This window comes from Crocodylus siamensis, chromosome 6 (assembly GCF_052110815.1).
Source record: "Crocodylus siamensis isolate JL-2025a chromosome 6, ASM5211081v1, whole genome shotgun sequence".
NCBI lineage: Eukaryota > Metazoa > Chordata > Crocodylia > Crocodylidae > Crocodylus > Crocodylus siamensis.
The window spans coordinates 31,053,431-31,197,609 of record NC_143400.1 but is presented as its reverse complement, the minus strand read 5'-3'; the positions used below and the strand labels follow the sequence as shown (position 1 = coordinate 31,197,609).

The 144,179-nt window shown below is 46.6% G+C and overlaps 1 protein-coding gene across 1 annotated transcript; it reads right to left on the bottom strand.

Moving 5' to 3' along the window:
* Positions 1 to 42,977: 42,977 nt before the first annotated feature.
* Positions 42,978 to 118,904, bottom strand: LOC149862153 (substance-P receptor-like). Its single transcript, XM_090052965.1, has 5 exons — positions 118,399 to 118,904; positions 82,940 to 83,134; positions 51,497 to 51,647; positions 49,617 to 49,813; positions 42,978 to 49,120 (listed from the first exon to the last, which is right to left on the bottom strand). The coding sequence occupies exons 1-5, from the start codon at positions 118,797 to 118,799 to the stop codon at positions 48,829 to 48,831; spliced, it is 1,236 nt and encodes a 411-aa protein (XP_089909091.1). The 5' UTR covers positions 118,800 to 118,904; the 3' UTR covers positions 42,978 to 48,828.
* Positions 118,905 to 144,179: the final 25,275 nt, after the last annotated feature.

Here is a 144,179-nt window from a genome sequence, read left to right as displayed (position 1 = left end):
CAGGACTGTGTTGCAGTCCTGGTTCCTGAGAGACAATGCCACAAAATCCCATTGCTTTCAACTGAGTAGGAACAAACGCCAGGCAGTTCCCCTGTTCAGAAGTTTAAGTCTGTTCTTTCCAGCCAGTGCTGTGCCCAAAGAGCTCCTGCTTTCCTGCTTCTTCCTCGGCCCAGGCTCAGAACTCACTTGTGTATTCCTGTGGCTTTCTGCACGCAATTTCTACCCAAATGTTACCCCACCCAACTGCATTTGTGATCCATCTTAGTGAAATCCTTCTTATTAACACCAAGCAACTTCTTGCTCAGGCCTTTCCACTCACAACAGCACCTTCACCTGTAGTTTCCAGCTCATAATCCAAGCTCTTGTAAGACATTTATCCCCATTTTACAGTTGAGAAAACTGAGGCACAGGGAGCTGCCCAAGATTGACTTCACAAGCCAGGATGTAGAAACTAGCAAGGAAGTAGAAACTCTTTGTCTAGAAACGCAGTCCAAGGCTTTGTCCAGTAGAAACTTCTGTGTCCCTCTGTCTGTATACTTTGTATGTAAATTGAGACAGTTCCTGCCTCCAGGAGCTTCCAGTCTAAATACAGGAGACGGGCATGGGGTGGGAAGGTGGTGACATTATTGCCTGCATCTTACAAGCAGGGGAATTGTAGATGGTAAAAAGTCCCCATAGTCCTACTTCTGGGTACTTTTTACCATCTTGTACCATCTACACTTTTCCCAGAGCCTGACAAAGGGACTTTGATCCTGAAAGCTTGCAGAAAAGGACAATGTTCTTGCCATCGTCCAGTTGGTCTAATAAAATACCATTTGTCAAAGATCAAAATCTTTGATTTCAGAGGCCGATGGCAAAAGGTCAGAAGCAAAAAGGTCAGAGGCTAACACAACAAATTCCGCAATTGTAGTCTATCCCTCTGTATTAACAGTGCTGTATGCACACACCCCTGTCTGTGCCTCATTTCAAATCACATGAGCTCCCATACGAGAGAGAAGTTAACCTTGGATTGTATACAACTCAAGCGCTATGACGTAAAAAAAGATACCGTACCTATGGTAATGAGATTAGCTGACTTTAATGAAATTGTAAAATTAAAATAATGTACTATGCTCGCCCTGCTGTGACCAAACAGAACCAGTCCCACCCAAGCAAAAAATAACCCCCCTTTTCCTGAAACTTGAGCAAACAAAAAGAGTACGAGTGCCAGCCTGTTAATTATTCATGCCTGGCGTGTAGTAATTGGTTACCTTACCAAGTATAACTTTGAAAGAACTTCCGCCCAAAGCGGAGAACTCTCCACACACACGCAGGAGACACAGTTTGTAAATTGGCCTCTTACAAACATCTCCCCGACTTCAATTCTTATCTCGCCATAACTCCGTCCTTGCCAGCTCGACTATCTCTCTTGTTATCTTTCTTATCACGAGCTCTCGGTAATCTGCAGACTGCAACAGCTTGTGTGAATTGCTCGGAATCCGTAACAAGCAAGTCTATTACCCACCCTGTAAATGCTGGGTAACATGATATCTACATGCTGTAACTGAATAAATCAACTCCTCTACCTACGCTGCACCTTCATCAGTAGCGTAAGTAAAATAAACTTTCTGTGTAACCATTACGCTTTAAATCATCTGACTCCTGCTCGCCGTTAACACCCACCTGTCTGGTCATAAATCCCTCCTCGCGCCAAGCCGGTCGTGCCGACCCAGGCTCGCAGGTGAAGGGTACACTGGTCTTCAGGGCGCGACACCATTTTGGAACCAAGATTTCTAGTTTTTTGTGTCTTTTTGTCTCAGACTAACACGGCTACCAAGTACATCCCTGAAACAAGGTAGAAATGGCATTTGCCCAGGCCAAGAGCCTGGTGTCACTGGAAGGAGATGGAATAAGACCACAGATGATATGTCACTTGCCAAAGCTCTCAGAGACTTGAATTCTATTCCCAATTTAGCCAGAGTCCTGGCCTAGGGCCTGAATTGCTGAACTGCACAACCACTACATGGTAGTAAATGTGCAGAAGCTCACCATGCCGTTCTGCACCATCTGCTGTATGAAATGCCACTCTCTTTTAGAATCATCAAAATGGGCTGGCAGGGCCCTCAGGAGGTCGCGTCTGGTCTGACCCTCAGCTCAGGATCGTATCTGCCCAAACCATGCCAGCCAAGTATTTGTCTAACTTACCCTTAAATATGCCCAAGGGTGAAGATTTTGCACCTTCTCTGGACAGTCTGTTCCAGCATTGAACTGTGCTCATAGCGAGAAGGTTCTTCCTCATCTCCCACCTAAATTTCCCCTGCAGCAATTTTAAGAGCATTGCTCTTTATCCCCCATAGCCACAGGGAATGGTCTATCTCCATCCTCCATATAACCACCTTTTTTATATTTGAAGACTTATCACAACCCTTTGCCTATCCTTTAAAGGATGAGGACTTAGTCAAGAGCTGTTAGCAAGCAAATTGTTCCCCACTGCCGAACCAGGTAGGGCTAGGGCAGGTGACTGTTCCCAATCCCTTGTGCTATCTTATTCCCTCACTTCAGGGATGTGTCATGCTCCTCTGGTGCAAATAGTAGCTAAAGCCAAGAACAAACCCCAAAAGATTAAGGGGCCACTTACAATTGAGCCTTGTTTGCATATGAAGTTGTGTGAATAATGCAAAAATCGCTTCATTACTGAAGAGGAAATAGTGTTATTTAAATCACTGGGATCTGATATTTAGATTGATAACACACTATATTGCCAGCCTCCTGTGGATGCAATTTGATGAAGCAATTAGTCAAACTGAATTATTGTGCACATTTCTCTTTGGACACCCAGCTATTAGAGAAATATCATCATCTTTAATGTTTTGGAACTAGTGTATTTGAATCATTGGTGCTGCCTTGCTGGTGAGATCTGAACTTTGCATTTGCTATGATGAGTAGGGGAAGATGGTGTATTTTTGCTGATGTATTTGTGGGTTGCCTCTGATTTGTGGGGTAAACTTGGAGTAATTCCATGGAGTGTATTGGTCTTAAACAAGTGATAATACCTGTTGGATTTGATGTCTAACCGCACAACCTCCCACTTTCTGCAAGTGGAATAGTAACTTAACCTGGGGGTGGGGGTGACCTGCTTTTTAGCTCCACCACCGGTTGCACACCCTGCTGTGTTTAGCATTGCCAGGTGAAAGCATCATCCCTCATCTATTTTGTCTTGGGGAAGTGACAGCAACTTGTTTTAGACAAGTTATTCGCAGATACAAGGGCAGAAGCTGTGGGTGCTGCCCAAGCCCTACCCTGTCCTACATGCTTCTGTGATTCATCTGTACCTGCCCACTCACTTTCACAGGAACAGAAAAGAGAAGTGGGGTTGCTGCATAGTCAGTGTGTGAGCAGCTTCCCCTTCATGTTGGGAAAGTAGGGTGGTGTTCTCTGCTCTCCCTCCATTCTGCTCTCTCTGCCCTTCCAAGCAGGTCCAAGTGCTGGGAATGCCGGTGATGCCCTTTCTCTATGCCTTGTTTCTCACTAGCATTTCTCACTGCACTGTGCCAGGTCCCTACTATGACCATTCAGAAAATTCGACTTCAGCAAAGGAGCATTGGAACAGCCAGATCTTTCCATTTCCAGCATAACTCTTTGCTCCTACTTCCAGTGACATTTGGTCCATCAGACTGATATCACCAGAGATTTGCAAGCATTCAGTTAGCATCCGAGCAAAGCCTCATGCGTGTGGAACCTGCTGCAGATGGTAGGCTCATTGCTGTCTTGATCTCCCTCTGGGAGCTCTCACCTGCTTATATCTCATCTCAAACAGGCCTCACAGCATAAAACACTGTTCTGTTTAGCCCCCACCCTGCTGTGTCATGGCAATACAGATAATAAAGTGGAGAATCAGGCTCAGGGTGTACTATTGAAGACTTAAAAAAATATACACTGAGAATGCACTGGATTATTTTGCATAATAAACCTGATTAAATATCACTTACTTGGAACAGAAGTTTACCATAAAAATGCCCTGTTCCCAATTTGGCTGCAGTCAATGGCAGGACTCTTTCAGCTTGCATGCAAGCAGGACACAGTCCTTAGTTTGGGACTGTGTTTTCTGCTTGCACCCCCTGCAAAGCCTCCTGGCTGATGCTATCTGCCACCCATCATGGAGTTGTGAGGGTTTTAATCTGTTACCTGGACATATTCCAGACACTTCCCCCACCCTGCAGTGGAGGCTGTTGAAGAAGCGCACCATTGATTACCATAAAAAATAACAGCAGAAAATCACACTAAATATAACATTTGCTGTTTGTGGACTCACTAGAAGGAGCACAGCCACTGCCTGGGGTTTTGCCCACTGTTCACCGACTTCTGTTGTGCTTTACTTGGTGTATGAAGCTTTTTTCGTTCAGCACTTTCACAGCAGCATGGTGATGCCCTCATCTTTACCCATGCAGCTTCATTGGTTTGGTGGGGATTTTATGAAGGACAGATGCTAATCAGGGATTCTCCTTCTGATTTGCTTTTCCCCAAGTGCCTCTGTTGCTCTAACACCACAATGGGTTGTAACAACCTCAGACTAAAACCATCTTGCACATGCTGCTACTAGCTCTGGTCCACTATAAAAAGCGTTCTGCTGCAAACAGACATGGCTTCAGCGAAATTCTCCCCACTAAGTTTCTTCGAAATATTTGAGCTAAAACCTCCCTGGGAACACAATAAATATTTCCACACAAAAGCCCATAGACTCAAATAGTCATGCTTCACTTACCACTTATATTGCATATACACTCAGTACGTTCCAGAGATGTAGCTTTTCTTGCTGCCCGCTGTGAAGCACTTTCACAGATGCAGGTGTTGGGGAACATCAAGTCTGTCTCTCCCTGGGAAAAAAAGATCAGTGGCATGAAAGGGGGGTGTTCTCTTGTTCATTTACACAAAGGTGGTCCTGGACAACACACAGGCCAGCACCTCCTTGACAGGTCTTTACATGCCGAGTCTTGGCTTCTCTGAAAGCAAATCTATCTCAACCATTTATTGTAGTTCAGGATAAAGGTAGGGGGCAAACTTGCTGGCTGCTTGCAACAACTTAATTGTGAGCTAACATCCCAGAACAATGATCATAGACAAGCAGGGCTGGAAAGCAGTTCATCTAGTCCAGCCCTGGTCAAGGCAGGATTGTCCCCGAATAACCCATCCCAGTGGAGTGTTGACTTTGTTTTTAATAATGTCCAAGGATTGGGTTTCTGTAACCACTCTAGATATCTGTTGAATCACACTCAGAATGAGAGAGTTTTAAATCTCTAACCTAAATTTCCAGTGCCTGCAGTTTAAGGCCATTGTTCTTTGTCCTGTCCCCTGCGGCCAGAGGGAATAATGGAGCAACACTTCAAAGCCTCAGTAATGTGGGAGTACTATGACAAAGTTGTAAGCCTATGTGTAATGACTGTCTAGTGCTGCTGCCAGGGCAGACAAGCCTGATATTCAGAGGTCTTCAAGTACCTGTTCCTCCTGAAATGAATTGAAGCCTGATTTTTCAGGGGTCCCAAGCCCCTGCTGTTGCATGTGCACACTGATGTGGCATAGCTTGGTAGGACAGCAGAGAGCAAAGGACCTGGGATTTCAGGGACAGAGTAGCCTCTGGCAGGCTTGCACGCTGCTGGGGAGCCTAGACTTCCTGTGCCTCGATGCAAAATGCAGCCCAAGAGGGGACAGAAACTGCAGCCACATCTTGGCAGGAGTCTTTAGGATTCTCTCCCCTCACTCCCTTTTTTTTGTATTTCTGGACATCCTAGAACACAAATCTTTCCCCCCGATTTCTTTCCCTCCCAGTGGAAAAAACATCCTGCTTACATAGCCACATCCTGGATTAATTTTGGACTATATCTCCATCACCAGTCCCTTTTAGATTTTCAGCTTTCCTTCCTCTTCAAATAGCTTTAATGGATAACATTTTGCTTGACAAAAGTACCAATTAATGCCATTGTCTTGCTTAACTATTTACTTAGTACTAATTACTCCTGCATACCCTGGTGCCATTCCTAACAGCTCCACAGTTATTAATTTATTGCTAGACAAGATATTGCCAATGCATAAAATGACATTTTGATTTAATTACTTAGCGGCAGCAAATAAAAAGAGCATAAATTCTAGTTACCCATACGCAGTTATCGTTACTTAAGTTTATTATCAAGTCATCTTATGCACTTGCTTTTTCTGCCCCCAAATCTTTCATTAGGAATTGTGCCATCCACCTATTTCCCTAATGAAAACTAATTGCTATCTCAACAAACAGGCATGATAGCAAAGCAATATCTGTAATCTTCCATGCAGTAGCCAACCTAGTAACTTGAATGGAGCAGTTTCTTGCAGAAAGAAACTCCATACACTCAAAGAAAATATAATTCCAGAGTACATGAGCTGAATAAAGAATGTGAAGCATCTATTTATTTCTTCCTTCGAGTTTAAATGCTAAAGAAGCGATCATTTCTAATGCTCTCACAGAGCTTTTTGAAGCCAAAAAAACCTTCCATGCACATTGGTGCATAATTAAGGCTAATTAACTTTCTTTAATTTTCACTCGCTGCTGATATATTTTTGAATTTATTTATTAAGCAAATGCTTTTCAAGGCACTGTAGAATCCATCGCTTAATTAAGATGAACTAGCAGCCTTCAAATCACATGGATCCCAAATAATGCTTTTATTTGCTTTTATTTAGCATTGTGCCAGCCTGCGCTGCCTTTTACTGTCAGCTGAAACAAAGGGTGGTAATGATGGAGGTGAAGGAGCATCATTTGCTGACCTAGTTGGCCTTGGAGTATTAATATTAACCTCTTTCCAAGGAGGGGTGCATCTCTGCAGCAAAGCTGGTTTTCCTGACAGCCAGTCTAATCTCAGAGAGCGCCTGCAGAGCACAAAATCCTCTTGCAATGGAGCTTGTTCTATGTTGGAGAGTTTTGCTCGATGCAGAGACTCTCTTGAACATGATTTGAGATGCTGTTGTGCAGTCTATTAAAGCCATTTGGCCCTTGTTTCTCCTGCCGCATGGGGCAAACCCATCCTCTGGCATAGTTCCCTTCACCCTTCAAAATCCCTGAACATATGGGATTGTCCACTTGAGTGATACATGGAGGGACCCTGTATTCGCTCCGCTTCCCATCAGAAGGCAGATCTAGCCCCTCCATTGCACTGGCTCCTCTCATCCCACTTCCCTGAGATCTTGTGGAGGCCTTTCCTGCCTACTTGTGCTGGTGGAGGGCATGGCAGGAGGTGTGTAGCACTGTGTTTTCAGTCTTTGTGAAGGGCTTCTCTTGAGGAGGGTGCACTAGAAGGAATAGGCCAAGCCGATGATGCCCATTACCTACCTCCCCCCACCCGGCTCCTCAGCGCTCCACCACCTATTTCAAGTTGTATTATTCTGCACCTATGCCAAGGCTGCTACATTATGGCTGGGGTTGAGTCCTGCCAGGGGCCTCAGCTGGGAGGCTGGTCTCAGGGCAGATGTGCATTCCCATTTAAAGGGTGCATTGTGTTAGTCCAAGGAGATCAATCAGTTGAGCAGAAAAGAACTTGTCTGCTCTTTGGCTTGAACCAAATCCTTTTGCAGGCTGAGAAGTGTTTGACTTGTAGCCTGGAAGAGCCAAATTGCCATGCAAGGGATAGCTCTGGTGCCCTTTCTGTAGCATACATTGCCATAACTTTTTTCTGTATGATATGATTTGAAATATCGGGGGTGATAGGACAATGAGAGACAGCTGCCCTTTTGTGTCCCCTTTAGCTCTAGTATGTAGCAGAGGAGACAGGAGCACTGTACTCTCTCTTTTGAAAGCTTTATTTTTGGATTAGTTCTTGAAGTTTCCCATCCCTTGTGTACAGGGAAATGTATAGCATTCCCCTAACTGTCCAGTCTCAAAAAAGACCCAGACTCTTGCCGAAGAACACATCTTCTTTTTCCTCTCTCATAAGATTTTTGCAGGCAGAAGTGAAATCTCAGTGGCTTAATATAATTTGCCTTCCCTTGCCTCTTAGTCACCTTTGCTCCTCACTCCCATAGCTTTTGATCCTTATGTTTTGTAAGAGGTGCATGGATAACTACCTGCAGCAGCTCTCCATGAAGTAGCCATTTGCGCACATCCCCATGTGCCAGTTAAACACCCTGTAGATTGATGTGGAAGGGACCATGCATCTCCACTCCATTCCCTATCCAGCCGTTGCCTGATTCAAGTGTTCCCACATAGTCTTTAGTGTGGCTTGGATATGTGTTCAACCAAGGGTCAGTGCAGGGAGTCTGCTACAGGTGCATAGCTCATTCAAACCCCATCTGTCTGTGCAATGCCCTTACAGAACTCTATTTTCTTGTTTGCCCAGAACAAGTGAAACGGGAGGGGTTTTTCACACCATCTTCCCCATAAGATGGGACCAGTACGCCGTATCCACACCATTTGCTTGATGTCTGTATCCTAGTTTGGGAGTTCCATGAGACCAGGACTGGCATTCATTCACAGAATACCCAAAATTGTGGTGTCCTAGGTTTTTATCTCAATTGAAGTATCTTATTTAGGATCCAAGCCAGTACTTGTTTTCCCCTTAGCAATCTGGCAAAGTGACTGCGCTGTAGCTTTTGGAAATCATTCCTCTTATAGTATTGTGTTGTCACCGTGGCTTTTATTCTTTCTCTGGAGGGAGCAACGGAGTGAGGAATCAAATCTTAGACTTTGAAATGGGGGGAACTAACTATGATTTCCCAGTGGTTCTGATTAGTCAGAATTGCAGCTCATATAGATTTGGAAGTTGGTATCTGATGCCGTACGAAAGAAGAAGAATAAACTGCAAGCCCCATCTCACAAAGAACAAGGGGTGAAAATGGGTTTTATTGTAGGAAATGTACTGTGTAAAATTTGACTAAATCCCCTAACTCTTGAGCTGCACAAAACAGCATTTGGGGGAACCTGTGTGAAAAGAGATCTAGGTTCACATTCTCATCTGGTTGATAACTCTCAAAAGACTTGCCAGAACAGGGATTCTCCAGAAACGAGCACACTTACTGCTTGTGAAAATGTTCTACGTGCCTAGCTGAACCCCCTTGCTTCTAGCATGCTGAGACACAATGGACTAAGAGAAGCAATCCTTTTCAACATGCATTGCCTGGCATGTATATTATTGTACTATCATTAGTAGGAGCTCACACTTCTCCTGGCTTTACAGGAATTGTTTTGTATCAGTTATTTTGGGTTTGGTTTGTATGGCCTGGCATGCTAGTTCCATTTGTTTGTAGAGCTGTTTAGCACTTCCTTTCCATTGTTTAACTGTTTGGGTTTGTTTTATAATGCTGCCCACTTTTTTTTCTTTTTCTTCCAGTTCCTTTGGATGTGGAAATCATTTACATGGCTTACCAGGCTGCACGTTGGGTAGTGGGGAGGGAAGTTCAAAAGCATCATGGTTTGAGGACACTAGTGCCTTTTGAAGGTCAATGGATCAGCATGGGTTCACATAATGCACAAAGACTGATTGCTAAAACACCCCGAATGGAGTGACACTGGCAGTGTGTGATCACAACTGGGATCTTCTGGATCTATCCACCATTAAGCTGGTCAGCCTGGTCCCAGAGCAATGCAGGGCACACACAGATAAGGAGACAGGAGGGGCAAGGTATGAAGCAACATAGTGGAATAGCAACAAAGCAACTGCCAGAGGTTTCTCCCAATTACGGATGCCTTCATGTGTACTTTTTGTGGCAGACCAGTAGGGGGCACTTCTGTGCTGAGCCACCTACCTCACAGCACCCAACCAGCTACCAAGCTCCAAGAGTCTCCCCTGGGGTGCCTATGACTGCCCGACCCCCTTTCTGGAGCACATCTGCAAGCCTGGGGTAACTGCCACCCCTACCTAGACTCAGGTCTTTGTGTGGGCCCTGTGCCACCCGGGATACACAGGCCCTGTACACCTTGGGATCTAGGAGTGCTTCTATTAGCCCGAAGCATAGAAAGTAGCCTCCCTTAAGTCAGCCGAGCAGAGGGAGCAAAAAGGTTTGCCCAAACCCTCTCAAGCATGTACCACAAGGCTTGCTAATGGATAGCTTTATTGGGTAGAAAGGGCAGGCTCGGGGAGAGGTACAAGTTAGAGAAATATCAACAGAATAGCCCTGAGCAAACAGAACTGGCCTGATACCTGTTTGATATGCTTCTAGATGACTGTAAGCTACATTTTTTAGTTAAGTTTCTGGTAATTTACTCACTTCCTTGTCCTGAGCATTCTGTGCTTCACAAAAACACGAAGCAAGTTGCATGGATTCCTCCACTCTTATCAATTTTCTGCAGGTACTATCTGTAAGGCAATAGGTTTCAGTAGTTGAAAGAGGGAAGACCTTGATTGCATCCCCAGTTCTGCCACTGCCTCAATATATGACCCTGGTCATGTTGCTTCATCTCTCTACAGGGCTTCATCCAGCTCTGCACTGAATTAGGAGGATATTATGGAGCTCATTATACCATTATCCACACAGGACTTGGCTTACTTCCCACTCCCAGAGCCCAAACTCTTTGGAAGGGCATTTTTGGTGACTGAACAAAGGATGATGCTTCTACAGAAGCATTCCTCTGCCTTTGCAGTGCTGGTACTGGGCTCTGATGCTCCCAGAAGAATAAGAACATTATTGCTTTTAGCTTTTGTCCTTTGTTAGACAGTCCAGAAAAACAAATGGGGAATGTTTGCCCTGAACTTTCATTTTCCACTTAGTGTGAGTAGGAAATAAGATCTTTAAATTATATTCCATAAAGGCAGGCATATTTCAGCTTATAAATTGTTAGCCTGCAACATGTCTAGACAAGGTTACAAGAAAATAATGTCACATACTCCGCCAATGTGTTTCCTCAGAAAAAACTCTTCTGTTTAATTTTTTCCAAGCAAAAGAATTTTAAAAAGCCCCCAGGAGCTGCCTGCCTTTGCAGTTACTTGGAGCAGATCCAAAAAGAGTTAATTTGATTAGGTGCAGCTACAAAACTATGAGTGGCTGTAAGCCCCTTATGTAGAATTAATAAAAAGCAAATCCATCCTAAAGGAAGCGTCACAATTTGGTTTCATGATGGGGTGAGTACAAAGCCTGTCTCATTGGTGTGTATACACTTCCAATTTCAGCTGCCACTGCCAATTCACACTGTAATTCACACTTCTCTGAAAGGCAATGCCAGCAGTTGTTAGGGGGGACAGATGAAGGTTAAATCTCCGAGGCACGGGGGCGAAAGGATTCCATCAAAGCTGGAGCCGAGAACAAAAGATCTTGTTGTAATGCAGCTTCTGCACAAAGGAAACCTGAGACAGTAGACGGGGACATGGGGCTCAGGACTCTCATCACAGTCCTGGGTGACCATCACTTTGCGAATTGCTTTCCCTAGTTTCCAATGTCTGTACATGGATTAAGGCCACTGAGCAATGTTAAGATGTCCAGAAATTAGTCCAAAGCTAGCCAGCCATGCCTATTACTGATGGGCCATAGACGTCGCAAGAATCTACTTCTCTGGAGGCAGGTTGAGTGAATCCTGATGTGATGAACCCATTCTCTTTCTTACGCAGATTTGGTTTTATACACATGCAGTCATGCCTACAGCATGCAAGGTAGCAGCACATTATCAACAGGCTACATAAAGAGTAATGGTGTCTTTTACAATAATTGCCATTGTGTGCCTTGGACTCCCCAAACACTGCTTTTGAAAATGTCCTCTCCACTGAATTGAGATGTTTGCTGATAAATCTGCTGCTAATGAGCACTATTAGTAAGGGATGAGTTTCATAAAGCAGAGGATTATTTTTTTCTGGCATGGATATTCTCTGAGTTTGCAACCATTGAGACTCCCTGGTCTCTTTTTTGACTACCTGTTCATTCAACATGCATGGGAGGGGAGCACAGTGGTGGCAGGGAGAGAGACGGGACAAATATTCTTATTCCAAGCCTTAAATGATTTTCTGTTAAGTGCTTGGAGAATTTTAAGAAGGTTTTAAACAGGTCTTTCACAGCCAAGAAATCCCCTCCGATTCCCTTCTTCAGACTTTCCCATTCCAATAGGGTCAATGTTTCAGTTTCTGTGCAGGGTCTTAGTGTGTTTCTTCTATGGACAACATTACCTAGAAAGGAGACTTGGAGCCCATCGAAACCTCCACCCCTCTCATGATGCAGGTTCTCTTCTGTTCAGCTTGAAGTCATACAACTGCCTTGGTTATAATGAGAGAAGACTGAAGAAACTGAACCCCCATGGGAAATCCTGACCTTGTGGTGTTTGTTTGTTTTGTTATGAATTGGGACAAAAATGTCTAAACTTTGTACCAGACATAAAAATGTTGACTCTGAACACTAACACATTTTGTTTCAGTCTCTCTATATTGACATCATTAGGATGCTCCCAGACAGAAATATTTTCACAATAGATCTCCCCAACAGAAAATTTTGCTGAAATCTGTCATGGCAATTTTCTTTTCTCCAGGAATAATTTCCATTGTGAAAAAAGCTTCTTCATTTTCAAGCAGGGGAGAGATAATTTTGTTTCAGTACTTTTTAACTTAGGCCTGGTTGAAGCCTCCTGTTCTTTCTGAGCGGTGTAGTGCAGGGAACAGCACTCCACTGAATAATTTATGGATAATGATAGCGGTAATAGCATCACTGAAATCAACAGGATTATTTGCAAGAGGTGACACTGCTCCATATAAATGATGTTGGCAGAACTGAAACCTGTAGATCATCCTCATTGTTATTCTTGTTGTCATGGACCAGGACTCTGTGCTTAGGATGGAAATGCAACATATGAGTAAATTTCAAGTGTACTGCGTGGCACTGTTAAAAGTATCTCACAGCATCTTGGTTGAAAATCACGGCACTAGGGACTTGAGACATGCACGTCTGTAGCCAGTTTAACCAGGTTATTTATCCTATATCAAACTTTACGGGGAAAATAGGGAATTCTCGGCATGTATGTTTCTAAACGCCTTGTGAATCTTCAGTGGGGAGCGAAGCAGAGAGCCCTGGAGATCGCCACGTCAAGGCTGGACAAACACCATGTCTGACTTATTTGTGTTAAAGCAGGGCTGAGCTGGCAGCATAGCAAAGCAGGGAAGAAAGTAGCCAAAGCTCGAACACTTGGTCAGGAATGTGGCTGCAATTTCTGCAGCTGGGATGGTGCAAACTGGATTTTTTTGAAAGGCTTGTGACCTGGTTTGACTGGGAACCAGGATATTTAAAGTTACTATACAGCAAAGAATTATAATGGGCTACTCATTAGGCTGAGATGCTTGGCCATACCTGGATTTGATAATAATTTGGGCTAGAAGGGCCAGGTCAAAATCTAGTCACCCCTGAAGTGTTCCAGAAAGTCGTTGAATAGCAGAGAGGCAGTGGTAGCTCTCAACAAAAACGTGTAGCTGCTTACAGCACCAGAGCCTTCCTTAACTCTCCCCAGGTAGTTACTAGTGACTAGGGACTATGGTCTCAGTTTAATGCATGCCTTCTTTACTCAGTTGTGCACAGTACTTAAGTCCATACTTAACTTGAAGCGTGTGGTCACATACTATTCTGAATAAGAATGTACTTCACCATTTGCTTTTCTGTATGGGGGTCCCTGCTGGGTATGGATAGCAGTGAGTGGTGGGGAGTTAAAAAAACGAATTCATGGTTCAGCCAAATATTTCCTTGGTTCCAGACAATTACTTTTCTTGATGTGCACCAGTAAAATTGTTTGTTTTTTGGCATGTGTGTGTGTGTGTGTGTGGTGGGGGGGGGTACTCCCATGGGTCTCAGTATCATGATAGTAAATTAAGTGCCTACTGTGATTTGGTGATGGTTTGCTGGCTCTACATCTGTTCTGTGGTAATTAAATTACAAACTGGTTCTGAATATCAAACACAATGAGAGAGACCGCTTTGGTTTAGAAGGCACAAGTTACTTGAATGCTTTCTTTACAGCAGGGGGTACCTGTTGTTTCCCCAATAATGGAAAGTCTACAAAATTCAGAATAACATTTATGATAAAAGAAGCCACAGATATACGCAGACGCGATCCTAAGGTGTGATCCTCAAAAAGCCATAATAGAACTAATGATTTGTTCATGGGCAACTTACTGTGTGCCTGCTCTATCCCTCTACTGGTAACAGTCTTGCAAACTAGTTGTATCTTCTTTGCTACCCTTTTTGCTAGAGCATCTCAGCTTTTCTTGGCAGGAGGAGGACCCATTGGGCTTGTACAGCTCCTGGCATAATTTAGAGCAGACTCCATCCAGGTGGTCTGAAGTGCTTGGGGAGTGCATCAGGCTTCTAATCAGAATCAGGGAAATGCAGTGGGCTCCACTGGGAAAGTGACTGCAACAGGGGCTCTGGGGACTGGTGGAGTTGGCCTTTGCATGAACTAATGGAGTGTAAATGGGTTTTGCACAAACTCATCCTGTCACATGCACGTGAGAATGTGGTTTGTGGGAATATTGCTTATTCATGAAGGCCAGGGCAAGTCCTCCTTGAAAATGTAACCCTGAGTTGTCAGCATCTGAGTTAATAGGATGCTTGCGGAAGCTCTGAGGTGGGAATGACTGGAAAATTATTTTGTTCTTGTTAATGATAGACCTACTGCTTGTGTACACCAAAGCAATATGAAAGGGAGATAGCCAAGGTTTCTTTTTCCTTAGACTGGCGGGTCTCAGCCTGTTTAGATGAAGGCAGCCTCCACAACTTTTGTGCGTTTAGCCACTCTGCAGCTGAGAACCACTGCTGTGCTGCCTCGGCTTATCTGTGAGGTTCTCAACCGGGGTGACGTTGCTACCGCATGAAATGGCCCTGCTCAGGCAGATTGGGAAGGACTGCAGAAATGCAGGTGGTAATGGGGATGATTTGGAGGGTCACACTGGGAAGCTCTGTGTGCTTGGAGAATTTTGTTGTACCTCTGAGCATACCCTGCACCTCATGGCTGTGGGAATGTGGCTCTTTAATAAAGACCTGAGTTCTTGCAGTTCAAATGGAGTTCCTTCATTATTGCACAGCATATGAAGCACAAAGCCCCGCAGGAACAGTGGCAGGGGAAGGAGTGCGGGAGGAAAAGGAGAGAGCAGGGGTGAACAAAAGAGATTCTTACTGATGGCAATGGCCACGTAGCAGCCTGAAGAAGCAGCTGCTGCCAGGTTGAACTGCCCCATATGCCTCTATCTGAGGAGTGTGGAGGGCTGGATTCGATAGGCCTGGGGCAGAGGTACAACAAGGTGCATAGGGCAGTTTTAGGCTGTAGCACCCCTGAAAGGGTCTCATAGCACCCCAGTTGAGAGCCTTATCTTTAGATTATGCCTGCGATGTTTAGAAATATCTTTGTCTAAAGCAGAATGCAATCCTTTTCCTTAACCAAAGGGCAGGAGGTATTATCGGTTCCAATTTAAGGGTGTGTTATTTCTTTACTGGTTTGGTATTCGTCTGCAAAGCCAAAATGCTCTCCACCATATAAATCATCCCATTAAAAGTGTCTCTTCTGAAACTGATGGCACTGCATGGATGGTAATTGTGCTGAACTAAAGCACTGTTTTTGGTAGGAAGGTGGGAATGGTAGTTGAATTTGGAATTTAGCTTTTCAGGGAAGCTCAGCTAGAAATGTCAGTATAACCCAGGAAAACCATCCATCACTGCAGCACACGTGAGCAACAGACTCTGCTGTTCTATGTGGAATGATCTTCCTGCAACACTAGTTTCTAGCAGAAAAACAACCGGGTTACAGCTAGATGCCAGGTGGCAGGAGGAAGAAAGCAGGGAGTTAGGTATGTCCTTGCAATGAATGAATAGGTCCAATTTACACCTGCTGTGGGATCTCTGCTAATAATGCTGCACATTGCCTATTTAGAAATTGATGTTTATCCTGACAGTGTCCCGGGGAAAATATAAGAGATGGATCCCGAAGGGTCAAGGAGGGCCCCTGGGGCTGGCACACCCCAGCGGAGACGCAACGAAGGGAAAAACAAACAAAAACTTCTTACATGCAGCAGGAACCGTGGCGGGACCGGAAGCGGCGCCGGGACCTGCGTGGCTTGTTAGCCGCATCTTTTTAAAAGTGCGGCCAGCTGGAGAAAGGAGGGAGGAGAGCCAGCATGGGGAAATAAGAAGGGTGGCCAGTGAGGCAGAAGGGGAAAGGAGGCTGAGAAGGAGCATGGGGGACGTATCCCCAGGACCCCCCTCAGAGGAGGGAGCAGGCAAGAACGCCTCCCACAGGGCAGGAGGTTGCCCCAGAGATCCTCAAGAGAGAGATGCCATTGCCAGACCAGGGAAGAAGGAGGTGGCCAGGCTGCATGTCAAAATAGGACCCCGGGAAGAGGCTCCAGAGACCAGATGGGCGAGTAAGGTACTCTGGGGAGGAGAACCCTGGAGAAAAGGGAGATCCAAGGAACGCAAGTCACCAGGTCAAGTGGGATCCTCACAGGCATAGCCCGGCCCCTGGGATCTTCCCAAGTGGGAGGCGAATGGCAGCGACAACAGCTGAGGCTGCTAAGAATAGAATTGAAGACCCGAGATAGCCCTTCAGAGGAAAACCAATAGTCCAAGCTGGAAGGGATGTCTAGGGTCTGTTTAATGTATTTTGCACTAAGAGAGAAGAAAAAGGGGAAGAAGGTGGCACTGAGGGAATAACCTGTGGTGGGACTGCACAATTTAGGGCGTACTATTACTAAGCTGCCTGATGGTAGTAATTAGAGGATCACGGGAGTTGTAGATAGCTTTTGTTATTAGTTTCCTTTTTTTTTTCTGTTGCTGTTTCCGCTTTTGGGAAGGGCAGGACATAGGACAACAGAAAGCCGAGGGCTCTCCCGGCAATAAGGAAGGTTCTGCTAGATAGAGGACCTAGACAGGCATATAGGCCCAGAACAGGTAGCTTAGGACTCGAGCAAGACCTGGGATAGGATCCTGTAAAGGGAGGGTAGGCCGCAAAAGAACATCGGCACTCTGTTGTGGCTGGGTTCAGGGCGAGGTACAGGGGAGGTTGGAGCCTCACGGAAGGCCACCGCCCTAAGGCCTTGGACAGACGAACCCTGGTGGCCGGACCCCTCCACTGCAAGAGTCATTAAACTCGTGGCAGGCGGGATTGGGGGTAAGACTGCCCGGGGAGAGACATCGACACTCTGAGACCATAGGGACAGAGCAAAGAATCACCCTACATATCTACAGCCGAGCAGCACAGGACCGAATGATCGAGGCCTGACAGGTGCACAGAGCTTAGAGGAAGAGTCCCACCCTGCAGGACCTGCTGGAAATCTGGCACCTCTCCCCTGCCTCAGGACAGACCTGTGCTTCCCTTAACAGTTCTGTAGGGATGTCTGTACCCGGACCTGATGCTCTTGGAGAAGGGTGGTTCTCAAGTAGGGTGTGGCAAAACGCATGTAAGGGTCCTGCACGCTATTAGCACTGTTAGGTGTGCAAACACCCTGACATGATGTGCAAGATAAACCCAGAGATTTCCAGTGGGAATCTGCAGCGTGAAAACCATTCTGAGCTCTTGCAGTCTTTCTGAATTTTTTTTGGCACAGAAAAATTGCTCTAGTATTTTTTCATAATCAAGGAAGCAGTAAAAGTAAAGAGCTGTTTTTTTTCCAAGGGGTGCCTTGAGTCTAAAAAGGTTGAGAACCAGTGCAGTAGATGCTGTTTTACAGATAACCAGAGAGAGAGAAATGTCTTGAAGTTTGCACCTTCTGTTTATTTTGCTGCCCACTAGGGCTGTGCAAAACAGCATCATTTAATTTTAACTTCCATTTCACCATTTCGATGGGGCAGTGTTTCATTTTGAGTTTCATTTAATTTCAAAAGCACTGTTCTGTTTCGTTTCGTTGAAACTGTTTTGCTGTTTCGATGTTTCACCCATAGTCTGTAATGGGGATGCACAAAACTGCCTATAACTTTTGTCATTTTTTGGCAGATTTGGATGAAAACAGCAGGGATGGTAGCCCCTTCTGAGGGCATGAAGCCTGCCAAGTTTCAAGGAGATAGGTGCAGGGATTTTTGGGAAACTGCACCCCAAGATACTGACAAGCAAAACTCATGACATGTGATTGTATGCGTGTTAAGCCGCACCCCCACTGGCGCTGGGGACTCTACATGACATGGCAGCATGCCCCAGTGAGGTCTCCTCCTCCCCTACAGCCTCATCTCAGTCCACCACTTTAAATGACAACAGGTCATAACTTAGTGAGCAGCACAGTAGCACCAGCAGCATCTCAGGCAGCCAAACTGTCACAGAGCCTTTCTTTCCTTTCCTACAGGAGATTCTTCTCTAGGAGCTGCCAGAGAACTCTCCCTGCCAGCCCTAGCCCTGGGGTTAGATGTGCCCAGGGCCCTGCCTCCTTCTGGTCAGGTGCTAGGCGTGCTGGGCTAAGGACAAGGCACTGGCAGACAAGGTTCTTTGGGTCAATCTAATCTGGTATCTTTTAGTAGAACAACTGAATAGTTACAGAAATATATCTTAGCAAGGTTTCAGGTTGAAAAACCCTTCATCAGGCTGAGGAAGCAGCTACATTTGGTCTGTGTATGTGCTGTTCTTGGATGGAAGGAATAGCAAAGAAGCCAGTGGTTGGCATGCAATGCAGACAGGAAAGCCACTCAGTAAAAATGGAAATGGAGGCCTCAGGGTGGAGGAAGGAGGATGTAGCAGTGCAGGTAAAAGTGCAGAGGTACCTGGGGAGTCAGATGTCCGGCAGGTTGCAGCATGTCAGAAATCCACTGCCTATATCGAGCCCATGAGTTTCTGTACCTAGGAGGTTGATGAAGTGCAGTTCATAGGCTCATCTGTGAAAAGTGGTTTGTAAATTCAAACAAGCACTGAAGCTTGCTAACCTCATCACCAGAAGCCAACTTCCTACAGCCCAAAACACACAGAAGGGATCAAGGCCATGCCATGACAAGACACACACAACCTGCCATCAGTATGTCCAGTATGGAGAGTTCTTCACAATACAATACACATCTCCATCAGAGATGGAAAATACATGGAGACATCAAGCAACAACTGCGCATCAGAATGAGCACACACCGAAAATCTCTCAAGGACAACAACAGAACACCACCCGCCTCCGATCTCTCAGGTCTGATCCTCAAAGGGAATTTACAAACCACTTCTCACAGATTAGCCTATGAACTGCACTTCAACCTCCTAGGTACAGAAACTCATGGGCTCAATATAGACATTGAAATTCTGACACACTACAGCCTGCTGGACATCTGACTCCCCAGGCACCTCTTCGCTTCTACCTGCACTGCTACATCCTCCTTCCCTCACCTCCTGACACCTCCATTTCCATTTTCACTGACTGGCTTTCTTGCCTGCATTGCATGCCAGCCTCTTTACTATTTAAGCTTCACTATTCCTTCCATCCAGGAACATCACACAGACCAACTGTAGGTGCTTCCTCATCAGTTTTTCAACCCAAAAGCTGGCATCCCAGGCAGATAAACTGAGCTCACCTGCAGCTTCTCAACTCCACGACAACCAGCAAGCCTCAGGCCTGTCAAAGACATGACAGGTCTGGGCTTTCCCCAGCCAGGACTGTGCATGCATGCGTGTGGTGGCTGGAGGTTATGGCACCTCCTTTCACCAGGGGGATCCTGGTATTTCCTGGTGCTGCTGCACTGCCGGCAGTCCCACTAGGCCTCTGGACCCTGGCAGAGTGCAGTTTTAGTGGTCATGCTCAGGACCTGGGGCCTACTCTTTCCCCATAGCCCCAGCCCATAACTCCAAGTTCGTCCTGGCACGGGAGCTCAGCATGGGCATGCTTGTCTCCTGCAGGCTGGTGATGCAGTGATTTCCCTCTCCAGCTCTGAGAATGGGGCCGTAACTGATTTTAAAAAAAAGAAATGGGTGTAGACAAAGTGAGGCGGGTGACACTCCATCTGCACCTGGAGCTTGGGGAGCCCCAGCAGCAGGAGGTTCACCTTGAGGAACCCCAGCTGCTCCACCAAACCAGGATCCAAGAAGGTGCAGTGGGGTGTCGCTACGTCCACAGCTGATCACCCTCTCGCTTGGAACACAGGTCGGTGGACAGGACAGGTGCTTCTGGGCAACCGGGGCCAGATCTGGCCACATCTGCCTGCGGCTTGCCCAGTAGGCCAAGGAGCCGCACAGCAGCAGCTCCATGTCCTCGGCGAGATAGGCAGCCACCAAGGCCTGGTGCTACCTGCCTGATGGTGGGGTCTGGTGCCTCTCAGCTGAGCTGCTTGCCTCCGTAACCTCTATGTCAGCTTCCTCTGAAGTGCTTTCTAGGGAAGGAGACCTGGCTGTAGGGGAAACCTGAGGGGTATGGAGCACAAACTCAGCTGATTCCCCCTCCTTCCTTCCCCAGAATTTACCTTGCTAGGGCACTTGGATCCAGATCCAGCTCCAGCTCTTCCTCTGGCACTGGAAGGCTCAACATGGGAAGTGAAATGGGGGTGGAGGAGACTGTCATGCTGGTGCTGCTTGTTGTCACGGTGGAGGCTGAGGGGGCAGGTTATGGCTAGTGCTCTTGGAGGGGATGGAGACAGGCACAGGCAGTGGCACTGGCATTTCTCCCCTCTTCTTGCTGCCTGTACTACTGGAAGCCTTATGCCATGCCTGCTTGTTGCAGGAAAGAGGCTGTGTCTCAGTTGGGGGAGTAATAGGGGGGACTTACAACTCTCCCTCTATGCTCTCTTCTGCCCCTCCTTGAAGGCTTGCCAGCTGCCTTTCCAGCACACTTCATGGCATGTTTCATAGTGTCTTGTCTTTATATACATGTATACGTGTGTCTTCCTATATAAATTCTATAGTACAGTGTGCAATATAATTATGAAACTGAAACTTTCAAAATGTTTCTCGAGGCTGTTTCAAAGTCCTTTTTTTTTTTTCACTTTTGCTGTTTTGAGCTCAAAACGAATTGAAACAAAACAGCCAGTGAAATTTCACACAGCCCTGCTGCCCACAGGCCTTGACTAACCTGTGGATTTTCTTATTTCCCAGGTCAGGAAAGAATAATTCTGTTGGCCAATAAATAGTAGAGCTGCTTCCTTGGCTTCCTCGCTCCGTGTGTGTCTGAGCGCATGAATGCAAACACTTAGCGGTCTGCGTACCCACACACCTGTGCTCCTTTGCTCTCTTTCAGCAGCTGATTGACAGTGAGCACAATAAAGCCAAGCGCTCTTTCCATTTACTGAGTAAAGTCACACATGCTTGTCTGTCTGGCTGTGTCAAACAAGCAGATCTCAGCAATCAGACTCCAACTCCTCTGCATCAATAAGCAGTTGAGTTATGCCTGTGCTGTTAACCTCAGCTGTAATGAAACATCATCTGTTTTCTATGAAGCTCTTGCTCTGTGCCCTCCTTGAAAATCCAGTGCTCTGACTTCTGGATCCTGCCACCTGCGTGTGTGCACTGGCTCACTGGCTGAAGGAGAGCAGCACTGGCAGTGTCTACATGCGGATTGGGAGAACACCTAAGCTGGTTTTGCCTGTCCACTTCTCCTACTTTGCTTTTATCTCATGACCAGAACCTGGGTTCTGTTTCTGGCTTTGCTATCTACTCCTTACCAGCAACTTCCTTACTCAGGGCCTCGGTTTTTCCATCTGTGAAATCGGGGTATAAATGGTTGCTCGTGATACAGGAGCATTCTGAAAACAGGCACAATCCTGTTGGGTGCCAAGCAATTCCCAGAAAGCAGAATTTCGTTTGCACGTAGTAGGAATTTATGCATTCAGCATTGTGCCACAGGCAGTCAGAAGACGCAGCCCTTCTAGCATCAGGGCTAATTTTTATTAACCTGTCCAACATCTGGATCCATTATGTCTGCCAACCATAAAGTGCAGTGTCACTGCTCCCTGGGTTGTGCATTGTAATTTGTATCTGTAGCAGACTTACCTTTTTGGAGCTTGGGTTTGTTACACAAATTGCCAATTGCTCAAATTATGAGCAAGACTTTATAAAGGGGGATAAGGCAAGGTGTCGCTTTTATTGATTACATGAGTTAGACATAGAAGTTCGAACGCACCATTCATACAAATGCACAAAAATCATCATACACATCATTACACACAGGTATGCACATACACAAAACAACCATTTCATCCATATATACACCAAATACAGTTACCAGTTATATTTGCTCAATATCAGCCCAGGGTGGCCAACTTGGGCTTATTGAGTAGATGGTGATGATCTGAAGATAGCAGATTTGAAGATAACAGCTGGAGAGGGGTGAACAGATGCATCTGTGCTCCGATGAAACAGCAGTAGAGAAAGAGACTCACCCAACCTGGTATTTTCAAAGTGTTCTTTAATAGGGATTGGCATCCTTTGTTTCAGTGCTTTGGGGTTTTTCTATACCCAGCTTCTGTTTTTGTGGTTGCTCTTCTTTTGTCTTCAGCTTATTTTAGCCTTGGAGTGTTTTTGTTGCCCATCTGGCAGAATTTCTTTTTCTGTTATCTCTTTTGTGCCTTTGAGCTTCAAAGGGATTCTTCAGCTGTTTGTTAGTTAGTGGTTGGTAACTTACATTTGGCACCTTGTTGCTTACAGAAACAGTTGAATGTTCTTTTCCTGATTTTATGTCATTCTCTCACTATTCACTCTTCTACACACACTCATACATAAAGGCTAGAGGACCTGCCTGGGAGCAGCTTGCGACTGCTCAAGTTAGCCTCAGCCCTAGGCTGAGTGACCAGAGTCCCACAGTGTGGCTCCACCTTTAACTAAAAGAGCCCCGGTGCCCAGAGCAGGGCCCGGGAAAGGGAGGACCCCTGGTGTGAGACCAGGGAACCAGAGCCTGTAAGGGTTCAGCTCCCATGTGAGAGAAAGAGTGAGCCCTGGGCTACCCAGTGTGGGGCGCCAGGCCATCAAAGAGAGCCTCCAGGGTACGAAACTTGGCTGCTTCAGAGAGGAAGCGTGAGTTGCTGCGGAGGCGGGCACAGGACAGGAGGGGCTGCTGCCTCTTCCCTCCATTGTGGGAGGGGCATGTCCACATCCCAGGGCTCTAACGGGGAGGAGCTCCAAGGAAGCCCCTCGGGAAGGTACTGAGTACACTCCCTATTTTGGGTGATTGTTGTTGTGTCAAGGTCTACATAGTTATGGGTATTTTTTGAGGAAGTTTATATGGTTTATATGTTCTTAATGTGTTAATAATAGGGCTGTGTGAAATTTCGCTGGCAGTTTTCATTTTGATGCTGTTTCAATCCATTTTGAGCTTGAAACAAAATGGGCTCCACAATTCAAAAAGGATGTGGAGAAGCTTGAGAGAGTCCAGAGGAGAGCCACGCGCATGATCAGAGGTCAGGAAAACAGATCTTACGATGACAGGCTGAGAGCCATGGGACTCTTTAGCCTGGAAAAGCGCAGGCTCAGGGGTGATCTGATGGCCACCTATAAGTTTATCAAGGGTGACCACCAGGATCTGGGGGAACGTCTGTTCACCAGAGCGCCCCAAGGGATGACGAGGTCGAACGGTCTCAAACTCCTGCAAGACCGTTTCAGGCTGGACATAAGGAAGAATTTCTTTACTGTCCGAGCCCCCAAGGTCTGGAACAGTCTGCCAGCGGAGGTGGTTCAAGCACCTACATTGAACACCTTCAAGAGTAAATTGGATGCTTATCTTGCTGGGATCCTATGACCCCAGCTGACTTCCTGCCCTTTGGGCAGGGGGCTGACTCAATGATCTCCCGAGGTCCCTTCCAGCCCTAATGTCTATGAAAATCTATGAAACACGGAAATCAAAACAAAACAGAGAGCTTCAAAACAGCCTTGAAACAAAATGGTGCCATTTCACACAGCCCTAGTTAATAAGTATATTTGTATTGTTACCTGGTAGGTCTAGGAAATATTATTAACGTATTTGGGTTATATAAGTTAATTCCCCATATGTATTTATTGTGTTGTAACCTTAACTATCTTGTTCAATGTATTAATTATTATATATGTTATAAGTTATGTGTTTTATGTGAATTGTGGGATCTTATATGTATTGACATATACTAAGCTTTATTGTAAATATTTCATGTTTTATCTTAAGTATTTATTATAGTAATAAATTGTATATAATTAAGCACTTGGTCTCAGCCTGGCTCTGTAGAGAGGAGAGGGAACTGCTCTAGTCACCAGCCCCTCCATCAGCACCCTACCTGACCCCCACCACTGTCATTGGAGGACAGGGCACAGGCTACATATCTCCTGAAGAGGAAAAGGTTCTGGCAGTATTAGTGGTGGTCAAAAGGGAAATATCTGCCTTCCTTGAATTTTTTTTTCTTTCTTTCTCTCTTACTGACCCATAGTTGGTTTCTGAGCCACACAGCTTTTTTACAATCATGTTGCACCACATAACATTAAGGTTAGCATTGGCGTAGTATTGTAGCTGTGATGGTTCAGAAAATATGTGAGAGACAAGGATTTTGGGATGTGATATTTTTTACTGGACCAACTGCATAGTGGAAGGGATTTTAAGCAAGTTTTTGGGCTCAAGGCCCCCTTTCTTATGTTTCTGTCATTTCATTTTGCTGTAGGTCTTGGAGGAAGGGAACCTCGTGCCTAAACATTTGTCTAAACTGTCTCCCAACTTTGCAGTTGGTCCAATAAAAAATATCACCTCCCCGCAAAATCTCACATTGCTAAGGTTGCCAGATGTGAATTAAAGCACTCTGTCAGATGATCCAACCTCTAGGGGAGGGGATGAAACATATTTTCCAAAGACAAGTGGATGTTCAAATAGCACCTGGGGCAGAGATTGGACATCTCTCTGCTTTCATGACATGTAATTCAGATCTAAACTGTTTGGCCTGGACTCATCTCTCTTTTTTAAATGACCTGTGAAACTTTGGGCTAGAGGAAGACTTGCAGTGTAGCTGCACAGGGCTGGCAGGCAGGTAGACTTTGAATGCTGGCAAAGATGAGCCTTTGATCCTTGGAAGAGAAGTCAGAATAATTTCCAAAGGAAGGGAACAATGTCTGTGCAGATGGGTTAATGAAGACGTCAACCTATCACCTGCACTGAAATAGGTGTAGATAAAAAATGCATGTGCCAGATGCATAAGGTCTTTCTGAGTTGCTAGTGAAAAATCAATGATTCAAGTGCAAATATCTGCAGCAAAATGAAACAACAGCTACATTTATTTCTCTCTTGGGCCTCAATGGCTGCTTATACCTTCCTACCTTTTTGTCAGTAGACACTTAAGCCCTTTCAAGCCAGGAACTACAGAGCTAGAGGGCTACAGGCTTCCTTGCTTACATGGGCTAAACAGTACATTAGAGGGTATGGGATATTGCTATTGCCTTTGATGTGTAGGAAGCAGCAGAGGCTTCTGGAAAGCACAGCACCCAGTGATGATGCTTCAGGCCTGATCGGGCCTGATCATCCTCTCACATCCATGGAAACTAGTTTTCCAGTTTTCATCAACATCCTTATTGCCGGTACCTAGAACTGTTCTTGGAAATTTGGGTTCAGTTGGATGCAGGGTTCAAAAGTCATCTCCATTCTGATAAAGAAATTCCAGAGAGTTGAGTTCAGGCCCTTGCATAGCCCAGCTGATGGTAGTTCATCCCATTCTGATAGATGAGATCTTAACTGGGCCTAAAGGTTTGGATTGTCTTGGGTTTTAACTTAGTTTGCTCAAAGTTGCCTCTAGATGCATCCAGCCATGCAAGTTGGAGCATGGGAAAGCTGCTTTGTCTCAGTTCCCTGATGCAGTGTGAACTGTAATGCAGGTATTCAATGGTTAATTCATTCCTCAGGAGCGCCAAGGATTCTATGCTTCTTGGTGGCCAGGCAGAGACCTTTATAAGCAGCCTGATTGTTAAAAAAACAAGTGCCCAAAATCTCCCCAGAATTGAGCTCCATTACAAGGAGTCTCTGGTTTGGCATAGGCAGTAGGGCTGTGCAAAATTTCATTGGCTGTTTCATTTTGACACTGTTTTGACCAATTTTGAGGTTGAAACAGCAAAATCAGAATGAAACAAAGGCTGTCAAAATAGCCTCGAAACAAAATGAGGCTGGTTGAAACATTTCAACAGATGAAACGTTTCGACCATAGGCTGCGGATGGGAAGTCAGTCCAGCTGGGCGGGAGGCAGCCCAGCTGGGATGTTTTCCCATCCCCTGTGGTAGATCGTGCTGGGGGTGGAAGGCAGCCCAGCTGGGTTGCTACCCGGTCTCCCGCACTAGATCCTGCCCCTGGATCAATCTAGCACAGGGGACCAGGTAGCAGCCCAGACAGGCTGCTTCCTTCCCCTAGTGCAATCTAGGGATGGGGATAAATGGACTTCCCCCATCCCCAGCTGGGCTGACTTCCCATCCCCAGCAAAACTTTGAAACAGTGTCGAAACAGCCTTTGTGTTTTGACAGAATGGAACAGCTGTTTCAACTCAAAATGAAATTTGATATGAAACACTGTTCCATTGAACCGTCAAAACTCAGTGTGAAATGGAACAGTGCCATTTCGCACAGCCCTAATAGGCAGTTGCTTGCTGCTTCTGGGAATCTTGGCTTTGATGTCTGTGCTCAAGGGCAAGCTACTGCGATTGCAGCCAGCCAGATGCTGATGTTATAAATCTCTGTACGTTGGAGCTAGTATCAGAAGTGCTGACACTGCCCTCACTAAGACAGCAGAAAGATGAATGCTGCTTTTCCCATACCTTCCCTGACTGCCTAATCCCATCCATGCTGCTACTTGCCTCTTGCTAATGAGTTCAATTTGGACTCTATTTGAACATTTTCCAGCGAGTCAAAACTTGCTGCTCCAAGCTCATAAGAGAGATTTCATTGTAAAGATAGGGAGATCACAGCTGCTCCTGCTAAGCTCTCCATCACTGTGGTGTCAGCTTTCACTTCTGCCTCTTGTTGGTGGCTTTATTATGGGGACAGCGGTATTTCGGGTTCAGATAGTTTGTCTGAAAACAGGCAGGTTTTATATTGGCTCCAGGCTGTTCCTTGATTTTCAGTTTTTGCTTAAAAATAGATAATAACAGAAGTGAAAAGTCCCATAACAAACTTTAAGTCAAGAAGGACAGTCTTCTGCTCCAGACATGGCACTCTCTCCATGGCCTCACAAAGCAAAAGCCATGTGCCGTCTTCTCACTCGTCTTTTCAAGCATATTAACACAAGCCAGCTACTGTGTTAATGTTGTGGCTCTCAATTGGCTTTCAGGCAGGACCCTGAGGATCTTGGATAAATCATGAAGTATTAGGTTTCCCATAGGCCTGTAGGCTGCACTAATTCAGGTCTCACCAAAGCAAATAGGAGTTCCCTTGTTGAACTAACTAAGAACAGAGTTGTGCTCTTGCTAAGCAGTTTTGATGGTGCCACCTACTAATGTGGAGGCTTCTGCTCCCCACATAAGTAGAGCTAATTACTCATTCTCTGTACTTGGTGAGACTGCAAGCTTTTCTGGGACAGAAACTCTCTCTTGCTTTAAGAATGTACAGCACCTAGCACAGTATAGGCCACAAACCCAGTTGGTACTGCTGGGCACGGTTGTTATAACAAATATTACTGTGTTCAGCAGTGCCTTTTGAAATGAGCATTTCACAAGTAGCATCTCCACTTCTCCGGGAAGTTTCAGAAGCTCATGAGTCTTTTTGGCCATCTTCATAGGATCTTTTGAGTGCATTTTAACTGTCCTTGTGCTGGTGGGATGCTGACAGCCCCCATCCCCCTGCTTTACCTGCAGCAGGTTTGGGGACTCTTGGTGTTTCGGGGCAATGTGACTTGTAGTCGTGTGACTGGGTGGATTGTGTAGTTTTAGGAATAGGTTAGACAAGGGCATGGGATTATTTGGATAGGGCTAATCCTGCCTTGAGCAGGGGGTTGGACTAGATGATGGTAGGAGGACCCTGCCAGCCTTGCTTTTCTATGATTCTTTGTTGTCACTGTTGGGTTGCTTTATTGTAAAAGGCTTTATTGTGTGACATCCAGGCCCATCCTGGGGTGCTTTGTTTTGCAGGTCAATCTGGCACCTTTGTGATCTCCTGATCATGCCATGTTTTCATTTGCTCCTTGACTAAGCAACTGCCCTTGGTTACCAAAGAGCCTGAGCTGCATGGCAACTGGGTACATTGATAAGCCCATTTGTGACCATAGGGGAGGCTTCCTTATGTAGGCACCTCTGGACTGGAGCATTTGCCAGAAGGCTGATTTGGAAGGAGTCCCCTAGGCTTCAGACCTGGGGGTACAGGATACCCCCACAGCAGAGGGTACCAGTAAGGGTAATGTTTGAGCCTTGATGTCTCACGGAGGCAGCTAAAGGCTGCAGGGGCAACAGCATTGCATCCTGCTTGGGTAGGGCACAGGAAAGCAGAGGCATCAAACTGTGGGGAGAACAATCTGCAGGATGACACTTGGCCTACCAGGACTGTAAGGCACAGAGGATTCCCTCTTCAACAAAGGTGGCCTGCTCCAGCTCCACCTCTGTGGGGTCTTTACCAGCACTGTGAACACAGAGATCATAGCCACTGCTGTGTCCATTCTGGTACAAACCCCTGGTATAAGCAGTAGTGGCTAAAATCCCTGTGTAGACAAGGTACAACATACTCATAAGAACATCAAAGATGCCATATGGAGTCAGCCCACAAGTCCATCCAGCTCAGCATCGTCCCCCCTCAGAGGTGCAGGGCAGATATGAATGGGAAGAGTGTTTATGAAAGATTTTGTCAGACTGAGCTGCCCTTGCTTCTCTTTTCTGCAGCAGTCGGAGGCCTGGGAAGTCCTTCATGGTAGGTTGCAGCCCTAACTATCACATTTAATACCCACTAGGCATGAACCTGCCTACTCCCTTTTGAACCTGGCTAAATGATTGGCCTCTACAATGTCTTCTGGTAAGGAGTTCCCCAAGTTAATGGTACACTCATTCCCCAAGTTAATAACTTGCATGTTTTCCTTAGCTCTGTGTAAAGTAATACCAACAGGTAGCTTTAAGCTTGTGAGGGTCGTCAGCACATTGACTCTCAGCATTTCCTCAATTCCCTTTGTCACTTACACCATGACAGCTGATGACATGAATGGTGTCTAGGCTTGCTAAAATGAACCTGGTACTTAACTAAGAGAACTGTGACCAGAAGCATGGCAGCTGCAACTAGCATTAGCCATGGCCACCTGCTCAAAACATCGGCCTCCTGCAGATGATATCCCTCCCTCCAAGTGCCACGTAGCTTGCTACATCACCTCCCTCTTGTGGGTAGGGCCTTTCCCAGAAAGGCACCCAGTGATCAATGACTAGAGAAGACTTGTCTGGAGGCAGCTATGCTAAGGTTCATGAAGGCCTCACTGCTTGTTTGCAGGTTTCCTGTTTTTGGCAGAGCTCCTAGTGCAGAAAAGCTTTAAAGCAGTGGTTTTCAACCTTTTTGGACTCAAGGAACCCCTCCTTCTGGAGCACCTGTAAATTGAGTAACACCCGGTTTCAAAAACTAATTTCTATATTACAAAGCTTACTTCCTTACACAGGAGCTGGGCAGTGAGGGTGAGGCATCATGCAGGCAGGGACAAGATGCCTTATCTGTGTATCTCCTCACACCTTGCAGCACTTTTCATATAATCTAGGGCACCCCGCTGAGAATCACTGATTTAAAGGAAAGGTGTGGGTGGGGAGAGGATTGATTCTTTTTATTTTTGGTGCCATTGGTTGGAAGGCAGATTGCTTCTGAGCCGATGGCAAGGGGCAGAACAGAGGTGGTATTTCTGGCCTTACAGGGGACAGAGGAAACCCATCCCTACAGAATAGCAACCCCACAGGCAATGGGACTTGGCATGGGCTGTGGGAAGGTTCACTTTGAAAAGGTAAGGAAGAGCCTGTTGGCAGCTGCCAATATTTTATGCATCTGGTTTGCAAAGGAGAGCTCTGCTTTGTAGCCACGATTCAACAGGGAGCATCTCCATCAACCCTGCATTACAAAAAGGCAGCTGTCTTTGCGAGCTGTCAGCTCGTGGCAGTGTCAGGCCCTTGGCTCAGAATGCCAGGTGAATGGCTCAGCTTCAACGGGCTAAACCAGGTAGTAGATTTTAAGTATACAGCCTGTGCACTTGCAATGGCAGTTTGGAGACTTACTTTCCCAGCTCCTTTTCCAAAATTCCAACCTAAAACTGTAATATATGCATTATATGGAAAACACGTAGGAGAGACCAAACAACAACTGTGCACCAAAATGAAGGCACACCAGATATCCAGCAAAGACAAAAATATCCAATTACTGATGGGGGCACACCTCTCACAAGACAACCGCTCTCTCTCCAATCTCTCAGTCTGGATCCTCAAAGGAAACTTACAAAACACTTCCCAGAGACGAGCCTATGAACTCCACTTCATCAACCTCCTGGATACTAAAAACCATGGACTAAATATAGACATTGGATTCACGACACATTATAACCTGTCTGACATCTGACTCCCCAGGTACCTCTCCACTATTTACCTGCTACATTCATTCCCCTCTCCCCCCCAGCCTGTCTCACCCACTGACTCTTCAATTTACATCTTTGCTGACTGCCTGTCTTGCATGCAGACCAGCCTCTGCCTTCTATACTATCCACCCCAGCCAGGAAGCACACACAGCAACTGCAGATGCTTCCCCAGCCTGATGAAGGGTTTTTAAACCTGAAAGCTTACTAAGAACAATTTTTACAACTATTTAGTTGGTCTAATGAAAGACATCAGATTTACCCAAAAAACCTTGTTTGCCTATGTGCTTAAACCAGCATGGCTACAGCCTGCACCTCTGCAGCTTAAAACTAGAATACAAATAAGCAGGAACACAATCCAGTACCTTGGACAGGTACTTGAAGCCTTTGTGGCAGTCTGAATACATGAAACACCACTTGCCTGTTCCAGGAACCAAAAATTAAATGCTGCTCATTATTTGCTAATGACCTTCTGCAGAGATGAGTTCATGGGAGCAGGAGTCATTTTGTAAATACATTTACTGTAAATGTGGATAAATGCTTGTAATAAGTAGGTATAGCTTCTGCTTGGAAAAGAGAGGAAGGTGACTTCAAGGAGAATGGGTGGCTGCACAGATATTTGCTAGGGTGGTAATAGCTGTCCAGGCTAGTAGAAGGATGAGAATCTCCTCATAATTTCTTTTTCATTTAAAAAAAATAACGTTGTATGGAGTTCAGATCTACCCTGGCTGTGGTCCAACACATGCCACGTAGTATCTTTCTTCTTACAGTTCCCTCCTACATGATTAATGGCTTAGCTCAAATGCCAGGTTAATTTGGTTTTTTTCTTCTTGACATTTTTTTTTCATATTCTGGGAACATCTTTAGTCCTTCCTTGGATATAAATTATATTTCAGTAATTGAAACATGATTTTCTGTTGTTGTTGTTACATTTCAGACAAGGAGAGAACACAAAACCCTTTTTGTCCTTGGTGTGAACCAGAATTTTCTCAGGTTTGGTTTTTCTCACAAGCTGTCAATCAAACCACCCAGCTGTATCTGTTTGTTCTCAGCCATCTCCAAATGCCAACATTTATCTTAAAACAGTGTAAAATCATCTGCAGAGCAGGGCCAAAGCTACTGAGCAGTAACCCGAGGAGCTGTTTATTTCCTTTTTTACTGCTCTACTTCAGGACCAAAATGCCATACATGTTGAAGTAAACTTGTATTTTGACTGCTCCCTTGTTCCAAAGGCAAAATACAGGGTCTCTGTTCAGCCCCTTGGCTCCTGCATTTAGATTTAGTCCATTGTAGCTTAGGTTGAGAATTCAGTCCCTTCTTTTTGGCTCCTTGTGTGTGATCTCAGTGCTTGAGTTTCCTGAACTCTTCTCCATTCTGGTTTATACCCAGTGTATAATCTTGGGGATTAGACCCCACACAGTTGCACATGTGCTGGTTTTGTGTGCCTTCATTTTCTGAGGAGCCCACTTTAAAACTTAGCACCTGTTTCTCACCCCCCTCCCCAGGGGTTGCAAGCTCTATCAGCTCCCATTGCTTATCTTTGGAGCTCCAGAGATGTTACTTCTCTGGAAAAAAAGCTTTTAATGTGAATATCTGGCCTAAGAAAAAGCTGAGAATGAGGCACAGGTTGTGCGGCAGGGGTTAAGGATTCTCCGTGGATGGTTGCTGGGTTTGGGAACTGAACTCCTGAAAACCTGATCCCAGCATATCAGGTTGGTACCCTCAAATGGAAGGCACTCCAAAATGCTTTGTGCTATTTGGGTCTTAACATAAGTCTTCAGCAGACCTTCTCCAGATCTGTCATTTCCCTTTGCAGTGCTGCCCTGTAAAACCTGAGGATTTGGAGGGGGCAGGGGCATTTGGCTTGGATCCCAGTCCAGTTCTCTGCGTGAAGCTGAGTAAAGGTTGTTGGGAAAACCCAGCCAAAATTTAGCAGCAATTAGCAAACTTAGATCTCATCCCAGTTTAATGTTCCAGTTGCAGCTTGATTACTTTGTTCCTGCAAAGTATGGCACTCACCAGAACTTCCTGTTGTTGTTTGTCAAGCAGTGATCACGGCTGTTTTGTGTTAGGCACTGGACACACATCACAAAATTCTGGCAAGGGTTTCTCTTATAGGATGTGAATGATAAACCCTAAGTTACGGGGCATGGGCCAGCTGTGGTATGGGTGCCTGCACCTCTGAGTTTAAGGTATTTGCATTAAAGCTATCAGGCAGATTCTGAGCTGGTGTATGTACATTGTCACATTTTCCTGGCCTGGACTGTGCGCTTCAGAGCTGTGCTCATTTTTGCCAGTTGGGGCTCTTATATTTTTTTCAATCTAATTCAACCACATGTCACCCTTGCTGTCTCCCGAAAGACCAGGGCTTGTTTTTTGCAGAGAGTGTCACCATGTTAAATATTTTTTTCAAGTGTACACATGGTATTTACATTTTAAGTGGCTTTTACAACAAATAGGTTCTGATGATGATTCATCCAAAGCCTACTTGTTCTCCAGTGAAAAAGTAAGTCTGCTGTGTATGGCAGGTCAGCCTTGTAAAACATTTTTACTTCTCCAAGCTCTCTCTCAAACAATGTCATGAAGTGAAATTTCTTGTTAGGGGCTTCTGAAAGGCAAGACCTTGTCTACATGCCCAGTATTGCTTGTTTTACTGCAAGTTTGTCTTAGATTGATTTAGTTAAATCAACGTGAGCCCTCTGTGGACTCTCCTCAGCCAGGCTTAAAACATCAAAAGGCATCATCAAATGGTGCCATTACTACGCTTCCAAATTCATTTAGTTGGCTGGCAAGCAAACTTTCCATGTGGAAAAGGCACTCTGTCATGATGGTGGCTGTGTTTAAGAGGCCAGGGTATGTGTGATCTCAGATTCATGAAGAGGAGCAGAGTAATAGTGTGCTCTAACCTCTGATTAGAGCCAATGGTTTGGGCAGAGTTACTCCCTAGTAACTGGAAATCCATGTGGAACTGTTTTTTTTCCTGAAACAAGAGGCTGTTTGGTGTGCTGTTTGACCATCTCTGCTCCAAGACTGCTGTCCATAAGGACCTGAGTTTGTAGCTAGCCTTTGGAGATGCAGAGTGCACTGGATTTTGCCTTACCTGACGAGAGCAGCCCTACTCTGCAGATGCTTGAGTTCCCTGGTGCTGTGCCAGCATGGGATCACAGGTGATATTCCCTCCCAAGCCTTCAGTGCTTTGGAGGTCCCCAGGAGTGTAAGGGGTGCCTCAGCCTGGTGCCTGCCCCCTGCACAGAGCACAAATTGCAGTGAGCAGTCTCGGAGTGGTTGTAGTGAGGTATATTCTGAGGGCACAGGTTAGGGGCTATTTGCCAAGAAAATGGGAAGTTGCCTGTGAGCCTTTCTTGTTTCCTTCACTAGCAAAAAGGTAGCTGTGCCCTATGTGACTCATCACATCAGGTTTTAAACCCCACCTAATGAGTCAGGCCATTCTGCACCTGTTTAGAAACCAGCTGTGGGAGTGCGTGCTCCTTCTGGCAATGACAGAGTAACATGCAGGTTGTTTGCAATGTAGGAACCACTTCCTTTCATTATTCATCAGCACGAACTCCTGCCAAATTAATTTGCTGTTTGCAGGCCCTTCATTAACTGCAAAACAAATCCTTTCTGCCTGGCATGCCTGCAAAACTGCCTGTGTAGGTGCTGCCGTTCTGGTTCAAGGGGGATGGATAATGCGCCCTTTCATAGCCACAGAGAAGACAATGTTGCATTACTTGTCCTGTGCTTTTTATGCATTAAACTTTCATGAGCTGCCAAAGCACGCCCCCCCCATAGGCTCTGTACTGACCACAGGCCCCAGCCTTTGAGAAGCAATGGGTCCAGAGTGGGTAGCTTGAGAAGCAGTGGATCCAAAGCTATGAATACTGGTCTATTAGAAATGCCCAACAATTTGGATTTATTGGAGCAGAGCATAGGGCTCTAGTAAGGGATCAGGACCCTGTTGTACTAGGTCACTATATAATTAAGAAACACTTAGCTTCCTGGCAGACATGAAAGTGAAGGTGCAATGGGATCTGATTTGGGATCCCCACAATCCTGCTGTGCCACACATGACTGTGGGATCCAGCATCAGGTCCCATCATGCCTTACTGCCAGTGCAGAGGGAGCCCAGGATCAGCTGATGGGGATCCCAGCCATGGGGACACACCCCTGGACACATGGTCAATTGATGGTGTGATAAGAAACAGCACAAAGTTATTACACTTTTTTTGTGTGATAACTTTGTTGCTGGTTCCTGTCACACCATTAATTGAATGCATGGCTGGGTAACTACTTATGATGTGATTAGCTGGTTAATCATGTCTTAAGTGTAACATGTACCAGAGGCCTTAGTTGCTTCATGTCTTAGTAGACCATCACACCTACAACATCACTCCAGCACTCAGTAACACTCCCCATTACAGCTCACCATTTAGGAGGTAAGTTAGATAATAGAGGTAAAAGGTGGACTGGCTTTCCTAAATCTGTGTGCTGTCTAGGCACTTTCAGCGGCTCTGTGCAGAGCTGCTACCCATGAGAAGGGCTGCTGTTGCAATTATTTATCCCTTCCAGGTGTGATTCCTGGAGTCCCCCTAATGTGCGTAGTATCAGCCCAAATATTCAGCATCACTCAGTTAAAAGCCATGTCTGTTCTGCTTCCTGCACCATGCTGTTTCATGCCTTTCACCCAGGGGTTTCTAAGACTTTTTTAATGTCGCTGCCTCCATTTCTGTAGATGACACAGAGAAGGGAAGCTATGTTCCCTGGTGGGGTGGCAGCCCTGGGCATGGAACCCAGTCTGCTTACCCACTGAAGATCTGGTTTGATGTGGGGCACCTGAAGCTCAGGGAAAGCTCATCATCTTTCTCTGCCTGAGGACTAAGGTCTACTAGAGGACCTCTGGTTGAGCTCATTTGGAATTAGGACACTCCACATCCTTTGGACATCATTCAGCATTTCCAAGAGTCCACATACACCATATGTAGTGTCTGCATTGATGGAGTTCTTGTCCTTTCTCATGGCAGACAGTTCCACAGTCCGAGTGCATTTTGCCCTTGAGAAGGAGTCCCTGGCAATCCTGATACACAGACAATAGATGGCTTCTACAGATCCAAAGTTCTTAAGGGCTAAATGAAGCTTGATATTGGGGAATGGCAACTGAATATTTTTAAACAAGCAAAAACCCGTGCTCACAATGATCATCATTTTCTGGAGGGCATCATTTTCTGACTCCGTGCGCTTTTTCACCAGGATGGTACAATTAGTTCATATGATTTTTGTACTCTATTAGTTCAGCAGATGAGACTTCAATGCCTTTCAATAAGCACGGTCCCATCGGTTTTCTCAGTGTTTAGGCAGATTTCATTTATCGCATTTTTTTTTGCATCATTTATTGCATATGTTTCCTAAAATGATGATGAATGAATTGGGGGTTGGGAGTTGGAGGGGTGTAGAATAGAAAAGGAAAGTTAAATGGCTTTATGCACTTGATTAAAAGTAGACTATTCTGTAAAGAGAAAGTCCATCTTGGCATGTAGATTTTGAAGGGAATAAGAGATGGAAACACAAGCTATCTTGGGCATAAGTAATTTTTCTGCATGCAGAGAATGTCTGTTGAGTCGTACAAGTTAGCACAGGGGTCAGCAATCTGTGGGTCTGATCCAGCTTGAAGCCATGGGGGTTCAGCAGCGGGTACTGTCCTCATGTCTGCGGCAGGAACTATCACCAACTGCAGGCAGTTTCCTCTGTGCCACCTTGGGGACAAGGGGCAGTGGCAGCCAGGTCCTAGCACCCACCCATCCTCCTGCCTCTAACCTGGTGTGGATCATTCTGGGCTGCTGCCAGAAAAGGCTGCCTGTTCAAGGTAACAGGTAGATGGCACATTACAAATCTTTGTGCCACTCTGATGCCCACACTGAGGTTAGGCATTTTTCACATTCATGTATTACAGCTGGGCTCCTGCAGTCCAAGATATTTTGTTCCTATAAACTTGCAGATGTTGCTTTCTTAGCTTCTCTTGTTGGCTGACCCTGGTCTCTTGTGGGGGAGTGGCAAAACTCCTATTGTTTTCAGGGATTTGGGCCCAGGCTTTGAGAAAAGTTGAATGTGTTTGGGTGTGGGGGGAAGGGAGAGACATGTTTGGGGCAGTGTGACTTAGGGATGACGAGGTGGAAGAGACCTGATTTCCACCCCAGGGCAAGTCACTTCACCTTTCTGTTACCTGTCTCTTGTTCTGTTCCTCTTGTCTAGGCAGCCTGGGACACAACAGGCCCCGAATGAGGCTGAGACTCATAAGTAGTATCATAAGACAACCTTCATCATTGCCTTACTTACTTAACTACAACATTCCTCCATACCCCTCATGTCTATTGTACTGAGTTGGGTTGTACCATTCTACATGATTTCCTTAGGCTGTACCTGTTTGTGCACTGTCTGTCCAGGTCGGGATATTCTTAAATAAATTCCAGATGTTCTGAGGCACTCTGCTCTCCAGGGAACTTCAGGATTCAACTCTTCCTGCTCTTCCCCTGCCCCTAGCCTCCAACATTGTGCTGTAATGAGAGCTGCTGGTTCTGAGTGCTTTTGCATATGAAGCCTCACCTGCTCTGGATGCTCCCTCCTCCCTGATTCCTTGTGCTGTGTGATGCAAGCCAGTAGCAGTCAGGGTGGCTCAACTTTTGTGCAGCTAACCCCTGCTTGACACCCAGGCCACCCACGGAGAAGCACATTTGTGTGACTGTAAAGAGTCATTGTGTGACTCTATCCCCCCTTGATCCAAATGCAAGCCTTGTTCTTCTAGCCTGCAGAATTCCTCGCTGTAGTCAATGAGAGTTTGCAGGGCAGCTGTGACTTGGAGGCTCCTAGCAGGTGTTTTGGCCTGAAGAGAGTAGATCCAACACTGTTTATTGATAGCTCACCACCATCCTTGGAACCCACATAAAATGTCTTCAAGCTAAATTATAGGTTGAGCCCAAACCAAATCTTAACACAAGGTGTAGTAGGGGAGGCAGCTCTGTATCAGCTACAATCTGCTGTCTTGAAAGGGCTTATAAAGCATAGATGAGCTGACACATTTGTCCAACCTCAGGCAGAGAGGCATCTTATGCACCTCCTGTACCTGGGGTATTTCCCTCCCCTGGCAGACTCTGTACAGGGGACTGGTGTCATAATGGGAATGAAAACCTCTCCACACTCCTTCCAGAGTGCATTCATCTTTGTGTCTAAATATGCTGCCTGGGGCTGAGCAGATGACAAATGAGCTGTCACTCCAAGTCCCTTTGGTTCTCAGTCATCTTTTAAGAAGGAGCAACGATAAGTGAAATTTGGGCCTCTGCACTCCCAAGGATTGGTCCAGGATGGGGTTAGGAACCGAAGTCTCAGCCCTCTATGACTTAGGAAACCCTGAGCTCTGAATGGCTCCTGCACTCAGAGAATGGGATTCAGGTTGCCAGCTGCAGAAGGAATAATTCATGAGCGAGATCCTGAAAAGAAAATGAAACAGGCAGGTAAATATATTTTTCTGTGTCTGAGGAGGTGGGAAGGGAACAGTTCACATGAGAGGCAAGGAGGCATGGGAAGGGGTCCCACAAGGTAGAGACAGGTTGGCAGAGGAAAGAGGGTCACGTTGCAACTTGGCATGGTGAGTCTGGATCTTAATGGGGTCCAAAGACATCCCTTCTCATCTGTCCTGGGCATTATACACCCAGCTGCTCTCAAAGGAAGGTAAAAGGAGCCCCCACTGCAGGCAGCTGTGGGATGATCTGCTTGGAAAAACCTTCTTTATTTGTCCCTGCCAACCTTTCAGGGTGAGGTCAAATATGTTTCATAGAGACTTTGGCATCCGGGTTGTAGCTTGATTGAGGCATAAGGAATCAGAACTTGTAGTAGAGATGGTATCTTTTATTAGACCAGCTAGATTTTCACAAAAAATAAAGATTTTTTTTTTTTGTGCAAATAAATATATATATTTTCAAAATCTAGCTGGTTCAATAAAAGATATCACCTCTGCCACAAGTTCTGATTCCTCATAGATGCTTTGGGACGCTCCAGGAAATTTGATGGAACCAGCATCAACTAGAATCACATTTCTCAGGGAAAAGCTGTCTGTTTTGTCCAGATAAGTGCATGAATGCCCTTGTCAGCTTCCAGTGCAGTTTGTACTTGCTTGAGGTCTCTGCAGATAGCTCTTGCCCTTTCCCTTGGACAGCTCTTGTAGCATCCCTCCTGTTCTACTTGCCTCTCAGGCCTTTGTGGAATTAAAGGTCTGCTTCTCTCTTACCTCTGAGTAGCACAGGAAAGGGGGTTAACAGGTTGCATTGAGTTAAGTGGACAGAGCAGGTCTTTGGAAGGTTAGGTCTTTATAAGAGAGTTGACAGCAAAACTCATGAACCCCATAATAAGCATTTCAGTAGCACTCCAGGGTGAGTCAGTTGATGGAGCAATAAGTCATCAACAAATGCATTATTTAGTACTTTGCAAATATCTGCTTACAAAAGGAATTCTCTAAGACCACACATTGCTGTTGGGGGCTGGATCCAGGTCAATTTACTGTACCCCTAAGGCTTCGCCATTATATAGAATGCTCCAGATTCATTTGGAGAATTGAGTTCCTCTGCCTTAGTCACAGTGCGAGTCAGCTCCAGGGGCTCTGATTTTTATTCCATTGCCCTTTTGCTTTTTGCAGTCATTCACAGCAAAGCAATGAGAATATAAAATGCTGCCCTGAAAGCCCTGGGGTCCCCATCCCTTCCCTCTCAGCTCCCCTTGGTCCAAGCAGGGTGCAGCACTTTGTCTTTCTGTGACTTCTGGCATGCTTCCTGGGTAGCTCTCTGCTACTGCCCCCAGGAAGGGGCCACCCACACCAGCTGCCAAACTCTAGGGTCAGTGCTAAGCTCTGTTTCCCAAATAATTTAAGCACAGCCCTTCCCACAGTACCACCTTCATGGGTACTCTGGGTTCACAGTTTAACTCTGTAGGGTCACGTGATAGGCGATGCATGGAGCATACACATGAGGTTCTACAACATATTGCTCTTTACTTAAAGGATACGCAGCTCCAGGTGCAAATAACGAGCACACCTGTATGCGTTTCTCTGCCTCTGTTTGCCTCCTGGGACATGCTTTAGCTAAGGGCCTGTCGCAGAGCACTTAGGTGCCCTGCGCCTGAAAGTGGAAATGGCTCAGGAGAGACCCCTAGTAGCGAGAAGGGGGAGGCTTAGCTGCCAGTCACCGGGGCAGTACAGGTGCTGGTTGCCAGGACAACCAGTGAAAACCAGCTGACAGGAAGGGGCAGGGCCTGGCCTTTCTTAAGCCCAGGCACGAGGCCAGGAGGGCAGTTCCCCTCTGGCGGCCAAGGAAGGGGGAGCTCAGCCAGTGTAGAGAGAAAGGAGAAGCCTGACTGCATGAGCATCCCCTGGTTGCTGCCGTGGGCTGGAGTGTCTCCCGGTAGGGATGGAATGTTGCTCTGACAGGGCAGTTTAGCTTTATGTTATAGCCCAGGGGCTTGTGTTACTATTTGTTGTTGTTGTTACACTGGAGGCCTGGGTAAGGCTATTAGGGGATGGAGGAGGCCTCAAAGGGGCTCCACGGTAGTGTGGGGGCCCTGGTAACAGAGAGGGCACTGCATTTTGGGGTGCATTGACCCCGGCCCCAGTGCGGGCGGCTGCAAGAGGGTCCTGTCATGGAGTGGGGCCTGCGAGCGGCCGTGACCTCGCTAGCACCCCCTGCCGTGTCAATTACGGTGATCCAGCACCCTCATCTCGCCCGCCACGTCTTTGTTCTTATGAAGTTCAGTAAGGGAGGCTGCCTACTTTCACCTTGACACTGCACTGGCACTACCTCTGTTCCAAGTGGGTGCTCCAACACCCCCAGCCTTATGGGCAATGCGTGCCTCCTACCTCCCCTTTAGCACGCCCTAAGCCTCGCAGCTGTTCCTGGACGTTGTTCTGCCCTTGCCCTCCGGTGCCCTCTCCGGCACCCCTTGGGCTCGTCCTGCCCTGGTGCCCCTCTCTGGCACCCCTGGGCCTGTCACCCACCTGGCGCCCCTGGGGCTCGTCACGCCCCGGCGCCTGTCTCCAATCTTCTTGGGCCTACCACGCCACTGGCACCCCTCTACCGGCACCCCTGGGCTGGTCACACACTTAGCGCCCCCTTACTAGCACCTCTGGGCAGGTTGAACAACCTGCACTCTATTACCGGCGCCTCTGGGCCTGTGCTGCAACCTGCACCCCGCTACCGGTGCCTCTGTGCTTGCCGTGCCCAGGCCTCACCCCACTGGGCCTGTCTTGCGGTTTTCCCCCGCTCCTCACCCTCTCTGGAGCCTCTCGCCCCCTCTAGGGCCTTTTGCCGCGCTTCCCGCCCCCTCTAGGGCCTTTTGCCATGCTTCCTGCACTTCACGCCCCCCTTGGGCCTGAGCGCCCTTTTGCAGCTGGGGCTACAACCCCCACACACCCAGCGCCTCTCCAGCACTTGTCACGCTGTGGCCACTGTGGCACTGCTCACTGTGCCCCCGCTGGGCACCGGGAGCCCCCAAGCTACTGGGGAGCCCCCGTGAGGCCTCCTCGCACCCCTACAGCCTCACCCGGTCCTCCGGTGTAACGATAACAAAAACATGAGCCAAGCGGCTGCAACATAAACAAGAAACCTACCGGCTCATAAGACAATCATAAGCCCCTGAGCTCATAAACCCAGCTCCGCTCTATGCTGGCTCTGTCTTACCTCCGTCAGAGTTCTCTTTACCCCTGCATCATTGCAGTCGGTCAGAGTGGTCAGGCTGCAACCATTGACTCGGGCTCCTCAGCTTGCCCACAGAGCTCTTGCTCCTGCGGCTGCCAGAGGGGAACTGCTCTCGGGCTCTGGCCTGGGCTGTTTATAAAGGGCCCGGCCCTGCCCCCTTCCGGTCACCTGACCTGCTGGTTGCCACAGCAACCAGCAGCTGCGCTGCCCTGCTGATTGACAGCTCTCCTTCTATCCTCTAAGGCACAGGACACCTCAGTGCCCCTGTGACAGGGCCCCAGTGCAGGCAGCTGCGAGAGGGGCCCCAGTGCAGGTGCCAGTGAGGGCATGGAAGGGAATTGACCAAACAACATCAGGTACATCTGCGAAGCTTGGGGCATGGTACAGGGGTGGTTGGAGCCACGCATAACCCATAAGGCTGGGGTGCACCGAGTCACCCAAAAGAGAACTAAGACTGGGATACATCAGGGCACCATGTCAGAGAGGACTAAGGGCAGCCTCCCTTAAACTGTTAACATCAAAGACGTGGCAGGTGAGATTGTGAGTGTGTTTTTAATATCCCCTTGGCATGGTAGGGGGCACTAGCCACCCCTAGGCCCCTGCCCTGTCACAGGGCCCCAGGGGTAGCCATGATTCTTCTTCTGCCTGAGAGTCTCTGCCCCATACTAAAGCAGTACAGCTTTGCACATGGTCTTCCCTTCACAGTGATGATTCCTCCTGGAATTGCTCGCACAAAGCCATTGTGTGACGGGAGCACATGGGAGACTTTTGCATAATAAGATAACCTGTAACAATGAGGCTTAGTTAGCACATGTGTGTATCAGAGACTGGCATCTCAGCAGAGAGGCTAATCGGCTTTGGCTTTGCAACCCCCCTCTAATTAAAGATTGTAAATTACAATGAGCGAGAGATGATTACAAGGAGGTTTAGTTGTTTTGATGCAGTAAGGATATTCTGTTGCTAATGACATATCTGCCATCTTTGTTTATAAGCATGGGGCTGTTTTTCTCCATCTGTTGTGTCCTGAATGAAACACCCACTTAAACATTCGGGACTTTACTGTCCCATCTGGTTCTGTTGTATGCCTTCATTTCCAAAGTTAAACATTGCTGTCCAAGCATAGATGTGACCCCTCTAGCAAGAGGAGGTTTTTATGTAGATCAGGATGGGGTAAATTGCTACAAGCACGTACAGAAAGTGCACATTTCCAAAAGCCCAACCTGAATCAGGTGGTGGTGGAAGCTTGTGCCTCTGCCTTCTCCAACACAGCTGAATCCCTGTATATGCTATTGGCCATCACATTATTAGACTTGTTATTTTGGGGCAGTTATGTCTGGTATAAAGGAACAAATTGAATCTTGACATAAACAGATGTCCCACAGCAGTCACATGCCTAAAGCTAGGATTGAGCTTAAATTCTTTGCCAAGTGTGGTCCTCTCTGTCTAAGCTGGTTAGCACTGCATCAATAAAAATCACTGTGTTGTTATGGGTTATCACCAGACAGCAGGGTCCGACTCAGCCCTCCAGCCAGAAGAAAGGTGCTAGTAAGTACTCTCCAAGGGCTGCTCTGCAAGGTGGGATATTGTATTTAGTGAAACATTGGTCCATTGTAATATGGTGGTTCCCTGGGACCTTTCACACCAACTTTCTACAGGCTCCAGTGAGCCATGACATTTGTCCTTCTCCGCTTGCTTACACCACGGGGACTGCAGGCCCTCCAGAGGTAATTCTTATCCGTTGCACATTGAGGTTTCAAGTTTCTGTGATTGCACCGTCCTCCAATGGAAAACCCCTCCTCCTCCCCCATCCTTTCCATATGCTCACCCCAATTCTACATTTGGGTTGTGCTGGCCGCCCCCTGGACCGATTATCAGCTATGATTACCACAGATGCAGCAGGCAGTACACAACACAGGCATGACAAAATAAACATTTATTGTGAAAATTTGTTCTGATGTAACAGGAAACCAAATCACCAATTGTAGGTTTTGTTCTCTTATACAGAGCTACTACAGGGGCCATTTCATATAATGCTGTTATAATTAACTGGACCATGAATGAAACATCACAAGCTATTTGTACATCACACAGTGATTTTTTTTTTTTTTTTTTATTTCCCTAAGTGTATCGTATTATACAGAATTAGAATCGCTTTGTCTGGGATGAAGAGCGTATGGGTAGGGAAAGCTAACTGTGATTTATCTGATCTTTCTCCAGCTGTTGCTGAGATTTTATTGTCCTCTTCCCCAGGGTATGGTGAGCTGTAACCAAGGGGTTTTAAGCTGCTACACGACTGACTCAGCCCTCTGTGCGCATGGCATTTTGGACGGTTAAAATATTGGGCTGTGGACAAGGGGACTGACAAGGTGATAAACCTCTATGAGCCCTGGGATCTGACGCACTTTGTGCTGGGTATATATGTGAGTATTAAGGGGAATGACAAGTATCAGATAAAAACACTTGAGTCTGGAAGCCTCTTCTTGTGGATCAGAAAAAGAATTGCAACTCTCAGAATATAGTCATGAAGCCAACCATAGTTTGTGAATCCTGAAGGATTCTCCCACAGAGAAGAAGCAATCCCACTTTCCCAGCCAAGGGCATCTGGGGTAGCTTGTCAAGAGCTGCTGGGCTTTTTTTCTACATTACTTAAACATCATAAACTGCAGACGCTCATCTTTCCTAGAGGAATGTAGTAAATAGAGACTGCTTCATAGGGGCTGGTCTTTCCCTTCTCGAGCTAAGCAGCTTCTCTTGGGAACACTGGTGAGATTCTCATACAGACCTGGGAGCAATTACTAAAGATGTGGGAAGCTGGACGTTGTAGGTGGAGTCCCTGCTTAGCAGCTACAGTGAACTGTCCTTCCTTGGATGGGTTGCAAGTAAGGGCAGTTTCTCCTGTTTGAAAAAATGTCTTCTTTCCTGGGAAATAGGAAGGAGTGTGCCCTGTTCCTTCCTGCTCTATTTCTATTATTGATTTGTGGATGCTTGGGCAGGCTTACACACAGTAAACTTGGTATTTTTCTTCTCCTGAGCTATGAGGAAGAAGAGGTTAAAAGCTCCAATTTCATGCAGACCAATAGAACCTCAGCTTTCTATACCTTGGTTTCGCTGGCTTTTGTGTAAGGAGTAGGACCCGGGATTTGATGGATCTCTGAAATCACCAGATTTACAGAATTAAAACTAGCTGGTGCGTAGCGGTTTGGCTCAGCTCTGCAGATGCAGGATCTGATGCTCTGAGACAAAGCCTTGGCATTGTGAAGACAGTGTCTTTGCTGCCCCTAGATAGTGTGCTTCCAGTGTCTGCTCATGGAGAAATAACAGAGACTGGTGAAGTAATGCACCCCGTCTGAGCCTAGCGGCATCATCTGCATCAGGGCATCGGCAAGGACAGACCAGGGTCAAGGGGCAGGTTCTACCTATTTGCAGCAACATATCTGAATACCAGCCTCCTAGGGGAAAGCTGGTCCCCGGAAGAGATGGGACACATTCTACCAGTCCCCACGAGTGAGATTGTTTTAGCTTCAGCTTTGGCACATTTAGATATGGAGATCTGGCTTGGCTCAAAAGGAGCTTCTTGTGAGGAGGAAGAGAGAGAAAGACCCACCAGTGTCTTGGGGTCATTAGCAGCAGAGTTTTGCATTGGTGCTGTGTCTACTTGAACCTTAAGTTTGTGTGGAAGCAGAAAAAAATTCTACATTGATTCTGGCACTTCAGTGAATGCAGCAGTAAATATACTGCTATGGATTGTACTTGGGCATCTCTTCCCAGCCAGGAGAGCGCTGGCAGCTCCCGGTAATATCAGTGGGAGTCATGCCTGTGTTATAATGGAGACAGACCTCTGCTGTGATTATCTCAGAACATTAGTATTCTGCATTGTAAAAAGTCAGGAAAGATGAAAAGAAATCATCATGTTCTGCAATTGGATTTCTGGTCAGAGAACTGAAAATAAACCTGAGAACAGGCCTAATGAAATTCATAGAGCCCAAGGTCTCTGTTATAGCTCACTCATTTGACAGGAACGATGTAATATCATTTTGACTGGACTTACAATTTGGTTGTGGGGTTTTTATTCCCCTCCCCCCACCCATCATGTTTCTTTCCTGAGCTTTTTAATCAGCATTGAGGACTTGCAGACCGAGATCGTGACTGCACAGCACAGCAAGTCACCAAAACTAGGTTACTTATTTGAGACTCCTGTACCCATCTGACACATGGGCCTGCACCAACAGTCCCTTTCCAAACTTGGTCCAGACCCACATATCCTGAAAACAGTCTGTCTCTGCAACAGGTGGAAACCACCCACCTCATTCCAGTGACCTGGCTCTTCAGGGAAGTGGGATCTGGCACCATCTCTAGTGTGCAGCCCTGAACAGCTTGCACAGAACAGCTTGTGTTTCTTAACCTTGGCTTCATCTAAGAGGAAGGAGCACATATTTTTAATGCCTTTTTCCTTGGAAGTGTTCCCTTAATTGGGCCACATTCCCAGTCAGCTGGGCCACATCAAGGGAGTTGCTGCAAAGGCTCCACTGAAGTCATTATCATTATACCTATTTAAATTCATTGGGAATCTGGCTCACTTGTGTAAAAAGGCAGAACCATGTTTAGGGCTAACCAGCTGGCACCTGCATGATAGATAGTGCTTTAGGATGTAGACTCTGCAAGTATCATGCTATCGACATGAATATTATTAAAAACAGCTTTTCCTCCCCCAACTTTCTAAACAATTCAGGACACTTTGTAAGCACTGAGAGCATACAGATGCCAGTGACTGTGTGCCCCGGAGCTTGAATTTCACAACCGAAAGTGGTAACGTTTCCTATTACTACCTCGCTGCAAGCTATTACTTGAAGTAAAAACACTTAGGTATGAAGAGCATCAGCTGGAAGTTTGGACAGTATGTGCAAGAAATACTTCATGTGACAAGCTCTGGCAACCTCATTGCTGTTCCCCATACATGTCTTTGGGATTCTCCCACATTCCAAGTCAAAGGTTGCTTAGAAAGTTACTATAAGTCAGCCTCTGGTCTTGTTCTCACCAGTATGACACGACGGGGCTGCACGTGCAAGTCAGTCTTGGGCTAAGAGCTGGCATCAAGATTCAGTTGTGCTTTGTGGCACCCTCTTAACGTATTGGCAGTACAGCTCCAGTATGCTTAGCCGAAGGGTTGTTAGACAACCTCCCCCACAATTAAAAGAATTTGTTACAATTTATTCCATGGTTAGAGCAAGCACCCAGCACAGTGCATTCATTAAGTCATTTCAGTTTACCAGGCGTATGCTGCCTAGAGTGCTGTGTGGCAGTTCAGTGGTGTGGTGGGAGGACTGTGCTGTCAAGTGGGGCTCAAGTCTGCATGTCTTCTTCACCTACATCCATGACCTTTCCAATTCCCCATGTCAAAGAGGTCAGTGGACAGTGGCTTGAAGGATGTAGTGGCAGCAAGGGAACAGGATAAAGAAGAAGAGAGATCTTCTTGAGAATGGGAGGAGAAGTGGGCCATTTATGGGCGGTTATAATGGTAGCATGTGTTGTGTGAAGGGTAGCATGCTGTAACCCTACGAAGTCACGGCTATAAAGAATGACACAGCCCTGGCCCTATATAGGGTCCAGAAGACTGCTTCTGAGTGATGGAGTTGGGCAGAGCATAGACTAAAAGGGTACAAGGAGGCTCTTGCCAGCTGCACCTAGCAGCAATAATGCTCTGACTAGAGAAATCTATGGGTTTGGTAAACTTCTCTGGGCATTCCTATTACATAGGAGTATTTCTGTCTAGAAAAATTATTCAGGTTGGGGATTGATATAACACCTATATCCTTTGGCAGCCACTTCACAAGTGGAATAGTAAAGAACCTGACCAACTGACGGCTGATTTAACACCTTAAATTTCAGTGGGTGAACAGGGGTACACACAGAGCTCCCCTATTCCGTATGTGAAATCACTGTACACCTGTGTATAGCATTTCAGTTTCTTATAGTGACTAGCCTTTAAAAGCTGCAAATAATAGTATTGCTGCTTCATGCACCCAAGGTTTATAATATGTCTAATGCAAACTTGATAATCAACATGAGATCTTGAGAATAATGTAGCATCTGAGCTGAGGTTTTGTCCCGTGGAAAACTCTGACATCCTGAAATGTGTTTTCCCTCCAACTGGAATGGAAAATTAAATTTTCATGTAAGAGAAATTTAAAAACCTAACCTGAAATGCAACCATTTCACTGCAATACCGGAAATGATCTCAATAAAGGTGAAACTGTATAATATAAATATACAAAAATATGAAATATAGATCTATAATAAATGTAATAGTATAAACACCAAAAAAGGATAGAGCCAAAAAGAAGAATTTTTACCGGATTGAAACAAAACAAGGAAGTTAAAATGATTTGTTTAGACACTTGGCTGTCAGAAGTGTCATAGAAACTGATGCATACTCACAAAACATCTAGATTTTTTTGACAAAACTGCAGTTTCCGGTAGAAACGGTTCTGTCTACAACTGCTAAGTAATTTTAGCTAGTATGTGATAACCTTGTGAAACAATGCATCTGTGTATTTTTGACTCCCCCTTCTCTTGAAACTCTTCAAATCACACTCACGATATATCACTGCCTTGAGGAAAATCCTTTAGGAAAAGGCCAAAAAACCCTGCATGTTTGTTGGACGCAGTTACTGTCTGCACTGAGAAAAATAGGAGGAATGTTAGTCGCCAGGCTTCTGTTCAATTGGCAAACCATGTTTTGTGACAGTGGTTGCTCCCTCTTGTTGCATTCTCGTATCCATTTTTAATTAAACATATTGGGCCCTGGAACATATACCCCAGAAATTTTGCATTGTGCATGGGGAGCCTAGCAGATGGAGGATGCAATCAAAAGTTGAACTGAAGTTGTCAAATCTAGGAACAGAAGAGGCTAAACAGGCTAAGTGCAGGGTAGTATCCTACGGGAGTCCTGACTTTTTTTAGTACAGGATCTGTTCTAGATTATACTAAGCAAAATCCAGAACAGGGCAAGGAGCAGGAAAGAGTGACCATAATGCATGGCCTTATTAATTAAGAAGATTTTTTTCCAACTATTTAAGTTGGCCTAATACAAGATATTGGATTTACCCAAAGAACCTTGTCTTCAGTAAGGCATGGTCGCATTTAACTTCAAGAACTCATTCAGTTTGCTGAAGGAACAGGAATCCTTTGGGCATGAGATAGCACATGCAGGAGAAGAACCTTGCTGCAACATCTGCTTGGTAAGCAAGGAGATGGATGCTAACTTTGCATTTACTCTTGAATTACAGCCTGCCTGACTGTGCCCTCTTGATATCGTTCCTCCGTCTTATTCCTGAGCTTCCAGCACAGAGCATGGGAGTAGGTAGGTTCATCAACAAAGATGGGAAGAGGCTGGGGAAATGCCAACACTGCATTTCACATGCAAGGGCACAGCAGGACCAGGAACGACGATTCTAGAACAACTTTCTAAGAGGTTTGGCCTTCCTTTTCCCTGCCCTTCTGTCATGCTGAACCATAAATGAGAAGTCATATTCACTCAGTGTCATTAGTGAAGCATCAAGTACAGCAAACACCTTCACAATACCACAAAGAGGGCAGAGGGGTTGTCACATTTTGTCAGACAGAAGGGATGAGCAGCAGCAACTGTCACGACAAAGCTGCAGCATCTTGGGCAGGAAGAGGCAGATGTGAGGGCACCTGGATACACATTGAATGGAGGCCAGGGTAGGAGGCTGGGTGTTGTGGCTGTGGCTGGGGTAGGTGGCAGCTTTAGGAAAGGGTGTTGGAATAGAAGCTCAGGCTCTCGGAGACTGTCTTAGAGTCACTGCGGGAGGAGCTGTTGGACGTCATGTCTGCAGAGAGGCGCTTCCCTTTGTTGCTGTCTTCGAGTTCCTCCTCAGTGTTGCCAATGACCGAGGACACGGTGATCTCCATGCGGCTGACTTTGTACATGCTGCTCTGCGTCTGGAGGTACTTGGCAGACTTCATTTCCAGCCCCTCGTATTCACTGCTACTGATGAAAGGGCACCACCGGAAAGCATGCTTGAAGCCGACGCGGAACCTGGGTGGGGTACAGCAGAATCAGTGCAGGGGGAAGGACACCAATGTGGGAACAAAGATGACGCTTCAGGCTGACCTGCCACACCACTGTGGTCATGTGTTCCAGCTGCTAGACTGTGAAGCAGAACTCTGCTCCCAGCCCTGCTACCAACTTGCTGCATGACTTCAGTCAAGTCACTTCTCCCCCTGCCTATCAGCTCCCTCTTCCATAAAATGAGAATGGCAAGGCGTCCTTTCTTCTGAATAGTACTTGAAATCTATAGCTGGCAAGAGCTGGGTTGGAGCAGAGTTCCTAGTTTCATGCACACTCTGCAGAAAAACCCAGATGCATTCTGTAGTGTTCTCAACCGCTACCCTTGAGCTGTTGCTTCCACCCTAAGCTGCACCTGCTGTAACTAACTTGCCTTTCCAGTTCTTCCCAGCCACATCCCAGCCAGCCATCACCTCTGTGTTGTGCTCTGAAACACAGTTGCTGGGGAGCAATGGTCAAAACTCACCTGTCATTAAGGCAGCAGTAGATAATGGGGTTGTACATGGTCGAGCTCATGGCCAGCCACATAATTGCTAAGTAGACCTGCTGTATAAATGGTTGCATGTACCAGTGGGGGTTAAAATGCTGCAGGAGGAAGTAGACATGGTAGGGGAGCCAACAGATCGCAAAGGTGCACACCACAATGATCATCATCTTCACCACCTGTGGAAGGATGAAACGCTGTTAAATCAGCCTCCAAATTCCCTGTGAGCTTGGGGGGAAAATATATGTACTGGAAAAGAAATCTGTGTGGGTGAATACAGGAGAAGGTAGGGCAGTGGCAACATGTAGCGGGTACACATGCATCCCTTGAGAGTGCTGGTGCACCCCCTGACCAGCTGAGCTCACTGCTTAGGTGATGGGCAGGGGGGTAGGCAGGAGCGTCAGTGCCCCCCCTGCAAGCACAGCTGATCACTGCAGCTGCTCCCAGAGGTGGCTGCAGCAATCAGCCGTCACAGGATCGGCTGCAGGGGTCCCCCCAGGCAGCAAGATCAGCCATGGGGGGACCCCTTCCCCTTGTCAGCAGCATTGGCCATGGGGGGACTCCCCCGGTCAGCAGGACTGGTCGCAGGGGGGGCACATGCCCCTCCTGACTAAGGCGGTACCAGTCACCCATGAGGTTGACTTCTTGGTAATTTATATCCTTTTAAGCACATAAAGTAGATGTAGATGCATAAACGTTTTTAGGATTTATCATGGGACAATGGATATGGATGTCTCAATGACAGCACTTTGCTCTGGGATAAAATGGTTTACCCTGGGACATGTGCAACATCCGTTTGTAGCCCTTTTGGTTAGGGATAGAAATTACACATAAACCAGCATAAGCTTTCAAAACGGCTGCAACTGGTTTAAGATAAGCCTGGATGGATGTAGTATCAGACTTAACTGATTTAGGTTTATTGACCTTCTGTCCCAGATCCCCTCCAGATTTAAGTTACCTTAGTGCCACAGCATCCCAGGATGTTTTGCATCTCCCCTGAAAACCCCACCTTTTAGGGTGGGCAGGCGAGACGTGGCCCAAGCTGTCTACTCCAGCTGAGCAGGGAGGTGTGCTCTAGGGCCCCCAACTTCTGGCCTAGGCCATTGTTGGCATGTGGCTGCGTTTCTGGAATCAAAAGTGAATGCCTGTTCACTTGCTTATTGGTTCAATCTGTGCAGCTTAAATTAACCTACAAAGATCAAATGGATTCAGCCTCAGGCTTTTTGACTGTCTGTACTTAGCCCCAGCATTCAACCCTGCCCTGGAAAGGCTGCTTCTAGGAGTAAGTCATTACTGCCTGCTCCATTTAACCTTGGTCTTTCTATGGTGACTGTCACTAAGGGATCCCAGTCCTTGCTCATACAAGTTTTGTACTGCTTTCTAGTAGGAACTAGATAGAACCAAAGTAATTTAACACCCCACTACCCTCTGCCAACCAGTATTAACACCTTTTGGCTATGAGGGCTGGATTGGAAGTTATAGCTTTATATTTGAGTAGTCCCATTTGTGATTATCTGAGGTGTCCAGTCTCACCAACAAACTTTAAAAAAATGCCAACGTGTTTAAAAATTCCCTTCCCTCCTGAGTGTTTTGGGCTTCCTCTTTCTCTTTTCTTGGCCTGATCTGTCTGAAGTGCTGATTTTTCAAAAGTCTTGCTGCTTTTGAAAATCAGGACCCTGGTGGTGTATCCAACTGTACTCCCTAGAAATCAAACTCTGGCTACTTTTGAAAAGCAATCATGTTCTGTTCTGTTTGAAGAATTGTTCTCTGAACAGCTGGTCACCCAGAGTTCATTCAGGCTGAATTGCTCAGCGTCTGCTCCCTGATATAGCTCCCTCCTACAGCAGAGGAAGGCTGCTTACCTTCCGTTTAGCTGTCACTTGCTCGTGGTAGCGGTCAGAAGAATCGCCTGGTATCTCACTAGCCCAGAGGGTGATGCCAACCACTGTGTAGGCAAATCCGATGACCAGAAGTGGCAGGAAGTAGATCAGCACAGTCACGCAGGAGTGATACCTGGAAGTTGTCACATGGAAGGCAGCTGAAAATCAGGCTGGATTTCAAGTTTAAGCATTTAATTCCCTGGCAAAGAAAACTGAAAAATGCTTAGGTCTAGTTTCACCTGTCCATTCATGTTTCTTGCACTTGTAGTATCTTTTCATACAGCTAAGAATGAAGACTGGGATTTTCAGGGAGGCCAAGGTGAATTATAAACCCAATTTCGGGTGAAATTAAATGCCTCTGAAAATCTCAGCCACAACATTGCTGGAGTAGGGACTAGCTTTTCACCAAACTCAAGCAGCACCAAGCACAAAACATCCCTTAGCTCTGAAAGGAGTCATGAAATATCCCCTTCTCTTCAAACCACTTCTTTTTGCACAGTCTATTCATTTCCAAGCCTCCATGGCAGGCAGTCTTTAGACATCCTCACATCTTGTTTTGTTATGGCATCCTCCTGAGATTTGATTTGCTAAGCAGTGAAACGTGTGCGTGTCTGGGATATTTCTAGACCTGTTGTTGCCTCATGCCATCATGTTACTGGCTGAAGAAACACCCTATTATCGCTTCTAACATTCCCTACAAATAAAGTGCTCTCTGCCCTAGCGAGCAATCAATCAAGTATTTCAGTGTCTGATGGGAACCTACATCGAGTCAATTGGAATAAGGAGCTCTCCAGAAAGAAGATCGATCTCTGCTTCTCATAATATTATCATTCTCACCCCAGAAGTGTTAAGCTTGGCATCCTTTTATCCCTCTGTGTGAGCTGGACCTTTTCTGTTTCTGCCTTCTGTTCCATGGAGGGGAGCAACATTATGCTCCTTGCTGTAGTGAACAGCCCTGTTTCAAAGGACTGAATAAATCCTCAGTGGCAGAAGATTTAATTGAAGAATGGCATTATCCAGGGGGTCTGAGCCATTCAGAAAAACCGTCTCAGATCTTCAAAGCTGTATAGGTCCCCAATTCCCAATCATATCCATGAATGAAGGCATGTAAGATGCCTTGAGGATGCAGGCTAGTTCAGGCTATATGTCACCAGAGAAGGTGAAATAAACCTGACAAGCTAAATCTACTGTCCCAATCTTAGTAGGACTCACCCTGATGCTTTGAACAGAATATATATACTCTTCCCAGTGGTGGTAGATGACAAAACAAGAAGCAATGGACTCAAGTTGCAGCAAGGGAGGTTTAGGTTGGATATTATGAAAAATTTTATTACTAGGAGGGTGATGAAGCACTAAAACAGATTACCCTGAAAGGTGGTGAAATCTCCATCCTTGGAGGTTTTTAAGGCTCGGCGCAACAAAACCCTGGCTGGAATGATCTAATTGGGGATGGTCCTGCTTTGAGCAGGGGGCTGGATTAGATTACTGGGGACCCTTCCAACCCAAACTTTCTATGATTCTATATCTGCCTTAATCTCCAGAGCTAACCAAGCTCCTTTTCCCAGGTCTGATTCAGATGTGTAATTCAGAAGGGGAGATGCTGTGCGCTAATATTGACAGCTGACTGCATGAGTTGGTAAAGGTCTGGTTCTGGGTGAATGTCTGGGTGTGGAGACTGCTCCGACAGTGGGTATCATTCTGCTGTCATGTGCAGCAGCCAGATTATATAGGCTTACTCCCAGTTTACACTGTTGCAAAGGTGAGGCACGGCATTTGGAAAGAGGGGTAATGTGGCAGGACAGCCTGGGGGAAGTAGCCCTCACTATTTGAATAGTGCAGTGAGACAGGCACTGTGAGGCAGCTGAGTTTCTCATTTTTCCCACCTGAAGGACAAAGCTGCTCAATACTCACTAGAGATGAAGACAGCACAGATGGCTTGTGAAGTCCCAGGGTAAAGAAAGATTGCTGAAGAGCCAGGCAGTGGGGAAGAAGCCTTCACCACTAGCCCCTCTTACTTTGGGTGGGGCTGGAGGAGGGACAAAAAGGTGTGGTAGTTATACCATTCTCCTAGTAACTAGAATTACTTGCATTTAATCTTCAGCTCAGGTTCCTATTCACTGCATGTCCATGACCTCCAAAACCACCATTTTCAATGACAAGCACGGCTGTCATATCTGAAAAGGTGGGCCAGAGTGTTTCTAGGTGTGTACTCATAATCCACAGGCACTTCTGCCTTTTTGCCATCTGAGGGCACATTCAGACGAGCACACACATGTGCTTTGTGGCACCTTAAAGGCTTTTAAGGTGCTGCAAAATGCACGTAGTGCACGTGCAAAGGGTCTCTGTGCTGCACAATTGCAGCAAAGAGTCAAAATTAGATACCAGGAAATCCCGGTATCTTCAAAAAAAAAATAATAATAATAAAAAAAAAGCAGGATGGTGCATGTGGCTACAGCACGTGCTGCCCAAAACCAGAGCCTGGCTGGCCAGAGCCATGCTCTAGCTGCCGGTGAGGCTCTGTTCACTCTTCTGCTGTCACTGCAGGGCCCCAGGTAAGGCTGCTGGGGCTAACCCAGGTGCTGGCCCCACCTGGGGCAATTTGCCATGCACTAGAGCACGTGTGCAGGATGCCCCACGGACAAGTAGTAGTGGCACAACTATGTGCCGCTGCTATTTGTCCCTGCAGAAACGTGTGCACTCATCTGGACACACCCTTAGTGCCTCAGTTGACCCATTTGTACAATGGAGACAGCAATGCATGGTGTAGACTGAAGCCTCCAAGATTCATCTCAATGAAGTCATTCTCTATCAAGTCAAAGCTGGGATGGTGTTTGAAAGCAGGATTTGATTTAGTCCCTTACAGAGACAGGAGCCAGCTCAAAAACCTCCATCAGAATCAAAGTCCAAGGTAGTTCAGATCCAGATTTGTATTCAGGCTTCATGTGGCTGTTGTGAGGCTTAATTAATGTCTGTTGAGGGCTCTGATATATAGCCTTGCATCTGAAACACTCAGCATGGAATAGGACAATCCCATAAAACACAATGCTGAACCTCCACAGAGTAGGAGATGACGTAAGGTCAGTCATTAGGTTAGATAGAGAATAATCCAACATGAGAGTGGTGAATTGTTAAAGAAGTGATTCATCAGTGTAATGGCTACAAAGGGCAAACAGAAATAAAATCTCAGACCCAAAGAACCTGCAGTCTAAACAACACTGGGGTGGCTTGTCTATTCTTCATTTGGAAAAGCTGGCAGGGTTGTGCGTGGTTGGGTGATATGGTCCCACATCTAAGATTGCTGCATCCAGGTAATGGCAACTAGAATGGGTAATGAATGCAAGTTCTCAGTTCCAGTATTTCAGCTGAAGACAGTCTCATGAATGTTGTTTCTAATGGCTCAGGGTGTAATGTTTGCTCAGATGCATCATGAATTTGGGATTCCAGAAAAAATAACTAATTAAAGATATAATGATCTGGGCAAAAAAAATCTGCTTCTTTGCCAACAGCTAACTGGTGAAGAGATGGACCATGTTATTCAATGAAGCATCTAGTCACCACAGCACAGTGGGAGATTTATGACTTAACACTGGGTCTTAATTGCACATCCACAAATGGGCAAGAAAGCATGATCTGTGCTTGGCTGGGGTCGCTGCTTGCCAAGTCTCCACTCTACCCAGTAATCATTAAAGCTTCCTGTTCAATGTAATACCTTGGAGGAAGATTGATAGTGATACTAGTATTAGGAGCCACTGGCCTCAGAAGATACTGAACCCTTGCATATGGTACTTAGTATTTTGAAATCCAGGTTGGTGATGAGGACCAAGAAATAAATGTCCCTAAGCATTTATTGCAATGACTGATATTGCAATAAATTTTCTTTGTTCCCTAAACTAAAGAGTGAATGAGGTAGCAAACTTACACAGGCATGTCTATGTTTAATTTATGACTCTGTATTCTTAAAATACTAGTTGCTGAAGTGTCAGAGCACTAATAAAGAGCACCTGCATGCCTAAATTCATGTAATAAAAGGGAAATGGCCAGAGCTCAGGTCAAATTCTGCTCTCATGAACTTAAGATTTTTATGCTGCGTTACAATATTAAAAAACATGCTAGCTAAAACATTAAATAGGAAAAGTATATTAAAGCCTATATTTCAATAAAAGAAAACACTGAAACAAAGTGAAATGAAATAGCAAAGTTGAAACAAAATCTCACTACATATTTTTTACTTTTTTTTTAACACGACACAGTCAAAATATTTTTTTCAATTTCTTCTCTTTGAAAATTTTGTCTGAAAATTTTGGACAAAATTCCAAAATCCCTAGAAGGCATGAATGACCCAGCATGTTTGATGCTTTTAATTTGTGTCCACTGAAGACTTGTTTTATGAATGGCACCTTTGGAGCTGTATTGACTCTGCCTCCTTGTTATAAGGTGAGGCAGTAAAGGAGAGAATAAGATTACTGTTTCCCTACCAGATGATGAGAATGGATTGTGGACTGGGGTAGCAAATGATGGCACTGGGGTTGGGGAATGCTTCAGGATGCACATATTGGGAAGAAGCAGTTTGGGTCTGGGTGATGAAAACCATTAGCCAGCATTAGGCAGACCCATAGTGATTTGGAACTTGACCTTTCCTTGATTCCCAAGGGGTTTTTGGCTCTGCTTTTAAGGGGTTTTTGTTCCTTACGCTCGAGTGCTGTTCCATTCTTCCTGCAAACTCCCATTGCAGCGAGCATGAGATCTAGTCCTGCCCTGGTTGGCTTATCCAAGGGCAGCATGATGCCTTGAGCACAGCGCTGTAGTGCAGCTAGCACTGCCAGTGAAATTCCAGGAGCATGTAGACTTGAAGAAGAAACATCCTTTTTGTCACATGAACTAATATCTGCTTTGGAGAGCAGCATGTGTGGGAGCATGTGCGAGAGCAAAAAAAAATTGTGCCTGGCCTTATTCCTCTTTGTGCCTGTGTGTTCCTTATGCTTTTTCTCCATCAGGTTTGATGCTGGGTAGGTGGAAGTCACCTAGCGAGCCAGACCTTTTCATTACATTTTTTTCCCCTGTGCCTCAGAAAGAAAAATGACCATGCTATGGCTCTACAGTCACTCGTTAGCTCACTGCAGATGCCTCTTAGCATCATTAGGTGGTGAAAGAGGAATGGGACAAATGATCACAATGTCTTGTCAGTATTGGGTAAGGAAGTGTGTTCATGAGATAGTGATTATATTGAACAATGCAGAAGAGGCTGACAATTAGGATATATGCTGCTGACGGGACCACTCACAGTTAATTTCAAAGCAGAAACCATCCTATTCTTTGTTTTTTCCCCTTTGATCAGTGCTAAAATGCTCTCAGTAAACCAGAATCCTGACAGCATTATCAGACCATCAGCTTCCTTCCCTTCTTTTTCATGTCCTTGTGACAAAGTATTTAGCAGAATTTGCAGATTTGGTGGAATCTGACAGGGCTGAGCCATCAGTGCCTCTGCTATGACTCCCAACTTGCGATCTCTGGGCTGGTAACTATGAGCCTTATCACCCAGGCCACCCCAGCCCACCAGCTAATTGCCAGCCATGTAATCACCAATGCAGTACTCTTCACTTGCGTTTGCATATAATAACCAAACTGTCAAACTAAATGAAGCAGCACTAAGAGCAAGACAAAACAGATGTATTTATATAAGCTGCAGTGTCCTCAGACACTCATTTGATAAACCATGGAAAGAAATGTGATGAATATTCAGCTTAAAGTTAGTTGCTGGTTACAGTTGCATTACAGAGGTGATTTGATTTTAGATTACTGGGCTCATCCCTTATAATTACATTTGTACCCCACATACCTCTCCCCTCCAATCCCCCTGCAGGGAATAACAGTACTTTTCATTTAAATAGCACCTTTGATTTCAAAGCTCTGCAAAGGCGAATGTGTGTTTATTCCTATTTAACAGATGGGAACAGTGAGGCAGGGAGGTTCATGACTACCAAGGTGGTGAATTTGGGGATTTCAAATTCAAGCCTTCTGACCTTCTTGTCCATTGGATGTTTTGAATCTCCTGCAGCATCTAATTCAGTGTAATTCAGTAAGAAAGCCTGAGACTGTAAATCAACCACTGTGCCACAGGGTACTCCCTAATGTTAGTATGGTTAGGTGTGCAAACATGATGCACAACATAAACAAAGAGATTTCAAGTGGAAATCCATCATAGTATTAAATGCTTTCTGACCTGTCATGGCCTTTCTGTGTTCTCTGGAACAGACGAATTGCTCTAATATTTTTGGTAGCCAAAGAAACCACGTGAAAACTAAGTTTTGGCATCTGCTGAGGAGTGCCTTGAATCTAACAAGGGGTGCCTTGAGTCTAAAAAAAGGGTCTAGAACTACCGTTTTAAGTAAACTCCAACATCAATTCCAAACCTGAAAGTAGGTTTTGGGCTGTTTGAAGTAAAATGGTTTGCACAGTCTCCAGAAAATCTGTATGACCTGTAGTGCATGATCTGTGGGACTCTTTTGCCCTGCCACCTCCAGGACATCAGGGTTGCACTGCATACTGGAACAGGCGTGCTATGCTAAACAGACCCAGAATATGATAACTATCACAGCAGGAAATGCCACTTGCATTCCTGGTGCTGCTAGAAAGTGTATAAAACAGCTTAAACCCTCTACCGTCCTGCTGCCTGTAGGGGTTTGGAGCTATGTTGGGATTCTGATCCCTTTACCGCGCAGCTCCTGAGGTCTAGTTGACCTTGGCAACAAAGATGGGTTTAGGCATCATAATATTATGTGTAACTCACATGCTTGGGAAACCTTCTCCCTGTTCCATACTTTTTTTTTTTTTTTTGCAATCATATGCTTTATTGGGATGTAACCCACACAGAGACATTTTATGCCTCCACAATACCATCTGGCACTTAAATTGGCACCCCTGGCATGGAGCTTGGGTGATTACAAATTGCAGTCATAGCCCATAAAGAGCATATTTCAGGCTGACTTTATAAATAGATCTGCATGAAACCCAGCTGTCACCTGTGCAGGTCCCAAGCCAGCCACAATAGCTGAATAGTGCTTTTCCATCCCCATGCACAGGTGTATATGATAGTCTCATGCAAAACTGGGAGGTACCCAGTCTACGGTACATTTGAAAAAAAAAGCCAGAAACAGAAAAGATCGTATATTCCTTGCAAATTATTAGAGAACCAGACATCTATGGATCCATCTGCAGAGGCCAAAGAGCCATGAGGCCAACTTTGACCAGACACTAAGCTAAATCCTTAGTTGGTGTCACTCCTGGATGCACTTCAGAGGTGAACAGTAGCAACGATTTCCATTCATGGAGGATTTGGACACAAGCCTCTGGCTGAATCAATCAAATTTTAGTACTTCGTATTTGCTTAAAACCACTATGATCTTACGGAGTACAAATTCCAGAGGCATTTGTTCCTGTACCTCTCTCCATCTCAGAAGAATTGAAATTGGAAGCACAATTTCTAAAGAAATTTAGAAACTGGAAGCACAAAGAGTTCTTCCAGAGACTGACAGTTACGTATTCCAGAGAGATTTACGCATTGCATTTATGGTACCTCTATCTAGAAGGTTCACCAAGGGCTTCACAAACTAAACAGAAAGATCAGTTTATCCAGCACTAAGATGTCATCCTTTGCAGGTGCGTGATAGTGGCCATTTTGTAGTGCCTGACAAGTCTACAAAGCAGCCAGCTCAGCAGAAAAAGCATCATTTGCCAAGTTCATAGAATCACAGAGAAATGAGGGCTGGAAAGGACCTCAGGAGATCACATTTAGTCCAAAGGCTTGCTCAGAGCAGGACCACCCCCAGTTCCTGATACCACTCCCTGCATGCTATTATGGCAAAGTTGATATGAGAGCAGCCACTACATTTCATTCACAGGGTCAAACTCTGGCATTACCTCCTCCAAAACTCTCATGGGAAAGCTCATATAAAAACTTTTGAGTGACAGCTAGTAGGGATGGGATTTCAGATTCAGGGAACAGAGGGGAGTTGAATTATAGTGCTATAATTCCCGGGTCACCCCTGTGCCTGGAGTACACGATAGCATGTCATCTGGATTTCTGTTTGCAGCCAGCTTCAAGGCTGCACTGTGGGCATGGGGGAATGATGGGAAGAGATTATATCAATCAGCCTTGTAGACACTGCTCTGGGCATGGGAACCCTGGAGGGCAGTAAGAAGACTAGTACTGCTGTAGGAGAACTGCAGAGGTAACCCAGCATCAGCTACCCAAATATTTTGGTCCAACCTACTTCATTAACTCAGAGTGACTGTATGTGTTGGTACTTTCACCACCTGTCACCATGGGTCTGTATGTTATCATCATCTTAAGGGCTACTGACTAGCCATTTAAACTTGTAAGCAACATTCAGCAGAAAAGATGATACCAGCATGCTCTGATGGCTGCTATGGCTGCTTCCATTCATGCCACACATGATCTATTTTTAAGGGCTTTGAGATGCATCAAGGGACAAGACCCTCTCTGAAGGCAAAGGGGGCAAAAGACGCAGCCCAATCCCTGTATGTTTTTTTTTTCTTGCTCAGTGTAAATACTGACATTTAAAAGAAACCCAAACTAGCTTTAGGGTTCAGTCTCTGTTCCCAAATTAGTATTGGAGTTCAGCAGCAGCTCTGACTCCTGATTCCCACCCTAGGTCTTGTAGCAGGTCTCTGGACGTGCACTTGTGAGCCTTACACCAGCAAGATGAATCCATTCTCCTGTTGCAAAGGCACAGGCCCCCCACACTTGAGTTCAAGAAGAATCTCATGTAACAAAAGGCAATGTAGGAATGTGACCCAGTTGCTCGCTTTGACTCTATTAGGGGCTGTAGCATAGTTCACTGGCTAGCATGTGCCTAGCACATCTGAGTCAAAGGGGAGATGCTCTTGTGTTTGGTGTGGGGGAAGGGGACCAGTAGCAAAGAGCTTCCAGCTGGGGTGTGTAACCCTAATAGAGTGAAGCCAAACAGTGACCTGATCTTGTCCCCAAGTCTTGGCCACAACTGAAAACAGAGTTCAAACCCAAACTGGAAAAATTATCTGTTTCTTTTCTGTTAGTATAAATCTTGGTTTCAAGCAGCGTAGCACAGTTCTGCCTGGACACGCAGGTCCAATGGGTTCTGCTGAGCGTGTTTCACAGGGATCAAGTTTCTGGTACAAATGCTCCTGTATGCAAATTAGACATTCACCATTCTGTAAAATGTGCAGTCCCTGGGAGCAGTACTGCCAGCAGGTCTGCCTGGGAGTTTCATAGTTTGTAGGGTTGGAAGGGACCTGAGCAGATCATCAAGTCCAACCCCCTGCCATGGCAGGAAAGAGTACTGGGGTCAAACACCCCTGGCTAGGTGTCTATCTAGCCTTCTTTTGAAGACCCCCAGGGTAGGACTGGGCACCTCTTCTCTTGGAAGTTGGTTCCAGCTCCTAGCTGCCCTGACAGTGAAGTAGCGCCTCCTGATGTCTAGCCTGAATCTATTCTCCATCAACTTATGGCTCTTATTCCTTGTTACTCCCAGTAGTGCTCAGGGGAACAGGGACTCTCCCATTGCCTGCTGGTCTCCGTTGGCCAGTTTATAGATGACCAACAGATCTCCTCTCAGCCTTCTCTTGTAGAAGCTGAACAGGTTCAGGTTCCTTAGCCTCTCCTCGTAGGGCCTGCCCTGCTGCCCCCGGATCATGTGAATGGCCCTCCTCTGGACCCTCTCCATGTAGTCCACATCCTTCCTGAAGTGCAGTGCCCAGAACTGGACGCAGTACTCCAGCTGCGGCCTGACCAGTGTCGCATAGAGTGGGAGGATCACCTCCTTGAACCTGCTCGTGATGCATCTGTGCTTGAAACCCATCCTATTTTCATCTCTCCAGCTCTGTAACCTGTCCAGATCTAGTTGTAGCCTGTCCCCCTCTCCTAGCATGCCACTTCTCCCCACATCTTAGTGTCATCCATGAATTTGAACAGGGTGCTTTTTACCCCCTCGTCCAAGTCACTGATGAAGATGTTGAACAGTGCGGGCCCGAGGACCAAGGCCTGGGGGACCCCACTGCCCACATCCCTCCAAATCAAAAACATCCCATCCACTACCACTCTCTGGGTACGGCCCTCCAGCCAATTTGCAACCCATCTGACCATGTAGGCGTTGAAACCACAGTTACCTCATTTTTTAATGAGAACAGGGTGAGAGACAGTGTTGAAGGCCCTCCTAAAGTCCAGAAAGACTATGTCCACCATGACACCTGCATCCAAGGCTTTTGTGACCTGGTTGTAGAAGGCCACCAGGTTGGTTGGACAGGACCTGCCTGTAATGAACTCATGTTGACTGCCCCTAAGCATGATCTCCCCTGCTGGTCCCTTGCAGATGTGCTCCTGGATAATTTTCTCAAAGAGTTTTCCCAGGACTGAGGTAAGACTAATGGGCCTATAGTTTACTGGGTCCTCCTTCCTCCCCTTTTTGAAAATGGGGACCACATTGGCCCTTTTCCAGGCCTCTGGCACCTCACCAGAGCACCATAAGTGCTCGAAAAGTTGTGCCAAGGGTCCCACAATGACCTCTGCTAATTCCCTCAGCACTCTGGGGTGGAGATCGTCAGGACCTGGTGATTTGAACATGTCTAGTTCCACTTAAGTTCCTTGACTAGGTCCTGCAGGAGAATATTCCCTGACTAGGTCCTGCGGGAGGATATTCAGCAAGTGGGGAAGTATCAGAGCAGCTCAGCAGCCCCTATTCTATGACCTGCTGAAGGTGTGGAAAGCACACAGGACCCGCAGCACACATCAGGCCCACTATAACAAGAATCTATGCACTTTAAAACCCTGTGGGATTTACGTGGTATATTAGCCTTGCAAGGGCCTGTGCCCAGGGCTTAAATTTCACTTAGAAACTAAGCATGAAAGAGGGTGCAGGCTGTCAATTTAAGTTTGCTTAAAAAATGTACACAGCAAGTGTCATCCACAAGTCATGCAGCCCTACTAGCTACCAAATGTAATTAACACTGTGCAGATGACCGTGGCTTCCTGAACTCAGCAGTGCATTCTGTTCTCTGGGTTTGTATGAGGTTGTCAGACATCTATCACTTACACTTCAGGACATTTAATATCAGGGGATGCTAATTCGTATTGTAATTAGAGGTGCAATTAGAACGACTAATTAAGGCGGTATAAATATTTATGGCAACATAATAGCTTAGTTCATGGTGCCAGGCCCCTGCAATTTGAGATTACTTTCCTCCTTTTGTGTTTCTACGGAGAGGAAGTCACACCAGCATTTCAGAGCTCGCATCGGTGAATGGTGTTGTGTTAAAAGGAATAGAGTCTGCATGATGCGGCTGCTGTATTTCTCTGCATCTTCATTATCATATTTGACTTGCTGATACCAGAGGCTTTTGAACACATCAGTCTGAGGCTTCCACTATTTTAGGAAGATGCTCCCACCATCCTTTAGACAGAGCTGATCATGCCATGAGCAGTGGGGCTGGACTAGATGATCTGTTGCTGTCCTTTTACTCTATTTTTCTGTCTCTAAAATACACTCCTATGACCAAGGAAGCAAGTGACACTGTTTAGCAACCAAATAATAGAGCAACCACTGAAGTTGGCAGATTGAATTTCTGTTTGAAGCTGAATTTAGCATCTCTCCTGTCCACGTAGCCAGATCACCTTAAACACTGGCACACCACACACAGTGGGCTGCCTGGGTAGAGTTTGTGAGGAAATTGGATTGAGGCCATTTGAACCAAAGCCAATGGATTCCAAAGATTTGTACCAGCATCTACAATTCCTATGGATTACGTTTAAAGTGGGCATCCTAAAAAGTAACTGGTAAAATGCCCCCATTTTAGTTAACCAGTGTATAACTGCATATACCACACAGATCTCAGAAGTGCTGAAATACTCTCCTGCTGTGCAGGGAATGGACTAGCAATGGCAGCAGAGAACAGACTCAGTCTGTCCCTGTCATTTATTCAAGAAAGGGACCAAGTGGAAGGCACAAAAGGGAGCAAGCACAAATCCTTCTGCTTTGGGTTAATTACAAAAGCCCAGGCTCAGAAGATAGTATCAGTGGTCTTGGCATGTAGCTTTTCCTGGGGTGGCAAGTGTTCATCTTGCCCTCAAGAAATGCCCGATGCTTTGACTGTGTTAATGTTTAATGAAGCGCCATATGTAGCAAACTGGGCAAAGATTCAGCCAGGCTGGCAGCGCATACGTAATGCAGATCCTGTCAGTAGGCAATCGCCCAGGCTTCTCATCAGCTGGCTGCACAGAGAGTTTTGTCATTGCAGCAGCCCTGCTGATCCACTCTCTCTTTCCAGTTGCATAGAGTAGTACCTGTTCCAGCCTTGGTGGAAACTTTCTCCCAAAGGTTCACTTTTCACTGGTTTCAGTTGCAGGGTGCCTGGGTTCTGCACCTGTCGTTGTTACTAGCGTGTGGTATGTCCATGGGCCTTTCCCTTAGGACCGCATCTTCAGCTGGCTTATTTGCAGTGCGTGAAATGGATCCCTTCACAAAAGGTCATAAGGGCTTTCCCCACAAGGGTGAGTTGCATGTGTTCTGCAGAGGTCTCTGGACCCTCCTCCATGCCTGATCATGGAGAGAGGCTGCCATAGCTCTGTCGATATTTCTGTGCGTCTTTGAGTATGTCCTCCCCTGCCACAGACTAACTGATACCCCGTCCATCCTGCAACGTCTGGGCTCGTACATCATTTGCTAGGTTCTCATGAGAGCATCTCAATCATTTCATTCTGCAGGGCTGTGCTTTGTGCCATAAAGCCTGTGTGTGGTATCCCGATACCCTGTCCACCAGCCAGAGCACACCCAGAAGCAAAGGGCATAGCCTACATTCTCCCTGTTCAGGACAGATTCTGGGACAGATACAGCGAGCGAGGCAGTTTGGTGTTGGGTGGGTGGGTCTTATGACAGACCACATAGATTTCATAGACATTAGGGCTGGAAGGGACCTCGGAAGATCATTGAGTCCAGCCCCCCACCCAAAGGGCAGGAAGTCAGCTGGGGTCATAGTATCCCAGCAAGATAAACATCCAATTTGCTCTTGAAGGTGTTCAATGTAGGTGCTTGAACTATGTCCAATGGCAGGCTGTTCCAGATCTTGGGGGCTCAGACAGTAAAGAAATTCTTCCTTATGTCCAGCCTGAAAAGATCTTGCAGTAGTTTATGACCATTCGACCTCATCCTCCCTTCGGGCGCTCTGGTGAACAAACCAGGTACTGGTGGTCACCCCTGATAAACTTATAGGTGGCCATCAGATCACCCCTGAGCCTGCGCTTTTCCAGGCTAAAGAGCCCCATGGCTCTCAGCCTGTCATCGTAAGATCTGTTTTCCTGACCTCTGATCATGCACGTGGCTCTCCTCTGGACTCTCTCAAGCTTCTCCACATCCTTTTTGAATTGTGGAGCCCAAAACTGGACACAGTACTCCAGCTGTGGCCTCACCAAGGCCGAGTACAAGGGGAGAATGACGTCCCGGGATTTGCTTGAGAAGCATCTATGGATGCAAGCCAGCATTTTGGTCACTTTACTAGCTACAGCATCAGATTGCAGGCTCACGTTCATCTTGTGGTCAGTGATGAGCCCCAAGTCCCTTTCATCTGTAATGCTAGCCAGCGTAGCACTGCCGAGCCTATAAGCATGCTGCAAGTTTTTCCTCCCAAGGTGGAGAACCTTGCATTTTTTGGTGTTAAACACCATCAGGTTCTCCTCGACCCATTTCCTGAGCCTGTCCAGGTCAGCCTGGATCGCCCTCCTGTCTTCAGGACCGCTCAGATTTTGCTGAGGGATCCTCCCACGAGATGTCTGGGTAATTGAAGTCACCCATGACAACCATGGTCCCTTGCTTTTCCTCTGGCTCCCCACGTATCTGAAAAAGGACTTTTTATTGTCCTTGATACTTGTAGCTAGCTGGAGTTCAGTCACAGCCTTGGCTTTCCTGGTTTGCTCCCTGCAGGACCAGACCAGTGCAGAATATTCCTCCTTGGAGGTGAATCCCATCCTCCATCCTATGTAGGCCTTACTTTTTAGCCTCAGGAAGTCTGCTAGATCCCTGGAGAGCCAAGGGAGCTGCTGTGTCCTCGTGCTGCCTTTCCTCCGAAATGGAATAGAGTTAGCTTGTGCATCCAGGATCATTCCCTTGAGGAGCAACCACTCTTCCTGAACTCCCCTCCCTCTGGGGTCATGGTCCCTTAGGGCCTCACTGACAAGCCTCATGAGCTTGTCAAAGTTGGCTTTCCTGAAGTCAAGGACTTCAGTGTTGCTGACTGACTTACCAGCTTTATGGCAGATGGTGAAGGCAACCAGCTCGTGGTCGCTGTCACCCAGCTTCCCATCGATCACTAGGTCACCGATTAGGTCATCCCCGGTAGCCAGTACCAGGTCGAACAGTGCTTTACCTCTCATTGTTCCATAGACTTCTTGAGTCAGGTAGAGGTCATCCACGCATGATAGGAAGCTTTGCGACCACTCAGATTTTGCTGAGGGATCCTCCCACAAGATGTCCGGGTAACTGAAGTCACCCATGACAATCATGGTCCTGGAGCATGCAGCCTCAGCCAGTTCCCAGGCGAACTCCTGGTCAAGCTCTTCACTTTGGGTGGGAGGTCTGTAGTAGACTCCCACCATTGTGTCCCCTGTGCCATGTTCCCCAAGGATTTTAACCCAGAGGGTCTCCAGTTGTCCACCCTGATCACCAACATCAGCTTGCAGGGACATGTAGCTTTCCTTAACATAAAGAGCTACACCCCCACCCCTTTTATGTACTCGATCTCTCCTGTACAAGGTATAGCCATCTATACCTGTGGTCCAGTCATGGGTGGAGTCTCACCAGGTCTCCATTATCCCTATGACGTCATAATTATTTGTGTTAAGCAAGTGGATAAGTTCCTTCTGCTAATTCCCCAAGCTCCTGGCATTTATATACAGGCAGGCAAGTGTTCCCTTGGGGGCTCTTGCCTTGCCCACAGATTGTGCCAGGGCTGGGGCTGGGGTGGGATCCCTTATGGGGTGGGATCCTGGGGTGCCTTGGCCTGCTGGCTTTGCAAGGGTTGCTCAGCAGGCCAGCAGTGGGCGTAGTCCCCCCGTCTCCCAACAAGCTTAATTTAAAGCCCGGTGAAGCAGGTCAGCCAGCCTGGCTGAGAAGAGCCTCCTCCCCAGCAGAGAGAGGTGGAGGCCATCTCTTCCCAGCAGCTCACTGCCTCTCTTGCCAAAGGGCGGGCTGTGGTCATGGAAGCCGAAGCCTTCCCGATGACACCAGCGCTGCAGTCTTTGGTTAACTACATGGATCCTCCTCTCCCTCCTCATACCATACCCCGAGACTGAGAGGATTGAAGAGAACACCACCTGTGCCCCCAGACTCTTTAGCCCCACTCCCAAATCCCTGTAGCACCTCATGACCCATCTGGGAGTGCTTTGAGCCGTGTCATTGGTGCCCACATGAATAAGGAGCATGGGATAGTGGTCTGTAAGCTGGAGAAGCTTAGGGATCCTCTCCTCAATGTCTCAGATGTAAGCCTCCAGGAAGCAGCAGACTTCCCAGGCTAAGGGGTCGGGGTGGCAGATTACCCGCTCGGTCCCCTCAGGATGGAGTCTCCCACAACAAACACTTTACATTTTGTCTTGGGGAGAGCAGGGGCGATAGCTGCAGTTGAGCCTGTGTTGCCTGAGGAGCTGACAACTCAGCAGGCTCTGCTGGGGCTGCAAGAGGTTCATACCTGTTGCTAAGGTCCGGCAGGGCAGGGGCCTTGGTGCAGCAGGCTTTAGGGCCCTTAACTACCTTGGTCCATCCCTGACTGGACAGAATGGGAGGTCCTTGAGTCTTCCCTTGTCTTGGGGGAAGACTGTGGTCTACCCTCTGGCTCCCGGGGTAGAAGGGCCTGGCAGTAAGAGGCTATCTCCTGCTCACAGTCCCTGATGGCACACTGTCTCTGAACTGTGGCCTGGAGCTCCTCCAGCTGGCGTGCCAGAGACCCCAAAAGGGAGCAGACCCCACAGGGGGAGATGGCCATGCTCCTGGGCCCCAGAGCCTGAAGAAGGGACAGGCAGCCCCCGCCAGGGGCTGCAGGAACCCTATTACACATGACAGGGTGTAACTTTCAGTTCTAAGGCCACCTCTCCAAAAGGAGTACTTCTAGGGGCAAGGGGAGGGACTTCTGGTGGCAAAGATCAGCAGTTAGGGGGCGGGGCTTCCAGTCCCAAAATGGTGACTAGGGGGTGGGGCAACTGAAGGGACAGGGCTACCCATGCAGCCCTCAACAGCTCACCAAAACTCATCAAACAGCCCTCCGCCCGAAATAATTGCCCACCCCTGCTGTAAACTGACCTTCCCCCCTGCCTGTGACTGCCAGAACTGAGTGCTCCCCCTTGTCCCTACTACAGGGCTTCCAGCGAGCTCGCTGACAGCACTGCCTGCCTGAAATAAACTGAAGTCATCCCCCAGAAGCCCTAAGAGGCAGCGAGGCATTTAACAGGAGCCCAGCCACCTGTCTTTGCACAGTTATTTTGGGCAAAGCAAAACTGTGCCTGGGATTAGCACTTACGTTCCCTTACGAGGGCAGCACTCGAGCTGCGAGCCACAAGAGCCCTCATCCTGCCAAGGTCCACACAGGAGACAGACAAGGGACACATACTGGTAGAATGACAGAAACCAGGAGGGGGTGAAGAGGCATGATTCTTTACTGCATCATTTCTGTCAAGTGCTGTGGTAACTCCAGTGATTTTCCAGTGGAAAAGTGTGCCTGCCAAAGGGTGATATATCGGTAATTCCACCACAGCAGCCGGTTTGTAGGGAATGCCGGCCCACAGGCATCTGTTCAGAGATCGTAACGTGTACAAATGCCCAGAGGGGTTATTTGCTCAGAGTGCTATGTTGAGTTGCAAAGGGGGTCACATTCATTTAGACCTTTCCTGCAAGTGTCTCCTGCAAGTGTCTCGAGCATGGGACCGTCCTGAGTCAGTATATCAGTCATTAGCCATATTGGGTACCCTCATGTGCTGGGTCTCGCACCCTTTTTAAACAGAGGTATCAGAGGTAACAGAGCGCAGTTCCACCTGGCTGTGGCAGCAGCCCTCTGAGGTAAGCCGAGGCAGTACAACAGTGGTTCTCAACTGGGGCGCCATAAACTGGGCAAACATATCAGAGGTAACCATAGGGAGGACTCAGAATTGCACTGATGAATACTGTAGATAAGTGTGCACAAAAACGCCAGCCACGCGGGCAGGGAGAACCCCATCCCCTACTTCCTCTACAGCAGTGCTTCTCACCCTTTTTAGAATTGGGGCAGGCCTCCTTGTTTGAATTAGGCAACGCCCCAGTTGAGAACCACTGTTGTACTGCTTCAGCTTACCTCAGAGGGCTGCTGCCAAAGCCAGGTGGAACTGCCCTGCACCCCACTGTTTTTGGCAAAAGCATGCAGGGCTGGGCCAAGAAGGGCTGTGGCAGGACTGGGTGCTCCTGCCTCTATGAGGTTTAGCCAGTCAACCTATGCAGGCAAGAGTGTGTGCTGCTGTTGAAGCAGCTTCCCAGTCCAGCTCTGTGCAGGGCTTTTCTACCTGGCAGTGGTGGTGTTGGTTCTGTGGCACCCCTGGAAGGGCCTTGCAGCACCCTAGTTGCAAACCACTGCTTGAGGGCTTTGCATTGCAGCTAGGTGCATTGTGGGAGGGTGCTGGGAAACTGAACTGCTGCTATGCTGCAGTGAGAGTAGAGATAATTGCCGGCATTATGAGCATGAGATTTCCCAGTGCAGCCATCGTCACTGCTCTTATGTCAGCAGAGAAACAGCAGGGAAATACCATGAAATATTCAGCACTTGGCATGCTGGCTCAGTGGTCTGGATGAAGACAGGCTCTGCCCAATTCATTTGCTTCAAACAACCTCTCAACCATCTGACTCATTTCCTGCAGGGGACCAGACTTTGAGGTCTGCCTCCTGCAAAGGAGATGCTGCTCCATTGTTCACTGGATTGCGCACAGGAAAGACCCTGTCTGCTGTCAGATCACGGTCATATGCTGATCTGCACTTCATAGTTTCATAGTTGGTAGGGTCGGAAGGGACCTGAGCAGATCATCAAGTCCCACCACCCTGCCATGACAGGAAAGAGTACTGGGGTCAAACGACCCCAGCAAGGTGCATATCTAGCCTCCTTCTAAAGACCCCCAAGGCAGAAGTGAGCACCACTTCCCTTGGAAGTTGGTTCCAGATCCTAGCCGCTCTGACCGTGAAGTAGTGCCTCCTGATGTCTAGCGTGAATCTACTCTCAGTCAACTTATGGCCGTTATTCCTTGTCACTCCTGGTAGTGCTCAGGGGAACAGAGGCTCTCCCTTTGCCTGCTGGTCTCCCTTGGCCAGTTTGTAGATGGCCACCAGGTCCCCCCTCAGCCTTCTCTTGTGGAGACTGAACAGGTTCAGGTCCCACAGCCTCTCCTCCTAGGGCCTGCCCTGCTGCCCCTCATCATGCAAGTGGCCCTCCTCTGGACCCTCTAAGTGTTGTCCACATCCCTCCTGAAGTTCAGCGCCCAGAACTGGACGCAGTACTCCAGCTGCGGCCTGACCAGTATTGCATAGAGGGGAAGGATCACCTCCCTGCACCTTGGTTTCACTAACTGAACAGGGCTTTTCCTTGGCAATGTAGTGGAGAGGGAAAAGGCTACAGAGAGCCCTGCCTGCATGGGCCAGGTGCTGTCCTGGAGATAAGGAGAGCTGGGGTCAGTTCCCAGCTTTACCAGATTCAAGTGCAAGTGATCTCTGTAAGGGGGGGTCTAATAACCTTGCCACTCTCCTGCTTGTCTGTTGAAACTGTAAGCTCAGTGAGCTCGAGACTATGTGTTTCTATTGCTGACCCACCTTCCAGACAGCTGCAGGGTTTCCCAGTACCAGTAGGAGCACTAGCACACTCCAGCCAGTCTGCCACATTCAGCTATGGCCAATGTCCAGTGCTCAGAGGAAGAAGAAAACCCAAGAACATCCCGGATGGGGGAAAACCCTTGTGCAGAAAACCAACACAAGCCTGGGAGAAGCCCAGAGCAGCTTGGACTGAGCTATCACCCTTGCATTGCCTTTCATTTTCTACAATACCTGTCTCAGGTCTTGACTCAAGGAGTAGACAACCAAGTGTGACACATTCACAGAGCATTTCAGGTTCCTAACAGCCTGAGTCTGGATACCCAGGGTTTAGAGGGGCCATCAGAATGCAAAACAGAGAGCTCTGCCCATGGTACGCCTGAGGCTTGGAGCTCTTTTCTGGATTCATAGTTGTTAGGGTCTAGAAGGGACCTTACAAGACCATCAGGTCCAGCCCCCACTGCACTTGAACAGGAAAGACAGCTGGGGTCAGATGGTCCAGCAAGGTAGGCACCATGACACTTTCTGAAGATCGCCAGGGTGGGTCTTTTCCTTCAGCTGATGTGACACTAGACAGCACTTGAGGGTAGCAGAGCACCTGGGATGAATGTTAAGCAGGAGCATTGAACCCTGTCTGGAAGGAGTGGTGTGGAGAATGGCCGGAGTAAACCCCAGGAATGGATGCTTGCGTTTTCCCAGGTCTGCCAGGGTTAGGGAATGGCAGGCAGCTGTAGAGATGAGCTGCACAGGTTTGCCTCTTTTGGCACTATTGTATGAGTAGAGCAGAGCTGGAAACATCCTTGTATTTACAAGACTGCCCAATAGTTTTCAAGGAGCCACTGACAGCTGCACATTTGCAGTTACGTAGGGAGCCAGAGGTTGATTTTTGCTTGGGCTCTTGCCTAGCTATTATTTTTCTACCTTCTGGGACCCTGAGGATCACTTTTCCAGCTAGGGAAGAAAGCCTCTAGGCTGAATAGGACTCTTTCTTTAGCCCACAAAAACAGCACTTCAATAATTCAGCGGTGCAGCAGGTGAATGAAACAAGGCATCATTGTCTCCTGCTCAGAAGTGAAGCATGCAAGTTCCCAAGATAATGTTCAAGGGAGCCTGGGAGAGGCATTCTTCTGGTACATTAGTGCTTCTCCATTTGAGGCAACTTAAGTTTACCTGCCCTGCTGGAAGTAGAGCCTTCTTTCAGGGAAGGGATCAGTACTGCCTATGTCTAGCATTTCTGAGCATGGTCACTGAGCTGCTTCCACTGTATCTCCCTATGATAGATATTCTTGGGAATGCTTTTTCCTTTGAAGGCATCCAAGCCTTTAAACACTCAATCACTGTGCTGATGTTCCCATTTTACAGAAGAGGAGCTAAATGATTGCTTGTGGCTGAAGCAGAAAAAGATCCTGTAAGTCCCAACCCTGACTTCTGATTTTCTCATTAAGGCTTTTTCCATGTGGAGGAAATTACCTGATATGGCCATTTCTATTTTCAGCTATTGCAGTATGATTTGTGTATTCTAGAAGAGATCCCTGTTAGGGTGACAATCAATCGGTTATTGGGGAGCACTGAATCTGCACCTGGAATAAGGCTTTAATCTGTGTCCCAGCAAGGCTGCTGGTCACAAGGCAAAATGATGTATTAAAATAACCTTGCAGATGCTTAGGCAAGTAGTTTCTTTAACAAAGGGAATAGTATTCAGGATGAAATAAATCACTGGGCAAAAGGAAACAGAATGCGAACTAGCTATCATTAAGAGACAAGAAAGAGGCCAGACCTTGGAGGAGCCACTGCAGTCAGCAGAAAACTAGAAAGAACCAGCAAGTGATCAAGAGTACCCGAGTTCATGGTCTTAGGCATGCACTCTTAGCAGAGGCGTGTAAATGAAGTAAATGCATAGGCAATTTCATGCTAATGAAGCAAACAGAGGAGGAGCTTGAGATGGGAGGAGAAATGGGTGGAACCCAAGGAGGGACCTAAGTGAAGTGAATGTTAATATGTATGAACCAAGGTGTATAAATATGGAAAAAAGTATTGTTCAGGGCTGCTCCCTGGGTTTCACGGGCTGTGCGTCTGTGCGGGAGCTCACCTGAAGCTGTCTCCATTCTGAATAAAGCTGTTGGGAGCAATGTGTGGTGGTGTTTGCTCCCTGCTTGCTCTGGCTAATGAGTACCAGCATCCATGAGCAATTGGATCGTCGTCACCCTAGTTGTTGGGCACCGCATGGAGTCAGGGTCTAACAATCCTTTGTGTGGGCAACCTGTTCCAGAATGAAAGTGATTTTTATTTCGGAATAAGCACTGTTTCCAAAGTTGAATAATTATTCTGGGACACAGCGGCCATATGGGAAACTAGTCTGGAATAGGTCTGCAAGTTCATCTGTCCACATAGAAAAGAAACTTCCTCTATCTCTCTTTTTTTATCTAGATGTCTGTGTTTAAGCCCCTCCTAAGTATTGATTGCTGCTTGTCCTCTGCTGATAGTTCAAGTCAGGGTGGGCATGTGTGCACTTGTGGAGGGGAAAACGCTTGCAAAACTTATGCCTAGCCGGTAAGATCATCTTGTCTGTGTATCTAAGCATCTGGTCCTTTTAAGGGCTTCCCTAATCTGTTAATGTTTGTGTGCTGTTAAAACGAGGGTACTGGGAAGGCCATGCTGTTTCTAAAACTACTGCTTCTGAAGGAAGACAGCGGGAATTAAGTAAATGACGTATGCACCACCCCTTTTCCCCAGGTTTTATCAAAGGCAAAGGTTAGGCGTTGATGGAGAAATGAGGTCATTCTACTTCCGCTGTCTCTGGGTGTCTGCTAATGCAAAAAATAATTTGTTCACTGATGTAGTGATTACAGCCCCAGGCTGTTAACAAGTATCGGATCTGTGCTCTGCCTCTGAGCCAAGTCTGAAGATTCGGACTAATGACCTGCTCAATTCTGAAACCCGACTGGCTTAATTAGATGATGGCATATACTCATGAACAAAGTAACAAGCTGGCGCTGTGCTGCATCCCAATGAAGTAGGCACTGAATGCATGTGACAGGCTGGAGGTGAGGACAGAGATGGGTCACGAGGCACTGAACTTTGCTTTTAGCATCTTCCTTTCCCCAGCAACAAGTGAGCCCCCGATCACAGACTGAACTCCATAATTCCCCATGAGGAACTTTAGTGCCAGCTGTGGCAGGAGAAGCTCCCCCCACCATCCCTGCCAGGGATGCTGTTTGTTTAGGTTGGGGGATCTGTATGATCCCATTAAAAATCAGGACTTCGGCTCTCAACAGCAGTTGGTTTTTCTCACACATGACACGTCTACATGACATGTTTACTGCTGAGCTGATTAAGTAACTCCGCAATAAAGTGTCACCATCTACATATGTGGGGCTATTAGGATAGAGTAAACTAATTAAATCTGCTATAGGATAGTAGTGCCAGACATAAGTACTATCCTACAGCGAAGTTATTTACACTTCTGCATTGCATATGTAGATGCTGCTGGGGCTGGTCGGGGCACAAGGGTGCTTCAGTGCAAGGGCTGCCTGTCGGCTAGCCCCACACTGAAGCACCCTCGTGCCCCAGACGGCCCCTCTGCAGCACAGTGAGCTGGGTCGGAGCAGCCCCAGGCTAGCAGGCTGACCTCACCCCCTTCCCCCCAGGTGCCCTGCCAGCCGGGGCTGCTCTGACCCAGCTCAACGTGCTGTGGTCTCAGGCCCAAGCAGGCAACCCTTACCATGAAGAAGTTCTTCCTGATGTTAAATCTGAATCTGCTGTCAGTTTGTGGCCATTATTTCTATTTACTCCAAGGGGTGCCCTGGTAATCAGAGCATCTCCTATCCTTTGCTTCCCCTCCCCAATAAATTTGTTGATGGCTACAGCTTTCTCTTGCAGAGGTCTCTCAATCTCTCCTTGTGGGGCCTTACTTGCAAGCCCCAAACCACATGAGTGGCCCTCCTCCAAACCCTCTCAAGGTTATCCACATCCCTCTTGAAGTGCAGTGCCTGACACTGGATGCAGTACTCCAGCTGCAGCCTCACCAGTGCCACATAGAGGGGGAGTATCACCTCCCTGGACCTGTTCATGATGCATCTGCTAATGCACGATAAAATGCAGGTAGCTTTACTGATCACTTCATCACATTGACGACTCACGTTCATCTTGGGAGTCAACTATGACTCCGAGATCCCTTTCTGTTACAGTGCTGCTGAGAGGGTCATCCCCCAGCCTGTAAGTGTGCTGGTGATTCCTTCTCCCTAGGTGCAGCACTTTGCATTTGGCCTTGTTGAATTGCATCCTAATCTGTTCTGCCCACTTCTCCGACCCGTCCAGATCTGCCTGGATTCATTCCCTGCTCGCTAGTGTGTTTCTTTACCCCAAAATTTGGTGTCATCTGCAAATTTGGACAGAGTGCTCTCTACGCCCTCATCCAAGTCACTGATGAAGACATTGAACAGCACTGGTCCAAGGACTGAATCTTGGGGAACTCCACTGCCCACATCTTTCCAGGTCAATGCCGACCCATCTACCACCACTCTCTGGGTGTGTCCCATTAGCCAATTTGCCACCCACCTGACCATGTAATCAACTATGTCACAGTCGCTCAGTTTATTTATGAGATACTGTATCAAAGACTTTCTTAAAATCTAGGTAGATGACATCTACCTTGTCCCCTGCATCTAAGCATTTTGAGACCTAGTCATAAAAAGAAATAAAGTTAGTCAGGAAGGATCTACCTGCTATGAACCCATGCTGGTTGCCCTTCAGCATTATTTTTCCTGCTGGACTCCCACAAATGTGATCCTTAATACATTTTTCAAAGGTTTTCCCAAGGATAGTGGTGAGGGTAACTGGCCTATAGTTACCCGGATCCTCCTTCCTCCCCGTCTTGAAAATAGGGACCACATTGGCCCTTTTCCAGTCCTCTGGGACCTAACCAGAGCACCATAGGTGCTCAAACAGCCGTGACAGTGGCTCCACTATGACACTGGCCAATTCCTTCAGCACCCTTGGATGAAGATCATCTGGTCCAGCTGACTTAAACACATCCAGCCCTTCCAAGTGTCTCTTCACTAAGTTGGTGCTAACAGTTGGTGGGCTCACTTCCCTCCTGTGCTCATCTATAATCTAATTGGGAGATTTGTCCTAGTCCATATTCAGGAATACAGAAGCAAAAAACTCATTGAAGAGCTTAGATTTGTCCCTTCTAGCAGTCACCAATTGCCCTAGTCTGCTCTGTAGGGGTCCTATGTTACACTGCACCTTCTTTTTGCTCCCTATATACCTGTAGAAGGAGTTTTTGTTGTCTTTAATTTTCGTTGCCAGCCTAAGCTCCATTGCAGCTTTGGTCTTTCTAACTGGCTCCCTGCAAGTGCGAGCCAAGTAGGTGTACTCCTCCTTGGTAGCTACTCCCTGCTTCCACAGCCTGTATGCCTTTTTTTTTTGCCCCTAGGCTTTTCTGGATTTCCCTTTTCAGCCAAGAGGGTTTCTTGGCCCCTTTGCCCCCTTTCATGCAGAATGGGATTGTCTCCTTCAGCACCTGAAGGATCGCTCCCTTTAGGAACAACCACCCTTCCTGGACTCCCCATCTCACCAATGCCCCTGCTCATCAGTGCCTCACTAACTAATCTCCTGAGCATACTGAAGTTGGCTTTTCTGAAGTCTAGCACTTCTGCCCTGCTGGTTATCTTTCCCACCCTTCACCAGATAGTAAATTCAATCAGATGATGGTCACTGTCCCCTAAGTTACCTTGTATCTGCAGATCCCCTACCTGGTCATCCCCTGTAGCCAACACCAAGTCCAGTAAGGCGTTTCCCTTAGCAGGACTATACCTCCTGGTTTAGGTGAAGGCCCTGTATGCAGGTTAAAAATCTACGTGAATGGTTAGACCTGGCTGACTGCTCCTCCCAGCAGATGTCAGGGTAGTTTAGGTCACCCGTGACAGCCATGTCTCCTGACTGTATGGCCTCTGAGAGCTGCCTTGCAAATTTTAGGTCTAGATCATCCTCCTGGTGTGCCAATCTCTGGTAGACTCCCACTACCAAGCCCCTTTGCCCTGGCCCCCTTGTATTCTGACCCACAATACCTCAATTTGCTTCTCCTCTGGTCTCATCTTGATTATAGAAGATGTATATTGCTCCTTAACATGGAGAGTAACACCCCCCACCTTTTTTTCCCCTACTGTATCCCACCTGTACAGCCTATATCCCTCAATGCCTACTTCCCAATCATGGGTAGGGTCCCACCAGGTTTCAGCTAGCCCAACCATGTCAAAGTTTTTGTTTGCAAGCAGGAGTGTGAGTACCTCCTGCTTATTTCCCATGCTCCTAGTATTAGTATAGAGACTCTTAAACACCATAACACTGTACTAGTTATATAACACTATATAACATACTGACTTACATCATCTCATTGTTTCCTTGCCATCTCATTTCTCTCTATGTATCCTTCTCTTTTCCCTTGTCCTACATTTTTTACTGTAAGCCCTCTGAGGTAGGGATTGTCCTTTTGTGGTGTTTGTACAGCACCTAGCACGGCTGGGTCCTGACCTGAGGCTGGGGTTTCTGGGAATACCAAATATAATTCATAGTAACAAAAGTGATGCCTCTACTGAGAGCTGGTTGTGCTTTAAGCAAAGCAGCCCTGCTGCAGGAGATAGAGCCCAAAGCACGTGACAGCTGTTCTTAGCATCTTACTGTACTTTCCTTGTAGCAGAAGCTAATGTTACCACGGAAGGTTTAATGAACTCTTCTTTAAAAACGTAACACAAATTTTTTATAAGCATTCCCCAGGTTCGTATTATAGTGGCAATGTCACTGTACCTAACAAAACGTGATTAGAAAATGAAATACCTAGGATACATGGAGCCTTCATGGAGCTGGACTGTTTTCAGTGGTGGCAGATGACAGAACAAGGAGCAATGGTCTCAAGTTGGAGCAAGGGACGTTTAGGTTATGTATTAGGAAGAATTTTCTCACTAGGAGGGTAGTAAAACACTGGAATAGGATGATCTAGTTGGGAATGGTCCTGCTTTGAACAGAGGGCTAGATGACCTCCTGAGGTCCCTTCCAACCCTAACTTTCTATGAAGCTATGACAAAAAAATGTATTTCCCAGTGCCTGCCACTCAAAGACCGAAGCTTTGGTTCTCTTCCTGTCTCCCTAACCAGAGAAATTCACCTATTGTTTTTCTTGTTTGCGGCTTTTAGACAAGGAAGGATGCATGAAAAGTCATACTGATAGCAAGGGTTATGTTACTTGGGTCACTTCCAGCCTCCAAGACATACTTCCAGCCATCCAAGACAATCCATCCAGCCAAATGTATTCTGAATTCCTGAGACTTCTCATTTGGTTTCAAATCCATGAATTAGAGCACGTAAAAAATTGTACATGCACTTGCATCTAAACAGTAGCCCTAATAGGCAGGTGTTTGGTTCTATCAGGCTGTCAACTTAACATGCACAAGCTTGGAGCTCCTCGAAGGAATCACAGAATCAATGGGTCAGATGGGACCTAGACAAATCATCGAGTCCGACCCCCTGCCATGGGCAGGAAGGAGCACTGGGGGTGGCAGGGGTCATAAGACCCCAGCCAGGTGCCTATCCTGTCTCCTTGTGAAGATTTCCAGGGAAGGTGAGAGCACCATCTCTCTGGAGAGCCTATTCCAGGCTCTGGCCACCCTTACAGTGAAGTAGTTCTTCCTGATATCTAACCTAAACCTCTCCTCCCTCAGCTTGTGGCCATTGTTCTGGTGTCTCCAAGGGGGGCCCTGGTGAACAGACTTTCCCCGAGTCCCTGCTGCTGGCCCCTGATAAGGGTGTGGGCAGCCACAAGATCCCCCCTCAGTCTCCTCTTGCGGAGACTGAAGAGATTCAGGTCCCTCAGCCTCTCCTCATAGGGCTGGCCACGGAGGCCCCCAACCATACGAGTGGCCTCCTCTGGACCCACTCCAGGTTCTCCACATCCTTCTTGAAGTGCAGCGCCCAAAACTGGACACGGTACTCCAGCTGCGGCCTGACCAGCGCTGCATAGAGGGGGAGAAAGACCTCTCTGGACCTGTTAGTGATGCTCCTGTTGATGCACGACAGGGTGCGGTTGGCTCTGCCTATTGCTTCGTCGCACTGGCGACTCATATTCATCCTGGAGTTAATCATGACTCCAAGATCTCTCTCTGCCTCTGTGCTGCCGAGAGGGTCAGTCCCTAACCTGTAACCACAATGCTGGTTCCCTCTCCCCAGGTGCAGCACCCTGCATTTGTCCTTGTTGAACCGCATCCTGTTCAAATCCGCCCACTTCTCTAACCTATCCAGGTCTGCCTGGATGCGGTCCCTGCCTGCCGGTGTATTCACTTTACCACACAGCTTGGTATCATCAGTGAACTTGAACAGGGTGCTCTCCATACCCTCGTCCAGGTCACTAATGAAGATATTGAACAGCATCAGCCCAAGGACCGAGCCCTGGGGGACTCCGCTGCTCACACCCTCCCAGGTCAACATCAACCCATCCACCACCACCCTCTGGGTTCACCCCTGGAGCCAGTTTGCCACCCATGTGAACGTGCATTTGTCAGTGCCGCAGTCCCTCAGCTTGCCCACCAGAATTGGGTGGGACACTGTCAAAGGCCTTCTGGAAGTCCAAGAAGACGACATCAACTTCCTCCTTCCCATCTAAACTCTTTGTTGCCTGGTCATAGAAAGAGACCAGGTTAGTCAGGCAGGATCGGCCTTGCACCAACCCATGCTGGTTACCCCTCAACATCGCTTCCCCTGCAGGGCTCTCACAAGTGTGGCCCTTGATAATTTTTTCAAAGACCTTCCCCAGGATAGAAGTGAGGCTGACTGGTCTGTAGTTGCCAGGCTCTTCCTTCCTTCCCTTCTTGAAAATAGGGACCACATTGGCCCTTTTCCAGTTCTCAGGGACTTGGCCCGAGCACCAGGAGTCCTCAAACAGCCGTGCCAATGGCTCTGCAATGACACCAGCCAATTCCCTCAGCACCCGAGGATGAAGGAGTCAGTAAGTAATGCTGCATAAGACTGTGGTTCAGGGTACCGGACTGGATGTCAGGCAACCTGATTCCTAGTCTCTGCTCTGTCACTGATGTGCAGCATAGCCTGAAGCAGGTGTCTTGTCCATTGTGTATTTAGGTGACAAGCTCTCAAGGCCATGCCTGTCTCTCCAAGTATGCAAACAATAAAGAATGTCTCTTAATGTTTTGCCATTCCCCTGTCACAGTTAATTAACTAAACCATATCTCATATGAATTCTGGGCCATTACCTGCTTTGCACTGTGGGATCTTTCAAATGGCTCTTGCAGAATCTTTTTGCTTTGGCTCCAGTGCACCACATAGTTTGATAATGAGACTCCTGGGCCAGGGCTTAATTGATCATTTCACAAGATTTTAGATCACTAATGTCTTTTTTAACTCATGACATTTAACTTGCCATACGACAAGCTGCTTTAGAAAGGAACAGACGCAGCCAGCCTCCCAGACATCAAAGTGGAAAGCACAGAAGGCTGTTGTGCTGTCAAAAGCAGTGGGGCCATCCAGAACCTTTTGAAATGCCAGAAATAATTAAATGAAACCTCAGTGGGGGTAAAATGTATTCAGACTGGAAGAACTCCTACCAGACCAGTCATCTGCCAATTCTGCTCAGGTTTATGTATCACACGTGTGTGTGAAGAACACCTGACTGTCTAACCTTAAGGGCTTAATGAGCATGAACGATGACCTGCAAGTGACTTTGGTGAGAAGCAAGGAGCCATGCTGGATCTCACAAGAGAGCTGCACAAAAGTGAGTAAGCCAGGTGCCAAAGGACAGATTTGTACTAATTAGGGCTAAGTCAATTCCTTGGAAATAGAAAAATCTGTATGAAAATTCCTACAGAATTTGCTATATGGAGTAATCTCCTCCCTCTGTGCTTGCAAACTATTCCATATGATTTAACAGAGGATCATACCACTACTGTGAACTCTACAGTATGTTTCAAAACACTCAGAGAGGCTTTTATTTTCTATAGGATGCTACAGGATTTTCAGTGTAGTTTGTAATGTATCCCTATTGGTTTTATCCCTATCTGGTTCAACAGAGCCTTTTTACTATACACAAAGCCTGTCTTCCTTTACGTATCCAATGGATATGAATTTCTTAGGTTCAGCACATCCTGAGGCCTGCTCAGCAAGGCTGAACTGCCAAAATAGCAGCTGGGAAGAGTCCGTGTACTCCAAGGGGGTGTCTCTGAAGTGTAAGACATAAGAGCTTCAAGCACATAGGAGAAATGGTATTACCATATAATCATAGGCCCATTGAGATAAGAGCTGGAAGGAGCCATCCCTTCATGCAGAGCCATTCTCTGTGTACATAGTAGTGCTTTGCCTAATTTGTGTGGGCTTCCCTTGATCCCTTGAAGGGTTTTTCATAATCTAATATGCCTTATGACTATGGAATAGTCCTTAGCAGCCAACATTAATATCAATATTTCTTTGGCCTAACTTAATGTTGTTGTCCCCAGATTCTTTGCCTTAGCCCACCTCTAAACAGTTTCTCTCTCTTTTTGGTGTTCCCTAGAGATGGTCCTCAAAGTACTGCACTTACAGCCTCAACAGTTTATCCTCTGATCTTTCCCCCGTCAGTCTAGTCCCTTGATCATTTTTGTTGCTCGACTCTGAATTCCCCCTGTTTTGTCCAAGTCTTTCTGCTGTGTCTCGATTTTTCCATTTTCCTCTGAATTGTATTTGCTCTATGAAGTGCAGTGTGTATGAAAGTTCCCGTCTGAAATAAAGCCATATTAAGCGGCATGTATAAATGATAAGAGTAATGCAAAACCCATCTGCATCAATGCAGACTGATTATCATGTTCTGTCGTCTCTCTATGACATTTCCATCAAGAGCTAGCCTTGGAGAACAGAATGCAGCCAGGCAGAACATTCACTTGGGTGTAGTATTTTGATCATCTGTCATAACAGATCCAATTTAACTTGTATTTTACCTGCATTGCAAGATGATAGGCGGTGGGGTTTGTTACCTAGGGCCCTCTCTATACAGGTGAAATAAATGAGGTGGCTTATTGGTAAAGCACTATCCAATGTGAGCAAGTTCTTCAGAGGCTGGCTCTTAAAACTGGTTTTTTTGTTTGTTTATATTTGCTTGTACTCTAGTACTTGCTGAAAATAGAGGTCAAATGGTCGAACTGGACAAAATGTGTAGTGGAGGAGGTTTCTGTTGCCAAAATTCCACTTCCTTAAAATCAAAACGTTTTGTGGGAACTTACAATTTCAGTAAACTTTTGGGGGAAAAAATTCAAATATAACATATGGAATGTGTTGCCTTCATTGACTCCATTGAATTCATTTAATGAATTATAAAAAAAAATAGAAGCTGAAATGGAATAAAAAAGAAATGTTTTGATTTTATCAAATGTTCTGATGCAGGCAGCATTTCCAAATGTTTTGTTTCATGTGAAAATTCCAAATTGTAGAACATGAAAATCCAAATTCATAGTTTCATAGTTTCTAGGGTCGGAAGGGACCTGAGTAGATCATCTAGTCCGACCCCCTGCCATGGCAGGAAAGAGTACTGGGGTCAAACGACCCCAGCAAGGTGTACATCTAGCCTTCTCTTAAAGACCCCCAGGGTAGGAGCCAGCACCACTTCTCTTGGAAGTTGGTTCCCGCACCGTCATTTTAAAATTGCAGGTTAGTGCAGCAGGTCATTCTTGTTGCAGATGTGTTGAAGCTAAAGCAGTGATTATATTGTATTGGTTAGTTCTCAGTGATTAATACATGGTACCAGTAATGTGTTGACCAGCCACTCTGACCTCCTTGAGTTTAAGCTGGGTAAGCCATTGAATGGAAGGCCTCCAGCAAAGCTAACCCATTGTTTTTTTATAATCACCACATCTCTACCTCCTGTCTGGTAGGACAGGGAAAAACTATGTAGAAGCTCTTAACCCCAAGAGCATGTACCTTTTCCAAAACAGACAATAAATCTACCATTGTGCAAACAAAAAGTACAATGGATGCAACATTATGGGATTTACTTAGCATTGAGCTACATCCTTACTAACACTAAAAGGGAAATTGGTAATTAGTTGCACAGTTATGTTGGGTTTTTTAATGGGATTAGGTCATTACATTAGATCAGAGGCAGTCTGGAATTCAAGAGACCTGGATCCTCTTTTTTTGGTTCTACCATGTTGCCATCTGAGGTAAGTCTCTTCAGTTCTCTCTGCCTGTTCCCTTATCTTGTGCTAAGACTTTGTAAAGTGGTCTGAGATCCTTAGGTAAAAGCTGAGCTACTATATTAAATATTACTGTGATGATGAAGTTGTTTTCTGGGTACAGGGGTGACATGCCTTGTGAGCTGGAAGAATTTTCCTTCACACCCTAGAACATAAAGAGTATATGGGATAGGGTAGTGTGAAATGGGCAGGGGGTATTACCTGGGATCAGATGGACATATTCCATACCAACAGATACCCCGCAATTGTAAGGTATCTTGAGTCCTTCCCCACCTACTTCTCTGCTTGGGGGTTTCATACCATTTTACTTCCTTTCTGTTCTTTCCCAGCTCTATCAAAGAGAAGACTCACGTTTTTTCGTACACCTTGGTTTCCAGCACTGGCCAATGCACGAAACACACCACCCTGCTGGACAGCTTTTTCGTCATTGAGTAGTAGCCCTGCGGGAATGCCAGCAGCAAAGCCAAGAACCAAATGATGCCAATGACCACCTTGGTGGCTGTGGCCGACAGCCTGGGTTGCAGTGGGTGGATAATAGCCATGTACCTGCAACAGAGAAAGAGAAAGAGAGAGGTCAGGGCTTTAAAAATGTAGAAACACCATGTGGAAATGAAAAGACCCAGGTTCTGCGCTTTCAATCAGTGGGTCAGTTAATACAGTAAAGAACTTCTCAGTGACACCAAAGTCAGAAGGCCCAGGCTCCTGTATGTTATAATGAACCCTGAAGTAGTAGGCTGTTGAAACAGGCAGGGGGGTTGATGTAGGCCCTAACACATAGCTTATATGCATGCTTTGTGTCCTTAGACACACAGCCCCATGGAGCAGTGTGATATTAGACATCCTGACTTCTACAGTTAAGGATTTGGCTGCAGCAACTTGGTAGTTTCTCAGTTTAGCTGTGAATGATTTTTCTCCAGTGTCTTTCTCAAACCCCTCTTTTAATAGCTTTTCCCATTTTGGGAAAGCTCTTTTGTTAAAATTCTTTTTTAGCTCTAGATGGTTTGGGGACCGAAACATGCTCTGCAGCATATCTGTGCAGAATTTGGAGTGAGGAATGAATGTGACAAAACACGACTAGTTGTGGAATTGGAAAGGTGACATTTGTCAAACTTGGCACCCAGCGCTATATCCAAGCACTGTTGAGAGACTTCTGTATAACGACCTCTTAATCCAGGTCCAGGTGGACAAGTACCTACATCATAAAATTTGTTCTTGACTGGCGCTACTGGCCAAGTTCATCACACGAATTGTGGCATCTACCTTCCCTGAAAGAGCAATGGAAACAGCAGTAATTACAGTAGCTGTACTTGGAAGGCAAGATCTGTGTCGCTCCCTGACAACTTCTGAGATGTCCCTCAGAGCATGTAAGTAATAGTCGCATGCTTTTACTTGGTGGATTCATGCTGCAGGCTTTTGTTGGAAGTGAAATAGTCTGACCCTGCTGCTTTTCATAGATTTCATAGACATTAGGGCTGGAAGGGACCTCGGAAGATCATCGAGTCCAGCCCCCTGCTCCAGAAAGTCAGCTGAGGTCAAAGGATTCCAGCAAGATAAATGTCTGAATGTCTCTTAAAAGTTTCCAGAGTAGGTGCTTGCACCACCTGTGGAGGCTGTCTGTTTCAGGCCTTGGGGACTCAGACAGGAAAGAGCTTCTTCCTTATGTCCAGCCTGAAACGGTCTTGGAGGAGCTTGTGACCATTTGACCTTGTCATCCCTTGGGGTGCTCTGGTGAATAGGCGTTCCCCCAGATTCTGATGTATACTTGTAGGCAGCCACCAGGTCCCCTGTGAGCCTGTGCTTTTTCAGGCTAAAGAGCCCCATGGCGCTCAGCCTCTCATCATAAGGCCTGTTCTCCTGCCCTCTGATCATGCATGTGGTTCTCCTCTGCACTCTCTCAACCTTCTCCACATCCTTTTTAAATTGTGGAGCCCAAAACTGGATGCAGTACTCCAGCTGCAAGTACCATGGGAGAATAATGTCCTGGAATTTGCTTGAGAAGCATCTATGGATGCAAGCCAGAGTTTTGCTTGCTTTATCAGCTGCAACATCACATTGGTGGCTTATATTCATCTTGTGGCGAATCATGACCCCCAAGTCCCTTTCGGCCACGGTGCTAGCAAACGTAGCACTGCCAAACCTATAAGTGTGCTGCAGGAATTTTTTCCCCAAGGTGGAGTACCTTGCATTTTTTGGTGTCGAACGCCATCAGGTCTTCAACTGCCCATTTTCGAAGCCTAAGTTGGCCTGGGTCACCATCCTGTCCTCAGGTGTGGACGCTTTACCCCAAAGTTTGGTTTCATTGGCGAACTTGGCCAGTCCGCTTCTGACACCAGCGTCCACATCATTAATAAAGATATTGAAAAGTATAGGCCCAAGGATGGAGCCTTGCGGGACCCAACTGGTCACAGAACGCCATGATGATTTACTTCCATCGACTACCACTCTCTGGGTCTGATCTCAGAGCAAATTCCCTAGCTATCAGACTGTGATACAACCGAGGCCACAGTTGGCCAATTTTTCCAAGGGATGATCATGGGATACCAGATCAAAGGCTTTTTTAAAATCAAGATATATGATGTCAATCTCTTCTCCTGTGTCCAGGCAATATTTCACCTGATCATAGAAGGAGATGAGATTGGTTAAACAAGACCTACCCGCAATAAACCCATGCTGGCTATCCCTCAGGATGTTGCCATCAGCCAGTTTGTCAAGAATGGTCTCTTTGATAATTTTTTCCAAGATCTTCCCCAAGATGGAGGTCAGGCTGTGGGCCTATAGTTCCCTGGATCTACTTTCCTCCCTTTCTTGGGCGCCACATTGGCCTTCTTCCAATCTTCGGGCATTTCACCTGAGCGCCATGAGTTCTTGAAGACCCGTGCCAGAGGCTGAGCTATGATGCTTGCCAGCTCCTTACGTACCCTAGTGTGTAAACTGCCTGGGCCAGCTGACTTGAAGGTGTCCAACCTCTCAAGGTGTTCCTTCACAAGGTCTACACTGATGAAGGGTAACAGTTTTCTCTCACCCTGGCCGTCCTGTCCCATATTGAGTAGGACCATTCCTTGGTAAGGGTAAAAAACTGACACAATATACCCATTAGGCAGGTTGGCTTTTTCCTGGGCATTGGTTGTCAGTTGTCCCATATGGTTTAGCAGGGGTCCAATGTTACCATTGCTTTTCCCCCAGCTCCCCACATATCTAAAAAAGGACTTTTTATTGTCTTTGATACGTGTAGCCAGTTGGAGTTCAGTTGCAGTCCTGGCTTTCCTGGTCCAGACCAGTGCAGAGTACTCCTCCTTTGGGGTGGATCCTGTCCTCCATCCTTTATAGGTCTTTCTTTTTAGACTCAGGAGGTCCACTAGTTCCCTGGAGAGCTAAGGGGGCTGCTGTGCCCTTTTGCTGCCTTTCCTCCGAGATGGGATAGACATTGCTTGTGCTCTCAGGATCATTCCCTTGAGGAGCAACCACTCTTCCTGAACTCCCCTCTTCCTGCGGTCGTGGTCCCTTGGGGCTTACCGACATGCCTCCTGAGCTTGTCAAAGTTAGCTTTCCTGCAGTCATGGACTTCTGCATTGTTGACTGACTTGCCAGCTTTACAGTGGATAGTGAAGGTAATCAGCTCATGGTCACTGTCTCCCAGCTTCCCTTCGATCATTAGGTCACTGATAAGATCATCCCCTGTTGCCAGTACCAGGGGACCAGGTCGAGCAGTGCTTTGCCTCTTGTCGGTCCATAGACTTCTTGAGTCAGATAGAGCTTGTCCACGCACATGAGGAAGCTTTGTGACCATTCAGATTTGGCCGAGTGCTCTTCCCACGAGATGTCTGGGTAGTGAAGTCTCCCATGACCACCATGCAGCGGGAGCATGCAGACTCAGCCAGTTTCCTGGCAAATTCCTGGTCGAGCTCTTGATCCTGGCTAGGAGGTCTGTAGTAGACTCCCACCGTTGTGTCCCCTGTGCCTTGTTCACCACAAATTTTAACCCAGAGAGTCTCCAGTTGTCCACCCTGGATGCCAATGTCGGCTTGATTTTCCTTGACATAGAGAGCTACACCTCTGCATCTTTTATCTACATGATCTTTCTTTGTTTCTTCTTTAACTTCCTTTTCCCTTCATTAGTGTATGTATATAATTGCACCCAGAATGGTTTACTCATGGCGTTAATTCATCTCCTGAATCAGTTCTTTAATTTTCTTGCTTTACCAAGCCAAAGCCAAGCAGCAGCTGGTTCTTTAGCCATACAAAGAGAGAGGCTGTATTGTGTCTAATCCCGCAGTATTAATTTGTAGAGTGGGACTGCCCTTGTGGACGAGCAGTGTGTTTGTGTTTAGCATGATGCTAAACTGCAAACAGTTATTGCTTCAACTATCTGAATGGCTGAGTCTGCCTCACTTAAATGCATAGTGGTTTTTTTTAATCTATATTAATACCTCTTTTCAGGTTATAGGCTCTGGTGGGGTGCTCTTCTATGAGTCTAGTTTTTCCTGGTGGTTGTTGTTTGGGTTCCTTTTGGTGTTTTTTTTAATTCTTTTAGAATAAAGCCAAGGGGAGACTGGGAAAAATCCATATTTAAAATGGATTTTTGTTTGCTTTATGAAAATAATTACAACAATAAATAATAAACTACTTCAATTATAGAAAAGAAAGAACAGTTCTGCCTTGAGCAGGGGGTTGAATTAGATGACCTCCTGAGGGCCCTTCCCGACCCTTCTATTCCATAATTCAATGAATGTGAGATGAGACTTGTCACAGGCCAAGGATAAATAATATGGAAGGAGAAATGACACTCCCCCTCACCCGGTCCCTGTAGCAGGAACAAATGTTGATGCCTTGCAGGTTAGCTTCCAGTTGGAAAAGAAGTCAGTGCTGCAGAGTCTGGCTCTGCTGCAACAACTTGTTTATCACCACTGCACATGTCAGTTCTTGAGCAGAGATGGTCACAACAGCTTTCAGATAATCTCCTTTTCCACAATCTCAGCCAAAACGCCATTTCCCAGGGAGCAACTTGGCCTCAAGAATTGATTCTCTTTAGAAATATTAAGCTTTGCTACTTGCCACGGCTCAACAGAAAAACCTTCCTTTATACAAGAAACAACACGGCTTTGCTCCCAAGACTGAATCCTGCACATACTCTAAGGCAGTGATTCTCAACTACGGTGATGTAGCACCCTGGGGTGCCTTGAGGTCCTTGCAAGTTTGCCAGGTAGTGTCAGCACCATTAGAGGTGCAGGAGCGATTCACAAGAGAAACCCAGAGATTTCAGATAGGAATCCAGAGTGTTAAAAACTTTCTCACCTGTTGTGGGCTTGCTGAGTTCTTGGGAACAGAAGAATTGCTCTGTTATTTTTCTGTAGTGAAAAAATGAGTGAAAACCAAGAGCTGACCTTTTCCAAGGGTGCCTTGAGTCTAACAAAGGGTTCCTTGAGTCTAACAAGATTGAAAACCACTGCTTCAAGGAGAGGTAATGATAAAAATGTCGTGTAATAGCTTATGCGTCTTTCTCTGATTCAGTTAGTCTACAAGGTGCATCTCCACCCTGCTTTCAGTACTACATAGCAACTCTGGTATTACAATATAAAATATTACACAGATCTGCAGATGCTACAGGGAAGCCTTGTAGAAAAAGGGTGCTGCATTGGCTTGGACATAAGCTATATGATCTTTACCAGATGCACTGAACAATGTAAAGCACCAGTTGATATGCAAAAGGAAAGAAAATGAGAGAGGAAAAGGGAACTTGATGCTTATGACACTGAACTGGGGTTTAAGGGTGCAAGGGTCCAAATCTCACTCCACCCAACCCTTGTGTCATCTTGGGGGTAATGCTTGGTCCAGGCTGGAACTCTTAGGCAAGACTTTAACACATTGGATTAAATTTAATATGTTAAGTACCCTGCCTTAACTATGACAGAAATGGAGGGTGAAGTTCAGCCGTCTGACGTCTGGCTTTGCAATGCTGTGCTCTCGGAAGCCTTAATCGGGCATGGCAAACCTTCACTCTTGCCTCCCTTTCTTGGAAAGAGCACTCATCCCCTGGCCCAGTGAAATGTATCTCTTCATTGAAATATGCATAGCCAGGCCTCCGTCCTCTCACATTTGGAAGTGGTCCACGGAAAGGAACGTGAAGAGCAGTCGCACCATCTGTGCAGCACTGCGCCAGGCTGCTGCTTCCAGCCTATTCACCTGCCCAGAACATAGCTCGTATGCTACAAGAGCACCATCCGCTGTTTTTCCTGCTGCTCAGCTTGGACTTCTAAAACCTTGTCAGGGAAAACAGCAGGGAGAAACAGACGGTGTTCTCCGTGTTCCCACCCGTGGGTTGTCTTGAACCTCTCTGGCTGGCTGGGAGCACTGGGAGATCAGTGTGTCCGAAAGAATTCAGGAGAAGCAGGATGACAAATATACCCAGGAATGTCTCATCTGACCCGTGTCTTCTGCGAAGCAGAGGAAAGAGAAACTCTCTGCCTTGCCTCCCAGAAGAGAAACAGTTCCAAGGAAATGTGTCTGTTGTCATGGATGGGTGGCTCAGCTTCTGAGTCACAGACTAAGCCAAATTCCACTTTGTTTTGCCGGTGCTGTCTCAGTAGGTGCAAGGGCATCCCAGCAGCAGCATCGAGAGGAGAATTTGGCCCACTGTGTGCAAGGCTTCAGGGAAGCCCAGTGCATAGCTGCCTTTTCCTGCTGTCCTAGCTGTTTTAAAGCTGCAGTGTTTGTCTGCACCTCCAACTCCTTCCTGGGGGTTGGGAATGTTGTGCAACTCAAGCCCTTTACATTTTCTTTTCCTTGGTTAGATTTTACTCCTGTCTCATGCATATTCCAGGTCCTGCATTGCTACACTCTCGTGATCAGCGCACTGTAGTGGTACCCATAAAACCCAGGTGTGCACCAGTCCCCACCCCAGACTGGGCAGTGTACAAGAGCAGCAAAAGACAGCCCATGTCACAGAGCTTACAGTCTCATTCATTCCCCCGCTCTCCCTTGCAGAGCTCCTTGGCTACCTGCACAAGAATGTATGCAACCTCCAAGACAGCTGAGTTCTTGGTCTCTTTTTCCAGCATATGAAGGACTTGATACTGCGAGATGCACTTGTGTTATATGCCGAGAGCCTTCCCTTCACAGTGCAGTTAGTGAGAACTGTGGGAACTCAAGTCCTTGCAGGCATGAGCGCTTAATACAGGGTGGCCGGCGCATTGCTCGAGTGGCACGGGCAGCCTCCGCATGAGGCACACAGCAGACTGGGGAGGGCACAGTGGCAGATAGGGCAGGGAGCAGAAAGCAGAGCAGCAAATAGAGGCAAGGAAAAGGGGTGCGGTGGCATTCGGGGAGGACTCAGGATTAATTTGTGGCATGCTTGCCCAAAAAGTTGGCCCCCACTAGCCTAATACAAGCATCTTGTTTTGTTTGAAACAGGTCAGGGGGAAGGGAGGAGAGGTGAAGCATCCATTTGCAGAAGGGGAAGCAGGGGAAGGGGTTTACACTGAAATTTTCTTCAGCAGCAGGTCCTGTAACAAAAAGGAGGGGCTCTTTGTCCTCAATTCCCCGCCTTTTCCATGTTGACTCTTAGCAGCCCAACAGGTAGCCGCTCCAGGGCCAAATCCCTGGAAATATCAGCAGCCTGATCCCAATGCTCCCAGCATGCAAACTTCCCCATGCTCCCTGCTGCTAGATTCAGTTTTAGATTGACAGTTTATTTTTCCCTTCTAAAATGCAAAGTAGGAAACCTATTTCCCTTCTGTGTGAGACTGACTCACAGCAGTAGGAAAAATATAGATTTATGTGGAAACACGCAGGAGATGTGTTGCCAGCTGTGTGCCTCAGCCCAATGGCACCAAGAAACCTTATCTGCACCTCGCAGCTAATCCAGCCTGATAATTATCCCTCTAAAGCCGGTGTAGCCAGTGTGATGCCTAAATTCAAATCTAGCTATAAAGACTCAAGGCAACAGGGCTTCCAGCACTGCCCTGATGAGAATATTTGACCATTTAATGAATCTTGCTGTGTAGAAATTTTTCGGCATCCATGACCTGCATTTTCTCTGATACTACCTTGTTATTCCAAAGTCTATTTCTAGGGGCCGGTCTAAAATGATTCCTCTTTCTTCTGGATGCCTTTCAAATCGGCAGCAGTGTTTAGATCCCTCCGTCAGCAACTAGCCAGGCTGTACTGCACTTTCATCCTCCAAAGTGCAATCCTTAGACATGCCGCTTGAACACTCTTGGCTCTGTTTGCCAAAATGCCACAGGCCCATAACTCAAGGTGAGTTTAGGCAGTGCTACCTCAGGAAGTTTGGCCCATGCCATCCTAAAAAGGAGGCATCCCAAATAATTGGCCACTTGGAAAAAGTTGATCCCCATCATCCAGTTTTCCACTGGGTTTAGGGAAAGGAGATTTTTCAAAACAGAAATGGCAGCGAAGGCACCCGATTCCTCAGTGTAACCTGCAGGTCCCTTCAGCATCACTGGTAAATTCAGTCTCTTGGATGGAATGAAAACTCATGGAATTTTATTAGACCAATTAGATATTTGCAAACAAATTACTTTATTTGCAATCTTTCAGATACACTCACCCTTCATCGGGCATAGAAGAGAGTGAAGATTGTGACAGTTTTCCTAGGCAGAATGGGACTTACCAAAGCATCTAAGAGTACATAATACTGTCAGCACAGGTCACAAGAGCTGTGAGAATACTGTCACAGGTTTTCGCACATGCCAGCAGACAGAGGAGAAACTCTCCAGGGACCTTGATTGCTCACAGATATTCATGCCCCTACCACCATATCTTCATTTCTAATGCTGCTGGGGGCTGGGGCACATGACTTCTGTGGGGGAACTGGGCTTATTTAGTCTGGAGAAGATAAGACTGAGCGGAGATTTGATAGCAGCCTTCAACTACCTGTAAGGTGGTGCCGAAGAGGATGAAGCTGGACTGGTCTCAGTCCTGGCAGATGACAGAACAAGGAGCAAGGGTTTCAAGTTGCAGTAAGGGTTCCTATTAGGTTGGATAGTAGGAAAAACTGTCTCACTAGGAGGGTAGTAAAACACTGGAACAAGTTACTGAGAGAGGTGGTGGACTCTCTATCCATAGTGGTTTTTAAGACCTGGCCAGACAAAACGTTGGCTGGGATGATCTAGTTGGGGATGGTCCTGCTTTGAGTGGGGGGTTGGACTAGATGACTGCCTGAGGTCCCTTCCAACCCTCATTTTCTATGATTCAATGATTTTCCTTGCTTGTTAGTCTGTAAGTATATGCTACAGTCATGCTTTTGTTCAGCTGCATGGGTGTACCTGAAGTAACTTACCGTCACGCATGTGTGTTTCTGGGTCACAGAGACACATCAGAGCTTTCTACCCTTACTGCCCAAATTTTCATGAGACCCCCTTGATTTCCATGCCTTGGTTTCCCAAGCCCCAATATGAGACATCTTGAAGGGACCCCATTTTAGAGTGGATGCTCTGCATTTCTAAAAATTGGGCTTCTTTGAAGTGTGTTGAGCTGGGTAGACAGAAATGAAGAGCCTCAAAACTGCTAGTTGCCTTTGACATGGCAGCATCTTGTATCTAGCTTTGGGGCCCTCAGGCCAAACCTTTTAACTTGGACCCTTGCAGTTAGGTGTTGAAATGAAATGACTTGAAGCGCTGAGCACCCACAGGTTATCTCGGCTGTCACACAAGGTAAGGATATTCAGCTTCTTTAGCGGCAAAGCTGCTTTCATTTAAGTATCTCACCGCTGAGTTACAGTAAAGGTTTAACCCCCCATACTTGAGAAATCTGGCTTGGAGTCTGAAACTTGGGATCTCTGTTCTTATTAGCCATGCTCTGTTAATAGCAAAGCACCGTGTTTGAAGGATTTAAAGTCATGACCTTCAGAACATAATGCAAGCCTATTATCCGTGAGGCTTCATGCTTTCATTCATTAATAGTTGATTACAATCAAATCTAACCACTTTTACATCTCAAATCTAATTTCTGGCATTGCACTCTAGAGAACTTTCCTCATCAGTTAAAGCACTCGGCAGCTGCAAAAGCTTTCCAGATGATGAAATGCACAAATAATTGTCATAATGATGAAATAAAACCCAGCTGAATAGCTTAGAGACCCTTTCAATTGCCATTGATTTGTCTACAGTGTTGTCTGCTCTAGCATTTGTGACAGAGACAAGACACTGAGACGAAGTGGAAAGGGCAGAGGGAAGGGGATGAGAGACGCACAAGGAAAACGACTCAGAGGGAGGGAGACTGCAACAATACAACACGGGCATAATGAGGAGAAAATGATATTCAAAGGGGAGGTACTACCAGGCAGCGAGTCTGGTGCTAGCCTGAAACCTGAGCGACTGAGGTTCAGTTCTTCATAGAGCCATAGACCAGCTCCATGATTGGAAACTATTACATGTATTCTGAAGTCCCAGCTCCAAAAGTTTGTGGGAGCCAGGGCCAAGTTCACGAAAGTATCTAGGCCCCTAAGGATGCAGATGCATGTCATGGGATCTCTAAAAGTTATTGAAGTGGGTAAGACTGCCAAAGGGTGTGCTTGGGCACAGTGGAAATTTCCATTAAGCATCTATCTTTATCTTTAGAGGCCTAAATACCTTTGAAAAACTGGCCCTAATTCTTATTTTCAATGTGATTGAGGAACCAGTGTCACTTACTAAATCTTGAAGAATTCATTGTCACATTCTCTGGGGTCCATCAGAAAAAAAAATTGAATAATAATCCTTGCTTCAGGTGGGTGTTGATTGGATAAATGCAATAAAAAGGTTCTGAGCTGCTAAGAGACCCATGGTGGTGAAGGCTTTATTGAACTCTCTTATAATTCTCTAATAAGTGTATTGTTCTACAAAAACTAATTCTGTTGTTATTATAAAAAGTGGCTCCCTTTTTTTTCTCTTGCTTCTTGACATGAACAGTTGATGAGAAATGCAAGTTGTTTTGGTTTGTTTTTTTTAAGTGTTGCCTCAGCTTCCTTAACAGAGCGCTGAGGCTATCAACTCACTCGCCTTGATTAGATAGAAAGTGTCACTTCTGCAGCTGATCTTTGCATGCCTCTACCCCAGGCATGATGGCAAATTACAGAGAAGTACTCTAACATGTAATAGGCTGTGATCTGTCTCTGAAGGAACTGCTTTCTGGGAGAATTCGACATAGCTGCTCAACATTCCCTGTTCAGGCCCATAGTTGTAAGAGTCATTTCCAGAGAAGCTTCTTGGATTTTCCTCCGCAGCGTCCCCTTGCTACGCTGTAGTAGGACTGGGTTTTAGATCTCCTCTATGCAGCTCTTTGAATGAGGTGGCTTGCTGAGAACCAAACCTGTCTCTTCTTCTGGCCTAGGTTCCTCTTGAGTTCATTTAACTTCACTGATTTATCCCCGATTTATGCCAGGGCGCATGGGAGGTGAACGACCGTTCTGTGTTTCTAGGTAGAAACAATTCCATGGGCCAAGGTCTTACTGAATCTCCATTCCTGAAGCTCAGAAATGGCCATGAAGTAAAATCCCAAAGCAAAATGCCCTTCTTGGCCCATTCCCCGCATTATTGTTTGAAACCACATACTTTAATATAAGCCCTGCTCTTTCCGGTAGCTTCAAGCTGTGCATGTCTGAACAGATGGGCTTGTCTTTCATTTGAGCTCTGTCTTCCACAGCGTCATTCACACTTCATTCTTCAACCCCCTTGTCTGAGCCAGCATTTAGGGATGACCCCCTCCGGTGACATTCGAGCTGTGTTGTTGCATGCCACCGTGAAGAGCCTTCGCTGAGCCCCATGCTGCTGCAGCTAAACCACTTCCAGGACCTGAGCTGTTTAAAGCTAGCTCAGGGATTTGCACTGCAGTGGGTCTTGTAGTGTATATTGTGTGTCCACAGCAGTGGTTCTCAACCTTTTTAGACTCAACAAGGCCCTCCTCATTAGATTCAAGGTCCCTCTTGGAACAAGCCAGCTCTTAGCTTTTGCTTGTTTTTTGACTGCAGAAAAACAATCGAGCAATTAATCTGTTGCAAAGGACCTAAGAAGTCCACCACAGGTCAGAATGCTTTTAATGGGTTTATCTTGTGAGTCGTGGCTGCATATGTAAGAGTGCTAATACTGTGTGGCACCCTGCGACATCCTTGAAAGGATCCCAAGGCACCCCGGCTGAGCACAATGGTTGAGAATCTCTGGTCTACAACATGCAATGTAGCCACACTCTAAGTCTGGACCTTACGGGATACTCCCAAGTTTCGGCAGCAACCCTTGCATCCAAGCTCACAGCCTCTCTTGAGTTCCAGTAGCTTTCCACTTTGCCTGCAGCTATAACAAGTAGAGGAAGGATTCTGCCACCAACTGGCTACTAGCTGAAGGTGCGTAAAGACAGTCCCACACCACCAGTTGACACAGTCCTTCCGTGCTCCTTCAGCCCAGCTCCTGAAGTCCATCGGCACTGAGCTTCCATGAATTGTACGTGGTCGAGACAGCCTCAGACAGATCGGGGCTGGGAGTTGGATAGCGAAAACCACAAACTCTGCCTGTGTGCAGCAGCCTAGAAGCAGGATCCTTCTATGTGTGCATGGCAAACCCAAACTCTTTCTTTTCTGCCCCAAAGGAGACAACCCAGTGCAAGAGCAATCCTGTGCATCCAATCTGTTGCCATGGTATGTGTTAATAGCTAGATACATATGGAGCCTCACATAGCTCTTAGTTGCCAAGAGACAGCAATTCAACATAAACAAATCATCTGAGTACAGATGGCAATTTATTTTTTATTCCTGACTTTTTTTTTTGGTGTTTTTGTGTTAAATCTGAGTCTCCCCCAGACCTCTTTGCTGCAAGGGTGAGGCTGCAGTAAAGCTGGCAACTATCACAAATAATTTCCAGTCCTGCAAAGCTGATAAATTTGTTCTGCTTTTCTATATCTATCCCTTTTCCAAGGTTTCCCTGATCTGGGGTTTTTACTGAACTTAGCCTAAAACAAAAATATCTTCAAGGCAGGAAAATGCAAAGCAGAAGTACTGTGCATCGTGCTCGGAGCAGTGAGTTAATATAGTGTATCCCCAATTCTCCTACCAACTGGCTCTGACTGGACCAGTCTGTAGCTTCATTTGCCCATCTCTACAATGAGGATAACAGGACAGAAAGGGAAGTGGTAAAATCAGCTTGTTAATGTATACAAAATATCCTCAGAGCCTGGGACCAATAATGCCAAGTATTAATGCTGTCCTTACTGTTCAAATGTGGCATTTTAGAGGAGAGATTTCACTTGGATTTATAGCTGTGGTCTCTCGGCAAAAAGCAGCTCAGATCAGTTCCTCAGGGATGATTCTGTGTTAGACTGGGTCCAAAACTTGTGCTTCCCAATTTGCACAAGGGGAGAAAAAAAACATAGGCACAATTTTCAAGAAAATGTCATCATAATCACATTTTACGACCAGCTTTATTGTGTGTTAATCCTGAATCATCCTCCCCCCTCCCCCCCTTGGTTGGTTCTTGTTTGCTGCTTAATACATTTGTACAAATAATGAGTAAAGTAATTCTCATCAGCATTTCTTCTGTTTCCTCCACAACATAAATGAACTACCTCTTCTTCCCTTGCCTTCTCCAGCTTTGTGCTTTGTCTTCAAGCCATCTGGCTTTGTATTCACAGTTGTCTGAGCTCTCTGTTACTGCAGTAACACATTAGCACCCTTGAATAACAATGCTTAGCACTTCTGTAGTGTCATTGGCAGACGGGCTTTGGAACAAATGTTAAGTTTCCAAGCACCTATTATGTCCATTTTACAGAACTCTGAGTCGAGGCTTAGTGAAATGGTGCAGATTATCCAGTGCCTTACTTTTCTCAGGAAAAGCTGGGAATGAAAACTGGGACTCCCACCTCAACAGCTTCTAGCTCTAATCATTGGCCAGCATTTCTCCCCAAAGCAAGGCGGAGAACCCAGGAGACATAGCTCCCCATTTTGTATTCTAAATCTTAGACAATCCCTCTCCCTGATGAATGGATCACCCACAGGGGATGACTGTCAAATAGCTACTGCTTATACACAAGCATATGGCATAATCAAGACACTGCCATGAAAAACAATGAGCAAGCATCTGACTTGAGGCTTACTTGGAAGGGAAGTAGCTTGGTTTGAAGCCCATGCCCCAGGTGCCAAACATAGGATGCATTTCCTTGTTCTTTGCTTTGCAAAGCCCCCAAAGCTGAAGTGTCATGGCTGGCATGCCATAGACATGCAGAGATGCTAAGGCAGGGTTATGCCGGCAGGGAATGGTTCACACCCCACCCACAAAGTCAGTCTTTGTCTTCTACCAAGCTAGCCATCCCTGGTTTGGCCAAGACCAGCTATGTCTGAGAAAGGAGGAGAAACTATGCAATAAGCCGTTTAAAATAATCTGCCCTAAAGTAAGAGGATTATATATTTTGTATATGTGTGTGTATTTGTATAATATATCTTTTCTCTGCGTACATTTTATGATGTTTCTCTGGGATTACAAAGATGTTGGGGCAAGATATATTCCTAGAGGGAAAGCTCCCTTTTGATCGGTCGTTGGTTTGGTTTTTCTTGAGGAAAACATGATGATCTACATTTATTTTCAGGCCCTGTCAATGTGAAAGCATCTAATTTAAAGGGGAAAAGAGAAATCCTCAAGCCCACTCTTCTTCCTAAAGATTGATATAGAATAATAAAGAGCTGCAGAATATGCAGGCACCAAATCAACGTCAGTAGTTTATTACTGAAAAAAACCCACTTCGGTTGTCAGTTGAAATTCTGTCTCCCCACCCAAACTTCTCCCCCCAACCCAAAAAAGAAAGAAAGGAGTTTGTTGCTTTTTTAACCACAAATTTCTATTAAAATGGAAATTAAATTTCAGGAGCATGAGACAGAATGCACCTCTGGTATGCAGCAGATGAGTGGATATTTGTAGACAGAGGTCTAATGCTGAAAGGTGTAAGCAAGCAAGATCATTTCAGAAGAACAGTCTTGTGGAGAAGGCAGCCTCTGTGAAAAGAGCAAATAATGCTCCCCACAATCACAGGAGGTCACCAGCTGCAGCAGTCATGATCAGGGCCTCTGAGGGCTCATAGCAGAGCCCCCCCATGCAGCGTGCGGCAGTTCAGGGCAGCAGGGATCACCCCCCCACCTGGCACCTGTGCAGCAGCTGCCTGATGGCACGGGTGCAGTGTGGCTCGGCAGGGCACTGCATGCTGTCTGGGAGCTGAGCTGAGGGAAGCATTCAGAGTGCTGGGGAAAAGATTGATTATCTGGGGAATTAAACCAGGAACTGGGGACCTGAACATTCCCCCAGCCCCCATTCAATTCACCTGGGAGCTGGGGCGGTTCCATGCATCAGCCAGAGCCCGGCAGTGCTCAGCCCCAATGTCCCCAGCTCCCAGACAGCGCGTAGCACCCTGCCAAGCCATGCTGCACCTGCACCACGGGGCAGCTGCTGCACAGGTGCCAGGCGGGGGGATTCCTGCTGCCTCCCACCGCATGGGGGCAGGGCTCTGCCACGAGTGCCCAGAGGCCCCGATTGCCAGTCCTGCAGCCAATGAGTGTGGGTTTTTTTTTTTTTTTCTTTTTAAGTGTCGGGAGGTTGGGGCCAGGCAGGGGATGGGGCTGGGCAGCACAGCCATGACAGCTTCCCCCGCAGCCGCCACCCCCCATCTCCCCACCCAAGGGGAGTCAGGCACAGCTGGAGGAGTCACAGGAGAACCTGCATCCTACATTTGCAGGCTACACCCAGGATTGCACCTGGATCCTATATTTTGTGTGTCCTTCTAGAAAAAACAAGGAACAGGCTTGTGGTGAAGGCGCAGCCAGGTGTAATCTGGGTTTCACTCGTTCTATCCCAGGCCTTGGGCAAGTTGCATAGACGCAGGTCCACAAAGACACTGAGGCACCTAACTTCTCAGGAAATCCAAAAGAGTGAGGTGCCTACATATCCTGGTGCCTTTGGGAATTAGGGCTTTGTTGTCTGTGATGTTGAGCACCTAAGCCCCCACCAAGCTCAACTGGAGCTGTGGATGTCCAGCACATCTAGAAAATAGGCCTTCACCTCCTCCTGTCCAACTGCTGCCACCATTAACAGGAGAATAATAGTGTTTATCTACCTATCTGAGCATGAGTGAGAAGGGAACAATATTAATCAGCAGCTAGTGTACATAAGTGATCCCAGATGTATGTTCCTGTCGAAAATAAAGCTTCCCTTCACAACCTCTCTGGGCACTGCTGATGAGGTAAAGGGCCTTTCCCTCTAAGCAAAAGAGCCTGGGGTCAGCCTAGCTTAGTATCTTGGGGTGTTTGTACATGCCACATGTTTTGCCCTTTCTTGTGCTGCAATGGCGTGACTTGTTGTACAAGTGGGTGGCTCTGATAAACAGCTTCAGTCCAGATCTCTATCAAATTGTTACAGGAGTCTTGGTCTTCAAGGTGGTGAGCGGATACGGAGAGAAAGCTGCCTCTGCCCCCAAGCATGGGGAGCTGTTATAGGCCAAAGAGGGCAGAGGGCTTGGCAGTCTCCAGGGTGGAACGTGAGGGGGTTTGGGCATAGGCCTCTCCTCGGAAGGACCCAGCTTCCAATGGAGATGAGGGTCAGCCTTGAGCCTTCCTAAGCACATTGCCTTTGCCATGATTTACAAAACAGCATTCAAATGTTGTGGGAGGGCAAGTACACGGTGTGAATCAAGGTAGGATGCCAGGGATAAATCAGAACCTACCTGGCACCAGGTCTCTGACTGAACAATATGCTTTCCAGTGTCTGTGCAGAAGAATATTTAAGAAAGCAGGCTAATGATTTCACTAACTCATATTTCCCACACCATAAATTTGTATGCGCACTGTGCCGATTGCTTCCTGAAGACACGGTGCCTCAGTAAAGAGATTTACCATTATGGGCTTTGCTGCGAGCATTTTACACCTCAAAGGGAGTCAACCAGCTGAGAAGTGAATCCCTGTCTAAAATACACCCTTCTTGTGCAGCGCTGTTTGGTTTATACCTCCAGAGATGCAGCACAGTATAGCTGACTTTCCTATGAGACAAGCTGTTGGGCTTGGAGGCCAGGGGGCTTTGCTCTATGCTGCAGACCCCTCTAAAAGCAACTTTAATGGGAGAAAAATAATCACTGAAGCAAAATTTGTGGTGTTATGGGAAGGACCTGCTTTCCTGGAGGATGTGGTATTAGTCTGGGTGCTTCAATTGCTCTCTATAAGACAGACCAGCACTGTGATGCTACACGATTTCCAGAGTGACTTCTGAAGCCTTTGCTACTGGGTGGGACTATCTCCCAAGGGCATAAGAAGCTACCCACTCCTGACAGAACTCTTTCCCTGCTTATTCAGATTATACATCTATTGGAAGCAATTCACTCCTTCCATTTCTCTCTTCAGAGCTGTCTGAATCTGTAGCACAGATGCACAAAAAATAATACTGTGGTTGCCCTTTGCATCTACTTTAGTGTGAACAGCCACACAGGTGGAAGGCAGGAAGGATGTATTCCCACCAGTTGCTGTGGAGCTGTCAAATGTATGCTAGTCTCGGAACAAAATCAGGCTTTCAGAGGTTTTGGGAACATCTGAGATGACACCCGGGCAGCCTCCTGACCCTTAACTTGGTCATCCCCAGGCATCCTCCCGACTGCTGATGCTTTGACCCTCATTCCTCTAAAAGACCTGTAAGGGGGTGTATTTCCCAGTCCTGTCTGTCTCTGCTCATGTCTGTCCCTTGACTGGGCCCTAACAGAAGTGACCAGGGCAAGACAAGCTCTGTTGTGCATAGTCCAAAAAGATTTCACCACTTCCAAAACCAACTGAAAGATCCCACATGCCTGCTGGCATTTTGCTGGCACTGAAATCTCCATCTGAAAGCTGCCAAACTGTGCACACGCAGACCTGACAATTCAGCTCTTTCCTGGGATAAGGTTACCAACCAAGGGTGAGGAATGAACAGTGCATATGAAAAGCACTTGTTTTATTCTGCCTTGGCTATTTCTCCACCAACCCTAGTTACTTTTTGCCATGGCTGCTGAGCAGGAAGAAAGTAGGTTTGTCAGGGTGAGGCAGGTTGTTCTTCTTTATCTGAGGCATGTGAAAAATTACATCTCACCCATGCTTGCAATACAGATGGGGAACATTTTGCTGTCCAAGAAGTCTAGCTGCTGTCAGCATGCAGCATGTTTATGCAGGGTCTAGCTGAACCCCTTATATTCTGAATGGCAGGTTCCCATGCCCCACTGCCTGCAAATGTGCATGCAAAGTAAAGGACAGAGAGCATTTTCCTTGTGGAATAACATGAATTTACCTCCATTGCACCAATAGACCAGGAAAAATGGAGGAAATGGCAAACAGTTGTGTGCCAATCATGCTTGGATGGGGGAAGTTCTCTTGGGCATGGTACATAGAGGTCTATTAAGGAAAGCTTGGCAAGTCTGAGAATATGGCATCAGTATCATGGGTTGAGTCTCTGCTGCACACGGGTTCATGTTCAGGGAGGAGTTAGCTTCTGGAGTTACAAAGACAGAGTGGATTCCTCCATGTCCCTCTCTTGCTGACTGGTCCTTTAAGGAGGTGTTGACCCCAGTTCTGCCTGTGCCTCATCAGCTGCCTCCCAGCTATGGCTGCAAGGCCAGGAAGTCAGATGACTGGTCGTGGTCCCATAAAAGCCAGCAGGAGTGTAGATGAAAGAATTGCTGCAGGGAGCAAGAAAGCTCTTGCAGAAAACTGCAGCTCAGGAAAGAACGGAGCTCCTGGTGATGCTCTGGCTGACAGTCTGTGCAGTGACATCCTAGGTTTGGGAGGACAGAGGAGCAAGAGGGGCTGCCCTTGACTCCCAGGCATGCAGCCTGGACAGAGATATCGTGGAGGAGGCAGACAGGTTATGCAGAAGGTGCTGGATTGCGGGGGTCATCTCTTTCTGGCTTTCCTAAACTCCCTCCCAAATGAATGCCATCAAGAGAGTTGGAGATGAATGTTAAGGAATCATTCCTGACTCTTGGCATTTGGCTTGTTTACACGTGGGGAAAAAAGGGTGACAGAAAAGTAAAACAGCTGCAACCTGTTCCTGAAGACGACTGTGACCTCCTCTTCTGGCTGGTCCAAAGAGAACAGGAACCGGCTGTTGCTACTGACTAATCAGGTTCCTCCTATGAACGCTGGACCAGGGTAGGGCGCTTCGCTTTTATTGCTCAAAATTCGATCGAAGATGCACAGAGGGGGGACAGCAATTACAAAGCTAGTTTAGAGATGGACCCAAACTTCAGATTGCTGGAAAGCAAGTAGTCTGTGGCTTGAGCCGCTCCCTGTGACTTCTCTGAGCTGTGACAGTTTGGTCATTTCAGTAACGAAGAATAAACAGGACCCCCTTGAAGCAACCATAATAACCAGCATACGCTTCTGTTTCTATAAGGGAGCAAATTGCCTAAAGACAAAGCCTTCATCTGAGGGAAGCAGAGAAAGCAATTCCCAGATCTGAACCTTTGATGTGCATTATAGACCTGCAGTTATTGAGCGGGAGGTCAGTTGCTGCAGCCATTATAAAACCTATTTGTCAGGGGGTTAATAACTCTGCCAGGTTTAAGTACACTGGGCTGACACTAAGCAAACAGCTTATCAGGCCAGATATTTCCCTTCTTAAAAAATTACATTAGTAATGTCACTTTTTGTTATTTAAATATTTAATCATGGTTTTTTCAGGTGTTACCATGACAATACAATCTCCCTTGAGTGCTATGTTACATCAGGGCAACTCGGAGTATATTGGTTAGTAAAGAAAAGTACAATTCAGGGTAGTACAGGTATTTTTTCATAGCATTGGGAAATGCAGAGCTTGCCTGGGTAACCAATAGGCAGTTATTTCCACCCCCAGGGAGGCAAGATGAATATTATAATAAAATCTTCATTTATGAGGCATCTTTTATTTCAAAGGCTCCTCAAGTTCTTCCCAAACTAATACATATGTTACAGATAAAGGATGACTTCACCAGCCACTGGTATACAGAAGTTATTTCATAGCATACAGTGACATGGCAAAATAATTTAGGACAAGAAGCAAAGGGGAAAGTCTCCAAATGAAACTCCAGTGGCTATTTCAGTGGCATACAGCATGCATTTGCTAACTGAAACAGTATTTGGACTGAAAAGGAGACACAAATACCTCTGCTTTTGCTACGGAAGAGCTAGGTGTTGTTGCATCTCATGGGATGAGACTGCAGGGAGGTAGAGCTCCCATCTGAAAGACCGCTCCTCCAGCAACACAGTCCCCGTAGCCCGATGCTAAGGGAATGGTACATTTCTGTCTTGGACCTAAGGCAGCTGCCAATTTGAATAAAGAAAGATTTTGTGAGGGCAGAATCTAAGGAAAGACCAGGAAACTGAGGCCCCATAGAAACCCCAAGCAGAAAGATCAAAAGGTGAATTCTTAGTTACACAGGTGTAAATCCAAAGCTGCTGTTCTCAGGCCAGTGACTTCACTCTGGACTTACTTTGGAGGGCCCTTAGAATTTGGCCCAACAGCTCCAGTCCTGATCCTAGATCCCCAGCACCTTTGAGCAGCTGTTTCCCAACAAACAGCTGCTTCTAACATGCCTGTGTCTACCTTAAAATGTCACTCTCAGGACCAAAGAAGGTGGCATAGTCTCTGGCCCAGTGAATTTTGCTTTCTGTGCTGGGAGCCCCAGTTTGGATAGTAGTTTGAAAAGACCTTGCTCCTCTATTAGCTCCTTTTCCTCTAAAAGTCAACATTATGCGTCTGCCTAGGAAATGCATAAGGATCACATTCTCCTGTTCACAGAAGCATCTTTTTTGACTGGAGATACGTGGTAAATGTTGCTACACAGAGTGCAGTCCCACAGGTAGCTTTACTGGTAAGTGTTGGACCTGGCTCTGCTCTTACTGTTTTACCCTGGGATCTCTGAATGGAATCACTGCTGTCCTTCCCATGTGTGAGCAGAGAGTCCGGGTTGTTGGTGCCAATAAGCAGAATGTATTAGGTGCTGAGGAGTGATTCTGTGCACAGCTGGCTGCTACTGGGTGGGACATGACAGGCCAGCTTAATAGGCAATGACCGCCCTCCATATGCAGGAGGAGCTGTGTGCACAAAGTAGTACATGGTCCCATTCATTGGTTGCTCTAATTTAGTTGCTTATTGAGGAGCCCATTCTAGCATCACACTTGTCAGGTGATCTGGGTCAATCTGCAGACCTGCAAGTTCAGTGTTAGGCTAGTAGAAACAGTAGAAAGCAAGGTAGATTTTCACTTTATAGACTAGTCAACCCATGTGTGTGTGTGGTGAGCTTCAGCTCATAAAAGCTCATGCTATATAGGTATATAGGATGAGCTTTTATGAGCTGAAGCTCACTACATACACACACACACACACACACACATACAGATAGCTATAGATATATACCACAAGCTTTTGTGGGCTCTGGATGGATGGATGGAGCACAAGCTTTTGTGGGCTGAACTTGTGCTGTATATGTAACTCTGCATCTGAAATGAGCTTCAACCTGTGAAAGCTTGTGCTATACATATACATACATGCATGCATGCATACATGCATGTGTGTGTGTGTATGGAACTCACTTCAAATGTTGTGAATGGCCCTTTCACAGCTTCTGATTAAGTGAGCCCACAAAAGCTTGTGCTACACCCCCACCCAGCCACACACACACAAATATAAAATTTGGTTAGTCTACCCTGCCTTCTAGTTGACTGTAGACTAACTTGGCAACCTACCTCTCTTTGCTCACAGTATAAGTAGGCCATAAAAGTCCTTAGGGTTGATCCTTCGCGTTTGAATTTGAGAGTGAGTAACTACCGTCATGCCTGCTATCACACTGTTCAGTGTCACACTGTTCAGTGTCACTTGTGGTAGGAAGAGGACTGGGACTCGAAATGGATAGAGGAGAAAAGGACACTTTTACACAGGAGAAAAAAACACCCCCCTCCCTAAAGGGAAATCTATTCCCTTTCCTCCTCCAGTCCCCCTTAAACCAACCAGGAAAAAGATCAAGAGCAAAGGAAAAGACAGCAGATCAAAAGCAGCAAATACTGGGGTGTCTGGGTCTGTCTAATGACTTCCCCTGGGGACTTACAAGGGAGCAGAGAATCCTATTTGCTTTCTTTGAGGACACAGAGTCAGACAGACTTGACCGTGGCATGTGGGGAGAGGAGAGATTGGCAGCCAGGCCCTGAGAAGCCTTGGCCTCCAGTAGGAGCTTCAAGTGCTTCGTGTCCCTAACGAGTTGGAGGCCTATGCCCTGCACTCCTGGAGGAGACTGCTGTCAGGTAGGGGGTGCCTCCAAAATGCCAATACACGAGACAGCAGGAGAGCATCTACAAGCTGAAGTTGGCAGGACATGGCAAGGGTGAATGCAGCTTAATCACAGGGAAAACTAAGAGTAATTGGAGGAAAGACCCATCCATTGCCATTTTTTGCCATGATGAAGCATTCATCGAGGCTATATTCACCTAGTCTGCCTGACTTTTTAGAGAAGCAGCATGTCAGTATTTCTAGCCCTACAAAAGGCAGGCAGCAGAATCTAGGTACAAGGGCAAGATACTGGTGGATGAAAGACCTGAATTTATTTCCTCTTAAACCACATTTTCACTGAGGCAAATCACTTATGTGCTGTTCTTTAGTTTCCTCTACATGTGAAATGGGAGGGGGGCAGGCAATGATCCTTAGTTACTACTTTGTCAAAGCATTTTGATGGTGGTAGATGAGAACTTGCTAAATGTTATTTATTTATTCAGCAAGTACCTGTGTAGTCATGAAACCAGTGCAGATGATGGGAATTTCTCTCTTGTTCCTAAATAAATATGTGCAGAGTCTACCTGCAGCTGTATGAGCCATCTGCTCTGTGGCAGTAAGGAAGGGGAAAAGTTTCCTGCAGAGATCAGTGGTTAAACAGAAGGAACAGGAAAAGCCCCTAGGGTGAGGAGACCAAGAAAATGAAAGTCTGAGTGGCTCCCAAGATTGAAGCTTTCAGTGCAGAATAGAAAGGCAATCCCAGTAGGAAGCCTGTATGACAGCTGACCTCTCCTATACAGCTCAGCAGAGCCCTTACTGAGCAGCTCTAATGACAGCACGTAAGGATAGGCTCAAAGTTTACAAAAACTTCTCGGAGGGTCCTTCAAGAAGAGCACCAGTGAAAGGGAACAGTCAAATCGAAGTCTCGTTGTTGCACACGAAGAGACGACCGGTCTGTGCAAATACCCAGCTGCTACTGCTTGCAAGGCAAATGACAGACAGGAAGCAACTGGTGGATGTCACACCTCTTCACCAAAACTGACTGCAAATAGCAAAGCTGATTCTGTCTGCTTAATCCCCATCTTCCTCCCTTCCACCCCAAATAGCTGGCTTACAGCCTAGAAGAGCTGTTGACCTCTTCAACCTCTGAGCACAGCTCTAACAATGAGGGCAGAACAGGCAGCTGCTTATTTGTCTCTATTACTTTGACCCAGACTAACTCTGGGCCTCGACACAGAGAGAGGTTCAGATCTTCAGCTGATGGAAAGCAGCATAGCTTCACTTACGTCCTGAAGTGTGCCCTTGTTGCCAAGAAGGCGAACAGCATCCTGGGCTGCATTGGTAGGAGCAATGGCAGCCGATCGAGGGAAGTGATTCTTCCCCTCCATTGAGCACTGGTGAGGCCACATCTGGAGGACTGTGTTCAGTTTTGGCCTCCCTGCTACAGAACGGATGTAGACAAATGAGTCCAGGCAGAGGGAAATAAAAATGGTGAGGGGGTTGGGGGACATGACTTATGAGGAGAGGCTGAGGGAACTGGCTTATTTAGTCTGGAGAAGAGAAGACTGAAAGGGGATTTAATAGCAGCCTTCAGCTACCTGAAGGGTGGGTCCAAAGAGGACAGAGCTGGACTGTTCTCAGTGGTGGCAGATGACAGAACAAGGAGGAATGGTCTCAAGCTCCAGCAAGGGAAGTTTAGATTAGGTATCAGGAACAACTTCCTCACTAGGAGGGTAGTAAAACACTTGAACAAGTTACCCAGAGAAGTGGTGGACTCTCCATCCTTGGAGGTTTTTAAGACCTGGCTCGACAAAGCCTTGGCTGAGATGAACTAGTTGGGTTGGTCCTGCTTTGAGCAGGACGTAGATGACCTCCTGAGGTCCCTTCCGACCCTAATTTTCTCTGATTTTGTGATTCTAAGCCAACACAGCAATGCTGGTTTACCCTGCCTGAAGATCACAGCAATGTTACCAGCCAACTACCTGGTAGCCCTTAGTACAACAGTCCTTGATGGAGTTAACTCCTTTACTTCCCAGCCCAAATGGTCACACCATCCTGAACAGATCACTAGTGGGTGACGGAACACAAGACAGCAGCAGGCATTAGCTACGTGGTTTCAGGTTGGAGTTCAGACATAAAGGTGAGTGGGGTGCAACCTCTACAGAGTAGAAGCAAATAAGGCATGCCTAAGTAGCCTGTCAGCTTGAAGGATTTGTACTCTGTCACCAGCTAAGAAGAGAAAGCAAAGCACTCTTTTGGAAGGCATGGCTGTCCTGTCATGCAGAGATCTCAAAGCACTACCTTGCAGACAGGATTTAGCTCCAGAGTTTGAAGGAGTTTGCAGTAGTTCTATGCCTCCAATCTGGCCCACACCAACTTCAGGAAATTGCTTGCATTCTCCCTAGCCCAGGGGACCCTGTACCAACTATGACTAGGAGAACAGAAAATTAGGAGTGGTTTCCCCTGTTCCAAGTCAGACTGTAAGTGTTTTGTTCTATCCAGGGTCCTGGTCCAACAGCAGTACTGTTAGGCACAATGTTGACAGATAATGAATGTGCTTCCAAGAGAAGTGGTGCAGGCTCCTACCCTGGGGGTGTTTAAGAGGAGGTTAGATGTACACCTTGCTGGGGTCGTTTGACCCCAGTACTCTTTCCTGCCATGGCAGGGGGTCGGACTTGATCTGCTCAGGTCCCTTCTGACCCTACTAACTATGAAACTATAAGGAGTATCTTTGAATACAAAAGTGTGTGAGGACCCAGTGTCACCACTGATGGCAGCTGAGTTCCTTATTTTTCAAACAAGTGTTCACAGATGTTTGCAACAGCTCCATTGTCATAAAGGGGTGACACCCTAGAGCAGTGATCTGATACAAAGGGAAGTGTCAGCAAGCTCCATCTTTCTTTCCTGCTAGGCTTTGGCTTGCTAGGCTTTCATGCCACAATAAAACAGAGCAGTTGGTGCATCAGTAACGTGTAGAAAGGAAAAATGTGAATTCTCGTTGCTCTGACAAGGGACCTGTAGATCCTTATTTGAATTCACAGAAGGCCATTTGGATCATCAGTGCACAGTATGTTTTGAACTGAAGGCAAATACAGAAAAGATGTCGCTTTTGTTAGCCTGGAAGATACATAAAAGCATGTAAAGGAATAGAAAAGCCTTTAACCAAACAGGGACTGTAGACTTGCTCTCATTAGAACTGTGGATGTATTATTCATAAAGATATTAACATGAATAATTCCTTGATATGGTACTTACACTCCTAGAAAGAGGCTTCAATGAATCTAAGCTGTCTCTCATAAGTTTCCTGTTTCACCCGTCTTTGAGACTCTAGGTCTTCTCTTACTTTTATTTCATGATATCAGTCTCATGTAGCCCCCATGTTCCAGCCATTTTTCTGCATTCACTGAAACGTTGACCTGTCTGCTGTATTGACTCCTTTACCAAAAAGGTCTGTTGCCCTCTGGATTTATACGTGTAATCTTTTATTTTCTGTTTGAGTTGTCAGCCTGTGGGTTTGTGATCCTGGAATGAGGCTCGGGCGGGGAGAAAGAAGAGAGAGAGAGAGAGAAAGTGTGTGTGTGTGTGTGTGTGTGTGTGAATGCATATTAGAGATAGTATCTTTGTGCTATTGGCATCTAGCCATTAAGTGGCCATCTTCCAGCCTCAAAGCAAATGCAATCCATTGCTGATGTCTGAAAGTGCAGTCCACTCTGGTACACGCTGCATGAATGCACTGTTAGAGTCCCCAAGGGGGGGAAGTCCTCAAGTTAGAGTCCCCAAGTTAGTGTCTGCTGTCTGGTAACTGTTGACATCCACGAATGATAAATCCTTAGAATCAGCTGGAATCAATTGCCAGAATCTGACGTCCAGCCAGTGCTCAGCCAGAGGCAAGAGCAGCATAACCTGGTGATAGCTTGGAAGTCCCATGCCCAATATGTAGCACTGTGAGCTAAGGACAGGTATGCCTGACTGCATCGCCCCAGACCCTTTGTATTGTTGGTCTCAATTTAAAGGGGTGATATCAAATGTAAAGTGTTTCAGCTCTGATTTACACCAGACAAAGACTTTCTCCCCCTTTGCTACCTACTATCTGAAGGCTCAAGTCGCTCCCAAACTCGCAGCAGGCCCCCTGGGACTACAATGTGTGACAAGTATGATTCCTCTCAGCCACCCTAAGGTGCCTGGTAAGAGAGAGAGAACAAGGGAAGCTGGGGGCCAGGTACAAAAGCCTGTTATAGAAATAGCATTTGTGCAGGGGGGTCTCGGGATCCATTCCAACTCCACAATCCACTGCAAATCCCTCCCTTATTCATATTCCAAGGAATGAGTGTTTTCAAGAACAGAGGCCTCTATTCTGAAGCCTGATCATTTTTCTGCTCTCTTTGCATATGTGAGGCCCATCACCTGAACGTGCAAAAGAATCCCTTCAGGCCAGTGTGAGTGACAGTCCAGCTGTTCTCCAAAGAAATGGCACGGCTGCCAGCTCTTGCTTCTATTTTCTTTCACAAACAATAAAATCTGCCTGAGACCAAGCTTTCAGCAAAGCTTCTTTCCCAAGCAGAAGGCTCCAGGTAATGCTTTCGCTGCTTTCCCAAACCTCTTTCCCCAGCTACGGTGTCAGAGCATCGTTTTGTTCAATGAGAGTTTGCTGTTGCTTCCAGTAGTTTTCCCCTAAACCCCCAGTGAAACATTTGTTACATACCAGAAGCAGCAACCTGAGATTTTGTTGAAAGGTTTGCAGACATCTCTGCTTTTCTCCACCTACAATATCACTTGCACTGAAGGTCCCTGTGGTATGTTAGTCTCTGTACGATTCTGACTGTTACAATGAATCCCAAATGCAAGGCCCATCACCAAAGGTTATTTGAAAGGAAATGAAAGAAGAATGAAGTGAATGCTCTTTCCATTTGACACATCACTTTCTGTCACAGCATTTAATGTGCTACAGTGCAATGCATTAACCAGCATTTGTAAACCCCAGCTCTGTCAAAGTGACATGTGACAGTTGCAATTTAAACCCAACCTAAAGATGGTTATCGGTAGAGGTGCGCTATCAGAGATTTTTACTGCCTGATTCTTGCCCCTGGTCAGCAGATGAGATTTGTAGGTGACACTTGTAAAACCATTGACGATTCCAGAGCGCACATAATATAATACCACCCGGCTGTATAGTCATTTAATTAGAGATTTGCTTTTGCCTGGCACTGAGCTTTCTGTATCATCTGCAACCTGAGATGATTTCTGTGCAAATACAATTATCCAAGTGATTTGTTTAAAGAAGCCAGAATCCACAGCTGATCTCTAACAGTTTCATGCTTGTCTACTGATAATAGTGCCCAATTACTGTAGGTACTTGTTTAATGTGGAAATATTCTCTTCACAGCTTTGAGTTTCCTGCCTCTGCTCTGCTGTGGTTCTCAAGCCAGGATTTATAACAGTAGCTTCTTGATTTTCCCATGATGGGATACGTCTACACTGTGCGTCAACTACTGGAAGGGCAGCTATAAAGGGGATGGAGATAGGCAGTTGGTTGTGGCTGTAGGGGAGAGGAGTAGCAATGGTCTCAGATTGCAGCAGGGGAAATTTAGGTTGGAGAATAGGAAGCACTTTCTAACTATGAGGGTGGTTCAACATTGAAATGGGCTGTGGGATCTCCAGTCCTAGAAACTCTTAAGAGTAGGTTAGATGGACGCTTGACTGGAATGGTTTAGTCATGGTTGATCTTGCTTTGAGCAGGTTGTTGGACTAGATGTGACCTCTTGAGGTCCCTCCCAGCCTTACTTTTCTACAATTCTGTGAATATGCTAATAGGTCATTACAGCAGCAGAATGGATGGGAGGATTATTTGTTCACTTGTGGTATGCAATTTGCTTTGGCCCCATTCTACAGAAAGGAACATGGAAGTAGGAACCGAGGCCAAATGCTCAATCCAAGACATTTGGGGCCAGATTTTTCAACGTGCTGAATGCATGACACTGGAGGTAAAAAACAGGAGGGCTACAGGTGCTGAATCCCTCTGAAAAAGTCAGTGCCCATATGTCCTTTGTCAGGCACCCAACATTTGGGACAACAGTAACTTTAAAGCCAGCTTGGAAGCGACTCATCCAGGAGTCATTCGGGGGTTCTGTGCCAGTGCCTAGATTAGAAATGAATTTCCTGGCTCCCAGCCCTGCACCGTGTGCTGGGGGGAATGTGCCGACTCTTGCTGCAACACAGTGAAGTGTCCTTCAGCTTGGGCACCGTTCAGTGGCTCGGAGTTGTGTCTTGGAGGCCAAGGGGAAGAAAGGAACAGGTCATGGCTGGCAGACAGCCTGGGAGTCTGCTGGATTTGCTCCATGTTCCTCCTTTCCACCTTGAAAAATAAGCCTTGGTAGCAGCCCCACAGCTACAGACAGGCAGAAGAAAGCTCAAGCTTCCCCCAAACATCTATCAATTCCTCTGCATTTTTTAAACCTAGCCCCTTTCCTCATCTGCAGGGATAGCTCCAAATAGCCTCTTCTAGAGCCATCACCCTCCTAGCCCTGCCTTTAGTGACTTAGGCAATGCAATATCCCCATCTTACGCCTATGCCAAAGCAGGCTTGGATCCTCCCCTTAGCTCAGATGTCTCATGGGCTCTTGCCCTTCTGAAGTGATGACTTAACGCTCCTAGGAACCCAATGCACTTGAAGCCACCTCAGTGTGGTTTCTAAGTTGCAAGGTAATATGTTAATCTTAAGTGTTTTGATTCTGCCTGTGGTCTTAGGGCATTAGGCTTAGTGCCCTTGCTGCAGTACAGGAACCTTCTGTGCTCATGTGATCGGCAAAGCAACATCACCAGCGGTGTCCATCTCTTCCAGGAAGCTTTGCCTAGGGGACAGCAATGTTTCAGGAGCAGAAGTGATGGCTACTGTTCTCTTTTTAATAAAAGAGATGATGTTGGACTAACATTTCTGTTCACTTTGGGTTTTGCTTTCAGTCTCTTGGAAGAAGGGTGGTCTAAGGACGAGAGTATTTGCCCTGGACTTTGAAAACCTAGGTTTAATTCCCTATGACTGCCAGCATCTTATCTTCTCTGTGCCTCAGTGCACTTATGTGAAACAGAAACAATTAGATTTACCCTTTCCATAGGGCTGCAGTGAGGATAAATACAGTAAAGGTTGAGATGCTCAGCAACACTGGCAACAGAGGCTGTGCAAGTAGGACACCTGGACTCTCTCTCCTAGAAGACTGCCTTCTGCAGTGCTGGGAACGGAAGGCTATAAGGAGCAGACTGGTTTTGGTAATTAATTCCTAACTGTATCTTCCTAAAAACACATAGGAGAACAATTGAAGGAAGAGCTCCTGAAGGCAGTTCCGATTTATGCCAGACTCTAATAGGCAGAAGTGCAGCCCAGGGACTTCATGAATTAGGGATACATCCTGGCTTTGCCTCTTTCTGCAAGCATGCCCTCTTTCCCTTGCTAAGTTGACAGCAGGGGAGTGTATGTTCACATGATGCCTTGCAGCACCTCTGCTCTGCTTCAGGACACCCCTGCACTGGGATGGAGCCAACTTGGGCAAGTTAGACTGGCTCCATGGCTTCTTTCTGACAGTTGAGTGGTACACTGCACCATGATTGATGATCTGGCAACAAAACAAGACCAGATTGTAGGGATTCCTCCTCTGCTCTATGCTGAATCCTCTCACCTGCCAGCCAAAGTAGTGACAACTCCCCATCCAGAAACTAGAGGATGAAAAAGAGGTGGTCATTCCCTTAGACCCTCAGGGAATTTTCTGAGGAAGGATTTTGTCACTAGAAAGATGCACAGAAACGTCTTTCACACCTGGGAAGGAAGTTTTGATCAAAACCAGATGGCACGAGGCCTAGCACAGGCTGGTTGGCGAGGGCACCTAGGAGGGATATGGAAAAGCCAGGGTCAATCATTAATCTAGGTAATTCAGAGCAGAGATTGTGCCTCAGGCTAACATAGCTGTTAATAACCCAGCATTTCTCATTTTCCCCCCCACAAGAGTTTTCAGAGGGTCTCAATTTCTTTCTTGTGCAAAATGAAAACTCTTCCATGTACAGGCATTTTTTTGTGAAGTAGAAGTGCTCTTTCCAGCTTAATCCTCAGTCTGATCAGAGGCAACCGTTGGATTCCAAGAGGATCAGCCAAGCAGACCTGTGATAAGAAAGCAGGGAAGCTTCCCTGAAGTTCAGCCCCACTTCACCAAAACAGTGACAGGTCAGTTCAGGTCTTCCCCGAAGAGGTGGCATTTTTGGTTGAGATCCAGTGCCCCTAAAATATTTGGGAAGGGATTATCCTGTCCTATTGCTTGCAGACAAAAACACCCCTATGGATTACAGTTCTGTAGTCCTGTGGGGCCTTTACCGATGCCCACCTTGTTCTAGGATATGTAGTTTCTGGTCAGCAAGGTGCTGTGTGCGGGTCCTGAGCCACAAAAGATAGATGGTCTTCTCCAGGCCTCTCTCTAAGCAGGGAATAAATATTCCTTACAGAAATCTCAGTCCCAGTATCCCCTAGTCTCATTGTCAGGAATTATCCTGTGGACTTCAAGCCAGATTCACTCTTAAAATCCAGCTGCTCTGCATCACTGTACCAGTGTTTAGAAGCTACTTCATGTGGTGAGTGGCACCACGTACCCAGCCAAGCCAGCCTGTTTTGAGGTCATTACCCCTGTTAATACATCCTTAGATCCCGTTAGCTTTTATACTCCCCACTCTGGCCTTCATATTGCAGTAGATTAAATATTATATTTTGCCCTGCGTGGACAAAAGTAATATTCTTCAGACAGCTAAACACATTAAGACTAGACTGACTGAAAATAAAGAGCTACCAAAGATTTAAAATGACTAATTAAAAGCCTTCGGGGTGACTAATTACATCATCCACAGACATTAATCTGACTTACTCAACTTGCGAAGGATCTGCAGGTTCACCTATGAACTCATTGTTACACATTTGACATTCAGAAGGTTATTCGAGTTCCCCGTTTGCAGATAATGTGCTGCATCTTAGTTAGGCTTAATAAAGCCCACATTGCTATATGATTCAACCATACCTCATTAAACTCCTTCTAAAATCCTAACAGTTAACGCAGTGGGGTTTCCCTTGAGGAGGCAGTGATGTCACACGTTGATTTGCAAAATGCACAAGGCTGGGCTGTCAAACTAGCAATTGGCTTCCAATTTATGTTCATATTCACCCTTCCTCAACCAAGTAATGCAAAAAGAAGTCACTGTCTCAGTTCGGGAACAGTCTTACTAGCTACAAAGTTGACTGAAGGTGTGTGCAGATTCAGGGTTTCTTCCATGACTGCCTGTGTTTATCTGGGTGATTGGAAATCTTACTCAAATATGCTCCCTGGTTGAAATGCATCCCCTTGCAGAGGCAGGCATGGAACTTGTACACTACTAAAGTCCTCAAATTAGATCTCCAGTTGGACACAGGCTCTTTGTGCAGAGGGCAAACTGCATCCCGTGTAATGAGTGTTGTACCTGCTTACCTCACTGACAACCGTCTTCTTTTAACTACAAGCAACCCTACAATTAGTTGTAGTTATTCTTTCTATTTTCCTGCTCAAAGAGTCGTAGGTGATTGGAGAGGCATAACTTTCTAGCCAAAGGGCATGTCGATTTGGCCTCTTCCTATCTAGGTGTTAAGATAATTAAGAACAGAATTACAACCCGATGCTCAAGTGAGGCCCTGCGAGGGTTTGAACCTGGTGCCTGAGCCTTGCAGATGGGAGGACTTGAGTCTCCACTGTCAGCATACAAATGAAATGCTACACTGCAAATGCTTTTGAGAAATCTGCAGGGAGGTGGAGTTCTGCAAGCAATACTGCCGTGATGTTCAGGCCCAATCCTACGTCATCTCAGCTCCCTGAAATCTAGCAATGATTGAGGGTGCACTCAGTCATCTTTATGGATCAGGCCTCTTATAGTGCTCCAAGTGTTAGGTCCTGACCTTCCTGTTACACCTGACACCAAGGTATTTTCCAAAGGAGAGGACTACCAGCCTGATTTTGTCAGGGGTGCTGGCCACTTGCATCTCCAATAAACTTTTGCTAGAAGCTCGGCTTTGTATTGTCAAGGACAAGATTTGTAAAGCTACTTGCACAATCCAGTTTCAGGTCTATTATGTTGTGCATGCTTGAATTTAACATAAACCTCTAAGCCTGAAAAATGTGTTCTCTCATTGGCTTTGGCATAAGGCTTGTTGCTTCTTTAGAAGGCAGCTTCGGATCTTCTGGCAGGCGCGCTATAGAAATGATTTAGAGAGAGAACACATTTTGCCTTTATTTTCCTGAACAGTTTGATGGTGTGAATTCTTCGAGTATCTTGGAAATTACAAATCTAGCCCCTGCTGTCAGTCACTCAATTCACTGCGGTAATAACCCACATCACATTTTTTTTGTTTCCATTGACAATGGGAATTGCAATCTTGTCTGATGCCAAGTGCATTTTCCTGGGTCTAAAAACAGCCCGTTTCATGGAGACGTAATGGCCGTCACAGAGTACATTGATCATATTAACCAAGTGGAACTGAGGTGCATGCTTACACCCATCCTGCATCAGCTCTGCTTGGGTTTACAGTTTGCTCCCTTTCTGTTACAGTTTCTTACTTGAACTCCCACTGTAAGCCCTTGTCTTGAAACACTGTTGAGAGAATCAGAATTGATTCAGCACCAGCCATATTATTGCTATTGTTAGATCCAAATATAAGATAACAAAGCAATTGTCACAGCACACCCCAGAGTTGGAATACTTGTTTCTTGATTAAAAGGGAAGCAAGGAAGGTGACTGCATTTCCAGAGAGCTGAAACGCCCATGAGATTTAACCCCCACTAGTGTGTCGGATCGTTTACTATGCCTAGATTTTGGTTGTGCAAACTGGTTCTTTGCAAATTTCCTTGATTTCTGTCACTTGTCTCTCAACTCTAATTTCAGCTTTGAACTGAGCGAACGTAATCCTGTTTATTTTGTGATGCGGCACTTGTCTGGGCACACAGATCCTACCTCCAGCAGGGTTTCTGTACAGGAAATATATTTTTGTTACTTTGCAAGCTACTGAGCACCTTTTGTAGAAGTACTATGTACTCAATTACAATTTTGAAAGGGGATTTAGGCACTGGCGAGCTGCCCGGCTTCACAGTCATGACGGCATTCCCAAAGACTTACCCAAGGTAGTTTTCAGCGGGCTAGTTCAGGTACTGCTAGTGGCATATCACTAGCAGCGTGAAGCTCAGTGCTGGCTCACCACCCAAAGATTCATTCAGCTTCTCGCCTGGTTTGGCAACCCACACAGAGCTCTGTGCCGCTGTAGTTACATGACCAGCAGCACCCAAGCAGAGTAGCTTAATGCTGACTTCGGTATGTGTCCACAGACTGGAATCAGAGCAGTGTCTGCTGTGTAGACATAACCCAAGTCACTTTGCAAGTCAATGGCGTTTGGGCTCCCAAATCATTCAGGGCTCTTGCAAATTTGACCTGCTGCATTGGCTGTTTGAATAAGATGCAGATAAGACTGCATCAAGGACCTGTGCATAAAAGACACTGAGACCATTAACTGAACAGAAGTTCTGGCCCAAGCTTCCAACAACCTACTTACAGTCCTATTACGGAAAATACATATTGGCACGTATGAATTTGTGACTCCTGGTTCCAGTGCTAAGTCTCAGTTTTCATTAGGAAGATTCCCTCTTCAAATGAGTTCTCTTTACAGCTAAGAGTTATTAAATAGGACTGTGGGTTTAAAGCTGAAAAAAGCTACTAATTAAGCATCCTACTTCACAGCCGGTACTCTGCAGCTCCATTTAGGTTGGAACCAAAAATGCAAATACTGCTGGGGTAGAAGGGAACCAACAACTGTAGCAGATAGGTGGGGAGGGTGGGAGAAGTAGAACTGTTAGTCAAGGGAACCTGTGTTACAATGCCTCCCGCTCTCCTCACTAGCGTAAAAAATGAAATGGGTTCTCTAATACCCAGGCAGAGCTGACACGATCTTGGGTTAACTTTTTCCTATTTGCCTTTGTCAGACTTGATCTCTCGTTCCCATCCATGTAACCCCATTAACATTAGAGGCATTATAGCTGACTTCTATTCCACCCTATGAGAGAAAAGGATTACCCTTTACTGCAGGAGAAAAGAACGAAGAACAAACTAATAAGCCCTGTGCAATGGTATCTTTAATAAAAACTGAGGGCAAGGGAGGTAAATTCCCCGATGAAACTGTTGTTAGCACTTGCACTTTACTTTTCAGTTCCATTTCGTGTTTTAGCCAATAAGTCTGTATCTGAGAGAGGAATCTAATTTGATCTTGTTTCTTATGACTGGCATCACGAGATTGGAAAGAGGGGCCAAAGAGGAAATGCTAGAATACAGTTGCCTCAACTAAATAATTTTCCCCCTGGTCACAAAACAGATCGACGAAAGACGTGATAGAGCTGCAGAACTCCCAACCCCTACTCTTTGGCTTTGACCACTGGACTGCTGCTGCTCCCTCTTCATCACCAACCTAAGCCAAGTGCCTGGGTGGACATAGTCCCCCTTGCCTCTGCACTGTGCTGGCAACTTGCTGGATTTCTCATCAGAAAACAAAATGCCAGCAATATACATCGATTCCTGGGTAACCCCATACCACGGCCACAGAGAAAATAGGTGTGTGCAATACATAATAGAGCCTATCAGTTCGGGTTAAACCAATTTCCACTCAGCTCAGAAATCTGCACCCATCTAAGAACAACATAAAAGCAGGAACAGAGAGCAACAGCACCTTTTCCAAAGACAGTGGGCAAACCTGGAAGTTTTTACTTAGCTCTTTCCAAACGAAATCAGACAAATAATCTGGATCCCTAAGACCTACCCCTGCATGCATGTGTTAAAATGTATGTTCAGATACATTTAGCATCATTAGATGAGACACCGTGGTGCATTAAATACGGATTCTGAGTTAAAATGAAGGAATCCAGGAAAATTAATGATTTTAAAACTAGTGAGAAACAGCAGCGGGACAGCCCTTAGATTTCCAGTGATGGTGATAATGATAGCAGGCTACACAGAGGAACATGGTAAGACAGCCTTGCCTGGGGCACTGTAAAACAGCCCCTTTTCATTAAGCTAACAGCATTTCCCTAAGAGCATCTCCAGGTGAGCTGGGAGTGCAGAGGGGGTGCACACTTCCCTTCAGTGGTCTTGTACAAAAAGGTGTGTGCGTGTGTGTGTAAAAAGATGAAAAGGCAGGAAGCAGGCATGCTTTTAGCTCAGTGCCTCTCTTGCTTTCCATGTGCACAGTAGCCAAATTAGGAAGAAAAAAAATCAAACAAATGCCAAGACAGCAGAAAGACTTGGGGCACTTGGCCAGGCAGGCAGGGTTGCTGGTGACCTGGGTATGCTCTGCCAGGGGTTTCTACCAGCTCTGACGACCGGTCTATCCTCAAACCCAGCTCCATGCAGAAGGCCAGCCCTGCCCCTTGAAGAGGGGGCCTCACAGGTACCACACTATGGCCTCCTTGCCCCCTACCTGCTCAGCGAGGAGCCAGAGGCAAACGCCTTGGGACGTGGGGCTGGCTGGCAGCTGGCACCCCCACCACCCCGCCACGCGCCGGCCCTCACCTGTCCATGGCGATGGCGGTCATGGAGTAGATGCTGGCAAAGACGGCGGCGATGGGGAAGAAGTTGTGGAACCTGCAGTAGAGCAGCCCGTAGTACCACTCGTTGTGCATGGCGTAGGTGAAGTTCACCACCGTGTTGAAGGCGGCCATGGAGGCCTCGGCGAAGGCCAGGTTCACCAGGAAGTAGTTGGTCACCGTCCGCATCCTCTTGTGCGCCAGGACGATCCACATCACCACCACGTTGCCCACCACGGAGACCAGCACGATGAGCGCGTAGGCGACGGCCCAGAGGGCGATCTGCCAGGCGGGCTGCACGAACTGGTTGTCCTGCGTGCCGTTGAGCGAGCCGTTGAGGGGCAGGGCGGGGGCGAAGTCCCCCTCCCCCTCCAGGACGCCGTCCATCTCGGCTCAGGGCGCCCCGCCGGCTCGGACACGCGCGGGGCCGGGCTGCGGCATCCTCGCTCCGCACCCGCCGCAGAGCCGGGCTGCGTGGGAAAGGGGCTTATATCCGGGCTGGGCGGCGGCGTCAGAGCCTCCCGCCCCCGGCCCTGCCCCCTCCCGGCGGCTGGCCCCTGCCCCGAGCCGGCTCGGCCCCTCCCCCCTCGAAGCCGCCCAGATGTGCGCGCCGGCTCCGGGGGGGCTGCTCCCCCTGGGGACGTGCCAGGAGCCCCTCTGCCTTGCCCGCTCTCCGGCGTCCCCTTGCAGAGCCGGGCAAGGGCTCCAGTGGGTCCTGGGGATGTGCCCGGGTGCGGGGCCGCCCCTAGGGACGTGCCAGGTCGCGGGTGGCACCGTAGCTCCGTCTTGCCCACGCCGGACGCTGGAAGGGGCGCGCTGGGTCTGCCACTGCTGGCGTCTCACCCGCGGCCTCCAGCACCGAAGCGCTAGGAAGGTGTGATGCCCAGGCTGCGCTGCTGGCTAGCTGCTAGCTACCAGTGCCCCTCTCCTCCAGACGTGTCCCCCGCCCCTCAGCTTCCACCCAGACCTGGGCACAGGCATGGGCAAAGCCAGGGGCTGACAGAAAGGAAAAAAATTACAATTACAACCCCCCCTCCCCAGTTTTAATAGTGGGCATATATGGGACTGGCAGTATTCTCAATTGAGAACGAACTATCTGAAGACATCAATAGCGCAGATGTGATAAAGAGTTTTGCAATAACAACCAAATCATTACCTCTGGCGAAGAGGGGTCCAATACTAAGAGTTCACGTGGGGCGGGCAGGAGTCTAGGTGGGGCACCGCTGCCACCACTTCTGGGGGCAGCAAGTTCCACGCCTGAATGAGACACCGGGTGACAAAGAACTCCCCTGCGTTAGCGTTCATGTTAATGTTACTGCCTGCTCTTTTCATTTCATGACCCCTTGTTCTTCTACTTGGGGGAGAGGGTCCATAATAAATCCCTGTTGACTTTCTCTTCACCATTTTGCCCCAGGCACTCACACCAGAACGGCAAAGGACCCTTGAAATGGGAATAGGGACCCTTGCCACCTTCGCTGCTAGCAGTGTGGTGATATCCAGAACCGGGTGCCAGCTGCCAGCTGTTCTGTAGCCAGTGTGGACAAGTGTCCTTAACTCTGATTTTCTGTGCCCCCCCTTCTGGCAGGCTCTGTAGCAAAGCCGAGCCATGGAGAGAGAAGTCTTCCCTCAGCAGTGTCCAGGCGCCCGCGGCTGGGGGCTGAGTTCTAGCATGAACTGAGATTGTCTGTGATGTGCCTTTGGGGAGATGAAATAAAATATTCAGGATAACAGTCACAGCTAGCCTGAAGCAGAGGTGAAGAATTCCTTGTACCAAAGAGATTGCTTGTACCAAGAGGTTATTTTGCCATTAGCTTCCATTGATGTAAAGCCAGCCCCTTCTATATGTCCTGACTCCACTGAAGAAGACAGCGGTACGTTTTAATAGCCCCAGCCTGTCTCAGGGATGCAGACACAGTATGCAGTGGTCTGTCTGCCTACGCAGCATTCTTCATGATTTTCTCGCTCCCTTGGAAATTGCATTAAGCATATGCATGCACACAGGTTTTGTACCAATAATTGTGATGATCTGTTTCTACACCCTTCCATCTATCCAGACAGTGCATTGAGACCAGCGTTAACTGGGAATGGAACTTTTCTTTCATCTTTCAGGCTTCTTGTTGTGCACAATTTTAAAGCAAGCCCATCGATAAGAGCTGTGCTGGGATTTAACGAGCACGTACAGCATTAAAGGTGCACTGGCAGGGGCTTGCCAGCAAATTCCTCTTTCAAGCTGGTAGGGAACAAAGCTAATGATATTGAGACATGGCTAGATGGAAAACCCATATGAAATCCTTACCTTCACAGTTCATGAAAGGGACGCGGCAAATCCGTCTCTGCAGGTACCTGCAGACATGCTTTGGCCCCCTGACTAGAGGGTGCTTTAAAGATTAATCCTTTATCTTCTCCTATTTTTAAACCCAAGCAGAAGGAAGGGCTGGGCAGGACCTTTAAGACTGACTCTTTCAGGAAGGCACAAACTTTTGTAAGCTACAGCCAGATAAGCCAAAAGAAAGAAAAAAATATGCAACCTTTCACTATCTGCTCACCATGTTTACTTCCTACTGGCCTCTTATTAATCCCAGTTAAAGCAGTATGCATCTCAGATCACTCCAGCAGGCCCAGCTCTCCTTTTACATATGCTGGCTTTAAACCAAAGTAACTCCATCATCTTCGGGGGAAATGTTCCCCACTGCTTCTCCTGTAGCAGACAAATCTCATTCTGAGATCTTAAAACCACACTGTAATGCATCAACATTAGACCTCAGCAAAGGACCTCACTCCTCATTGAGTCTCTCTGAGTTCAGTGGGCTGGTTTGCAGAGTATGGTTTTGCTCCACATCAGCTCTGAGTGAAGGTAATGAAGACTGGTTCCTATAAGAGGATCACACTAGACCAGTGATGCTCAAGCATGTTGCCACAAAATACTTTTAAGGGTGCTGCAGAATGCCACATAATAGTAGCACCATTAGGTATGCAAACACTTATACATGATTCACAAAATAAACCAAGAAATTTCAAATAGAAATCCACCATATCCATCACCTTCTGACCTGTAGTGGTCTTTCTGAGTCTTTTGCAACAGAGGAACGACTCTATCATGTTGTTTCATGGTCAAGAACTGTGTGAAAGTTAAGAGTTTTCCAGGGGGTGACTCGAGTCTAAAACTGTTGAGAACCCATGTTAGCTTTGTGCCCTATTAAAGTACAATTGTTGGACATCACTCATGATTTCATGCAAACTCCAGTTGTTTGTGGATGCTGTTTTATGCAGATGCATGTTATGGTAATGTATTGTGATTGCATTTGGTATTTTAGATGTTGAGTGACCCCTGCTCACAGCCATCAAAAGTGAGTTTTTAAAAGAGTTCATCGTCTATTCTTTTTTCATTGACCTTCCTTGAGAATGTTTTCAGAACTTGGCTCGGGTTTTTTGTCCCCTTGCCTTGTTAGAAATATAACAAAGCTGTAAAGCTGAGTCAGAGGCAATTGCTTTTTTATATTAGAGTTTTTATTCTCATTGCTTATCTGTTTGTAGCAATTCAAACAGCCCTTTAGGTCTGTAATCTTTAGTGTTTGATGGCTTGTCTACACAGGGAGATTCACCAGCTTAACTATGCTAGGATAATTACACCAGCATTACTTCCTATCTGGAATGCCGCCTTCTGCCTCAACTTACAGAGCTTTGGAAGAGGCATCGATTAAACCAAAAGGAGGTTTACTCCCTCTGGAATAAGAGGTTTCCAGTGAGAATTTAAAACAGTAGCCCTCTAACAGTAGCACTGTATTTCTGTAAAATTTCCCAGGGCAGACAAGGCATTATATTCATTTTGGTTGAAGTAGGTGAGATGGGGGTAGGGGGACCTTATATTTAGGCTTTATTAACCGTTGTTTTGCTGAACTGCAGCCCATGTGGTTCAGCAATGTAATTAAGTGCTATCAAGGGTTGCAGGATCAGACAGACAGTAACTTAAGTGCTGGCACTTTTGTTTCACTAACAGTTTTTCCGTGCACTAGAAACATGATAGCTCAAGCACCATTTGATTTAACAAGTGAAAAATGGTTTCTAATACGTCACTCATACAGTTTAGTATTAATTTTAGACTCCTTGTAGCTCAGATTTACTCTGAATGCCAAAGCCCCTGTTGCAAATAGCAGTTACAACATCCAGCAGTTGTAGTTTTTACTGCTCAGTGGTCTGAGAAGCTTTTGCTGCCTCTAATACCGGATCGATTTGCAGAAGGCAGGTCTATTTACAAGCAATCTGTTCCCATGTATAGACTCTTGAAGGGTTTTCTTTTTTAAAAACAGAGCAACAAGAAGACTGTCTCCCGGCTCTGATACAATCAGTTTCTCACTAATCGATAAATGACATTCCATGGTCACTTTTGTAATATCCTTCAGCCAAGAAGATCAAGCCATCAAATAAACCTGAAGCCAACGGGTGATGATTGCTTAAGCCACCCTTGAAGAATAATCTCACCTTCCAGCATGAGACAACTTTGAGTCATCTTGAAATCAAATTTAACTGAAAAAACATCTCCAGATTCACATTCACCCGTCACCCAGATTTCCAGTACCAGAGGTATTGGTTATCTCATAGAGATAACTATAAGCATTGAGGGAGCTTAGTGCTGTTTAACCTGTTGCCAGCAGTGGGCAAAATGCATTTCTACTTATTTAGCTACTTCTTTCCCCTGTGGATAGGCCAACATCCAAGTAGCACCGGTGTCTGGCAGCCAACAATGGTTGTGCAGTGAAAGTGCCTGCAGCGCAAGAATTAAAAGTGTGCAGAGTTTGTTATAGCAGGGCTGGAAGGTTGTTGTAGCCATGATGGTCCAGGAAATGTCTGAGAGGCAAGGCTTTCTTGTGATATCTCATATTGGACCAACTGTACAGTTGGGAGAGCTATTCAGAGCTGAGGAAGGGCACCTGATCCTGAAAGCTTGTCCAGCAGCTTTCCCCATTATACAGTTGTTCCAGTAAAAGATACAACAAAAAAGCCATGCCCCTTAGTGTTTGTTAGAGAGTTGTACTAGTCTTCAGATATGTTACATACCACAGGTCATTGAGAATAAGGCTGCAGGTTATCAAGGTATCATCACAACTGTTGGTGAGACTTGGCCCTGAATGAATCTCCTCGGCTCCATGCAACCCCAGACTTTGAGGAAGAAGTCTAAGCTTTGTGAATGGACCCATCTCTATAATAGGCCAAGCCACTGAATGCCTATATGCATTTATGCATGTTTGTACCTAGGTATGCAGGTTGTAGCTGCATTGGTCTAGAGGAAAAGGCAATCAGGACTCGTAGTAGAGACGATATCTTTTATTAGACCAACAAGATTTTTGCAAAAAAAATTATTTAATTGCTTTAATTGTTTGTACCTATGCATCTATATTAAATGAAAGCAAAGTGAACACAGAAACCACACACACTTTAGTCATTCACACCAGTGCAAACTGAGCATTTAGCCCATTTTGAGCTCTGCAAGTGAAGGGTGGATGGAGAATTAGTCCCTAAAACTATACATCAACTTATAAATGGGAAAAGCATGTGCAGAACCTTCACACTGACTCCTTGCTCCACTCCAGGTAATCGCTCTAATCTGGAGAGCATATGGAGGTGATGGGGTCCAAGTACAAATCTTGCATTTGTGTAGGGCATTGGACTGGATGAGCTTTGAGGTGCCAACTCTATATTTCTGTGATCATAACATGGGTAGTTTATGTGCTACAGTAGCCTTAACAGCAAGGAAGAACAGCATTAAATATTTGGGATTTCTTAAGTGTTGGTACCCTGCTTACCAGCATACCGTTGGAACAAATCCAATGGGAATTTCCCATCCTATCTTCACAGCTAGGTGGAACAATTAAAGGTTAAGTGATACCATATGCCACTGTGTGCATCCAAAGCAGCATTTTACAGCAGGATGATCTAAATAGGCTCATCAAAAGCAGACAACAAGTCAGCATTAGCCGCACCACAACCAAGGTCCATCAAGTCATTCACTTCTTAAGTCTTCCCTCATTTATCAGCTGATGGATTCCCTGTGCAACAGCCCTCTGAAAACGCTAAGTGCTGTGTATTGAGTATGTATTGAGAGCCTACCAGCAAAACAGAGATCAACCATTGAATACTTTTCACACTGAAATCACTTGCTGCCTATTAAATGCTCTGCATGTTCTCCCTAGCACGTCAGCATCTTTATTCGCATTCTACTGATCAGGAAACTGAGACACTGAAAAAAAAGAAGGCACATGGTTCAGATGTACCACACCTGAATGCCTAAGCAGCTCTTGTCTTGTGAACTGAAGAGCAGGAAGAGGAAAGGTATTTTGTTCAATAAAGTGCTTCAGGGACAGCCTCAGTGTGCAGCTGAGACGCTATAACTGCTTGACTAACAAGCAGTCATCTGAAAGTGCTGTTATAGGGATGGTGTGTGGTCTTATCTATGGGAGAGTGAGGTGGGGATCACATGGAAACCAAAAAAACCTCCTTCCAGGACCCCATTTTTAAACTTGGGGGCAGAGATCAGAATCCAACTAGTGAGTTCAAATCATGGGAAGTGGTGAAAAGGAGAGAGCAAATGAATGGTTAATAAATGAGGGCATCTATAAGAGAAACACTAGGTTGGGAAGAAAACACTACAGGAGACACTATAAAGTGCTCTCCTGACATGAGACAGGGATGGAATAGATGATTTAATGGATTTCCTGAATTCTGTGAGCAGTTGCTGTGGATTTGGGCAGGGAGACAGAGTGGGAAGGTCAATCTCAAGATCAGTGATACTGTAAAGTCATCATTTTGATAGGTGTTGAATGGACCATCAGCTGTTTGGGTGATTGCCTCCAAATATTAATTATCAGGCTCCATGTGTGTGGATTCCCTACAACTGGTTGCAAGTGTGTGCCAAATACCAGTCCAAAGTTGATTAACGGGGCCGGATCAAGCCAGGCATCTCTCCAGGTCTGCATCCCAGTCCTCCCTAAGACCTTCCTGCAATCCTAAGAAGGTTTTCTGTTTTAATGAACATGTCAGCCAGGCCTCCCTTAGGTCAACAGAGGAGGACTTGAAAGTAGGGCCAGGTAGTGCCTGGCGGGGTCAGGAGAGCCATGTGCCAGCAACTTGCAATGACAAAGCACCACCGAGGGGCATGGAATCCATCTGGCAGTGGCAGTGTGGTATAAATAAGATTAATGGGATTGAATTGAGTCCAAGACTCCAGCTGAACACCAGGAAGCATGGTATGGCAGAAGCCGAAACAGAAGTCAGGAACCCCTGATCCCAATCCCATTCTCTGCCCATAGGCTTGTACTTTATCTCCAGTTCCTTGGAGTGTCTTGTGGTGAAGGCACCTGCATTAAGGTTTGTTAGATCTGGGCAGAGTTCCTACTTGTGTCAGACTCACTGTTATGCCCTCGGCAGTATCTACCTCTATGCATCTCACTTGTCCATACACACACACGCGCATGCACATGCACACACACACACAGAACATAGATATGTTCACTGAAGTGTGTGTGTATGCATATATATGTATGTATGTATGTATAGATATAATATACACAGCATGCATGCATGTGTGTGGGTGTGAACACCATTCCCCTGCCACAGACATACCTGTTTCTGAGTAAGTTCATTAAGAAACAGGGCAAGGTCAAATGCAACAGGGATGGGGTGGGATGGGGATAATTCTCTTTCCTTGCTATGTCTTTACCAGTCTGGGAGATTCTAAATGCATTGCTTTGTACTTGTGGGGGCTCTGCTCATTGCAGTATAAAATGCTCCTTCAGCCTCTGAAATGAGTGTGATTTTCACTTGTCCCACGAGGTGGCAGCACGGCCAAGAACTCTAGCCATGGTCCAGCTGCTGGAAAAGTGACTTGAACAGAAAACATTTTGAGGTATCTGCCTTTAATAAAGATTTGTGTTCTTTAGCATGAACTTGGCAAGGAGGAAAGGTGATGTCCTGCCAGCGGCAAGGGTTTTAATTGGTCTACCGCACAGATGCACCACATGGACTGGGAGTCTCTGAGGCAGGTGAATCCAGTGCAGCTCAGCTAGTTTATTAAGACAATCAAAGGTCATAACCAATTAGCAACAGCAGGTAGTTCCCAAACCTTGGTTTGCTGTGGCGTTGCAGCAACTCATGTGGCACATGCAACCCTTTATAACCCATTCCCATTTATCACACAGAGTTAGCTTGTGTGTTCAGGCCTTTTTCTGAAGGAGAGGCCGACCTGGCATACCACAGTGCTCAGCACACAGTCACTCTTCCTGGCAACCTTCTGGCATTGTCAAAGGAAACAGTGCAATACGCACAGTATGCCTTGTTCTATACAGAAGGAAAAAAACAACATGCCTTACTAAATAACTCCTAAGAGGCTCATCATAAGTAGTTTAGATAGGGCAGTAACATTGTTTGTAAGGTGGTATGGGAGTTTGGTAAATAGCTTAACAGTAGCATCCAATGATATTTGTAACATCATAACAGACTTCCATTGCTATCCAGCCAGTGTCTCACCACTCGGCTGGGTAGGAACATTTCTAACGGCAGGAGTTCATTCTCTGTAGCCCTTTTTACCCCATGGCAGCATTAATGTCTAAGCCCAGCCACTTATCACATCCTCAGCTCTACAGCAAGCTCTCTTCTGCTTCCAGCATCCCAGGTACAACACAACTGTTCCCCACAACCACATTCAAGCATTCTCTGCATTAAGGCAAGTTGCTTGTAGACACTGAGTTAAAAAGAGTCTCTTTCTGCTGGAGCGAAGGAAACTTGTCCAGTGGCTAGAGCACTACATGGAGACTCCTCTAGGGTGCTGGGCCACCAGCCTGCAGGGTGACTTTGTGCAAGACCTTTCTCTCTGTGCCGTGGTTAAAAGCTTCAGCTCAGAGTTCAAGTAGCAGAGCTGTATGTGGGGATGAAGCTGTTAGAGCCAAGGCAGAGCAGGTGTGCTGGGGTGGTTGGTTGCTAAGGCCTCTGAAGTGCCTCTACTATAGACGTTCCAGCCCGAAGGAGAGACTTCCTTTCTTGAAGTGAACGTGATCAAAGGATATAAAACCTTCCTTCTTAGTTAAGCAATTATTTTGAATGGAAATAGACATGGAGGCTTGGGGAAATTAGCACAGCTTCTTGCAAATGGGAGAATTTATTAATGTTCACAAGGTTGTTTGAAGAGGCCAAGATGCTTTGCTGTAGGAATATATTGTGAGATCCTCTCTGTGCTTCATGCCCTACAGCTCAGGGGGGTTTTGATGATTCCTAGGGGCATAGTACAAGGTTATCGGGAACAGAGCCATTGACATCAAAAATCAAAGACCAAGAATTGTCCTGCCCGAAATAGCCATTTACCGTAAATTTTCAGCTCTCTTCTCTAGCATGGGGTGCGGTCACATTCCCACAGAATTGCAGGAAGTTATGGGTTGTGATGCAGGGCTCCCTAGGGAGGCTCTCAAGACAGACATAAGTCATTAACAAAGCTGTCACTTGAGAGGAAAACCCTATTGTAGGTCTTAGCGAGCTTCCTGAGATAAAAGAGTAACCCAGACTCTCAGCATAGGCAGCTTTGCCAACTTCTGGCTGATCACCAAATCACACTGGTTAAGCAACAGGTGGGAGACTGGGATTCAAGTTCAAGGTGAGATTCTGCCATTAGTGATGTTAGTAAGCAACCTGGACATACAGCTAGGAATCTATTTCCTCACTTGATATACAGAGATTTAGGATTTATTATTATATCCAGCCCCACCTGCTTCTAAGCTACAATATAAGCAGTAGACAGAGGTACTGGAATACAGAGCTAAACCTCAGAGAATACTTTGAGGTAGCAGTAAGCTCAGTCAGCTTCTGGCTCTGCTCCCTCATTAAAGCAAAAAAACAAGAACAACAACCCCCACCTCCCCCCAAGCCCACAGGACAATAGCTATCCACCCCAATCTTTCAACAAACTGTGGGCTGATAGATACTAATGAGATGCTATTTGCATGTTCCAGCAAAAACTTACTGAGTTTAGCCTCTTTATTCAAGGGGCTGTAATCTCTCCCCATAGGTTAGCACAGTTCTTCCTTTTTTTTTTTAGTTCACCCCCCCATTATTCCTGCACACAATATGATTACTTATGATCAATAACTAGATTATTCAGCCCTGAAAATGCAGAGCATACACTAAAAGAGCAAAATAGCTTTTATCAGCTTACTGTCTACAAGGATTTTTCCAATAAGATGCCCCTACACACCTGGAACTGGATGAGGAAAGTAATTCATTTGGCAAAAGATTTCAGTGATTTGAAATGTGGCTTTTCTTCAAGGCAGGAAATAAACCTCACATATCTGAAAAGGGGATGGCCCCAACACCAGGGCAGTTTGCATTTCAGGCCCACTCTAGTCGTGCTCTCTGTGTGGGAGTGGTGTTGTGTTGCACTTGGCTCAGAGAAAAGAATTGGGACCCTCCCCCTCTTCTAGGCAATAATGAAATGAAACCATTAATGCTTAGAAAGGGAAAAACAAGATTCCAGTCCAGTTCGGGGCAGGTGTGGTGCCCTCACCAACATGAAGCTTGGTCGCACATCTGCTTCCACCTGTGTACCTCCCAGCTCATTGTTTAGGGCAGCTGAAAATGCATTAAACTTGCCCTCCAATGACCAGAAGCAACAGGGCTTCCTATTAGCGCTTGAAACTCGCACCTGGGTAAAAGGAGAATTGCTTGGTGCCAAACCAGGCTTTTAACAACGAAACATGAATAAAACTAGAAGACCTAGGAGAAGCAGAGCTAAGGCAGCTACCTTTCTATATAACAGCATTTTCAAACTAAGCAGCTTTTTAAAGTCTTTTTAGTTAAGGTCAGTATTGTTCCCCCTTTTTTTTCCCCTGATGTGTCTAGATTTTTAGTGAATTGTGTTTGATGAATAATGGGGTCACTTGACACCTCCCCTCCACAGAACAGAGGTTTGTTACACCCAGCTCCATGCACACCCCACCCTTTGCCATTAAATCTCAACTTGGAGGGTCCCTCTGTGTACGCTGCACCATAACTCAGGTAACTCTATGCCTTCATTAGGTTAGGAAGCCAGGGCACCAGCAGCAGTCCAGCCAAGAAGCGAGGTGATTTAGTCCATGCTGAGCTCCATGATGCTACGGCCAGGGAGCTAGTACATGAGCTGGGTACTTTAGAAGTGGCTCAAGTAGTTCAAATGACACTGTGGTCATCTTTGACCTCCATGTAGGCATATCCCTGTTCTTAATGTTCATTCAGTCTCTGCACTTGGACTGCTAGCAGCTCAAGAGGGTTTTCTTGTGGTCTGGAAAACCAGAAACCTGGAATTGCCAAAGAGAGAGCAGAGTCTAGGAAACCCATCCAGATCATTTCCAGGACCACCAGCCTGCACTCTTTCCAGTGCCATTTGGGATAAAAGGTTTTGCATCACATGCTCAGTGCCCCCCCACTATTTCAACTTCTCCTAAATCAGGTCTGGGAAGAGGAAACGTTTAGAACTGGCTGGCTCCTACCCTGGGGGTCAAGACAAGGCTTGACAATCCCTTGCCGGGGTCGTTTGACCCCAGTACTCTTTCCTGCCATGGCAGGGGGTCGGACTTGATGATCTGCTCAGGTCCCTTCCAACCTGACCAACTATGAAACTATGAAACCTACATACCTGCAAAACCACAATGTACACAAATAGCCAACAAACCCCACTATTCCACTTTTAATCTATCAGAATTTCTTAATCCGCGCTAATCCTTCCCACCGCAGGGTTGCCCTTTTACAGGGACACATCTTCCAGCATGCCTTGCAGGGTTGTTGGGGTATGGCTTTTTAAATTTGGCAGTGCTGAGCTTCTCCTGTCCTAAAGCGATCCTTTCTTCAATGAAATGCTTCTGGCTTAACCTGCCCTTTTGCAGCTGTTGAGCACTGTTCAACTTTCGCTGTAGTTTTTTTCCGTCCTGTTTATTTCTGAGGATGTTTTATGTTTCTAGCTCCTTTGGGAACAAAAACCCCAGTGGACATGCAGCAGGAATACTGGGGACTTGGTATGGTCCCTGACTCAGGCAGACGCATCTGTTTCTTCCTGTGGTGCTGCACCCGATTACATTGGATCTGAGTAATGTGCTCTTCTCTTCTGGGAAGGAGGGTCAGTGTGAGAAGACAGTAACATGGCCAAATTCTTTGCAGTCCATGAAGCAAAAGAAAAGCTGTAAGATGATCCCTTAGTGTCTGGGGAGGTAAGAAGCCCCTGAAATGGTGCTTTTTTAAAAGGAAACTTGCTGTTTTCCTAGGAAGAAGTCTATTTCTTCATACAGCAAGCTGAGCTGCCTGTCTAGGGGAGCTGAAATGCCGCTATGGTAACAATTCTCACCGTTGTCATTCAGAGGAGGTCTTTTTTTAACATCTATCTGGTGGGCAGCAGAGCTTACTCACCAGCTTGATATTCTGCAAAGCTGCTGCTTTAAATAGCCATTGTCGAAAGGAGGTTACCCAGGGTGTTTTTGTGTGTCATCCTTCCCGTGCGTTAGCCTCTTGTCATGTGGCAGGTGAAAGCACTCATCATAACCTATGTCGTGACCATCTGACTCTGTTGCATGTGTGTTACGTATGGCTTGACCTGATGCGTCAGGAAGTGATACATTTCTGGGAGATGCTACTACACTGAAGCTGTTCTGGGGCCCTGATTCAGGAATTCACATGCTCCTGTCTTTAAGCCTGTCCCTGTTTAGGACAGTAATGCAGGATGTGCTGAGCTTAAAGCCTGTGTTTCAAGGCTTTCTTGCATTCTTAAACCAACTCGGAAACAGGATCTGGGAGCGCATGTCTCTTTTTTCCCCCTGTCATTCACCTTGGGCAGATGAATAATTCTTAACAGTATCTTGCATTCATGTTGAGTCTATCACTGCAAAGGAGCCCGAAGACCTCGCTGTACTGTTGCTGACAGATGGCTTTGTGTATTGCTGAAGAGCAGCCACCCTCCGGCTGGGAGGGAGCTGCTGGAGGAAGGTATGCCCAGGATAGGGTGAGAAGAACGCTGTATCTCATGCTAAAAAAGTGCAAGGCAGAGGATAACTAGACATCAATAACTAAACATCCATTTCACCAGCCAATGGGAAAAATATTTCCATGGGTAATCACTGAAATTCACATAAAGGAGCCGAAACAATTAATAACAACCCAGGGCAGAGGTAAGGAAATTTGGGGCAGGGGGTGTTGCGCATGCAGGGTTGGTAGCAGTGGGGAGCTTGGTGTCCCTGGCTGCTTGCTCTGTCCAGGTCCCAGCTGAGGCAGGGACCAACTCTCATGGAACCTGGTCCAGCCTTGGCAGGAATTTGGCTCCTGCCTTGATCATGCAGAGGCCAGGCTACACAGGAGTTTGGTCCCTGTCCCAGCTGGGACCTGTGCAGAGTGAGGGACCGGGGGCACCGAACTTCCCGTTGCTACTAGCCCTGCTCCTTCACTCTCAGAACAGGCTTACTGGCATGGCTTCCAGCTCCTACAGCAGCTGCTGTGTGTGTATGTGCACTAAATGGATAAAAATTGAAAAACACCCCTAAGTTTACACAATCCTGAAAATGTCAGTCAATAAGAATTTAAATAAATACCTAAACGTTACTGAGTTCACCCACTGAAATTTTAAAAAAATAAAATAAAAATCAATGTCTGCCTAACCTAAAGATAACCGAGTGTTAAATGCTGTTTGGAATTTAGAGAGCGCTCCACGGCTGCCACACCTGTGCTTGCAAAGCAGGGCATGGCCCCTTCAACAATCAGAGGGTCAGAGCTCTTCTCTGAAACCTCATCCAGGGGACAACGCCTTCTGCAAACACTTTTCAGTTCATGTACGGACATGCATATTTCATCAGAGCATCTTGATTTTGCTCTCATGAGCATGGCTGTGACCCAAATGCCTTAACAAATGCAATCAGGTTTGTTTGTTCAAGGGCCTGGATATTCTGGAAATGGTAATTTTCACATATAACTCCTCAAATGTTGCGTTTCCCATGAAACAATGAGAAAAACCTGATGCTATTGCTGCAGTGGTTTGAAAAAAACTGATGTTTGTCTGAGTTAATTAGGAGCTTTGAGCAGCCCATCTTCTCTCTAAAGCATCTTGTAGAAAAGCACAATCCTCAGGCATTCTACCAAATCAGGCCATTTTTTATTTCAAAACAAGAAACAAACTTGAGGATTTAAGTTTACTAGTGAGTTCTGAGTGCTTTGAAGAGCCTCATGTAATCTATGCAGAATATAACTTTGTAGTGGTGGAATTGAGTGCTTTGATGGTGAATTTAATGAGGAATTAAATTCAGTTTAGTTTGCCAGTTACAGTATGTATTATACATTTATTTTCATAAATTTAGAACAAAAATAAGTAGATGGATAATGGTTGTTAAAAAATCATTTAAAAGCTTGCCAGTATTGACTGACTGATGTTGATCTGATTTCTAAATTTTCTGCAGAGGTCATTGATCAGCTAATGTATCTATATAAATCACCTATTTAGATCATAGGAAAAATATGCCTGGAGATTTTTTGTCTTGCCTTGGCAGACTAATGGATGTTCTGTCATTCACTGCTAGAGAATACAGGGTACCTGGATAAATGGGTGAGGGGAAAGAATGGTTAGTTATTAATTTCTACAGTAGGACAGATGGAGCCATGCCAAAATGAACTAAGTTACAGTTATTTCATAGATTTCATAGACATTAGGGCTGGAAGCGACCTCGGGAGATCATCGAGTCCAGCCCCCTGCCCAAAGGGCAGGAAGTTAGCTGGGGTCATAGGATCCCAGCAAGATAAGCATCCAATTTATTCTTGAAGGTGTTCAATGTAGGTGCTTGAACCACCTCCGCTGGCAGACTGTTCCACACCTTGGGGGCTCGGACAGTAAAGAAATTCTTCCTTATGTCCAGCCTGAAACGGTCTTGCAGGAGTTTGTGACCGTTCAACCTCGTCATCCCTTGGGGTGCTCTGGTGAACAAACGTTCCCCCAGATCCTGGTGGTCACCCTTGATAAACTTATAGGTGGCCATCAGATCACCCCTGAGCCTGCGCTTTTCCAGGCTAAAGAGTCCCATGGCTCTCAGCCTGTCATCGTAAGATCTGTTTTCCTGACCTCTGATCATGCGCGTGGCTCTCCTCTGGACTCTCTCAAGCTTCTCCACATCCTTTTTGAATTGTGGAGCCCAAAACTGGATGCAGTACTCCAGCTGCGGCCTCACCAAGGCCGAGTACAAGGGGAGAATGACGTCCCAGGATTTACTCGAGAAGCATCTATGGATGCAAGCCAGCGTTTTGGTCGCTTTACTAGCCACAGCATCGCATTGCAGGCTCATGTTCATCTTGTGGTCAATGATGACCCCCAAGTCCCTTTCTTCTGTAGTGCTAACCAACGTAGCACTGCCGAGCCTATAAGGAAGCTGCAGGTTTTTCCTCCCAAGGTGGAGAACCTTGCATTTTTCGGTGTTAAACACCATCAGGTTCTCGTCTGCCCATTTGCTGAGCTTGTCCAGGTCAGCCTGGATCACCCGCCTATCTTCTGGTGTGGATGCTTTGCCCCAAAGTTTGGTGTCATCGGCGAACTTGGCCAGTCCACTCCTGACTCCAATGTCCACATCATTAATGAAGATGTTGAACAGTATGGGTCCCAGGACAGAGCCTTGAGGGACCCCACTGGTCACAGGACACCATGATGACTGACTGCCATCAATCACAACCCTCGTGATCCAGCCAGCGGATCGTGGTGGAGCCAAGGCCACAAGTGGGCAGTTTGGCCAAGAAGTGATCATGGGATACCAGATCAAAAGCTTTTTTGAAGTCAAGATATATGACATCAATCTCTTCTCCCTCATTCAAGTGATAGGTCACCTGGTCATAGAAGGAAATGAGATTGGTCAAACAAGACCTACCCACAACAAACCCGTGCTGGCTATCCCTTAGGATGTTAGCCTGGGCCAGTCCATCAAGGATGGCCTCCTTAATAAACTTTTCTAAGATCTTCCCCAAGATAGAAGTCAGGCTAATGGGCCTGTAGTTAGCCGGATCCACTCTCCTCCCTTTCTTGAAGATCGGTACCACATTGGCCTTCTTCCAGTCTTCGGGCACTACACCAGAGCGCCAGGACTTTTCAAAGATCCGTGCCAGGGGCTGGGTTATGACGCTCGCCAGCTCCTTGAGTACCCTGGGGTGCAGATTGTCAGGGCCGGCTGACTTGAAGGTATCCAGCTTCTCAAGGTGTTCCTTCATGAGGTCAGCATTTATGGAGAGTAGGGGATCCCCATCACCCAGATTTCCCTGTCCTATAGCAGGCATGGGCATCCCATGGGACTGGTGAAAGACTGACGCAAAGTTCCTATTTAATAGGTTGGCCTTTTCCTGGGCGTCAGTTGTCAGTTGCCCCATCTGGTTTAGCAGGGGTCCAACATTGCCCTTGCTTTTCCTCCGGCTCCTCAGATATCTGAAAAAGGACTTTTTGTTGTCCTTGATGCTTGAAGCTAGTTGGAGTTCAGTTGCAGCCTTGGCTTTCCTGGTTTGCTCCCTGCAGGACCGGACCAGTGCAGAATAATCCTCCTTGGAGGTGAATCCCGTCCTCCATCCTTTGTAGGCTTTTCTTTTTAGCCGCAGGAGGTCTGCTAGGTCCCTGGAGAGCCAGGAGGGCTGCTGTGCCTTCTTGCTGCCTTTCCTCCGTGTTGGAATAGATTTAGCTTGTGCATTGAGGATCGCTTCCTTGAGAAGCAACCACTCTTCTTGAACTCCCATCTCCCTGGGGTCACGGTCCCTGAGGGCCTGATCGACAAGCCTCTTGAGCTTGTCAAAGTTGGCTTTTCTGAAGTCAAGGACTTCCATGTTGCTGACTGACTTGCCAGCTTTACGGCGGCTGGTGAAGGTGATCAGCTCATGGTCGCTGTCACCCAGCTTCCCATCAATCACTAGGTCGCCGATTAGGTCGTCCCCCATAGCCAGTACCAGGTCGAGCAGTGCTTTGCCTCTTGTTGGCCCATAGATTTCTTGAGTCAGGTAGAGGTCATCCACGCACGAGAGAAAGCTTTGCGACCACTCGGATTTTGCTGAGTGATCCTCTCACGATATGTCCGGGTAATTGAAGTCACCCATGACAACCAAGGTCCTGGAGCAAGTGGCCTCAGTCAGTTTCCGGGCAAACTCCTGGTCAAGCTCAGGACTTTGAGTGGGAGGTCTGTAATAGACTCCCACTGTTGTGTCCCCTGTGCCGTATTCCCCACGAATTTTTACCCAGAGGGTCTCTAGCTGTCCATGCTGGTCGCCAACATCAGCTTGCAGGGACATGTAGCTTTCCTTCACATAGAGAGCTACACCCCCGCCCCTTTTGTCAACACGATCCCTCCTGTACAGGGTATAGCCCTCTATACCCGTGGTCCAGTCATGGGTGGAGTCCCACCAGGCCTTTGTTATCCCAATGATGTCGTAATTCTTTGCACTGAGCAGGAGGACGAGCTCCTCCTGCTTGTTACCCAGGCTCCTGGCATTAGTGTACAGGCAGGCAAGTGTCCCCTTGGGGGCGCTTGCCTTGCCCACAGATTGTGCCAGGGCTGGGGCAGAGGTGGGCTCCCTTAAGTGCCTTGGTCTGCTGGCTTTGCAAGGGTCGCTCAGTGGGCCAGCAGTGGCAGTCGTCCCCCCATCCCCCAGCAGGCTTAGTTTAAAGCCCAGTGGAGCAGGTCAGCCATCCTGGCTGAGAAGAGCCTCCTCCCCAGGGGAGAGAGGTGGAGGCCATCTCTTCCCAGCAGCTCGCTGCCTCTCTCGCCAAAGAGCGGGCTGTGGTCATGGAAGCTAAAGCCGTCCCGATGACACCAGCTCCGCAGTCTTTGGTTCACTATGTGGATCCTCCTCTCCCTCCTCAGCCCATAGACTGGGAGGATCGACGAAAACACCACCTGAGCTCCCAGACCCCTAAGCCCTGCTCCCAACTCCCTGTAGCGCCTCATGACCTGGCTGGGGGTGCTCCAAGCCGTGTCATTGGTGCCCATGTGAATAAGGAGCATGGGGTAGTGGTCTGTGGGCCGGAGGAGCTGTGGGATCCTCTCCGCAATGTCTCGGATGCAGGCCCCCGGGAAGCAGGAGATTTCCCAGGCTAAGGGGTCGGGGTGGCAGATTGCCCCCTCAGTGCCCCGGAGGATGGAGTCTCCCACAACAAACACCTTTTGCTTTGTCTTGGGGAGAGTGGGGGCAGTAGCTGTGGTTGAGCCTGGGTTGCCTGTGGGAGCTGACAACTGAGCAGGCTCTGCTGGGGCTGCAAGAGGTGCGAACCTGTTGCTAAGCTCCGGCGAGGGAGGCGCCTTGGTGCGGCAGGCCTTAGGGCCCTTGACCACCTTGGTCCATGCCCCTGACTGGGCAGAGCGGGAGGTCCCAGAGTCCTCCTTAGTCCTGGAGGGAGACGGTGCTCTACCCTGCGGCTCCTGGGGGAGAAGGGCCTGGCAGTAGGAGTCTATCTCCTGCTCACAGTCCCTGATGGCACGCAGTCTCTGGACTGTGGCCTGGAGCTCCTCCAGCTGGCACGCCAGAGACCCCAGTAGGGAGCAGACCCCGCAAGGGAAGGTGTCCATGCTCCCGGGCCCCAGAGCCTGAAAAAGGGACAGGCAGCCCCCGCAGCCAAGAGCCAGGGGCTCCGTCTGCATGGAGCCCGGAACCATGGGTTCCGTCTGGGTGGCCATCTCTGAGGTGCCCGATGCGGGGGCCACAGAGCCCTCGGGGACCCTCGGGGTGTGGTGCATGCCCATCCGTGTCATGCCTCTGGTAGGCTGGCTACGGCTGGGGCTGACTACTCTGGGGGGTCGCAGGCAGGGTCTCGTGCCCTCCCGCGCCCTCCCCTGCGCGAACTCCATGCTAACTTGAGCGCCTGTTTACGCAGCCTGTTCATGCAGCTCCGGTCGTGTGGCTCCCTGGGGGGCTGGGCCAAGTAGGGACCTGGGCGGGGGCTTGACCCAGCCTGGCACCAGGCAGCGGCCTCCTCCCAGGGAGCAAGGAGTTAACCCCTTCCCACCATGAGCCCGCTTACCTCCGGCTGTGCTGGGGGTCGGCAGGGGGCTCTGTGGCTGCTGAGGCGGTGTCTGGGGGGCTTTGGGGGAGCGGGGGTGCAGCGGGCTTCACCCACGCATCTCTCACCGCTCCGTTATGAAGCTTGAAGTTCTTCAGTCTCTGCTGGCACTGGATTTATGACCCAGCCCTGATACCTTGTTCTGGGCAGACCCAAACCCTCAGACCCAATACAACTTCTTCCATTATACAATAGGCAAATTGTATTGATACACAGTGATAGCAGATAAGAGTAAGGCAGGCAAAGTAGACAAAATAACACCTCCCCTGCCCATTCTACTTATCTACCAGTTCCAGGGTTCTCACAGATGGAAGATGCATCTGGCCAGTACGCAAGCACCCTTGTGGTTCTTGCTTGAATGTCAGATGTCAGCTGTCTTGGAGGTCAAAGGTTGATGACCACCCTTCCCCCCAAAGGGTGAGCAAGATGGGCTGGTGGTGTCTTGTTGGGCTGGTGGTGTCTCAACAGAGGTGTCCACATCTGGATCTGGATCTCCTCTGGATCTCCCCCTCTGTCCGCCTCTGGATCTCCCCCTCTGCTCCGAAATTCCCTCCTTTTGTATTCTTTTTTTCCTGATGACTCTTCATTTCTGGGTATTGTTGATTGGTTTCCCTATGGTCGTCATACTGGCGATGTTCTATCAGCATACCCCTTTGTTTACACAAACCCGTCACATGCATAGATCTTAAATTGGGTATTTACTAGTATCTTAATTTGGGTATTCCACCAAAACCGGAAATCCCAGGGGCTTTGCAGCTGGTCACTGTGACCTGATGCTACCTTATCTCTTGTTATGGGTTCTCAGGGCATGTTTTCAATTTCCCAGCCTGTTTGCTAGCTTTGGACACAGTGTCTTCCTTGAAGGCTGAGAACATGAAACTTTGTCACAAGCAGACTTTTAGAAACTAGTTAACCCTTGCCATCCCCCTGGACCATTGTTCTAATGCAGTATCTACTCTACCTACAAGCCAATTCCTAAAAGTAAATCTTTAAATATCATTTTCTAACCATCAGTCTACAGTCTTGCAGTAAATGAAGGTAGAATCCCAGTGAAGTCAAAGGGCTATGCACTGTGTAAGTTACCAGTATTATTTAAGTGCAATTCATGGCAGGAGTGACAGTGTCATCACAAATGACTGTATAAAGGACACTGTCTTCCTAACACCTGGCTGACATGCCTATATAAAGTATTTGCTGACAAAATAGTGCAGAGCTGAGTTCTACATTTCAGAATAAAAACTCTGAAAATTTGTTTTGGGCTTTTGTTGTTTGTTTGTGTCAGTGTTTAAACCCTCCTTGCCTCAGATCAGTTGGTTGTTTCATTTTGAAGAGTGTGGGCAGTGGAGTCCCCCAGGGCTCAGTCCTTGGGCCGGTGCTGTTCAACATCTTCATTAGTGACCTGGACGAGGGTGTGGAGTGCACCCTGTTCAAGTTCGCTGATGACACCAAGCTGTGGGGTAAAGTGAATACACTGGCAGGCAGGGACCACATCCAGGCAGACCTGGATAGGTTAGAGAAGTGGGCATATCTAAACAGGAAGTGGTTCAACAAGGACAAGTGCAGAGTGCTGCACCTGGGGAGAGGGAACCAGCATTATGGTTACAGGTTAGGGACTGACCCTCTCGGCAGCACAGAGGCAGAGAGGCACCTTGGAGTCATGATTGACTCCAGGATGAATGTGAGGCACCAATGCGATGAAGCAATAGGCAGAGCCAATCGCACCCTGTCCTGCATCAACAGGAGCATCACTAACAAGTCCAGAGAAGTCTTGCTTCCCCTCTATGCAGCGCTGGTCAGGCCATAGCTGGAGTACCGTGTCCAGTTCTGGGTGCTGCACTTCAAGAAGGACGTGGAGAACCTGGAGAGGGTCCAGAGGAGGCCACTTGTATGGTTGGGGGCCTCCGTGGCCAGCCCTATGAGAAGAGGCTGAGAGACCTGAATCTCTTTAGTCTCCGCAAGAGGAGACTGAGGGGGGATCTTGTAGCTGCCTACAACCTTATTAGGGGTGAGCAGCAGGGACTCAGGGAAAGTCTGTTCACCAGGCCCCCCCTTGGAGTCACCAGGAACAATGGCCACAAGCTGAGGGAGGAGAGGTTTAGGTTAGATATTAGGAAGAACTACTTCATGGTAAGGGTGGCCAGAGCCTGGAATAGGCTTCCCAGAGAGGTGGTGCTCTCACCTTCCCAGGATATCTTCAAGAGGAGACTGGATAGGCACCTGGCTGGGGTCTTATCATCCTTCCCACTCCCAGTGCTCACTCCTGCCCCTGGCAGGGAGTTGGACTAGATGATCTGTCTAGGTCCCTTCCGACTCATTGATTCTATGATTCTGTGATTCTATGAAGGAATTTTCCCTCTTGCTTTTCCCTTTTTTCCCTTCCCTTTTCCCAACTGAAAATGAAAGGAGAATCACCCCAAGAATTGTTTTTTTCAGTTTTCAAAACCCCAGCTGTGATACATTTTTGTTTCCAATATTAGTAAGGAACAGAAAAATGACAGGTTTAATTTTGTTCAGAAACCTTCATGGGAATTTACATTTTCCTACTGTCCTTAGGAACAGGCCTGTTTCAGTGATTCTCAGCAGGTTGCCATGAGATCCTTTTAAAGGTGCCATGCAATATTAACACTGTTTGGTGTACAAATACCCACACAATTTGCAAGATAAATCCAGAGATTTCAAATAGGAATCCATAGTGTTGAAAACATTCTGACCTGTCAAGGATTTTCTGAGTTCTTTGCAACATAAGAATTGTTCTCTTATTTTTCCATAATAAAGAAGCAAGTGAAAATAAAGAATTAACATTTCCAAAGGGGACCTTATCCACCCTATTTTCTGTTGAGCAACTTGCTTTTTTTTCCTTCTTGATTTCTTTCCAGTGATTTCTGGATAATGTTCCTAGCAGGAATAAAACAGTTACAGGTGTTACAGTAACCTGATACACATAGTAACAGTAAGTGAGAAATACAGTAATACTAACTAGAAAAACACAGAGATGATGATTGTGGCTTCAGCGCAGTTGACCATTTGCAACCTAGGAGCATGTCTAATATATCATTCCTAATGTAATACCCTTGGTGGAGAGTTTACTTGGCTTTCCTATCTATTACTTCCCTGCAGTAATATAACATCATTAAGGGCACTGAAGACTTGCATTAGAGGAGGAGGGGGAGTAAGCCAATATCCTAGTATTAACATCTTACACCTGCAACCTTTAGATCTCGCTTCAGAACTGGTTCCTTTATAATGCGCCCAGCTTGGAAAGTTGATTGCAACATTGGCCAAATTCTGATCAAGGTCTGAAAGAATAATTTCTGACCTTTGTCCTACTTCAAAGGCTCAGAATCAAATAGATACAGGTGCTACTGTGATGTTCTCAAGCAAGTAGGGAGTCTAGAGTTTCCATTACATTTACTGAGCAATTAACTGAGTAGGCCAATGGACTGAGTTGGATTCAGTGTCTGATTAAAAGAATCCCTTACTTCTCTTTGTTCCCACATTTTTATTTGACTGCCTGTTAGATTATAGACAAATTCTCCATAACACTGAGTTATGATTGTCATATAACGTGTGAGGGAGCTGGGGCACCTTCCTCAGAAGTACTTGGTATTGGCTGCAGCCAAGGCTGGGAATTTTGACTGGGGTGTGCCAGTGCTCCTTTTAAAACCCAGAAGGTCCTATCTAGAAAGTCTTGCTCCTCTGCTCAGGATTAGACCAATTGCTGCATTTGTGATCGGGGAAGAACTTTACCCCATGGTCAGACTGGTATAGAATGGGGTGGGGGATTGCCTTCATTTGTAGGCATGGCCCTCTTCCTTGGCTCTCTCAAGCATATTTTCACAAGTATTGCAGCAGCAGGATACTGAGTGCTGCTGTCCCCCTGGTTTACCTGTGGCAGATTAGGTTACGTGATGGGGGTGATTGTGTGGTTTTAGATATAACTTCAACAAGGATTAGTATAGGATGGTGTGATGTAAGGGGCCTTGCATATTGTACTACCTGCTGGATGTGTAGCCCCTCCCCTCAACTCTTCTGCCACGACTTGACGTTATTCTATAAAGAGAGAGGGTTCAATGGAGATCTTCTTCCTGGGAGGGCTTCCCCAGGAAATGGCAGTACTCACGATTCAGGCGCGATGTTCCACGGGGCTCTGCCTCCCCTATACCCCGTCCACTCGCCAGTCAGATGGGCATCAGCACAATGGTGGTTCATTCTTGCTGGCTTGACCACAGCTTGCCTCAAGGGGAATCCCACATCTGAGCGGGCTCGGTTGTTATGTGTCCAGCCACCCCTCCTGCCTTGACAAATAGCCTTCTCTCCCTCATGGCTGGCAAGTTATATAGGCATAATGTAGCACCTGCTGCAGTGCCTCTGGGTAGGGCGCTTTGTTCTGACACCTCTTCTCTCTCTCTCTCTCTCTATCTTCCTTTTTTTTCCTCTTTCAAAAGAAATAGACTCCTGGGGAGGAGAAGGAAGCAGAGCTGCTCCTTTCCCCCAGCCTCCTACCAGGAGCTCAAATGCCTCCCCTGCTCTTCCTGCCAGTGTTACACCAGCTGCGCTGCTCCTCATCCATTCAGACCTACTGCCATTGTCTCTCAAGCACCCTCATTCATCCCCATTCATTGAGGAACCAAGTTACACAGGAGTGGTAGGTATGAGCCATAGGTTACACAACAGGGCGTGGGGACAAGATAGAGACCTGACAAACAAAATGGAAACTTAACATGACTTATGGTAACTTACATATGTAGGCCTAAATCATGTAGTACCAGTAAAACAGCCATATAGAACAGTAAAAATCAACATAAACATAATAATTATATAAATAAAGAAGGAGAAAAAACAAAACAAATACAACTTGCTACCAAAATAAAATGCTGAAGCTTATCCTATGTCTTAGCTCACTTATACTTATCTACAGGGAATAGAGAGGGAGAGAAAAAGTCAGAAATGGTTGGGGAAGGGGAGGGAATGCATTTTAAAAGAAAAAAAGAAAAACTGGGGGTTTTGCTACAATGGACATAGGGCCAGTAAAAATCATATTTCAAACCTTTTTCTGTTGGTTACTGACGGCACCAAGAATTAGTAAGGGAAATATATATTTTAATGAGTGGCTTTTGTCCAATAATGCAATAATGTAATGTTTGGCACTTTCTCTACCTAAATAATTATATTAGATGTGTCTCCAGTTTTGCTTTAGCAATTCTGTTGGGATTTTTTTGGTTGGTTGGTTGGTTTTTGTGGGGTTTTTTGTTTTGTTGTTTAACTGTTTCTTTTGAGAAGCTGAGTCCAGGTGCACTAATCATCCTTTATTTACCAGCAAACAAAATAATCACTCAGGAGCCCGGAAGGTTAGAGAATGCTAGGTACTTCAGCAAAAGATAATTGGTATTAACACAAGGTAGCAATTACACTTCCCTGATATTAAAGTAGGTTGCTTTGACTGATACTGGAAGAGTGTTTAAGAACTTATCCAGACTCAGAATAACCAATAACTCAACCGTGAATAGCCAGTAACTGGTGTGGCTATACAGCTGCTAATTACAAAGTGTAAAGAGCAAGGCAGGGTTTTCACCAGCTAAGCTAATGCCGAGGATACAGGGGGATCACAGCTTGAAGATCATGTCCCTTTGTGCTGTCTATTCCTTACAGCTCCTTCCAACAGAAAAGGTGAATATCCCAAGTGGTTACTTTTGCCATAGGCGTTCTGCTTCATGCCCAAAATGTAAAGAAAATGTGCTTATCCTATTGCATGATCGTCTTCTTTGCTAGTTGTCTGTTAGGATTTGCTTTTTGGAACAAAAGTTAGCATTTCTGGCCACATGGTGGTGATTATCTTGCATCACTATGGTAACTACTACCCAAGGGTGGGGACAAATGTGATAATTGAAACCCATTTGGAGAGGTTTAAAAATGTAGGGGTTCAGAGGCATAGGGATCAAATTCTTGTTCTCTTGCTCCAAAGTCACAGGACCCTGCCTCTTAAGCAGGAAAGGCATCTCAGCCAGCATGGTATGGGGTCAATGATACATAGCTGAGTATCTAATTCTATCTAGAAAAACATAGTGATCCATATATGTACTAACCAGTTAATTTGGTAATAGTTTCTGAGATTTTTGGACCTCTGTGGCTGAGAATTGGTAAACTGGAATGGGATGGACTTCTTTCTTCCATGGAAGCAATATTTGCTACTATAACTGCATTTTACTAAATGAAAATTTAGTGCGGCCCAGTCAAATCATTTAAATTATACACAGGCTTTGAATTGCCTTTTATATAGTAATATCCACCTTCAAAGCATCCAGCTTGCTTGCTTGCTTTCTCTCTCTCTCTTTCTTGCTTGCTCCTCTTTAACCTAGCAAATGGCATAACAAAGAGGGAGCTTTATTTTATGAATCCTTGGTAACTGCTTCCAGCCCAGGTGTTCAGGGGGTTTCAGCAGTGTCTTATCTTCAAAGTTTAGAATGAAATAATACCAAGAAGCTTGAGAATGGCTTGATTCTGTACAGTCTGTCCGGAGGTGAGAAGTGCTTGGTTGTAGTCATCAGGTACAGCGGTTTTTTGGTCTCTCGCATGTGGGGATCATGCTCTTGTTTAACCACATGGAAAGCAAAGAGTGTTATTTTACTATTCTGGTACTTGTGATATCATGACCCCTGTGGATGAGAATCTGTTTCTAGTTCAGTGTTGAACAGTTAGTGATACTGTATGCATGA

Coding starts and splice junctions, on each gene's coding strand:
- LOC149862153 (XM_090052965.1), bottom strand. CDS start 118,799: ATGGACGGCGTCCTGGAGGGGGAGGGGGACTTCGCCCCCGCCCTGCCC. Junction 83,135..118,398: donor ACCGCCATCGCCATGGACAG/GTGAGGGCCGGC, acceptor TCTCTGTTGCAG/GTACATGGCTATTATCCACC. Junction 49,121..49,616: donor TACTGCTGCCTTAATGACAG/GTGAGTTTTGAC, acceptor TACCCCACCCAG/GTTCCGCGTCGGCTTCAAGC.